The 144,179-nt window shown below is 38.4% G+C and overlaps 2 protein-coding genes and 1 long non-coding RNA gene across 4 annotated transcripts; 1 reads left to right on the top strand and 2 right to left on the bottom strand.

Moving 5' to 3' along the window:
• Window positions 1-14,270: 14,270 nt before the first annotated feature.
• LOC139126558 (uncharacterized) lies at window positions 14,271-18,514 on the bottom strand. Its single transcript, XM_070692632.1, has 7 exons — window positions 18,422-18,514; window positions 17,776-18,096; window positions 17,051-17,242; window positions 16,662-16,727; window positions 16,261-16,323; window positions 15,664-15,741; window positions 14,271-14,704 (listed from the first exon to the last, which is right to left on the bottom strand). The coding sequence occupies exons 2-7, from the start codon at window positions 18,089-18,091 to the stop codon at window positions 14,271-14,273; spliced, it is 1,149 nt and encodes a 382-aa protein (XP_070548733.1). The 5' UTR covers window positions 18,092-18,096; window positions 18,422-18,514.
• Window positions 18,515-18,528: 14 nt separating this feature from the next.
• On the bottom strand, window positions 18,529-55,401 carry LOC139126562 (uncharacterized). The gene is made up of 4 exons (XM_070692634.1): window positions 55,185-55,401; window positions 20,758-20,916; window positions 19,019-19,194; window positions 18,529-18,684 (listed from the first exon to the last, which is right to left on the bottom strand). Exons 1-3 carry the CDS (start codon window positions 55,306-55,308, stop codon window positions 19,088-19,090), a joined length of 390 nt encoding a protein of 129 aa, XP_070548735.1. The 5' UTR covers window positions 55,309-55,401; the 3' UTR covers window positions 18,529-18,684; window positions 19,019-19,087.
• A 913-nt stretch (window positions 55,402-56,314) lies between these two features.
• On the top strand, window positions 56,315-68,644 carry LOC139126563 (uncharacterized). 2 transcript variants are annotated; one of them, XR_011550638.1, is made up of 3 exons: window positions 56,315-56,866; window positions 57,514-57,683; window positions 66,644-68,644. It is a non-coding gene; the product is annotated as an uncharacterized lncRNA (long non-coding RNA). The 2 variants fall into 2 exon arrangements; XR_011550639.1 differs by having other exon boundaries at window positions 56,315-56,860.
• Window positions 68,645-144,179: the final 75,535 nt, after the last annotated feature.

Here is a 144,179-nt window from a genome sequence, read left to right on the forward strand (position 1 = left end):
ACGCCTGAATAATTGACATAATTGTGCTTGATTAGAAGAGGGTGGTAAAATGTGCATCTGTGTACAATAACTTTGTTTTTGGAATTTCGCATAAAATGTTGATCCACTATACATGGGAGTCTATGACAAAACTATAAAAAAAATTTTCAGAATTAAAAATATGCACTATTTGTGTATATATGACCATGAATAATTGACATAATTGTGTTTGCTTAGAAGAGGGTGGTAACACGTGCATCTGTGTACAATAACTTTGTTTTTGGAATTTCACATGAAATGTGGATCCATTACACATTGTAGTCTATGAAGAACTATGAATAATTTTTTTTAAATACAAAACTTGGCAAATCTGTGTATTTATCTATGCTTCATTATTGATATTTATGTTCTTGATTAGACTAGAGTGGTTACAAGTCCATGTGTGTGCAAGAAATTTGATTTTGGAATTTCACCGAAATGTTGATTCACTATACATGGCAGTCTATGGTGAAACCCTATGAATAATTTTTTTCCAATACAAAGATAGGTAAATCTGTGCATTTATGTACACTCAATTATTGGTACTAATGTTCATGATTAGACTAGAGTGGTTTCAAGTCAATGGTTGTGCAAGAAATTTGATTTTGGCATATCACTTAAATGTCGATTCACTATACATGGCAGTCTATGATGAAACTATGAATAATTTTTTTCCAATACAAAAATAGGAAAATCTGTGCATTTATGTACACTCGATTATTGGTATTAATGTTCATGATTAGACTAGAGTAGTTTCAAGTCAATGGGTGTGCAAGAAATTTGATTTTGGAATTTCACTGAAATGTCCATTCACTATACATGGCAGTCTATGATGAAACTATGAATAATTTTTTTCCAATACAAAACTTGGTAAACCTGTGCATTTATGTACACCTAATTATTAGTATTAATATTCATGATTAGACCAGAGTGGTTTCAAGTCAATGGTTGTGCAAGAAATTTGATTTTGGAATTTCACCAAAATGATACATTGTAGGCTATGAGGAAACTACAAATAACTCATAGGTTATCTGATCCTAAATTGTTATTCAAAAGTTGTTCGACCTGAAGCTTCCAGTTGTTATTGATGACACTATGCACTATTCTGAACAGTTTGTATTCTGTCAATGTCCTCAAAAAATTAAAAAATGTACATACAGCGACATGAACGTTTGACACCGACCTATACCCAATGTATTGTCAATGGGAGAATGATGTCAAATAAGTAATCTCCCAAATTGTTATTGAAAGAGTCATTATAGGGGACAGTTATGCACAATAGTGTTGAATAAGTAGAAATCATGACAACTTAAATCAATGTGGCTGCTTGGATCATCAATACATTGTTTATTATACCTGAAATTTGCCGAAAATGGTAATGGCAGAAAATGAAAAGTGCCAGGAGGTATTTTTTCTTTTTTCAGTATTCCATAACGTGCACATGCAATTTCAGCTTTGATGCATGAAAAAAGGTGACCCTCCCCCATAGGCTTGCACAAAATTTTATGACCCTTCAAAAATGCTTGCGCGAAAAATGGCGACCCACCCCCAAAAAACACCGCCCACCCCCCCCCCCCGTAATTTTTGTCCAGTCCCTAATATCTAAAAGTCTATTGAGGCCCGTGGCGGATGTTTTATCCAAATTTCTGAACCAATGCGTTTATTAGTACTGTTCAAGTACAGTCTTAATGACGAATATACATGCTATTTGGCAAAGTTCAGATTACTGGGAGATTGCGTTCTTTATTATGAATAGGATTTCCTGCACAGCACAATATCTTCTGATTTTTAGAACTAACTCTTCTGTTCTCTGTATTTGATAGCGTGAATAATAATAACACTGCAGCTACCACATACGAACGAATAAGTGGATATATGCTCCAGCAAGAATCCATATTCTATCAAGGAGATGTTTGCACACTTCTAAGAGTTTTCAAGTATGAAGAAAGAGTGAGTCGTCATCAGCCATGCAACAGTCAGCAGAGACAACGAGCACGTCATATCAACATCAATTGTAGGCGGCTAAAATAATACGATGACGACAATCGAATTCGCATTAATAACCGTAACATTACTAAGTCGCTGATATCAACAGTGGAAGATCTGACACTTCTACAACAAACACAAGGTCAGGGGAGGTTGAACTGGCGACAACAGGTCACGTGACCCTCAGGTGCGGTCGCAAAAGGTTGCGTTTAAGGCAGTGGGCGCCTCAAAAATGAAAGACTTGTAACCTCCATAAATGTACTAATCTCCACAATGTAATATCAACCACACTGGTAATAAAATCCACCACAAATGTAATAAAACAGTCAACCATTAATGTAACAACCACAAATGTCATAAACAAATTAACCATAAATGTAATGAAACTCAACCATAAATGTAATAAACTTGAACTTGTATATGTGATCATTTGTTTATCAATGCCCTGAGTAAATAATAATTTTGATAAGACTAGTGTAATGTTATTGCATACTTTCCTGAAACTAGGTTTCCTTCCGAAACACAGAATAGAATACTTTGAGAACACTATCAGAAGCCGGCGAGGTACCGACCAAACCGTTAGATAATGGAAGTGGAACGCAATTCAAGACACTGATAATTACATAATAAGGAAGCGTCAAAATAACTCGTCAACCAGTGATACCACACAAAGTTTATGACAGACGAATCAGAACAAATAACAGAGAAATATACGACACAAAACATGTTGACGAGAACATATTTCTATATTTCAGTCTGGTAAAAACAATACCAACACTACCTTGAACACAGAAGAACAAAATTAGACATCCTAACATCCCCAGTGAAGGATCAAACATCAAGTGGGACAACATAGGAATACCGAAAATCTATCGATCATTCCACACAATTTATCCACTGAAGATGAATTTGAGGCGACTGGTTATGAAAGTGCGGCAAATTTCGAAAAAAACGGCATTAAAGGATCGTAGTGTTATACAGTCTCCTCTACTCTGGAGTAGGGACTGCACTGACACTCAAATTACAGCCGTGTCTCGCCATGGCCAATCAGTTTTGTACACAAAATAGGGAAACGTAAATACACTTTGAAATATACAAAACACACTTAACACAAACAATTAAGATATGAATAATGTGTGGAGTTGCTTTCCTTATTACCTAGATAAATATTTAAGGGCTAATCCCTCATATCAATGCCAAAATAGATTTATTACATTTATGGATGACAAGTATAACGTTTATGGGTGACTTTTTTATTACACTTATGGTTATCATTTATTACAATTGCGGTTGGTGTTTTTATTACATTTATGGTTGATTTTTGTTACATTTATAGGTGATATTACATTTATGGGTGCACTTTATTACAATTATGGTTAATGTTACATTTATTGAGATAATTACATTTATGGAGATTATTACATTTATGGAGGTTACAACGATTCATCATGGAAGTTGGGCACTTTGTCACGGGGCTAAATGTCCGAAAAACTCCCTAAAACTGTTCTTCCTACCTGTTCCTCTTAAAGTCGTGGTAAGAACACAAATAATGCAGAAAGTGAAAATATTCCCTTCTTGTCCACAAATTTCCATGGTTAGAAGGCGATCCTAGTCTCCACTAACATGTATGGCAAATTCGGTGTCGTCCAAATTGTACCACTTCCCTTCAAGGTCGACACTATATACCGGTTGCTGCAGATCCATTGCCCCTTTCTGGACAACTAAAAAGTCGTTCACTATTCTCGTCGATTTTTCGAGCGACAGTGCATTGCTGAACGTGATGGGGAGGGTGTATGGCTGTGCGTGATGGGAAGGGTGTATGACTGTACGTGATGGGAAGGGTGTATGGCTGTACGTGATGGGAAGGGTGCATTGCTGTGCGTGATGGGAACAGTGAATTGCTATGCGTGATGGGAAGGGTGTATGGCTGTACGTTATGGGAAGGATGCATTGCTGTGCGTGATGGGAAGGGTGTATTGCTGTACGTGATGGGAAGGGTGCATTGCTGTGCGTGATGGGAAGAGTGTATGGCTGTACGTGATCGGAACAGTGTATGGCTGTACGTGATGGGAAGAGTGTATGGCTGTACGTGATAGGAAGGGTATATTGCTGTGCATGATGGGAAGGGTGTATTGCTGTGCATGATGGGAAGAGTGTATGGCTGTACGTGATCGGAACAGTGTATGGCAGTGCATGATGGGAAGGGTGTATTGCTGTACGTGATGGGAAGGGTATATTGCTGTGCATGATGGGAAGGGTGTATTGCTGTGCGTGATGGGAAGGGTGTATGGCTGTACGTGATGGGAAGGGTGTATGGCTGTGCATGATGGGAAGGGTGTATTGCTGTACGTGATGGGAAGGGTGTATGGCTGTACGTGATGGGAAGGGTGCATTGCTGTGCGTGATGGGAAGGGTGTATGGCTGTGCGTGATGGGAAGGGTGTATGGCTGTGCGTGATGGGAAGGGTGTATGGCTGTACGTGATGGGAAGGGTGTATGGCTGTACGTGATGGGAAGGGTGTATGGCTGTACGTGATGGGAAGGGTGTATGGCTGTACGTGATGGGAAGGGTGTATGGCTGTACGTGATGGGAAGGGTGTATGGCTGTACGTGATGGGAAGGGTGTATGGCTGTACGTGATGGGAAGGGTGTATGGCTGTGCGTGATGGGAAGGGTGTATTGCTGTACGTGATGGGAAGGGTGTATGGCTGTACGTGATGGGAAGGATGCATTGCTGTGCGTGATGGGAAGGGTGTATGGCTGTACGTGATGGGAAGGGTGTATTGCTGTGCATGATGGGAAGGGTGTATGGCTGTACGTGATGGGAAGGGTGTATGGCTGTACGTGATGGGAAGGGTGTATGGCTGTACGTGATGGGAAGGGTGTATGGCTGTACGTGATGGGAAGGGTGTATGGCTGTACGTGATGGGAAGGGTGTATTGCTGTGCGTGATGGGAAGGGTGCATTGCTGTGCGTGATGGGAAGGGTGTATTGCTGTGCGTGATGGGAAGGGTGTATTGCTGTACGTGATGGGAAGGGTGTATGGCTGTACGTGATGGGAAGGGTGTATGGCTGTGCGTGATGGGAAGGGTGTATGGCTGTGCGTGATGGGAAGGGTGTATTGCTGTGCGTGATGGGAAGGGTGTATGGCTGTACGTGATGGGAAGGGTGTATGGCTGTACGTGATGGGACGGGTGTATGGCTGTGCGAGACGGGAAGTAGTTGTCTTTAAAGCAACCGAAGTAAAAGGATTTTAACACAAATAGTGACCCGCTGATTTTATGACATAATTCTTTTTTGAAGTCATCATATATCTTCAATCGGTGACATGAGCACAAGGATTTAATAAACTGTTTAATTTAGTTATTTATCCTTCACTGAAGAGTAGAAGTGCAAGCTGCTCAAGCATAAAGTATCGCACAAAAAAAATTGAAAAGTTTTTTCTTACTTTTATGACCAGAGATTCTTTCATTCTAATGCACTACTTTACTGCATGCTGTTTTATGTGTCGGGTAGTAGTGAAGATATGTAGTCCATACCTATCAACGATGAGCGGTTTCGTTCGTCAATGCGATTGCAGCTTAAGTGTAACGATTTAATGATATCGTCTTCTACAACTTAGTAAATATGTAACAACATAATCTTATTTTACATACGTTGTACGCCCAGAAAGTATTTTCCAAGCGATCTTTCATTTTCTATTCAATTTAAAATTCATTATGTTAGAGTTGATGAATAAGTTTTGAGTGCCTACTTTTTTCTTTCGTGTGACAAATAAATTTACAACATAATGATATACTTTTAACTCGTTGCACATATTTCATTATATTATTACAATATGCATGTCAAACAGCAATGTAGTGTCCCGACACCCTCTATACGATTGCTAATCACTTATGGCTTAAAATAACTTCAATTGAAAAACAGACAACAAAACAACATAAGTTCCTCATGAGCGAAACGCTTTTATTGGGACTTTTGCCAACAGTAAACACAGTTGGATGCTACCACGATCAGGAGTATTACACTTTGCACCAATTAAGCAACATCTTCAAGTAGAAACGTATTGGTTGTATTGAATTGGTATCAAATTACTGCATAGCTCTATAAGAGCAGTCCTCCTTATCAATAAGTATGGCTTGATTGTTGATTTCTTAGACACGGTGACTCATCGTCGGCAACGAACAAATGTATATTTTATGCGCATAGTTCTGTGGCTGACTGACCTGAAACTGACCTTACGCATGCAATAAGAGCCATAAAGAAGGTAGGAAGGACGAAACTATTACAATATTGAAAAGTGGAAAACGAGAAGTTTGATCAAAACTGATACACCGCCTTCATTCTTCAGGGAAGCAAATAAACCTTTAATCTAGCGTGGTGCAAAAAAGTGAACCGTGTTTTGTACAATCATTTTGTACGATCTGATGTGAAATAGTAGAGTACATTAAGAAAGCATTTCCGGGCAGTCCGTCCTTTAAACTGATATCTGCCTTATTTTACATGTATAAGTAATTACAAGGAGAACTTACTTCAAAAGTATGATCCTGCAGACAATCAAAGTCCTCAAAGACGATTACTTGAACAAGTAGCAGTTGTAATGGCGACTGTTTGCCATGTTTAACAATTACATATTAATGGACTCCGAGACACTATTAACAGAAACACATGAAAAAAGGAACTTTTGGATATACCTTTCGATATTCGGTACTGAATTAACCCTTGTCGAGAAAAATACAGGTTTATTATTCCATCAGGTGTGTAGTTCCCCTCGTTGATTTTACATTGTTTGTACTTTCCTCTTTGGAGGTCATTTGTTTACAACCTGAAAGAATGCTTCATAATTTCAGTCGATATACTTCTTTGTTTTTAGATTTAATTTGAGATAAACTAGATCATAAATTCTTTCGTGTTTGTTTATAACTATGCAAATGCAAGCTTTGATTCTCTACTTTGCTCGTACGTATATACGGTAATTAATGGCTGGTTTGCCGCGGGTTTCACAATGACGTCAGTACTGACGTTACGGACTTTGATGTATTTAACTTCTTAATTTTTCCGGTACAGATATTTGTATGCCCATTTGTTAGCCATCCAACTTTGATCAAAATCCTCCTTATGATGAAAATCAAAACCTTGAATGCTGTTACATTCGCATAGCACAGAAAAAAAATTGTTGAGAAAATAGTATAAAAACACGAATAGAATATAGTGGACGATCAACTCGTCAAAAATGCTTCTAAATAAGATGGTTATATATACATTCATCGAGTTTTCGACCATGAACGTTTATATGTTAAAATAAACACGTATAATTTTAAGTTTTGAACTATGGACCTTGACCCCACACACATAATTTGTCGTTGTGTATGATATCTAATGTGAGAATCATGGTGTATCCCATACCATGTACATTACTCCAACATGAGATTAAGATCAAATAAGAATGGTGCTTGATTTCTAAGCTCATCTGAGCCAGAAAAAATTATTCATTGAAGAATAATCGAAAAATTTCAGATATATGTCTATGTATAATGAGTATTGAACAAGCATATTAACCATGCAGCCACAATGTCTCCACTGTCAGTAATATCTAAGGGCCTATTGAGGCCATGGCTGATGTTTTATCCAGATATCTGAACCAATGCGTTTATTATTTATTGTTCAAGTATACACGCTATTTGACAAACTTCAGATTCTGGGATGTTGCGTTCTTTATTCTAAGTAGGATGTACTGCACAGCACAATGTCTTCTGATTTCTAGAACGAACACTTCTGTTCTCTGTATTTGATAGCCCGAGTAATAATAATACTGCAGCAGCCACATACAAACAAATAAGTGGATACATGCGCCAGTAAGAATCCATATTCTATAAAGGTGATGTTTTGTTCAATTCTAAGTGTTTTTCAAGTCACGAAGAAAGAGTGAGTCATCATCAGCTGTACAACTGTCAGCAGAGGCAACGAGCACGTCACATCAACATCAATTGTAAGGGGCTAAAATAATTACATGACGACAATCGAATTCGCATTAATAAGCTGCTGATTTCAATAGTGGAAGATCTTACACTACTACAACAACACAAGGTCAGGGGAGGTTGAACTGACGACAACGGGTCACGTGAACCCTCGGCAAACCTTCAGACGGCGGGAATCAGAGGAAGTAGAGCAAAGCTGATTTGAAAGACAATATTGGTGAAGAAGATCACTGAGATATTGTTTTCCAACTCTGGATAGCAAGCTTAACAACGTTGATTCGGGATGCTGGAGTTTTATGTCCCGCATAAAATCAGAAATTGAAGCTTTATACCACCATTTATTATGATTTCACCCCATTACAGTTCTCTACAAAGACAAAGTTCAAAATCACACATTATTTGTCACGATGCATGTGGTGACCAGCGTATCATCATAGGTCATGTACCCACACGCTCGTACAGAGGTCAATTCAGGTCATTGCCAAACGTTTCAGGAAATATAAATAAATTACATTGTAAAAGTGAGTTCACGGAAAGTTCTCATGTCGACGATATCATGTTGATTGATCTAAGATAAAGCATACATCTGTGTCATCATATTTTGAGACTGCGAGCGTCATCTCATCGGTATTGGATATTGTGTATGAGCGTTTGTCTGCCGTAACTCAAAGCGTTTGATTGCATCACATTTGCCCTCTATAGCTCAACTCTATGACGATATCGTTGATACTCAACAATCAACTGCACAGTAGGTATTCCTGTGTGTCAGTCAATCATTGTCACCTACCCTATGACAGATTCTTGCTTTGTAAATTTGTATTACAGATATTATAAATGCTGATATTGCTTACGTTGGCGCGGTTTCTTTTCGTGACAAGGTGAAAATTTTACAGGCTCTCCTTAATTTGCATGTTTCTTTATTTGGGGTGACCAGGTGTGTTAATCAATTATTCACTTTGGTTCTCTAACTTAACTGCGTAGCTCTCGTATGAGCTGTGTTTATCCGATTGGCAACGTCTTAGAGAGATATGCGTTTTTCGCGCTGCTGATATCGTCGTTCTTTCGTCTAAATTGGAAACGTCTGGGAAAGACAGGAGTTTTCCGAGCAGCAAGGCGCTCAGATTGCGGAGGCTCAGTGCTGCAGGTATTCTACGTCCAGATTTGAGAATTTGAAACGTCGTACTAGTAGGGAGATTGGAGTTCCATTCTGAAGAATTCCAGATGAGAAATTTGTCGAAATCAAATGTCAAGGTATTAACATGTGAAGTCAACTTCAGTCGCAGGGGTCATCCCTTTGTCATTTTGATCTTGGTCTACGTCATTAAACACCCCGGTCTGTTACAGCCCAAACTTTGGCAAAGAATATCTGATCATACTGTGACACTGAGGAATCTGAACTTATTTATGTATGAACAAATACAAGCTTCATTTTAAAGGTATACAGTCCCCTGTAATCTATATATGCCCATATATGGTCAAAGGGGCGTTCTTGGGATTCACATGCCGTGTGAGGGCGTTGTTTTCAAAAAGCGGCCACCTGCTTAAAATCTGCGATTGGTTAGATTTTTTTTCCATAGTAACTGTGGCAAATTCGAACAGGTGACAGTATACCTTTAAAGAGCGGTATTATAAAGTACATCATATGCTGTCTCTCGACTTCCTCTAAATCAAGAAAAGTGCAAGGTGCGTTGTTGCCCTTTTGCAATGCTTCGTGTACACCATACCAGATTTCTTTCTTTCTTTCATCATCGACTTCAACTTATTGTCACCAAGAGGTGAGCTACAGACCATTCCTTATCTGTGTATCGAAATTTAGTCTTTGAAACAAAACGGATAGTTTCGGATTGAATTTAGATAGGAAGTTCAAATGCGACGACTGGCCATTTTTCGAATATGCTGGTTTAGGGGCCCGTTTTAGCACTGCTATCTGTGCTACAACAGTATTTATGCATCGGTGGAATGAACTCTTGTCCAATCAGAATGGCGCATGGTAGCAATGATAGATTATAATCGGTAACTGATATTCTTGATTTAATTTGACCATCCTTGTCGCAGTCTGCAGGTCTTGTCATGTTTATGACGAGCCGCTTTGCTGTGAAATTGGTGTATACGATTTGTAATTTCGACCGTTGCGACCCACATGTCGTAACAAGTTTAGCAAAATCTTGCTTTTATTGCATTGGTTAAAAATTGAAACGATAGTTTTACTTCTACGCAGCATCCGTCAGTATTAAAATATAGTAAGCAATGGTTGACAAGTACGCTTCGATTAGTCTGACATACGAAAAGGAAAATACAATATTCTCCTTCAGCAGTAAAATAATCGCAATCATACCAATCCACAAGCCAATAACACTAGGTCAGAATTCGTCAGACAATAGTTGTAAACATAGACACAAAATAACACAGAGCAGACTGTAAATAGACGGTACACAAACAAAGTCAAACTCATGAAAGAAAGATATATGGACCTCTGGTAAGCAGTAAGCTTATTGTAAATGAATTTACTCAATTGTGAACTATGTATTTACCGACAACCTAGACCATTAGTCGGGGTGAACTTTTACTTTTATTTGTATGGAGTGACATATACCCGAAAATGACAAATTCTTTTTCACAGAACAGGAAAGTGACGAATGTAACATTGCGTTGATGTTGGACGTGATTGACAACGCACTACAAATTATTCTGAAAATTTGTTTTCTATTATTCATAAATAGTATAAAAAAATCGACGAGACTTAAGTTGTAGCATTCCATCGATTTGTTCAGAGATGAATACGAGGACATATCACCGATTACACGTATATCATAGTTGAAGAATTAGAATAAAATCTTACAGTCTGATTGTGTATCTACCTGTAGAGTTCAGTGAATGAACAAAACAAAATTTTGATCATTCTAAAGAACTGGTATGTTTTGGGAATTTCACTTCAAGCCAAAGATAATTTCCTTGCAATCTAGATTTACGGGAAGGTAGTAAACTGATAATGCGGTTTTTACAGTCGGGTTTGGACTTACTACGTACGGCATCTATTCGCCTGGCGGAGAAGCAACAGACGGAACCGCTCGGCCAAAACCCGAAAAGCGATTTGACCGATTCAGTGAAAATGTTTCACTCTGCTTCACCTAACTTTTGTCCTTGTCATCATCGACCGATTTTTTCATATTGCTGTCACAGCGATGGATCCAAAATATGACGACGCCGGTTTACGAATTCCCATTTGTTTCACTGTTGTGGAGGAGAGTAAGCAGCTTGCAATTCAATAGGTCGCAGTACTTTTTGACAATTATACGTCGGAGCTCGCATTGTGTCGCGGGATAAAAAATGTCATATCAAAACTTCCTTAAAACCGTTTGTCCTTACCTTTTCCTCGTAATGTCGTCACAACAACACAAATATTGCACAAGATGAAAATATGTCTTTCTTGTGTACAAATTTTCATGGTTAGAAGGCGATCCTAGTCTCCACTATGGTTGCTTCAGTGTCGTCCGAATATGTGCCACTTTTCTCGGTTGAAAGGTCACCATTGAAAAGAAAAATCGGACCAGGGCCACTGTTGCTGCAGACCCTTTGTCCCAATTGTGTACTCATAAAAGTCTTACATATTTTTTGTCTTTTTTCGGGATACAGTACAACTCTTCAATGGCGTCTTTCCTAGGGTGTATGGCCGTGGGTGATTGTACGTGATGGGAAGTGGTGCTCTTTAAACAATGGAGTGCAACGACTTTGACAAAAATAATAACCAGCATATACATTATGACATGTGACAATTCTTTTATGAAATAATCATGTATCTTTAATCACTGGCATAGGCACATGTTTAATTCAATTATTTAAAATTATGTATCCCTGCAAATGAGGGTAAATGTGTAAGACGCTCAAGGATCAGCTTTGTTAGCACAAAAAGTTGAAATGTTATGTAATTACCCAATGCGCAAATAAATTTTGTGAATGTTTAAATTTAAGCTTATCATATAAGACGTACGTCTGTAAAACTGCGGATTGGGTTGTAGCGATTTTGATAGGTCTTCTCTTGCGACATAACACAACATAATCACATTTTCCATTCAATTAAGCTATCTCTATTTATTTAATACATCCATTATGTAAGAGTGGAGGAGTAGGTTATGAGTGCTAGTATTTTTTCAGCATAATGATATACTTTTAATTGGTCGCACATTTTTACTAAACATGCATGGCGAACAGCAGGTGTGTACTGTGAATTAATTACAAATCATCAACTTGAAGGCTAAACATAATCTCAGTTGAAATACAGACCAACATTGGTTTCTCATGAGCGAAACATACCTCTACTGAGACTATATATTTAATGTGGGAAATACAAAATGCTACAACATTCAGAAGTACAACATTGTACCACTTCAGTGAACATTTTCAACTAAAGATGTATTGGTTGTATTTAAATGGTGTCAAATTATTGAAGAGTTCTATTAGATCAATCTTCGACCTTGAAAATAGTATGACCTGGTCGTTGTTTATTACAGAAATAATGTCTACTCATACACAAATTTACATTTATTGACAAGGTTCTCCATCGAGCTGACCCGCTAGTGACCTTAAACACGCAATAAAAAGCCATTAGGAAGTATGCAGGGGGAAACCTGTTAGAATATGGAAATAACAAAAACGAGAAGTTTGATGAAAACTGATACACCTCCTTCATTCTTTTGGACAAAAGTCACATCTGGCGTAGTGTTAACGTTAGAAATAATCGAGCCGTTTATTTATAATAATTTTGTAAAACCAGATGTGAAACAGTGGTACCGCCGTCACTCTAATTGTGTACTTGGTTGTTTGGTCTTTATCATCCATGCTTTAAAGGCCAGTTTAATATCAATGCAAAAAGCAAAATAGACTGTTAAACAAGCATTTCCTGTCATTTCTGTCTGTTTCTTTTTGCACTTTAAATACAAGGACAATAAAGTGAAACTAACCTCATATAAGCGTGACCGTGAATGTGAATGTACATAATCAAAGTCACCGATGATGGATACAGTGAAATTAATTGTTGCAATGGAGACTTATTGGTACAGAATGATGATTATGTATCAATAGTGACACCATACACTTTTATATCTATATTTTTTTGTGACTTCGAATTTCTTTTTTTTTTTTTTTTTCACCTTTTTCAATTGTCATGAGATAACTGATGATAATATAGCAAGGTACAATAGGATTTGAAAGGTCTTTACTACTGATGTATTTTTGTAAATTTTACAAATACATGTATTGATATTTAACTTCTCTGACTGGGGGGGGGGGTTCAGTCAAAATGTCTGTATTACATTCATCACGGTTGGCTTGGGGGGGCGAGTACTCGAAATTTTAGAGTTTGCGATGAAATTCCTCCAGCCCCAGGCCGTAAATAATGACGGCCCCCTTATGTTGCAGTGAATTATCACAAGCAACTACATTGATCGGCTTCAACAGACTGGATCACAGGAAATAGTACTTGACTTTTATGTTTGCTTTAGCATGCAACAGGGAATTATTCATTTGCGGTTCAACTGCTCTCCTGATGTCGGAAAAAAGGAGTAAATAAACGAATTTCATATACATTTGTATTTTCAAACTATGGATTACAACTAATATTCTCATTCTTACACAGGAATGCTCCACTCTGGTTTTGATAAAAAACAAAAAGTTAACATAAGATGTCAGGAAATCTTTCCAGTATACAGAACCTCATCAACTAAATATCTCGATCACGGGTAAATTTAATAACAGGACTCTCTCTAAAGCTTTCTAAATAATCCACTGCTCTTACACGTGAGAGAGGACTGCTCAATACGATAATAACAGACACTTAGAGTTCAATCCTCTGTCAGAATGCGCTGAATATTTTAGGCTATGCAGTAGATTTTATGCAACAGGTGCGATTGATTCCACGTCTCCTCATTATACAAATGCTGACATTGTTGCACTCTTCAAATGTCCAACAATGTTTTACGTGCTTTTTGCATTTTTTTAAACTTACGAGTGTTCTTTACAGTATCATCACTTCATAGAGGTCTCACAGCCAAAGTCAAATACGCTGGACGTTAGATACATGTAATTTGTTAACGAATACAAGCTGATACTTGTAATTTGTTCTTCATTAGTGACTTATCCTACGTTCCTCTATCTCAATCTAACGTGTCTAGATAAAGCATTACCAACTTTCCATAGAAAAAAAGCGTCCATATAGTACTGATATGCAAGTTTCTTCTTCCAACAATGTAGAATACTAATAAATGCTAAATCGAATATTTCGCAACTGTATCTTTCAGTTATTGTCGCTTGCTGAATAATTTTGGAGACTACAGTAAGTGTTATCAGAGCGAAGGGATGGGTGTATCGGCTCATAAGTTGATGAAACATTTAAATCACTCTGTGCACTCGTAGCGTCAGAAGTCAGGTCAATTTTGTCTAGTTTGACGAGGCCCATGTACAGATCACGGCCTGGCTGCTGGGCGTGTTTCTCATACGTCAAATCGTCGGTCTTGTTACCATCCGTCGTATGGATGCCTATATCTGCATTCCCTTCTTGGCTATCGAAAGAGTTGTTCTCATAATCAAAAGATCTTCTCTCTGCAACTTCCTCACTGTTTACTCCAACTTGATTATCCCCCGTTACTGCATCTGAAACTTCTTCATAATTCCGAATATCACAGCTAGTATTTTCAACCACGTTTGACGAATTCTTGGTTTGGCTTGTTCCTGTATTTACATAGTCCCTACCAGTTGTGCAACTGACTTGGTTTTCAGCGCGTTTCTCGGAAGTTGATTTTCTGGAACAAAATCGGGTAAATAACTGTTTATCTGATAAAAATCGAAACCATTCGTAATTTAGGGAAAGCCAGCCGAAGTAATATGTAATGATTGTTTATTTCTGTTTAATTGAAATAAATATAATTGTATCGCTTTCTTTTGTTTTATTTAAATACGTCTTCCCATGTAAATAACCTTCTGAACGAGACACGGGAATGGCTACGTGTAAAACATTTAAAATTATTCCAATGCTCTACCTTTCGCTTTTGAGATAATTACAGATTTTTTTGTTAAACATTTCTTTACAAAAAAGGAGACTGAATACAGGAAAAGTGACCCCTAAAAATAAATGAAAGTCAAGCATAACATTGATCTCTTTGTCTCTGTTTGTTTCTATCTATCTCTGCACGCTGGCCCCTGATTTCTACGCATGATTTCGAAAGGGAATCATTTAACGTTGCCTTACTGAAAGTTGAGCAAAAGCTTAAGTCTTTCAATTTCAAGGCGCCTACAGTCTTAACGTAGAGAGACAAATACTAATTTTCCTAACAATTGTATTCACTGTACTCTGTGAAGAATGGCCGCTGGCCACACTTTCCATATAAAAACTGTATAGACCGGTACTGCAGCGGCAGCGATCTGATATCCATTTGTTTGATTCTTCAAGACCTTAAGATTAAACTACATTAATTATTCGAGATATGAGTATCAACTTAGAAAATTACAATATTGCAGTCTAATGGCATAGAATGGCAATATTAAATACCTTTTCTTGTATTTATAATCTGCCATGCCTGGTTCGAGATGAGTATATAAGAGAGATATTAAGGTATCCCTGCATACTTATCGTATCCCTGAAATGTTTCCGTATCTTTGTCTTTGATTATCATAAAAATGTCGATACTTACCTCTATAAATCGTGACTGATACCATTAAGATGATTATCATCAATATAATAACTCCAATAACAGCACCTGCTACTGTACCTGAAGGGTATATAAACGATCACTGGTTAATAGCCAATACTTTATTATACTTGAAAACTTACAGTGAATAGATGGTAACTGGACAAAAAAATCGCAAAATACTTCCGTTCACTGGTGCAGTTGAATGTTATTACCGGCAGAATGACACGACACATAGTTAACAAAATTTTACATTAGTTGTAGATTTATATAAAACGTGTCTTTTGAAGTGGATGAGTACTAAACATTAATGATGTGAATGATGTTAACCCTGTAGATGATGCTTTTATTACAATGCAAATATTGTTATTAAAACAATTAAGGGTATTGCTCTTAATTGTGTTTACATTCGGCAAGGATACCATGTTAATAACCTAAATTCACAAGGCTATACCTTCACATGGCAATATTTTGACAAGGTCATCGAATATCCATAATTTCTAATTAATTTAAGCGTTTGATTTTGACTTGTAAAACCCAAGAGTTTTGGACGAAATATGGAAACAGTTGTAAAAATGATTGAGTTGATATGTGACTTGCCTGCATCCACAAAATAAGTTGACGGTGTGTTTTTAGGGGATGCAGTCCTCATTTCTACAGTTGCTGAAATGAATTGGTGAAAGATTATTGAATCTTTGCCCTTTAACATTTTTGTAATAATAGACTTGGTGCTTTCAAAACACCATCATAACGCGATAACACTTAGATGAAACACTTAATATTACACTCTTGTATCATCAGTACTCGATCTTTATGCATACAGTCTGTACGTATACACGAGGTGTTTAGCTTGCGATGTGCTGCGTTTGTATATGCGCAAAATCCAGTGTCCTTGGACGGAATATGTATGATGTTGTTCTATATACATAACTCGTGAACTGTGATAAACAGGTTTTAATAAGAGAATACTGAAACAATAAATAACACAAAAGCAAACTTACTTATATTGCGTTGGTAGTCTGCCGTTGTAAAGGGAGTTGACGGAATACCTGGTATGAATGAAGAATCTAACAAAGGAATCGTGGAGGAGGAGATTTTATCAGAAAATGTTTTTGAATAACTTTATATTTCCATTTGTTGATATGGAAATATGAAAATCGGGAACAAATTTGAAAACGTACATCTCCAAAAATGTTCTCACTATTTTTTCGTCAATTCTGTGTAACTTCAACGAACTTGTATCGAGTGGTCAAATCATATGATTCTACTTATGTTAATTTATTTTGTCGTCTAATTGGCTGTAATGGTACATGAAATTTCATTCTCAAAATAGTCGTTTATCATTAAAGGCGATAAAACTGTTATAGTAGATGTTAACGTTACCGCTTACTTGTACACATCGGCAGTGTGTCATTCCACGTACCATCTTCACGACACACTATCTTGGAATGAGGACTTGTCAGAGTGTATCCTTCTTTACACGTTAATGTAATGATGTCGCCATCGAAATAGGGACAGGAGCCATTGTAGTAAAAGTTTCCATTTTCAAGATTTGCAGGAGCTTGACAGTTTGAATAATTCGCTGGAAGATACATGCAAATGGTAAGAGGCATTCGTATAAGAACATAAGATGTGATTGGTTAAAGTAACTTTGCATACAACTCTTAATAAAGTCTGTCACTGAAATGCAGAAAATGATGACAGATCGCAATAACGTTCAGTCAAAATCTGTATAAGAGGAACTTTCACCGTGACGTAGGATAACTCACTGCAAACAATGGTCTTACTCATATATATTTTTATAGTATCATAGCATTTGACAGCTATACCAAATGTCTGTTGTAAGCTGTCATATTCGGACATTGACCCGTGTTAGATCTACTAACGACATCGAATATAAGAGATTGTGGGTCACAAGATGTATATCGTATTGTTTACAATGTGAGACATGAGAAAAATAATCCTGATAAAAAATCCTGACTTCATAACAGAGAGCCGTCTTTGCCACAGACAGCTAAAATGTGTTAGTATGTACACATGCCACAAATTTATAATAAAGAAAGAGGTAATGTTTCTTTGAAAAGCACCGTAAACTTAATAATACTATATCGTTACCTTGAAATGCCACAGCAAATTTTCCAAGATGGTTATAAGCTGAAGAGACGAAGGTGAAACGTACAAAGTTTGTACAAGATACCACCATACCATCCTTGATGTCTAACTCTCGGTAATTAACTCCATCGTGCATTTCAGCAAACCAAACCTTGTCGTTCCCCCAATCTATTTCATCGATGATGAAGTTTAACCTTATTATATCTCCAGCACCGGAAGTGATATTCCACACACAGGATGACTTTTCCGGATAAAATCCAGGAAACCCATACGAATAAATAGTTCCCGATACACTGAAATTGCCTCCGCATGCACCCATGGTCGCTGCAAAGGAACAAAAAGAATTTAAGTTGTATTTTAAACACATCCAATTATCCCAAATTAGTTCCAATCGTGTTTATTTCATATAAAGTATCGTCGAAATAAAGCTATCACTCTTATTTAATTTCAAACCTATTCTACAAAAAATCCAGATAAGGACTGGTTTATTTCAGAGTCATGAATATTTGATTTCCATCAACTTCTCACCATTGAGAATTTAGTCATTTTGTTCTCTCGGGTGTTCAATCGCGACCATTCTCTATAACGCTTTATTATGACTGAGGAAGATTCGTTTCTTAAGGCAATAATTACTGTAACATGGACTTACAGAAATACACTCCAATGCCAGGGTCCCCTCCACACGTTTGTGACTTATCTCCCGAGCAAGGTGCGGTACACGATGTCGACACTGGCCTGATATTGTCCTTCCGTTATACAGTAACACTCATTCTCTCTTTGAAGACCAACATACATGTTGTTGGCTGGGAAGCTACGACAGAGCTGAAGACACATTTGGATTGTCATTTGATACTTGTCTGGTGAGGCTGAATGATTCCAGTGCTGTCCTGTAACATCCTAAGTAGTCATCGTCTGAATAGAAGATAGTGAAATGAGTGATGGAAAGCTTTACATTAGATTAATGAGTACCTGTGTCATTTACACATTTACTTTATCAGAATAAGTCATACTGCTTGATTGAATTCATCAAACATTTTGCATAACTCTATTGAACAAAGTTGGACAAAGACATCATATTCAATCTATCGGACCTTTGCCCTGGTTGAGTGCAGTAATGTCACTTCCGATGTCGTATAGCTGTACATGGCTTTTCAGTCCATGGATAACTGGGTGAGCCTTGATTGAAAATTATATACTGGGTAATGTTATAACATCGCTGAAATATTGGTATTTACAATGTACTCACACTGGCACACTGCAGTGGCAGCTGTTCTACTCAGAGAATCGTGTTCCCCCGTGTCATAGCTACAGTCGTCTAAAGACTCTTTACGGCCCTACACAAAACAACGTTATAGACGCGACGTCTTTCATCGTTTCGGAGAGCGAAATCGTCTTTGTCATGCCACATAGCTCCTGGATAACCTGCAGGTGTAAACATTTCGACAATCTAAGTAGTTTGAGCAAAGATGCGAAGTCTCTCAGATACATAATAGTAATTAATAGAGATGACCCACAAAAAGTGTACGGCCGTCTCGATGGAGGAGATCCGGTAGGAAACAAACCAATTTATCAAAATTTATCCTTTCGCCTTTATTTCTTTTAACAAAGCTGGAATGGGTCTTTTCTTGAATTCATATGTTTTCTCTCAAAGATGAATATTTTTCAATTCTTCATAGCTATGTGAAAATTTGTCAATTTCAAGAATCTGACTCAGATCTTGACATAAAGAATGATGCCGTGAAGTAAAGTAAGAATCGTTGATCGGTCGACGTATAGCTTATTACTTGGACAATAGCGTTTTGTCTATCGCAAATTCGACAACAAATTCGCAAGAGGTGTATAGTCAATTTCTCAGGTTACACCACGCTATAGATTCTATAGTTTCATTACATGGTAGGATTAACCGAGCTTAAAGTAAAGGAACTGGGTTATCAACTACTGTATTGCTGTTACGTTGTCATAAAAAAACAAACAAGTGCGCCAGTAATAGTGTGTGGTGTTACTGACATTCTGCGAGAAAAACATGGCTTGCCCCCAAGTCGCCTAGCTTTTCTAGCTGGCAAGGCGTTCACCCCACGATCTACAAAATATCCTACCACTTAGTGCGACAGTCCGCAGTCCTTCAATTTATTCTGTTTTTGAGAAATAATTATACCAACAGATTCGGAGCAAGACTATGGATTACACTACGCTCATTTGCTTCTCGTATGGACATTTAAGCATTTTGCGTGACCGAGTAACTTGTATAAAAAATGCACGTACTTCTGACAACTTAAGTTCACGATTTATGAAGCTTTTGCATAAGATTTGACAAATCAACAAAACTAATTCACTGCAATTCATGATTTTAAGTTCAGAGATTTGATTAGGAAATCTGTTTGGTGTATTCATTGGCTTCAATACACCTCCATGGTGTATTGAAATTCAACAATGTATATACCGTGTGTAAAAGATTATCACCGTACCGAGAGTTTTCTGTAACGTTTGCGATGCGTAATTTTGCGCAGCAGATATCGCTAAGTATTCGCAAGGCATTTATGACTGCACTGCTGTCGTTTACAAGAATTGTGCGTTTCTTAATAAAATGAAACTACTGATAATCCAAATTAAAATACTGTCAATCACACCCACTAATTTACTGTACGCCTTTACGCTGTCTGTGCATGGTGTAAGTTGTGAACAGTCTAACCTTACGCTTACACTTGGCTGAGCTGTTACTTATTTGCATCAATAAAAATTATAACGTGTAATTTTCACTACGATTTAGCACACATATGCACCTCAGTCCCCTGGAAATGGATGACAAAAGTATTTCGATATGTTTCACCTAAATTTATGCTACCTAAAGAACCTTGTTTTTTTCATACTATCTAGATCAACCTTGATAAGGTTAGACAGATCCCAGCTGCAGTATGGAATTCAGAAATGCCATTATTTCTTTGATCACATTGATTCCCGTTAGTAAGCTGATTGATTCTTTATTACCTGATTCCTTGCAAACAACGTCAGCACTAACAAGGCTCCAATCTAAGCTATGGGCACCAGGGCTATAATACAAGACTGGCAGCCATTCGTTGCTATGGTAAATCTCAACTCTTCCCCCATAGGGAGTCTCACCGTCCACTAATCGAGCTCTCTTGGATTCTGAAAATGAAAAGTAATTACGTCAGATAAAGCGGATCAAGTGAGGTAAACAACAAACGAATGAACGGAAATGTTATGCCATGGTCCCAGACGGCGATGAGGAATTTTTGTGTCATAAATCACAAGGCGTACAACAGTAACTGAAAGTCGTTGTCTATGATACAAATGCACAGTAAACAAATACACATGCTGTGATAGCAAGCTAATTTCCGGACAGTTTATCATGCTATAAGGCGTGGAACAAGAACACAGTTGTATAAACTGAACAAAAATGTTGTCAAAATAATCAAAGTTAATACAGCTACTGCCTTGCTACTGCAGTGTCACTGTAACTGTATACCGGCAGTAACAGAGATAACTCTGACTCTGATGTAGTTGAAGATGAGTTTGAGTCAAATGACGTTTATGACAGTGAAAATCAGACCAGAGAGCAACACATGATATGGAATACCAGGAAACTTGAAAGTCATCAGGGATTTTCCAATTCTGGCATATGAAAATAATCAAATATTAAAGTAAAAAGATAGGGTCATTACGCTTGATTTTATAAATTTTCACATTCTCACCGTAAAATAACTCAAAATTAAAACTTTGAACAGTAACGATACTAATTAAAATGACAAAAATGTGTGACTGAATGGAATTTTTTATTTTCTACCAACTTTGCCATTATAACACCCAAAATTTAGAGATTAAGACATTCATTTTATGGAATATTTTAACCTTCCAATATTGTCAATTTTGAGTAGCATCTCAGTCATTCATGTCCCGTACTTTTGAAAAATATATTTTTGGGTGGTCACTATGATCAGTTTTTGGACGATTCGGCCAAATGTAGCGAGGAATTCACAGTGTCGTTAGTCTCTCATGATCGTCACTTTGTGTGTTCTTCAGCAGGTGCCACTGGCCTGGTCCAGCTTGGATTAACTCAAGTCGGCTTAGACTGATAAATCCAAAAAATCCACTGATGCGTTTAAAAGTAAACCAATTTAAGAACTTGCCCTATAGGAATATTGCGCTACAAACTGCTAATAACAGGTAGTGTTGAACATCTGCGAGTAGAACTTCCCAATACATGTCTATTTTGTCTTTGTGTGCATTCATAAGTATGCGGCTATATGATAATTGGGAGGGGGGGTGCTTGAGAAATTTTGATCATATAGACGGGTGAACGTGACAATTTTTTAGGGTACTGAGGGGGTGTCTAAAAAAAAAGATTTCAATCGCAATTCCTCCAGCCCCAAGCGTTATTTATGGACGCAGCCTAATGTGGTAAACGTTTTGGCCTCTGCAGTAATTCAGCGAAGTGTTTCAATCGTCTTACTTTATTCCTGTTCATTTAAGACCAATTACGTACTATACTCGTTTGGTGGATCAAAAATATCACGACGCCGAACTACGAATTCCCAGCAAGTTCGCTACTGATGCGAAGAAGAGTAAGCGACCTAACTACAGTGACGCGCAGTGCCTCTTTACGGGCAGTGAATTTGCTATGTTAATGTGTTACAGTGTTTAATCATAAAAAACGTTTGAATATGGAAGTTAGGCATGTTGTCACGGGGTTAATGTCCGATCAAAACTTCCCTAAAACTGTTTCTTCCTACCTGTTCCCCCTAATGTCGTGACAAGAACAAAAATAATGCAGAAAGTGAAAATATTTCCTTCTTGTCCACAAATTCCCATGGTTAGAAGGCGATCCTAGTCTCCACTAACATGTATGGCTGCTTTGGCGTCGTCCAAATTGTACCACTTCCCTTCAAGGTCGGCACTATATACCGGTTGCTGCAGATCCGCTGACCCTTTCAGGACAACTAAAACGTCGTACACTATTCTCTTCGATTATTCGAGCGACAGTGCATTGCTGTATGGCTGTGCATGATGGGAAGTAGTTGTGCTTTAAAACCACCGAAGTATAACGATTTTACACAATGGTGACCCGCTGATGTTATGACATAATTCTTTTTTGAAGTATCATATATCTTCAATCAGTGACATGTGCACAAGCTTTTATTAAACTGAATAATTTAGTGGTTTAGCCTACACGGAAGAGTAGAAGTGTAAGCTGCTCTTGTTCAAGCATCGCACAAAAAATTGAAATGTTAACGTTATTTCTTACTTTATGACTACAGATTCCTTTGTTCAAAGGCACTACTTTACTGCATACTGCTTTATGTGTCGGGTAGTGAAAATATGTAGTTCATACCTATCAACGATGAGCGGTTTTGTTCGTCAATGCGATTGCGGCTTGAGTGTAACGATTTTATGATATCTTCTTCTACAACTTGGTAAATCGGTAACAACATAATAACATTTTACATACGTTGTACGCCAAGAAAGTATTGTCCAAGCTATCTTTCATTTTCTATTTAATTTAAAATTCATTATGTTAGAGTAGATGAGTAAGTTGTGAGTGCCTACTTTTTTCTTTCGTATGACAAATAAATTTACCGCATAATGATATTCTTTTAACTCGTTGCACATATTTCATTATATTATTACAATATGCATGGCAGACAGCAATGGAGTGCCCAGATACACTCTATACGATTACTAATCACTTAGGCTAAAAATAATTTCAATTGAAATACATGACAACAACAACACTAGTTCCCCATGAGCGAAACGCTTTTATTGGGACTTTCCCCACGAGTAACACAGCTGCTTCTACGGCCAGGAGTATAACACTTTGCACCAATTCAGCAACATCTTCAAGTAGAGACGTATTGGTTGTATTGAGTTGGTATCAAATCACTGCACAGCTCTATAAGATCAGTCTTCCTTCTTAACAATTACTATGGCTTGATCGTTGATTTTTAGACACAAGAGACTCTTTGTAGTCAACGAACAAATGTATATTTTATGCGCATAGTTCTGTGGCTGACTGACCTGCAACTAACATTATGCATGCAATAAAACCATAAAGAAGTTAGGCAACAGGAAACTTTGAAGTGTGGAAAACGAGAAGTTTGATCACAACTGATACACCACCTTCATTCTTCAGACAAAAAACCTTATAATCTTGCGTGGTGCAAGCATTGGTAAAAAGTGAACCATGTCTTGTACAATAATTTTGTACTATCGGATGTGAAATAGTGGAGTATGTTACACTGTGATCGCTATGTCGTTCAGTCTGTTTAAAAACAGTTTTAGTGAAATCGACTGCTAAGCAAGCATTTCCGGGCATGTCCATCTTTTAAACTGATACCTCCCTTATTTTACATGGATAAGTAATTACAAGGAGAACTTACTTCAAAAGTATGATCCTACACACAATCAAAGTCCTCAAAGACGATTACTTGAACAAGTATATAGCAGTTATAATGGCGACTGTTTGCTACATGTTTAAAAATTGGAACTTTTCGATATATTGAATTACCCCTTGTCGGGTTGTGCAGTTCCCACACATTGAATTCACATTGTTTTCTTTTTCCTCTTAGGAGGTCATTTGTTTGCAACCTGAAAGACTGCTTCATAATTTCAGTCGATGTACTTCTTTGTTTTTAGATTCAATTTGAGATCAACTAGATCATAAATTCTTTCGTGTTTGTTCATAGCCATGCAAATGCAAGCTTTGATTCTCTACTTTGCTCGTACGTATATGCGATAATTAATGGCTGGTTTGCCGCGGGTATCACAATGACGTCAGTGATGACGCTACGGACTTTGATTTACTCTACTTCTTAATTTATCCGGTACAGATATTTGTATGCCCATTTGTTAGCCATCTAACTTTCGATCAAAATTCTTCTTATGATGAAAATCAACAACAGCTAAAATGCTGTAACATTCGCGTAGCAGAGAAAGAAAAATTTTTTGAGAAAATAGTAAAAGACGAATAGAATATAGTGGACGATCAACTGGTCAAATGTGCTTCTAAATAAGATGGTAATATATATCGAGTTGTCGGCCATGAACATTTATATGTTAAAATAAGCACATATAATTTTAAGTATTGAACCATGGACTTTGACCCCATACACATGAGATATTATTCACTGAGTATGATTTCTAATGTGTGAATCATGGTGTATCCCATAGCATGTATGTCATTTCAACATAAGATGTTGATATCAAATAACAATCATGGTGCTTGATTTTTAGGTTCATCTGAACATGAAAAAAATCATTCATTGAAGATTAATCGAAAACTATCAGATATATCTCTCTATATCATACCAGTATATTGATGGTGCAAATACAGCAATCTGATTGGTCGAGACGCGAAAAAAACCGTGGTATATTCGGGATATACCACGACTGGCACATGCGCGAGCTCTCGGCAAGAGCAAAAGTCCTTTTTTGACGTTTCATGTCAGAATTTCAATATACTGTTATGATATAATATGATATCGCTCGTGCATATATGTCGTGAACTGGTCAAAATCTCGTGGTATACCGTCGCTGGGTGTGCTTTATTGCTTAAATAACCTCTAAATATACAATGAGTATTGAACAAGCATATTAACCATGCAGCCACGTGTCTCAACTGTCAGTAATATCTAAGAGTCTATTGAGGCCATGGCGGATGTTTTATCCAGATATCTGAACCAATGCGTTTATTATAAATTATTGTTCAAGTGCAGTCTTCATGTCGAATATACATGCTATTTGACAGAGTCCAGATTACCGGGAGAATCCGTTCTTTATTCTGAATAGGATGTACTGCACAGCACAATATCTTCTTATTTCTAGAACAAAAACTTCTGTTCTCTGTCTTTGATAGCGTGAATAATGATAATACTGGAGCTGCCACATAAAAACGAATAAGTGGATACATGCTCCAGCAAGAATCCATATTCTACCAAGGAGATGTTTGTACACTTCTAAGAGTTTTCAAACGATGAGAAAGAGTGAGTTATCAGCTATGCTACTGTCAGCAGAGGCAACGAGCACGTCACATCAACATCAATTGTAAGCGGCTAAAATAATTCCATGACGACAATGGGTCACGTGACCCTTAGGTGCATTCTCACGTTCATGAATTCGCAAATTTTGCGTTCAAGGCAGTATGCACCTCAAAAGTGAAAGACTTAACCTTTTGCTTAAACGTTCCTAAAGTAATCGTTCATCCACACTCTTTCAAAATCCAAAATAAAATCGGGGTCACCGTGCAAATTTTGATGCAAGAGAAACATATTACCCAAGATTTACTGATATTTGAAATTTAAAATGGCCGCCACTCTGTGCTTACTCTAAGAAGAAAAACAAAATTCTCGAATTCCGAAAAACAAAGACGGTGAAAGGTTTTCTTACACCGAGAGCTTTAAAATGAGCCCCCACAAGTGGTAGATCAGAAAAGAATTGTAAAAGTTTGAGAGTCCGAATACATGTCCCTGAGGCGCATTGTACCTTAGGGATGGACCATTAGACCTTGGGAGGGGGGTGGTCACAATGAAATTGTGAAAATTTTTTTTTTACTATTGTAAATTTCTGAAATTTTTTTTTTCCAATTGAGATTAGCTGTGCAAATTTTTTTTTTCAGAGTAAATTTTCAGATTTATAATTTTTTTTTCGTTCGTGTCGCTGTCTGAAGATAAAGAGGGCAAACATGTGGTGCCAAGCACCACAAGCGGCCACGCAAGCGGTCACTGGGAAGAGGTCAGGAGAGGGGTGTCCCCCTGCTGCTGTTGGAGCTTTTGAAAAATAGAGATTAAAATGGTGTTATTTGGTGGCACTTGGGGAAGTATTTTTGCGGGGGAGGTCAGGAGGGGGTGTCCCCCTCCTGCCGTTGGAGCTTTTGAAAAATAAAGATTAAAATGGTGTTATTTGGTGGCACTTGGGGAGTATTTTTAAGGGGGGTGGTCAGGAGGGGGTGTCCTCCTTCCTGCTGTTGGAGCTTTTGAAAAATAGAGATAAAAATGGTGTTATTTGGTGGCACTTTGGGAGCATGTTTTTCGGATTACACATCTTCCTCTGAAACATGGTCTTCTTGCTCCTCAGTAGCTTCGTATAGTTTTGAAAATTGACTATTTTGGTTTCCTGGCTTCCCTTTCTACTGCGTGGTGAAATGCCTACATTCACCCCACCAAACATCATGCATATCTCATGATTTACAATTGATTTTGACAAGCTGAGAAGCTAAAATAAGCTAAATAATATAGTGAAATTTGCATATTTGTGTTTTTAGAGCAATTGTTGCCCTTTTTGATCAAAACATCTATTTCTCTGTAGCAGCATGTCCAAATTGATTGGATGTGTATAGATGTGTTGAAATTTCAATATTTGTCTTTTTGGGCAATTTTTGCCATTCATGGTCAAAAAATCTGTATTCTCTGAAAGGGCTTGTCCAATTTCTTTGAAATTTGCCACACAAAAACGATTAACCATGCAGATTTATTCAGTATTTGCTATCGAGAAACTTTCAAAGTTCAACCCTTTTATGAGTTTTTGTGTTGGGATTTGTTGGATAGATGGCATTCTACGAAGTGTATTGTTGAATGTTAAAACATGTGTTGCTGTTGTTATTTGAGGCTGTTTTTTGAGAAAAAAGAATTGAAAATACCTTTTTAAAAGCAAAATAATACATGATGACTTGATATGTTGTTTTATCATTATTGAGGTGTTTCTACTTGTTCACCCATCCATTCATTCATCATTGTAATAAAATGCTGTGGAAAAAAATGAAACTGATGTGGCCTGCATCTGTTTACCTTGATCTTAAAAGGCAAATACAACTTTCAGTCTTGACAACCATACCATAGTTTCAATGTTTTACCTAGTGTACCTGCTTGGTTTGTACGCAGGAAACAAGTAGAAAACAGGCTCTATAATTTCATAATTTCCAAGTGATCAGAATACAAAAGTCCTGAAAAGATAAGATAATCACAACTTCCAGTATAAGGGATACAGTCACTCTAAATGTATAAATTAAAATTAAAAATGTGCCGGGAGGATGTATTAAAAATACAGAAAGTTGCTTACTGTCGGTAAAATCAAAATTTTAAAGACTTTTGCAGATTTTTTTTACGCCTTTGTCTTCTTATTTATTTTTTTTTATTTTGCAAACTAGTTTGAAGATTTTTTTTTCCTAACTTTCTGCTCTGAAATTTTTTTTTTCTGTTTTTGACCACCCCCCTCCCAAAGTCTAATGGTCCGTCCCTTAAAGGGACAAAATTGCTAGATGACTTTTGTTCGATGCAAAGTAGTGTGTGTTTGAATTCTTGAAAATGCTGAGATTCCGGCCAACTGTTCACAGCTTTGACTGTGCTTGCAGCTAGACAAGCTTAATCATGCAATGAAATATTTACAATCTGTACCAAAATATCAACTGTCATCAAAAACAGCTGAATATACTCTACGTCATGAAAATAGTAGATGCAGCGTTCATTAGTATCCCCATTTCCATTGAATATTCAGAGCTTGTGACATGGCAGCCAATATCGCATTGCTTTCGTCATCTCTTGGCGCCTTCGTCTCTCGGTTAACATTTCTGATACAGTTGACGTTTTTTTTTCAGGTTTCTAGTCGCCACACGCCTTTGAGAGATCCATCTAGAACAAGTCATCGTTGATGACACAGTCCCCACTTGTTAAAGGGGAAGTTCACCAAGGATGATTTTTACATATATGCTAGCTTTGTGGTCACTTACCCCGGAAAAGCTATTTTCGCCATTTATAACTTGCACGATTTTTACAAACATAGGGCCAAAGTCCCTGAAGCTACTATAGACATGGATACAAAATTAAGTATTTCCTTACTGTATGAAGTTATCTCACTAAGTCATCCTAGGGACATGTAAACCAAATATTAAAGCTGTCTGACCAGCGGTTTTGAAAAAACAAGCGACTCAACAGTTGACAGAGCTCTGCTGTGTTATGTAGAGAATAACCTTTTGTGACACATGTATTGATGAAGAAGGTGGATATCTTTGATAGCTCATTTCAGGATGGCCTGACCAAAAATGGAAAAAAATTCCGTAAAAATACAGATTTGCATATTTCATCAGACTATATTAAACGAGAGTTAATTACATTCTAATTAAAGTAAACAAGACTTGCTTAAATCAAGATTTACGTCATAATAAAACAGCATATCTGTCAGGTTATAAAGAATCTTGAGCTGGTTATCTTTTAATATCAGTACTAGTATTTTCATCCTATTAACCAAGCACATTTTAACTTTCAAATTAACATTGTAAGTAAGTTCTGTTGAATAAGTTGAGACTGTACGTACTCAGAGAAAGCACACTGAAGAGACAAATGTTTGTAATTTAAGAAGTTCAAGGTCATCAAAAGCATTATAAGGAATCATGTTACACTCTCATTGTACTGTTTACACAGATTGCATAATTGCTATAAATAGCACATGAGGAATCTTACAGCCCAGCTTTACCATAAAAACCCTATCACTTTGACCACTCTTTTAATTGACCACTCTATTTTTTTCCTCAAAAAGTAATCTTATTTTATCCTTACCAAGTCAACCATAAATGGAAATTAGAACTTTCTCTATCTCTATTTATTTGACCACCCTATCATGACAAACTATTATGAGCAATTTCTTTTAGATAACATAAATGGTGGTTCAGAATATATCAAAGTTGGGATTCAGGAAAGTTGCCTTTACATGTTTTAATCCTCCAAGATGGTAAACATTTCACTATGAACTGTCAAAAAAAGTTGAACTTTCTGATAATTCCACACTAAAATTATTTTGGCTTTGATGATTTCCTAATTAATTCAATTATTTAAAATTATATTAATTATTTTTTCTGAGTGAATTGATAGGGTTTATACAGTACAAGAATTACATACAATGTAAGTCAAACTTTGACCAAAAATGACAAAAATTCCTTAAAAATACACATTTGCATATTTCATCACAATTTGAACAAATCTAAGTTGGGTTATCCCTAGGGACCTGTATACCAATAACAAAGCTGTCTGACCAGCGTTTATGAAGAAGAAGATTTTTTACCAAAAACACCTTTTTTGGCATTAATTTGCCTATTTTCAACAATATCAAAAAATTAAAAAAAATAGTTTCTCAAAATCATATTTTTCATCTACACAACAAATATCAAATCAGTAAGTACTGCGGTTCTCAAGATATTTGAGTGGACGGACGCCTCACAAACGGACATACATACATACATACATACATACATACATACATACAGACTGACGACGGAGCCGGACGGATACCCATCCCAATAGCTTCTATAGACTATAGTCTATAGTAGCTAAAAACCTATAGAAATAGTAAAGGAAGTTGCCCATGTAATTTGAATCATGGGAAAAAAGCGCCAAGCTTGGAGCTTGCATCATGTGATATGGAAGGCACCATTTTCCCATGGGTATGGCATTGTCCACTCACTCATGCTTAACCAGCCTGTGCGTATTTACATAACTTTTGTTTATACTGAGTATCCTTGCATAAACGGTGAATCACTTATAATAAACTGTCCACTGTCAGATTTTGTGTTGCTGTTTACTACTGTATTACTGTGAGTGGACAATGTGGGGGCCATACCCATCCGAAGATGGTCCCTTCCATATCACATGATGCAAGCTCCAAGCTTGGGGCTTTTTTTCCCATGATTCAAATTACATGGGCAACTTCCTGTACTATTTTTATCATTTTCGTAGAAAATCGGGCGAGTTATAAATGGTGAAAATAGCTTTTCTGGGGTAAATGACCACAGAGCTACCACATATGTAAAAATCATCCTTGGTGAACTTCCCCTTTAATGGGTGCTTTGATTACAGGTCCTCAGAGAGGATAGAGTCCTCTTCATTAGGTCTGTGATAAAAATACTTTTGAATAAATTCGCTTGATACATGTCTGAGTTGTAGTTCAGGAGATGAAAAAATCGTAATAAAATGGCTACATGGTGGCCATATTGGATCGAATCACGAAACAAATCAATGTGCATATGTATGACATAGGTCAATGTCCTTGTACCAAGTTTGAATAAAATTGGTTGAGATATGCCTGAGTTATGGCTCTGTACATGAAAAAATCGTAACAAAATGGCCGCCATGCGGCCATATTGGATCGTTTCACAAAACAAATTGATGTGTATAGCTATGACATTGGTCAATGTCCTTGTACCAACTTTGAATAAAATCTGTAGAAACATGCCTGAGTTATGACTCTGTACATGTAAAAATTGGATCATATCACAAAACAAATCAATGTGCATATGTATGACATAGGTCAATGTCCTTGTACCAATTTTGAATGAAATTGGTTGAGATATGCCTGAGTTATGGCTCTGTACATGAAACAATCGTAACAAAATGGCCGCCTGGCGGCCATATTGGATTGTATCACAAAACAAATTGATGTGCATAGCTATGACATTGGTCAATGTCCTTGTACCAACTTTGAATAAAATCTGTAGAAACATGCCTGAGTTATGGCTCTGTACTTAAAAAAATCGTAATAAAATGGCCGCCTGGCGGCCATATTGGATCGTATTACAAAACAATTGACGTGCATATGTATGACATAGGTCAATGTCCTTGTACCAATTTTGAATGAAATTGGTTGAGATATGCCTGAGTTATGGCTCTGTACATGAAACAATCGTAACAAAATGGCCGCCTGGCGGCCATATTGGATCGTATCACAAAACAAATTGATGTGCATAGCTATGACATTGGTCAATATCCTTGTACCAACTTTGAATAAAATCTGTAGAAACATGCCTGAGTTATGGCTCTGTACATGAAAAAATCGTAATAAAATGGCCGCCTGGCAGCCATATTGGATCGTATCACAAAACAAATTGATGTGCATATGTATGACATAGGTCAATGTCCTTGTACCAATTTTGAATGAAATTGGTTGAGATATGCCTGAGTTATGGCTCTGTACATGAAACAATCGTAACAAAATGGCCGCCTGGCAGCCATATTGGATCGTATCACAAAACAAATCGACGTGCATCTGTATGACATATGAAGTAATCCTTGTACCAAGTTTGAATGAAATCGCTTCAGGCATCTCTGAGATATCTGCGTGAACGGACGGACGGACGGACGCACGCACGGACGCACAGACGCACGCACACACGCACGGACATGACCAAACCTATAAGTCCCCCCGGACGGTGTCCGTGGGGACTAACAATCAGTGTCAAGCATGTCAGCTTCATTCACTGCTGCAGATAGTTTTACATGCATATATCTCGCAGTAAAAACAATACTACGTTCACGACTCAGCGTCTTTAGACGGCGGAGTCAGAGGAAGACCAAAGTTCATTTGAAAGACAATATTGGTGAAGAAGATCAGCAAGATATTGTTTCTTAACACTGCACGGCAAGCTCAACAACGTTGATATTCGGGATGCTGGAGTTTTAAGAGGCACTGTCCCGCCAAATATTCCAAATTAAAGCTTTATACCACCATTTATTATGATTTCACCCCACTACAGTTCTCTACAAAGGCACAATTGAAAATTACACTTTTGGTCACAATGTATGTGGTGACTACTGTATCATGAAAGGTCGCCACATGCTCGTACAAAGGTCAATTCAGGTCATGGCCAAACGTTCCAGGAAATATAAATAAATTACATTTTAAAGGTGAGTTCACGGAAAGTTCTCATGTGGACGATTATTAGTCATTAGTATTTTCAGATATAAATAAATTGGTCTGTTAAAGATCATATCACCACGGTAGTTAAGAGTCCTGGGTGCACCAGCTCTGCAGTGGCGGTGTAGAATGGGGGCGCAGTTTCAAAACTTCCTGGCGAGATTACTGTATTTCAACCCCTTAATAACGTACATAATTGCATAATTGTGTGCAAGAAATTAAGATCCATCACCATCATTTGAATTCAGATCACTTACAATCCCGTTTAACAATTTTGATTAGTTCTAACTCTATCATGTTGATAAATCTAAGATAAAGCATACACCTATGTCATAATATTTTGACACGGCGTGCGTCATCTCATCGGTATTGAATATTATGAAGGAGCGTTTGTCTGCCGTTACTCAAAGCCTTTGATTGCATCACATTTGCCCTCTATAGCTCAACTCTATGACAATATCGTTGATGCTCTACAATCAACTGCACAGTAGGTATTCCTGTGTGTTATGTATATATCAGTCAATCACTGTCACCTACCCTATCGACGGATTCTTTCTTTGTAAATTTTTGTTACCGATATTGTAAATGCTAATATTGCTACGTTGACGCGGTTTTTTATCGTGACAAGGTGAAAATTATACAGGCTCTCTTTGATTTGCATGTTTCTTTATTTTGGGTGACCAGGTGTGTTAATGAATTTATTCACTTTGGTTCTCTATAAAATAACACAATTCGCTGTTGTACTGTTCCGATACGTCATATTGGTGTCTACTCGTGTGTGAAATTTGAATCCGACTTCTGTGTAACTCTGGTATGAAATGTTTGTCAGATTGGCAACGTCTCAGAGAGACATGTGTTTTCCGTGCTGCTGATATTCGTCGTTCTTCCGTCTAAATTGGAACCGTCTGGGAAAGACAGGAGTTTTCTACGCGCTTAGATCGCTGAGGCTCAGTGCTGCAGATATTCTCAGATGTGAGAATTTGAAACTTCGTAGAGAGGTTGGAGTTCCGTTCTGAATAATTCCAGATGAGAAATTTGTCGAAATCAAATGTCAAGGTATTAACATCTGATGTCAACTTTCGCCGCAGTCGCCGGGGCCATGAGTCACCCCATTGTTATTTTGAACTTCTTGGTCTACATCGTAAGGACACCCCGGTCTGTTACATTCCAAACTTTGGGAAAGAATATCTTACATACCGTTAATGTGAGGAAGTGTCAATTTATTGTGTATAAAAAAATACAAGCTTCCTTTCAAAGAGCAGTATTATAAAAGTACATCATGTGATGCCACTCGACTCCCGCTGAATCAAGCAAAGTTCAAGGTGCGTTGTTGCCGTAATTCAATGATTTGTGTACACCATACCAAAATGAGATGCTTCGAAGATTTCTTTCGTCATCGACTTCAACTTATTGTCAGCAACAGGTAACTTACAGACCCATTTCTTACCTTTGTATTGATATTTGGTCTTTAAAACAAAACGGACAGTTTCGGATTAAGTTTAGATAGGTATGTCAAATGCACCGACTGGCCAACTTTCGAATATGCTGGTTTAGGGGCCCATTTTAGCACTGCTATCAGTGCTTAAATAGTATTTTGGCATCGGTGAAATGAGCTCTTGTCCAATTAGAATGGCGCATGGTAGCATGATGTATTAAAATTGAAAACTGACATTCTTGCAATTGACATTTATTTGACCATCCTTGTCGCGGCCTGCAGGTCTTGTCATGTTTGTGACGAGCCGCTCAACTATGAAATTGTAGTAAATGTATACGATTTGTAATTTCGACCCATGCGACCTATATGTCGTTACTTTTGATGGGTATCATGACAGGGTTTTCACTGTGATATCTGACAGAGCAGAATTTGAAAGTACAGGGGAAGAACACGCGAGAGGCTTAGAGAAAAAGTATCAGAGGAGGTTGTACCCTCTCTTATGTGGAAAAATTTGAGAAATTGATGTGTGCAATGATGCAGTTTGGTGCAATATCAGAGGTGTTTTCAATTTGCATTTTTCCTTGGTAAAACTGTTAGAACACCCCAACGTGGAGGGGGTGTCCCCCTCTCGCATCGAACATTTTGAAATGCGTGAAATGGTGAAATCTGAGAAGTGTTTCATTTTTGCACCAAAAATTTAGTAACCCCCCCCCTCTTTCTCTCCACATTTTGAGTAACCCCCCTTGTAGCTTTCAATTTTTTGGGTGACCCCCTCAAATTTTCTCCGGTGTTTTATTGTGGCGTCCTGTTTAGATTTTTAATACATGATTACTTAATCTAAATTTGACAAGACAGTGTCGGAGATCAATATTATTGATAGCAGTAATGTAATTTTCAAGTTCGATACTCTTTTTATATATTCTGTATGTTCTCACTTTATTTTGCTCATAATTACTTAATCATCTTGGATTTCTCTTTTCCACTGTTTATCATCTTTAAGTTTGTCATAAATTTGGACAGATTCAGACCTGGGAATTTGGTTTGAATTAACCATTTGCATTTCCCCGATGTTAGTTCAGATTGACTCAATCTTGTCATATCACTCTGACATACGAACAGGAAAATACAATATTCTCATTATTGTTAATAATTTACTCCATTGTAAACTACGTATATACCGACAACCTAGACCGTTATTCGAGGCGAACTTTTACTTTTATTTCTATGGAGTGACATATACCCGAAAATGACAAATTATTTTTCACAGAACAGGAAAGTGCCGAATGTAACATTGCGTTGATGTTGGACGTGATTGACAACGCACTAACAATTCTGAAAATTTGTTTTCTTTTATCATAAATAGTATAACAAAATCGACGAGACTTAAGTTGTAGCATTCAATAGATTTTTTCAGAGACGAATATGAGGATATATCATCCATTACAAGTACATCACAGTTTAAGAATTCAAATCAAATCTTCCAGTCTGTTAGTAACCTGTAGAGTACAGTGACTGAACCAAACACAATTGGATACTTCTAAAGAACTGGTATGTTTTCGGAATATCAATTAAAGCCGAATATTTTTCCTTTCACGTAACCTACTCTTTAAAAAGTAGTGCATATAGGATAGCGAATTCCAATGATATATCTACATTTTTGGTTGCCACTTACCATTGAATGACGTGTGATGGAAGGAGCATATCGTGCATTGCAGATACAATAATTCAAACAGTAACGCTAATAGTTTTTGTCGATTTTCAAAATGACACCATCTTGTCTTTTTAGCGCCGTTTATGTATAACTTCTGAGTGAACCTGACGATTGCGAATCAAAACGGGGCCTCCGTTCAGGACAAAACTTTTTCACAAGGTCAGGTTACAATAACTATATACTCAATGGTCAGTTTATTTTTCATCTAAATTTAATCAAGTGCAAAAACGATCTGTTGCCTCTATCTTCCACGAACGAAAAACAGCAGCAAATCATGGCGATAACCTTCATCGTACAAAAACGAAGCACTTTTAGTGTAATTGTAACTTCTATTAGTTACCAATCAACGGTCGTAGGCCGGGGACCACAATTCATAAATCTTCGTCGTATGACATTGGTTTCTTCCCTGTGGCCGATCGAAAGAGATAGGGCTTGATCAATCCACACATCGCGGTTAAAATATATATGGACGACCCCTTAAAATTTTTCACCCTACACTTGGTGCCTAAAAATCATTTCATCGCACCAATTTAGGTCGATTTTGACCGTTATGCGGAAAATGGGCGAGATGTACATTTTCGTCCCTTTACGTTGAATCTGAAACCGGCAAAGTGGGGGGGGGGGCGAAAGTTAACTTGAATATAATTTTGTTGCTGCAAATGTTCAAACCATGTCTGGCCTCACTTGGCCCAGAAATAAGCAAAATTGAATCTAAATTTTCAAATTTTTCATGACAAATTTCGTTTCTTGGGGCTGAGGTGAGGGACTTCTCGTATTCGCACAAATGTTGTTATATTAGCTGTACGGAACGTACAAGTTATATGCGAAATAGCTCGCCACAATAATGTTTTGCATGAATAATTATACAACAAAAACAACCACACCTTAAACGACATTCAATGAGCGAGAATTAATGCTCTGTTAAAAGATAAATATTTGACAAAGCAAACATCATTTGATCAAAGAGCTGCAGTATCAAGAAGATTATGAAAAACACTCGCTGTCATCCACTCTTACATTTTGTCACGTTTCCGTTCGTTAAAAATGACTAAATATGTCCCAGTCCAAAGAGTTCCTTTTGAGTAATTTGATGGCTGGATGTGATCCAACTAAAAGGTTATCGACTAAATTATTTACTGAATACGTGAAAATATCAAAAAGAAAAGATTCGATCAAAAGACACTTTCCACCAGCGTTCATTCTCCTGAGAAATAAGTGTTGTACTCTCGAGTCATTCGATTGTCGTAACAGTCCGCAGAAGTTTTACCGAACGGTAATACTTATGAGAAGAATAGAAAGAGTGTAATTTCTGATTTGGGTTGTTTTTTCTTGATTTGCAGTCTTCGAAAAAAATTCCTAGATATCAGAATGTTTACCTACACGTGTCAGGACATATCATTGATATTATTGTCGTGACTGATTTTGAGTATTCCTCGTGTACAATGTATTGGGAAGAGTTCATTCCTTATACGTTAACACTATTTGTGATAAGGGAATTTAAGAGCTCAGACTGAAAGTCATTTGTTGATTATATAAACGCAACAAACGATCAAGATGGTGATTTTGTGAAGTAAAGTCATTTAAGCAGATTATGACGCTTTGATGATACATCATACTGTTTGTGTCAAACGCTTTGAGTTAGATGATCGCGGCACGTTCAGAACTAAACTGTCGTCCAGCTGGAGCTATGTAATTTGAGAGTCAGAAATCGAAATCTGCGCCGTCAATCTGCGCCAACGCATTTCAATCTGTGCTATCGATCTGCGCTCCCACTCTAGGCTGTAGATCTGCGCCGCTATTCTGCGCTCTCGAGCTCTCAGGGTACAGATCATGTAGTGAGTAGAATTCAAAGAATATCCAAGGTAAATGGGACAACATATTATTATTGTTTTGAAAACCTACAACTTGCATTTTCGTCCATTACTTTTTCCCGAACGACTTAACTCCTGTACTTTGGTAGTTTAACTTGATGGTAGATGCTTTGCTACGCTACACGAGTCCGCATAGTAGGTCAACGGTAATGTAATAGAAAAAATGCATGGATAAATGCAAGTATTTTCATTGGTTTTGTTCTTGCTAAGTCTGCTTTATCAATCGGTCAAAAAGATGGTCCTGAAGTTTCCGAGTTATCTGAATCGGCGCAACATCTTGCTGAGACGCGAAGGCCTAATTTTCCTGTCCAGTGCCGTTGTCAAACAAATCTGAGCGCTGACGCGTGACTGTGTTCAGGTAGGTAGAACATAGCCGGATTAAACTGTGGTCACTCAAACGCTAGAATTGTCTAATAGTATGTGGAACAAAAAACCCAAATAATTAAAATGTCATCGTTGACAATTCATTATCAACGATTCTGTGACTAAAGATGACACTAGAATGGGGTGCCTTGCGTCTTGGCACGCCAGTTCTGTTAAATTGTCGATATTTCCCGATATTTATCGGCGATTTGGGGACTCTAATATCCTCCCTACAAGACGATACTAGAAATTGTACCTTGTTTCTCGGCACGCTCGGTCTGTGAAATCGCCGGTACTTATCTGATATTATCGGCGATTTGGGGACTTTAACATCGATACTACACTTGTCAAATAGCCGGGTATCATCCGATAAATATCGAAGATTTCACCATCTTATATAGATCTGGCTCAACCCTAGACAACACTAATTAAAGACTTGTCAAATCACAGGTACATATCCGATATATCGGAGATTGCCCTATTCATATATCTCACTTAACAATTATGTATCCGATATCACATAAAAGTCCAATGTCGTTGGGTCCTTTCGTGTAAAGTCAATTTCACTGCGCACATTGTCGTCGTCGTTTGAGATATGATTCTAGGTTTCGGTGAGTTCAAAGTAAAGAAGGTATATGACAGTACTGACATGTACGCGCCTTTGTCAGACCGGGAAACATGAGGAGATATGACAGAAGTTTTACATATTACCATGGAGGTATACCTCTATGGTATTAAGCAACGTGACAGTTTGTGGAGAGACAATATCAACTTCATAGAGATTTTTCCTATCAAAACATGCATATAAAGAGGGCCTTTTTTAACATCAACGTTTCGGTCAAGCTTGCCTTGCTCTCTCTTCTTCGAAATGGACATGTCCTGTCAAATGTCGCTTTGAACTTTGATATAAGGTTGTCGCCAGTATAAATAAAAAGACATCGAGTGCAACCGTAAAAACCCCCGCAGATTTACGTGTTAGCTAGTGTTGGATATCTCGTTTTCACGTCTGTGGAGAAGATTGAAGTTATCCCGTACGAATATGGTCAGTTTTCACCACTCAAATTATGCATTTTATTGCTCACCGTGTCGGTAATAGTGATAGCTGGGTTGAAAATGAGCTGATAGAGACGCTCGGCTTGTGAAATTATTGTAATTACGAGGATGTGCTAGGGAGGGCCTGTGATTAAAGCAAGGTTTACACACAGAGTGACCGTTGTTAGAGCGGAATCTCAGTCGCAGTTTTTGTGCTTTTTTGTGCAATCGTTCCATGTGAACGTAGTTTCAACCACCCAAAGAGAAAAAAAAGGAACAAATGCATTATGAGAGAGTATGTGTCTGTAGAATTATGGTAGGTAATTTACTATCTTTGCAGACGTGAAACTAATAGACCGGAAGATCCGTCGCTCGAGGGCGCTCTCTACGCTCCATCCCTACCAGTTACCAGTTTGGCGATGTTTGTGCTCAATTGTGAATTGCTTTGCCGAGTTTTTGACTCCCAGTTAACCTCCTTTCCTGATTAGTATACAGCCAGATCTCTCTCTCTCTCTCTCTCTCTCTCTCTCTCTCTCTCTCTCTCTCTCTCTCGCCATTGTGTCGAGAGGAGATGGGGTGTGGGGGATGTGATGATGGATGGGGATGCGGGATGATGATGGGAAATGATTATGTCACGTCGTCGACCTCGCACACCTGTATTCTGCTAGCTTGACGTCAAACTCAAACGTTTCCGACTCAGAATAAAAATGCTGAATACCGACAGAGGAATCGTGAAAAATAGTTTGAATACTGAAGATATCCACTTGCGCTTCATAGGCCGTCCTACAAACTGCTTAAATCCTGATATGGGGCCCCCCAAGGTTGCTGCAGTGCCACAGGTCCAGTAGGCATAGGATTTGTGGATGATTTTTTCCTATAATTATCATAAAAAATAATTATGAATATTAATAAATTATTAATATGAATGTTACAGAATATTAAAACTTTTTTACACACAATGTCGTCTACTTTGTGTAAATGCCATCTGGACACTCCATTGTTGTGATAATTATGATTATGAATAAATTATGATTATGATTAATAAAGTCATATTTTACACATTGTAATGTGCTTATGTGAACAACCCTCTGGGAACCCTCATACAGTTTCACAATCTATGCCAAAATATACAAGTGACACCATTGCCCAGGTTCAGTCTACGGCGAGAGTTACCATTGCCCAGGTTCAGTCTACGGCGAGAGTTACTACACAGTGTATATAATGAGAAGGTAGCCAGCTCCACTCGACAGTAAACTGACATACCCATGAATTACCTCCGTTTTCTTCACTTCTGCATGTTGATTCTCAAAATTTCTCCCGGTGTTGGCATGTCCATAAATCAGCCATCAAATCTACCCAGTTTTAGCCACTTAGACGGACAATTTGTGAAGTTTGAGGCTGCGAGAAGGTATATATCGCCAATGAAATGATGCTGCCTTAGCGGAATCGACAGCATCCGGGATCTTGTAGGGCCGTTTGCGAAATTTGAATGTAGCCGCCAAGCGGGGCCGAGGGCGGAGCCATGATTTAACGTTATTAGATATGCTGACATAATTGATCGTACGGCCAATGAACGCTCGTGACTTTAATTAGACCTCTCATCAGTTGACCCGAATGTACATGTGTCTGATCAACATCAAAACGTGGAATGAGTTTCATTTCTCTAGTTGGACGATGTATTTTTCGAACTTTATAGCAGTTGTAAGGTTGCTCCAAAGCAGCTTACTGGGTATGCGATCAATGGAGGTGGTAGCTTCAGCGAAACGGGGACAGCATCAACTGAACAAACACCGCAGTAGGCAGCTCAATATAGATTGCTGCGATCGTGTTTGCCAGCATTATATACACCTTATCCATATTATTTGATGACACCGTCATCACGTACGTCCATTACAAACGTCCAGATGAAATTCTGACGACAGTGAGCACACCGTCATCAACTGTGACCGACTCCTCTGCCCCTCCTCCGCCAAACACATCAGCGACTAATCCGTAGCAATTAGCTAAAATGTTTCCATTAGCTATGATATTTGGCCGTGGCGGTGACCTTTGATTTGAACGAGTTCGCCGCTGCGATATCATAGCTAGGTTTCCACGGTATCCACCTATTCCCGAAAAACCTCCGCCATGTGCACATTATACCCACAAATACCTTGAATAGCAAGGAACACGACTAACACTTCCAGGCTTACAAACGTGCTGACATTTTCTTGCCCGTTCTCGTTTCAAAATTTTAGTGTTTTTTCCATAGACCCTGCTGCATCCGTGTGTAGCGTCAATTGTTTTTCCCGAAGACAGAAAGTCCTCGCTTCAGTTTCTGAGTGTGATAAAACTGCAGAGCTTCGGTTAGGATTTCCAAATCTGCGTAAGGCTGTTCGCAAATGGTTTTTCTATTTGCGTAAAATGTACCAAAAATGCGTACAACATGACTACATGTAAGTACCTATATATAACAGCTGTCTACGCGATATCGAAAACCGGTTCAAAAGTCAATGAATAAAGTGTTCAATAAACAACATCAGTGACAATGTTTTTTCTTTGATATTAGTTTCACAATTTGTTCTGTTCTATTTTCAGTCGACGATTTTAATTCTTACTTATTATTTAGACTACAACTTCCCACTATTGCCTTCGCTGCTTGACCTATCATCGCTGCTCTGAAGTCAAATTCACTTAGTCTCGGGCCTTCCATGGTTATCGCCATCAGATCATTTAGATCAGGCATAGTCACTTAGACAGCTACGTTTCCATTTTGTAATCCTGTTTTGGGTACTGAACCCACGCGCTCACACGGGACAGATGAGACTGGAATCACGGCTGCAATTATGGCCAATTTTGCAATATTCTGGAATAAGTTTGCAGACCGGCATAAAACTATTATTTTTAAGTCTGCGTAGCATTAACTTAAACTTGATATTGGACTAGGAGATCTTCAGGGTTTACAAGTATGCATTGGGCGCAGCGAAAAAAACCCATTTTTTGCAATAACGACGAATCTATTGAACTTTTTACATTTTTATTGGTACAGACTTGAAGGAAAACGTGATTGACAGGATGTAGGACAAAATATTGCTAAATTATGAACATTTTTATCAGCAAACAATTTATTTTTAGTCCTGGATAAACTTCACATTGAAGGGAAACTACGTGTGCTCATGTCTTTGTTACAGAGACTGCGCTTTTTAATGCTTATCGGATTACGCAGACGTCATTTTACTTTGCGTACTTCAAAGTAATAACATGCTTGAAATACGCAGGATTTTGCGTTAACGGAAGCTCTGTAATAAAACTATTGATAATATTATTAAAATTTCAATTTTTCTCAGTAGTTTTTGCAAGACATGGATATATTTGTCTAACATATTCAAAGAAAAGTAACAGGTCCTCGTAACGCCAGCACGCGCACGCCTTTTCAATAAAAAAGATATCCATTTCAAGGTACATTGTGCTTTGTCTGTAAAACACGTCCGTGACTGCGTTTTTAATATTTTGTTGGGCAGCAAAATAGACGACAGTCAACGCTGCCTGTATTTTCATTGTAAATCTCTGAAAATCACAAGTTCAATTGGAAGGTGACTGCGTATTTGTACGTACGTACGCTGTTTTGAGGTCTCCTCGCCAAGTCGCTGAACTTGACATATTTTCACAATGTCAACCGGGTATCTATCATAAACAAACGCATCTGCAACCCGTCATCCGTTTGTAATCACACATACATAGCTTGGACCGTTGACTTGAGGCATCTCCATCCTTGGACAGACCATAAAGTAATCGTACAGTGTAAGTGTAACTTTCGTGTGTAAAAAAAGGTCACGAGCGTTCATTGGCCGTACGATCAATTATGTCAGCATATCTAATAACGTTAAATCATGGCTCCGCCCTCGGCCCCGCTTGGCGGCTACATTCAAATTTCGCAAACGGCCCTAAAAGATCCCGGATGCTGTCGATTCCGCTAAGGCAGCATCATTTCATTGGCGATATATACCTTCTCGCAGCCTCAAACTTCACAAATTGTCCGTCTAAGTGGCTAAAACTGGGTAGATTTGATGGCTGATTTATGGACATGCCAACACCGGAGAAATTTTGAGAATCAACATGCAGAAGTGAAGAAAACGGAGGTAATTCATGGGTATGTCAGTTTACTGTCGAGTGGAGCTGGCTACCTTCTCATTATATACACTGTGTAGTAACTCTCGCCGTAGACTGAACCTGGGCAATGGTAACTCTCGCCGTAGACTGAACCTGGGCAATGGTGTCACTTGTATATTTTGGCATAGATTGTGAAACTGTATGAGGGTTCCCAGAGGGTTGTTCACATAAGCACATTACAATGTGTAAAATATGACTTTATTAATCATAATCATAATTTATTCATAATCATAATTATCACAACAATGGAGTTTCCAGATGGCATTTACACAAAGTAGACGACATTGTGTGTAAAAAAGTTTTAATATTCTGTACATTCATATTAATAATTTATTAATATTCATAATTATTTTTTAATGATAATTATAGGAAAAAATCATCACAAATCCTATGCCTACTGGACCTGTGGCAGTGCTGGTATAAACCCTACCGCTCCCTCTGCTGTGCGTTGTTGGACTCTGGTCATAGTTGTAATCGACAAGCAGCAAGGTCTTCCATAATTGTAGGCATACTTGATTTTGTGCTTTCTACATGTCCTCTTTGTGTGAGAAAAACAATTCACGGAATGTCTACCACCAGGGCTTCGAATGTCCCTCCTATAATGATTGAAGCGGTGACCTGTGATATGTTCAAACACCGTCCCTCCACCTACCGTGGGTGGGTGGAGGGACGGTTGTTCAAACGTTATTAGAATCCTTAAAAAGTACAGTGCATTGTTTGAAAACATGTCCTTCACACGTGTAATCACTATTGCTACTGTTGATAAATGAAATCTGTCCAGTTATACATTAGTATACTGAAATAATCTGCTTGCTCTAATGAAATATTTCGTCTATAAAAAATAGCGTCAATGACACTGTAGCTCCCATCCTGGACTATTTAGTGTTTGTTCTCTGGTTAGATATTTGAACATGTGTGAAAGGGATAAAGTGCATGAAGTGAAAATACTTAATGAAATGTACTGGAGACAGTGAAATATGTTTAATGTAATTATTCAGAATATAAAATGGAAAAAATACAGAATGAGATATATCGAATACTGTGATACAACCATTAACTCAACAAGTCATTTACAATGACATAGTCCCCACTTGTAATAGGAGTATTAGTCTTGATGGGGCAGGAAAATATGGTCATTAAGAAGTATCACTGGAGTGTATATGTTGAGATCTATGGGCACATAGGTCTATGTCGTTGTTCCCAATTTGAAACACATGTGGCATGTCTAAGTTATGGTTCTAAATCGGGAAAAAAGCAGACCTCTAGCAGTATTGGCCAGCCAAGAAATACATATGCGCATTATAAATGAGGTACAAGATGTGACATCTTAAGGTCTAATATCCTATCAAAATTGGAGGTATAGAACTTGTGGTTACTGAAATATGCATATATATGTATAATCAAGGTCAAAGGTCATCGAGGTCACATGACATTTTGAAAAAAAAATTATATTGCTAATTAATCCCTATATGCCAAAAAATCAGATCTCTAGCTCTATTCGCTTGCCCAGAATTAGATGTGTATATAATTAATGAGGTAAAGCGTGTGTTGTCGTAAGGTCTTCCCATCCTACTAAATACAAAGGACATAACACTTATTTATTGACATAAACATATATTTTAGGTAAAAGGTCATCGAGGTCACATGACATTTGGTCAAATAGTTTCTCTCCTATAGTTATCCCTATATACCAAAAATCAGACATCCAGCTCTATTGGCTCGCTCAGAATGAGATATGCGCATAATTATTAAGGTACAGTATGTGGCGTCATAAGGTGTCCAATCATACCATACATGAAGGCTGTAGCACTTGTAGTTACCGAGTTATGGAAAAATATGTTATTTTGAGGTCAAAGGTCACCGAGGTCACGTGACATTTTGTCAAAAAAATTGTTTTGCTAAGTTATCCCTATATACCAAAAATCAGACCTCTAGCTCTATTGGCTCGCTCAAAATTAGATATGTGCATAATTAATGAGGTACAATATGTGGCGTCATAAGCTGTCCCATCATACCATACATGAAGGGTGTAGCACTTGTGGTTACTGAGTTATGGAAAATATGTATATTTGAGGTCAAAGGTCATCCAGGTCACGTGACATTTTGTCAAAAAAATTGTATTGCTAAGTTATCCCTATATACCAAAAATCAGACCTCTAGCTCTATTGGCTCGCTCAAAATTAGATGTGCGCATAATTAATGAGGTACATATGTGGCGTCATAAGGTGTCCCATCATACCATACATGAAGGCTATAGCACTTGTGGTTACTGAGTTATGGACAAATATGTATATTTGAGGTCAAAGGTCACCGAGGTCACGTGACATTTTGTCAAAAAAATTGTTTTGCTAAGTTATCCCTATATACCAAAAATCAGACCTCTAGCTCTATTGGCTCGCTCAAAATTAGAAATGCGCATAATTAATGAGGTACAATATGTGGCGTCATAAGGTGTCCCATCATACCATACATGAAGGCTGTAGCACTTGTGGTTACTGAGTTATGGACAAATATGTATATTTGAGGTCAAAGGTCACCGAGGTCACGTGACATTTTGTCAAAAAAATTGTTTTGCTAAGTTATCCCTATATACCAAAAATCAGACCTCTAGCTCTATTGGCTCGCTCAAAATTAGATATGCACATAATTAATGAGGTACAATATGTGGCGTCATAAGCTGTCCCATCATACCATACATGAAGGCTGTAGCACTTGTGGTTACTGAGTTATGGACAAATATGTATATTTGAGATCAAAGGTCATCAAGGTCACATGACATTTTGTCAAAATATCCGAGATATATGCGTGAACGGATGGACTTACGGATGGACGAACAGACGGACATGACCCAATCTATAAGCTCACTGGACTTCATCCGTGGGGACTAAAAATTGTGTCACTGCATCCTTTTTGCAATATGAATACGATGAGAAACTAAATTTTTATTTTTCGTGGCCTTATACATGGGAGTCTATGGAGATCTGCCTTATACATGGGAGTCTATGGACGTGTAAACTAAAAATATGCAAATTTCACCACGATTTGCCCAAATTTGGGAAAGGTCACTCCTATGCACTTCCATACCAAGTTTCAAATCAATCGGACTTGTGCTTTCAAGGCAGGAGATTTTTTGACCAAAAATGGGAGAAAATTACAAAAAAATTCATGAAAAATAGCAAGTCCAAGATACTGACCCAAGATGTGCACAATCATTTCATGTCAGCCCAAAGTACTTACATGCTAATTTTTCATGTAATCTGCTCAGTGGTTATTGAGTTTTTTCAATTTTGACTGTTTTTACATTTTTTCACTTAATTTGCATATTTTTGGCAATGACAACTTCATTTGAACAAAATCTCATCTACAGCCCATCATCCATGTACACACCAAATATCAAGATGAAATGTACAGCGGTTTTGGAGTTTTTGATGTTGACGGACAGACATACAGACATACAGACATACAGACGTACAGACATACATACATACAGACATTTCCCTAGCCTATAAGAATAGCTTCCATTGCCATATATACATATGGCAATGGGAGCTAAAAAACCCCTATCATCTGTGCTCTCGCTGTCGCTCATAATGTTCATAAATTGAGAACAAATATAAAATTTACGGGAAAATGTAAATTTACATGCATGATTGGCCATTTACAATTTTGTTATTTTTGTAGCCTGATTTATTGTTAAGTTTATGAATTCTCAGGAAATACTAGTATTCTGTCATATCTTGTCTTTCAAAAACTACTCTGCCCCTATCATCAGCCTTTGATTGACACACATGGTGATAGCACAGCCCCTCTACTGTGGTGATAGCCAGCTTTGGAATTTGACTTGTGCCTACATGAGCAGTGAAGTCACTCCAAGTGAATAATTATAAAATTTCAAAGCAATTTTACGGTTTCAGCATTCTCGCAGGCCAGAGCGATAATTTCCGCTCCGCTGACCTCCGCAAAAATCAAGCTCTGGCAGAATACGCCGGGAAACTGCGGAAGTACGAATGGGGGTTAATTAATTATTCATGAGAACATATCATCAGAATTAGCCAATCACGAATAAGTTTTACAAAGTCATGTCGGGTCGTAAGCTCCTCATTGTCTGTGTGTACACAATCGCTTTCAGGGCCTGAGATCCTCTGGTTCTGTTGCACCTCTTCCGATGTATGTTGCATTAAATCCGACAGCTTTCAAAATTTTGACTGTTTTTCTGTCATGATCGAGAGCAACGGCGACACCATTTGAATACTATGCAGGGTTTTACATGACGCGCATTTCTGCGTCCTTTACGCATAAAACCGGACCCAGGACCCCTCAAAAACTAAACTACGCGTCCCTTCGGACGCACAATATCTGTTGCCGGTGTATATCTCGCGAAGCTGCTGACACGTAAAACACATCCCAGTAAACCTTACCGACCCCATACTTTAATAGAATGCTCCGTAGTGCATTGGCCTCCACTGTTTGATGACCAACGGTACCCGCGGAAACAAATTTTACTACCGTAAAAAGTGACTTTCAAAATGTAAACTGATTCTTAATTGGTCGATATCTTGTTTGCGGCGATCAATACGTCTTTATGCATTATGGCGGGTCGTGTCAAATACCGAAAACAAGCCGATCTGCGAAAGTTTTTCGACGGCCGCAGCAACCAGCACGATGTAGGTTCGGTCGAGGCCGAAACAGCAGCTACGCCATGCGATACTGATACATCAGATCCCCCGGCCAAGTCAGCAAAATTACGAACATTCAACAGAAGTTGGCTCGATAGATTTAAATGGCTTCGATATTCTGAAGAGCGAAACGTCATGGAATGCGATGTATGTTGAAATCGAATGTTACATGCCCGTTCACGGAAGGTTGTTCTAATTTTCAACATTCAACTCTCACTCGTCATCAGGACTCGAAAAGTCATCTCACAAGTGCTAAAATCCTAAGCTTGAGGTCACAATTTACTACTGCTCGCAAATCTGCAGAGGACCGCAGGTACCAAGGTGCAGGGTATGAGTAACGAACTCGAGGCGTACGCTGCACAATTACGTACTGTTTACCTGATTGCTAAACGTGACCTTCCGTGCGATGTATTCACTGACATCATGCATCTACAGAATCTGAACGGCTTAGACATGATTACAAACGTCCTCAGATAGTTATGGAGTTTGAAGAGTGTATTCAACGTGTGATCGAGAAGTCCCTGATTGATAGCATACATGCAACTTGCAAGTGATTTCATCGGTATAATGTTGGATGAGACTTGTGACATAACCGTTCATAAGAAACTTGCCATATATGTTCGATATATTCAGAATGGCGAGGCGAATGTTTTCTTTCCTCGGTAACCAGCAAATTGCCACTGCTGCAGGGATCGAAAACGCCTTGATTGAATTTTTGACTAGGAAAGAAATCTGTGACGCGGCCGTAGACAAAATATATGGACTAGGGAACAGACGGGGCGGCCGTAATGACCGGTCGTTTGAACGGGTTGGGTGCAAAATTAAAAGCCAGAAATCCCAACCTTGTTCAAGTGCATTGTGTTGCACATCGATTGAATCTTGCTGCTTCTCAAGCAGGCAGAGATATTGAATATTGCAAAGAATATCATAATATAATCCATTCATTGTATAATACTTTAATGACTCTAGTGTGAGATATGACAAACTTCGAGAAATTCAAACTCTGTTGAATGGGAAGGCAAAACAAATAACTGAGCCTACATCTGTTCGCTGGTTGTCGGTTGAATCAGCTGTCAAGATGATTTTCATCAGTTTTGAGCCAATTGCCTTGGCACTTGCAAGTGACAAAAAAGGGGGAAAGGCTGATGGGCTGTTGAAATTTGTCTCCAATTCATTGTTTCTGCTATTCACTGCCTTTTGATTGATGTCCTTACTGTGATTGGAATTTTGAGCCTTACATTTCAGAAAGATTCTGTCAACCTATCCCATATCAAAAAAAGTGTTCAGTCTACTAGTGACACATTGAATACAATGACTAATGATTCACACACTGTCAGAGAAGTCTTTAATGCTTTTGGTGATGTTCCTGGCAATGGTCAGAAAAACACATACAAAAACATTCAAATCACTTACAATCAGCCACTCAGACAGAGCTTCTGTAGTGTACGAGAAAATTATATCAACAAACTACTGCAGAATTTAGATTGCAGATTTCCAGATGATGAGATGAATATTCTGGAATGTTTTGATGTAATTCTAAACCCACACAGATATCCTGAAAATTTGGCCAACCTACCTGACTATGGGGTCAACCAGCTTGATCAACTGTTGAATCATCATAACAATACACCAGGTATTGATGCTGATAGAGCTAGGGCACACTTTCTTGTTTACAAACACTTCACAAGATCTCACACGGACGCACTGAATTTTGATATGTATATCAAGCTGTTGCTAACTGATTTTACAGAGGAGTATCCTGATCTTGCCATTCTTGCTAAAATTGCTCTTGTCATACCAGTGTCTTCTGCCCCATGTGAAAGGGGCTTTTCAGTACAAATGCCATCAAACAGTGGGCACGAAATAGACTCAATCCTCAAAGGCTTAATAGACTAATGTTCATCAAACTGGTTGGCCCCATCACAGATGATTTTGACTTCATAAACAATGCTAGGTTATTTGCTGAAGGAGCTGCTGGCAGATTGTGAACTCAACCTACTGGACTTGCTAGGTGAATGCCATTTCAGAGTATGAAATTACCTTCTTGTCAATTTGACAAATTTGAATACTTGTTCAATTTCACAACTTTGTGAACTTGTCATTAAAGTTATGAGATCATTTCAATTATGAATAGTGTTCTTTGAATTGATCAATGAGGGACCTCAGTATGAACTAGAATTTTCATGTAAGAATAATTTTAAGAAATGCGCAACCATTTGCCGTGTGTTATAACACTAATTGAACACAGTGAAGACCATGGCATGGATAAACAATAAAATATTCTTTGAAATAAATTGGGACCCCCATATTTTGATGTAGGACTCCCATTTTCGAACACCAGGGGTCCCAGGGACTCTCAAAAGTAAAAAGTGATGTAAAACCCTGCTATGGCTTCCATAGGTACACAGACTACGGCCATCAACGAACCCTATATACCTGGTCCCACTGCAAGGTCGTCGTCCCCGTACACTCAGTGTGACTATTTTCGGACGATCTCGGTTCGGACATTCAAAGACATGCTGTTCGTTGTACTCACTTTGCTCCGTATTGGTAGCGTTTTACAAGTCATGATACCGCATATTAAGTCAGGTGACGCTGCTGTCCCGTTTTGAATAGTTAGTTTTTTTTGGTAGAAGCTATTTCGGGCGCTATAAAACTTCGCGAAGTTAACACACCGTACGATCTAAAGCAACACACAGAGACAGCCCATATCCGATGTAAGCACCATACACGTTGAAATATAGTTGCGTCGTCCATGGGTTGAACGTAACTAATTTATCACAAAATTTTTACAAACAGTTTTCTCAACACATCGAAATTGAAAATCGAGGGTTTGAAGTTTCAAAATATCAATATTTAGCCCCTATAATCACATTCCAAATACGACGTCCGATTACTACGCACTCACTATGGAGTCAACAATTTGGCAACTTTGACCCCCCCCAAAATACCACTTCCGTCCTGTTAACAGGATAAACACAATAAAGTTTCGAAGGGTATGGTAATAAGATTTCGTACTGCTCGTTATTTGTGAAACGGCTTTGGGCGAAATTCACTATACCCTGTAGTACTACCTCCATGCACTGAGCGAGTGTACGCATAAGCTTATACGTGTTCGTACCCCGCTAGCTGAACTGCAAACCCATGGAACAAACTAAACCTCTCTTGGTTTGATTCCGTTGTAAGCGTAACTTTTGTGATGAATTAATGAAACATAATCGGACTTGAACAACTACGCAATTTCCCGAGATTTGTGATTTCGGCAGTGTTGAGACGATCGGGAGCCTAGCGTACATTTGTGATTTGTATCGCGGAGCACCAGCTCGAATGAGAGGGCCCAATATACCATTCATACGTTTCTAGCTCCATGTATACCCACAGCACGATAAGAAAGCTTTCAGTGTGAACCTTAATGAAGAGATCGATACATAAACGTTTATACATAACTTGTGGTAAAGTAAATTTATGATCAATAGACCAACGGGTTTTACACAGCCGTGTTGTTCTACGTCTGGGTCGGACACTGTCTATAGCGAGGCGTGGGGCCAGCTGCTCCAGTTATGCGAAGCTTCGATATAACGCCCGTGAAACACGATGGGCCGGACGGCCTGCCATGCCTGGTAGCGTACAGACTTGCCACCGCTGGTCCTTGTGCAAAGAAACCCATCTTTTCCTTGTAAAATAATTATCAATGGCGTCTTTTTGGTGTGAATAGAGCGGTTGAGTCCAAAAACATTAAACATTTACACATTGCGCGCTCCTCGTCGACAGTGAACGCTGTGTGGTAAACACCAAGATCAGCTCTGTAACGGGCAATCTCATTGGCTCGTAGGTTTTTCCTCGACTATCATAGAGCCTTGCAGCAATGCGTGAACGCTAAACGTGGCCAGTGATACCACGGCCTTTTCGGCGTTGGGTGATAAGACTCGCCGAAGAGGGCGTGGTGTACGACGATGCGTTATCAAGGAGAAGGCAATTGTTGACGGACGACAGATGGACAGATGACAACTGAGAAAGTAGCCTGTTTGATAAGCTCTGAATCCTAGACAGCAGAGCAAAAAAATAAGAGAAATTGCCAAAAACCAGATAAATAAATATCACCACAATTTTAATAAAGCTGACAGAGGTCAACCCAAGGATCGTGAATACAAAAATTTTCAAAACAAAATGATTTTTTGACCAAAAACGCTTAAACGTGCCCCCAAGTTACAACCATAGAACCAGATATGAACTGTAAATGCTCACGTGTTTCATTATATATTGCAGTAATGTGTAAATTTGAACCTTTGCCACATGTTTGCAACTTAATTGAAATAATTATGATCAACATAATAAACAATATTCACAAAGATTAACTCTATAGGTCATTAAGTATTCAAATATGTAATTAACTGAAATAAAATAATTGATTTCTTTGACTGCTATCATTGTATCACCACTTTACATAGCAAGTGTAATTAATTGCCTTTGGTCAAGACCTTCAAATTATATATTCCAAACTTTGAAAGCTCATTAGATATGCAAACTATAAATTAGCTGACAAGAAACTTAAGTGCCAAATGATTCCCATATTGGTATAACCAGGTATAATCATCAATGTACATAGCATGTTATGCCAACTTTGATCAATAAATCCAAGTATATATCCCTAATTAGGAAAGTTAGTTAATTACACACATTAGGAATTGGCTGAAGCAAAAATGCTTAATGCTTTTCAATAATGTTATAGCCTACATAATAGTATCTTTAACGTACATAGCAAGTTCATCAATTTTGGTTTTGTAAATTCAAATATATATATCCCTAATTTCAAAAATTCATTAAATATGCAAATTAGGGGCTGGATGAAGTAAAAATGCTTAATGACTTTCAATTAGGTCGTATCGTAGCATCTTTAATGTACATAGCAAGTTTTGTCAACTTTGGTTTAGTCAATACAGATAAATATCCTGATTATGAAAGTTCATTAAATATGCAAATACGGAATTGGCTGAAGTTTAAATGCTTAGTGACTTTCAATAATGTTCTATCATAGTATCTTTAATGTGCATAGCCAGTTTCATCTACTTTGGTCACGTCAAATCAGATAAATACCCCTCAGTGTTCTCCCAGGATTTTTTGAGAAGAGGGCGAAGACGTGGTGCGAAGCACCACAAGCGACCGCGTCAGCGGTCGCGGGGGGAGGTCAGGAGGGGGTGTCCCCCCTCCTGCCGTTGGAGCTTTTGAAAAACAGAGATTAAAATGGTGTTATTTGGTGGCACTTGGGGAGTATTTTTTTTCAGATTTTTTTCGTATAAAAAACTCAAAGGAATGGAGATCTGAGACAGTATACCATAACTTTTATTACAGTTCACTGATTTCAATTATGAAGATTTCATTTTTGAAAACGAAAATGTAGCGAGAGACATACATTTATTCATCGATGTCAAAATTATCACCATAACACTCAGGTTTGGGGAGCATTTTTCAGATTTTTTTCGTACAAAAAACTCAAAGGAAAAGAGATCTGAAACAGTGTTCCATAACTTTTATTACAAACGAAAACATAGCGAGTCTAGAGACATACATTTATTCATCGATGGCAAAATTATCACCATAACACTCACGTGTTCGAACGTTCTCATCCTGATACAAGTCCGACCGAGCCTAAAATTAGGTTGTTTTGCTTTTGGAAGGAATACACAAACGAAATTCTAACCTCCTATAAAAACTTCAGTGTACTCTGCTGTCCTTGGTTACCCTCAAGCTCCTTGCCATATTTACTCAGCTAAGTCGGTTACCTAATGCACGGTCCCTATGGAGGGACCGTGGCTAACGTACCGTTACGGACTGAGCCATGCAAATATGGCTGCCTTCGATGAGTTGCACATGGGCTTATGATCTCGGATGACATCACAAACTCGCGAGATTTGCAAGATCGATGAGAATTACGTTTGCAGTCTGCAGGATCGACGCTCACGCTCGCATTTTGCTTGTAAATCACTGTCAACTTTTTTCCCCGTACATTTTATTGTTTTATTTTTCAAAAAATAAATCTTTTTCATTTCTGGCAAGGGGGCGCTCGGAATTTACAAGAGGGCGCCACGCCCCTGTTACCTTATTCAGGGAGAACACTGCCCCTAATTAGGAAAGTTCATAAAATATGCAAATTAGAAATTGGCTGATGAAAAAAGGCCGAATTACATTTAATGTTTTTATCATAGTATCTTCAATGCACATAGCAAGTTTCATCAATTTTGGTCATGTAACTTCAATATATATCCTTAAAGCCGCACTTTTCAATCCCTGGTTCTCGCATTAGTGGAGTTCTCCTCCCAGTCAAACACATGGCCAGTACGATGTTTGATTTCTATAACATTAATTACACAAACTGATTTCGATCTTTTGTCACCTTTTGCTAATCCTGCAAACAGAGCTTATATAATTGTTTGATTGACGGTCGGTTCAAATTGCCAACGGTCATTTATTCCCCAGCACCACACTCGAATTTCCTTAAAAAACGTCTTCCAGTCACGTTAGAATTTGAATATAACCACTGAGTTTGATCGGCAGCAGCTTTGTGCTGACCGCTTGGCAGTCTGTCAGCGTTTTTGCGGTCGGAAAAAACTAAAAAGTGGCATTTTCTTGAGCGTGAGCCCTCACGTTACCTGCTTGGTGTCCACTTGCACAGTGAACGCCGCCATAGGTTGGCCCCCTTTTAAAGGGAGGCTCCGCCTTTAATTTCAAAAACTCATAAAATATGCAAATTGGGATTTGGATGTAGTAAAATGCTTAATGATTTTCAATAATGTTAAATCATAGTATCTTCAATATGCATACCAAGTTTCGTCAATTTTGATTGAGTAAATTCAGATATATACTCCTAATTAGGAAATTTCATTAAACATGCAAATTAGTAATTATCTTTCACGTCACCCCTTAATATCTTTCAAAGCTGATATATCTTGGTGTGATCAACATTTGTAGTGAATCTCATTAAATTGTGTGTGGTCGTTGTCAATATATATCAGTTTTTTCTAAAATCATTAATATGCAAATGAGCAAAAAGTAAGCAAGCCACACCCACCAAAAACTAATCAGTTCTTGCCATTTGCAAACTAAATCTATGTACCAGATTTGATTATAATCTGATGAGCCGTTTTTGAGATATTGAGTACACAGACAGACAGACGGACAGACAGACAGACAGACATCGCTGCGACATATGCCCACGTGTGTCAACACGTGAGCAAAAAATTAACCACAAATCTTGGTTTGGCTGTCTGACTGAATTCAATTTTGCCAATGCATTTTATAACAACACAGAAATACAATTGATTTAGCAACAGTAGCCCTGCATACAGGTCTGTGTGTTCTCGGCGTTATATGGGTTCGACCACAGCCTTGCAACGGTCTATGGAGATAACTGGGGCTGATCCGGACTGCAACGAAAACACGGTCTTTTTTGCCTAAATTCTGCTCTATCGGGGCAAAATCCTTTCCCTGCTTACCTTTACCTCCTAACCGACCCAAGAAAAGATGCGATGAACTTCTCCTAACGTCCAAAGCTGTTCGTTTTCTGAAACATAGCGTACTCGACAGGTTGTTTACCACTTTGCCCATGGAGGTCGCCATTTTGAATCTCGCTGCAAGAACACAGTTATCTCCATGGACCGTTGCAGGGCTGTGGCTGTGGCCGTACAACGCCAGGAACACACAGACTTGTCCGCTGGGCTAAAGCTACACTTACCCTGAGTAATGTAGATGGCATCAAGGGTGGTTTTTTCATCATTCTGCTGCCATTACATGGCAACATTTGAATTCGTGTCAACCACTGGTGGTCATGCAGTGACGCCGTGTCGAGTTCGCCCGTCTTCCAGGACATGCAGAGGAATCCGCTACAATGGTATTTTACAGACTGAGATCAACTCATTTTCTGACGTCTGAATCGTTTTCACAACACACCAAAGTCTTGATTTCTTGTGTAAAAATGACAGCGATTTCACAACAACGGAGCTGACACCGGCGCGGCAGCTGCTACCTGTCGACGCGTCGACAGGTAGCATTGCAGTTCAAATTACCTGCGTAAAGTTGGCGTCATACTCATACTCACCCTCAGCCTCAGGGGTCACGCGAAAATGAGGATGAGGATGACGCTACAGCGTCAGCTTCACCGGTGTCAGATCCGATTAGTCCCGAATGCGTCTGATGGAATAGTAAGTGTAAAAACGACTTTAAAAATGTGCTCCATGTTTCATATCACTGTAAATGTTAATCAAAACACAGTTGGGTTTGTATTTCATAATATTTAGTAAATTCTCTGCTTCTCACGATGTAGCTACAACGCAACATTCTTAGCCCTTAATTTCAATTTAAAGTTCAAAGGTGGCGTTGACTTTTCAGGCCTCAAGTCATAGTTCTACAAGTTAATTGTTTTATATATCCTCTGAATAATTAGGGCTTTCATATCGCCTCTCATAGTGGCGATTTTACAAATTTCGGACCATGTATACCTTTTTGCACCAATTTTGGAAAATCTTAACGCAAGAGTTGAGAGGTACCAACAAACACATCCATGGATCCATGGGCTGAAAATTACGAACATTTCCTAAAATCTAGCCTGTATTTAACGATTAAAAATTACCTGCGAAACAGTTTTACGATTCAAAACAAAGTTGAGAAAGAATGGAGTTGTTATTTTCTTAAGTTATGGGCGAATTTTATCATTTATCCGTCATCGGGTAGCGTAACTTCGGCAATCTTCGGATACGACGCTGAAGCTGACGCTGAGTAGCGTCATTTTTTGATAGGGGTAGTGCGCGCGACAGGGAGCCTGTCACCTGGGAAATGGAATGTGTCATGTGGGAATGCTCACGTTTAGTCACGGAATATGAGATCAAAGGTCATAGGCCACGCTTTTACGAGCGCTTCCCTCAAATAATCATTGCTGTTCGTACGATCGTACTAATGCTGCATACAACTGTACAGTCTTCTCCGCTAGGTGACTGGGTACCGTACGCTGTGAGATCAAACCCGATTGAAACCACCGTATAGTAGAGAAAGTGCATGAGCACAAAGTATCATTTTTTATCAGTCATTTGTGATAGACTTGTAACAGAAGGGAATGAGACGCAATAACTGTTGCAGCACTCTAACCGACTCAGAGCAAATCGTGCGAGGTCCACGTGTATGTGTATGTACTTACTGATTTACTACTTGATCGCTGACTGGAGATAGGGAAAAAGGAGTTATATGGTCACAGCCATGTACGACTACCGTCAGTGAATCATGGACGGACGCGTGCAATTTACAGGTACGAGCATGCTACAGAGCTGTGTTTGGCGTAATTTATGGATAGAGGTTCATGCATATACCTTCTACATTTTGGAGCCTGTGTCTCAAAGACATCTTGAAGTTAATAATAAAACAAAGGATAATGTGGCAGTCAACGTCAACCTCCACCCTCCCCATCTTTGGGCATAGTGGGGCTTTGGAAATAGTGTTATGAAATTTGTCAAATATCCCAACCCTGGGCAAGACAATATGGAAAATCCCCACTTAATACAAGTAAATTCTCCACCCAATTGGAGGGGCATTTTTAAATTGTGTGCAAGTCCGTGTAAGTCACTAAGTGACTATGGGGATCAATATGAGGCAATTGCCCCACCTGCTCGGGCATAGTTTCATGGCAAACGCAGTCTAATCTCCAAAATTTGTCCCTTGTCGCCCGAGGTGGTGTTCCTAGGGGATCACATTGACTGCTGCTTAATTCTTTCATGAATGTTGGCTAATCAAGGTAAAGAAAGGCATCATTAATTCAAATATTTTGTCTCACTTTAGGATGCATACTTCAATAACAAAACGCAATAATGCTGATAGCATTATGAGCTGTGGACAGGGCGAAATGGTATGCACCATTTGCCCTCAAAGGATGTTCAAACCCACAGCCAATCCATGGAGGATAAAGAAACATATATCAGCACATATTAAATCATCTATACCATGTGGAGGTAGGCAGCTAAATGTACATGTGTTTCTCTTTATTGTCAATGTTCTTTGCTGTGGAAAGTCTTTCACAAAATATGTTGTGTAAATGTTTGTTATTTTTACTAGCAGTCAAAAAGAATTGGTAAATTGCCGATTCAAGCAAAGTTTTGTCATTTTCAGTCCACAAACTTCCATGTCCCAAACTCTTCTTACACAGTAAAGGATGCTCCTTTACAATGTAAATCAATTGCTGTTTTAGAAAGTTAATATCATATTATGCTTATATTCCCCTCGTCATATCTTAGTAGTAAAAATACTAATTAAGTATTGGAAGGGGTGTCTAAAGTTTTCAACCATCATTATTTTTAAAAACCAGTTTCCTCTAATAATTTCATTCATCAATTCAAATTAACAGCATTTGGAGTCACAAAACTACTCTAGTTCTTATAGATTTTCCTCACATCTACTACCAACATTAGGCTGTAATTCCTCAATGTCTAACTTGTCATGATACTTCAGTCAAAGTTAAACCGTACCAGGCAAGTTACATAAATGACATGGGACTTTAATCTCTCAATTGATATAGAGATCAATAGTATAGTCACAATTTTCATGCGGCTGTCTCTCATATGGGAATAGAGAGTTTCTCAACACAGCTCCAACCCCTGTATTGTTTGTTTTACATATCTTCTCGTATATTTTAACCTTTCCTTACCTATTCAAAACCCTTTTTAATTATTACACTTGCATTTTGTTGTTGCCATTGTAATTTAGACCTTTTGGGAGTCAAACACCTGTCACGTGGGAATGGAGAGTTTCTCAACACAGACCAAACCACAATATTGAGTGTCTGACACATCTTCTCCTATCTTTTAAATAATCATCTATTCTGAACCCATTTTAATTATTACATTTGAATTTTGTTCTATCACTTGTAATTTAGACCTTTGGGAGTCACACACCTGTCACGTGGGAATGGAGAGTTTCTTAACTCAGCTCCAACCACAATCTTTTGTGTCTGACACATCTTCTCCTATCTTTTAATTTTTCCTCACCTATTCTGAACCCTTTTTAATTATTAGTTCCAGAGACCAGCTCTGGAACTGTTAGTTTTTGCTCACTTTCCTTCTTTCTTTCTTTCTTTCTTTCTTTCTTTCTTTCTTTCTTTCTCTATTTCCGGTTTTACTACCATAGAACATGCTATACACAAATTTTACCATAATTACCCAGAATGCATTGCGACACGCTTATGACGTCATCGCTCAGCTCGGACGGGTTTTACGGGCATTTCTTGTTTGTTTATTTATTTATTTTTTATTTGGCATTGCTCAACTATCATATTGCGTTCAGTTATTAATAATTCTAGCTTTATTTCGCTTTGTTTTTTGTTGCTTTTTGATTTATTTTTCTCTAAATACTCGCCGTACGTGGCGCTATACTGTTTCGCCCAAATGCTCATGAAACAACATGGCCGCGTATCGATCGCCTCGCTCGCACACAGACAGAAAAGTAGCCTTTCCCTAAGTTTACAAGCGCGGCTGGGCACATCGTGTACCTAGGCGAGGTGGGTGTGCTCGAAAACGATGATCAATGCAAAATTTGGACTCAAAATCGGCTGTTTTGGCGGAGAAACTGCCCGCCGTATTTCTGAGGAGCCACCAGCGGTTTTTCCTATATCAGTCTGCGGGGCTGTGGTGGGAGGCCATTTAACGCCGGTAACACACAGCCCTGCCATGCAGAGCTAGGCATTCATAGTGAACGTACTGTCTGTCATGCACCGGCATGCGTTGGCTGCACGTAAAAGCAACTCAACTTTCCAAGATCAAATGGTCAGTATCTTGTGAAAACAGCGACATAGCAATGAAAATTGTTTTAGTCTGCGCTTTAATCAAATGAAAATGCATGTGGCTCAATTTCAACGGCCTAGGTCCGATGTTTCCTCTCGTCTGATCATCGTCGTAAATGACATGCCTCTTTACGGCAACAACTCAGCGCTACCCGTCAAGCGATTGATTTTTGCGTAGGTCAGCGGAGCGAAAATTATTGCTCTGGCTCGCGAGAATGTCGTCTGATAAACATTTCCGTGCGTCGTCGCCCCCGTATGTATCTGTTGCGTTTTTACCGTACATGTAGGCATTTGTAATCTGTGTACTGTAATTCCCCGGACTGCCTTGCTTTTAGTTGTATTATGGTGTTCACTGCTATCAGCCCTGAATATTAAAATCCAAAGCACTCTTTCATTCTGCACCTATCTTTGTCACACATTCTCTTGTTTCTTCCGCTGCTCTGGTCTCTGGAACTTCGCTTTTGCTTGCAAATGCTTTCTAGTTACATTTGAATTTTGTTCTATCACTTGCAATTTAGACCTTTGGGAGTCACTCACCTGTCACGTGGGAATGGAGAGTTTGTCAACACAGCTCCAACCACAATATTTTGTGTCTGACACATCTTCTACTATCTTTTAAGTTTTCCTCACCTATTCTGAACCCTTTTTAATTATTACATTTGAATTTTGTTTTATCACTTGCAATTTAGACCTTTGGGAGTCACACACCTGTCACGTGGGAATGGAGAGTTTCTTAACTCAGCTCCAACCACAATCTTTTGTGTCTGACACATCTTCTCCTATCTTTTAATTTTTCATCACCTATTCAGAATCCCTTTCAATTTATTACATTGGAATTTTGTTCTATCACTTATAATTTACACCTTTGGGAGTCACTCACCTGTCATGTGGGAATGGAGAGTTTCTTAACTCAGCTCCAACCACAATCTTTTGTGTCTGACACATCTCCTATCTTTTATTTTGTCCTAACCTATTCTGAACCCCTTTCAATTATTACATTTGAATTTTGTTCTATCACTTGTAATTTAGACCTTTGGGAGTCACACACCTGTCACGTGGGAATGGAGAGTTTCTTAACTCAGCTCCAACCACAATCTTATCTGCTGACACATCTTGTTCTATCTTTTAATTTTTCCTCACCTATTCTGAACCCCTTTCAATTATTACATTTGAATTTTGTTCTATCACTTGTAATTTACACCTTTGGGAGTCACACACCTGTCACGTGGGAATGGAGAGTTTCTTAACTCAGCTCCAACCACAATCTTTTGTGTCTGACACATCTTGTTCTATCTTTTAATTTTTCCTCACCTATTCTGAACCCCTTTCAATTATTACATTTGAATTTTGTTCTATCACTTGTAATTTACACCTTTGGGAGTCACACACCTGTCACGTGGGAATGGAGACTTTCTTAACTGAGCTCCAAACACAATCTTTTGTGACTGACACATCTCCTATTTTTTATTTTGTCCTAACCTATTCTGAACCCCTTTCAATTATTACATTTGAATTTTGTTCTATCACTTGTAATTTAGACCTTTGGGAGTCACACACCTGTCACGTGGGAATGGAGAGTTTCTTAACTCAGCTCCAACCACAATCTTATCTGCTGACACATCTTCTCCTATCTTTTAATTTTTCCTCACCTATTCTGAACCCCTTTCAATTATTACATTTGAATTTTGTTCTATCACTTGTAATTTAGACCTTTGGGAGTCACACACCTGTCACGTGGGAATGGAGAGTTTCTTAACTCAGCTCCAACCACAATCTTTTGTGTCTGACACATCTCCTATCTTTTATTTTTTCCTCACCTATTCTGAACCCCTTTCAATTATTACATTTGAATTTTGTTCTATCACTTGTAATTTAGACCTTTGGGAGTCACACACCTGTCACGTGGGAATGGAGAGTTTCTTAACTCAGCTCCAACCACAATCTTTTGTGTCTGACACATCTCCTATCTTTCATTTTGTCCTAAGCTATTCTGAACCGCTTTCAATTATTACATTGGAATTTTGTTCTATCACTTATAATTTACACCTTTGGGAGTCACTCACCTGTCATATGGGAATGGAGAGTTTCTTAACTCAGCTCCAACCACAATCTTTTGTGTCTGACACATCTTCTCCTATCTTTTAAGCTCTCCTCACCTATTCTGAACCCCTTTCAATTATTACATTTGAATTTTGTTCTATCACTTGTAATTTAGACCTTTGGGAGTCACACACCTGTCACGTGGGAATGGAGACTTTCTTAACTCAGCTCCAACCACAATCTTTTGTGTCTGACACATCTTCTCCTATCTTTTAATTTTTCCTCACCTATTCTGAACCCCTTTCAATTATTACATTTAAATTTTGTTCTATCACTTGTAATTTAGACCTTTGGGAGTCACACACCTGTCACGTGGGAATGGAGACTTTCTTAACTCAGCTCCAACCACAATCTTTTGTGTCTGACACATCTTCTCCTATCTTTTAAACTCTCCTCACCTATTCTGAACCCCTTTCAATTATTACATTTGAATTTTGTTCTATCACTTGTAATTTAGACCTTTGGGAGTCACACACCTGTCACGTGGGAATGGAGAGTTTCTTAACTCAGCTCCAACCACAATCTTATCTGCTGACACATCTTCTCCTATCTTTTAATTTTTCCTCACCTATTCTGAACCCCTTTCAATTATTACATTTGAATTTTGTTCTATCACTTGTAATTTACACCTTTGGGAGTCACACACCTGTCACGTGGGAATGGAGAGTTTCTTAACTCAGCTCCAACCACAATCTTATCTGCTGACACATCTTGTTCTATCTTTTAATTTTTCCTCACCTATTCTGAACCCTTTCAATTATTACATTTGAATTTTGTTCTATCACTTGTAATTTAGACCTTTGGGAGTCACACACCTGTCACGTGGGAATGGAGAGTTTCTTAACTCAGCTCCAACCACAATCTTATCTGCTGACACATATTGTTCTTATCTATCTTTTAATTTTTCCTCACCTATTCTGAACCCCTTTCAATTATTACATTGGAATTTTGTTCTATCACTTGTAATTTAGACCTTTGGGAGTCACACACCTGTCACGTGGGAATGGAGAGTTTCTTAACTCAGCTCCAACCACAATCTTATCTGCTGACACATCTTCTCCTATCTTTTAATTTTTCCTCACCTATTCTGAACCCCTTTCAATTATTACATTTGAATTTTGTTCTATCACTTGTAATTTACACCTTTGGGAGTCACTCACCTGTCACGTGGGAATGGAGACTTTCTTAACTCAGCTCCAACCACAATCTTTTGTGTCTGACACATCTTCTCCTATCTTTTAAGCTCTCCTCACCTATTCTGAACCCCTTTCAATTATTACATTTGAATTTTGTTCTATCACTTGTAGTTTAGACCTTTGGGAGTCACACACCTGTCACGTGGGAATGGAGACTTTCTTAACTCAGCTCCAACCACAATCTTTTGTGTCTGACACATCTCCTATCTTTCATTTTGTCCTAAGCTATTCTGAACCGCTTTCAATTATTACATTGGAATTTTGTTCTATCACTTGTAATTTACACCTTTGGGAGTCACTCACCTGTCACGTGGGAATGGAGAGTTTCTTAACTCAGCTCCAACCACAATCTTTTGTGTCTGACACATCTTCTCCTATCTTTTAAGCTCTCCTCACCTATTCTGAACCCCTTTCAATTATTACATTTGAATTTTGTTCTATCACTTGTAATTTAGACCTTTGGGAGTCACTCACCTGTCACGTGGGAATGGAGACTTTCTTAACTCAGCTCCAACCACAATCTTTTGTGTCTGACACATCTTCTCCTATCTTTTAATTTTTCCTCACCTATTCTGAACCCATTTTAATTATTACATTTAAATTTTGTTCTATCACTTGTAATTTAGACCTTTGGGAGTCACTCACCTGTCACGTGGGAATGGAGACTTTCTTAACTCAGCTCCAACCACAATCTTTGTGTCTGACACATCTCCTATCTTTCATTTTGTCCTAAGCTATTCTGAACCGCTTTCAATTATTACATTGGAATTTTGTTCTATCACTTGTAATTTAGACCTTTCGGAGTCACACACCTGTCACGTGGGAATGGAGAGTTTCTCAACTCAGCTCCAACCACAATCTTTTGTGTCTGACACATCTCCTATCTTTCATTTGTCCTAAGCTATTCTGAACCGCTTTCAATATTACATTGGAATTTTGTTCTATCACTTGTAATTTAGACCTTTGTGAGTCACTCACCTGTCACGTGGGAATGGAGAGTTTCTCAACACAGCTCCAACCCCCTTATTTTGTGTCTTACACATCTTCTACTATCTTTTAAGTTTTCCTCACCTATTCTGAACCCCCTTTAAGTATTACGTTTTCATTTTGTTGTATCACTTGTAATTTAGACCTTTGGGAGTCACACACCTGTCACGTGGGAATGGAGAGTTTCTTAACTCAGCTCCAACCACAATCTTTTGTGTCTGACACATCTTGTTCTATCTTTGAATTTTTCCTCACCTATTCTGAACCCCTTTCAATTATTACATTTGAATTTTGTTCTATCACATGTAATATAGACCTTTGGGAGTCACACACCTGTCACGTGGGAATGGAGAGTTTCTTAACTCAGCTCCAACCACAATCTTTTGTGTCTGACACATCTTGTTCTATCTTTTAATTTTTCCTCACCTATTCTGAACCCCTTTCAATTATTACATTTGAATTTTGTTCTATCACTTGTAATTTAGACCTTTGGGAGTCACACACCTGTCACGTGGGAATGGAGAGTTTCTTAACTCAGCTCCAACCACAATCTTTTGTGTCTGACACATCTTGTTCTATCTTTTAATTTTTCCTCACCTATTCTGAACCCCTTTCAATTATTACATTTGAATTTTGTTCTATCACTTGTAATTTAGACCTTTGGGAGTCACACACCTGTCACGTGGGAATGGAGAGTTTCTCAACACAGACCCAGCCACAATATTGTGTGTCTGACACATCTTCTCCTATCTTTTAACTTTTCATCATCTGTTCTGAACCCATTTTAATTATAACATTTTCATTTTCTGGTATCACTTGCAATTTAGACCTTTTGGAGTCACACACCTGTCACGTGGGAATGGAGAGTTTCTCAACACAGACCCAGCCACAATATTGTGTGTCTGACACATCTTCTCCTATCTTTTAACAGTCCGGGTGAGCTCCAAAATTGGAGACTCATTATGATAATATATTCTGGCATTCAGCCAATCATCGACCAGATTACATCATTAATAAAGTACAGGTCACGCTGGGTCACAAATTACCCACCAAGTGTGATCGGCAGTTTTGGGCCGCTTGTTAAGCCCCTGTCTTGTGAATTTCGAACGAATTTCGACAGTCAACATAATCCACGTGTTCTGCAGAAGGTCATGTCCAACAAGGAGTCTGATTAGTGAACAAATATTCGAAATATTGACGATTCATTTCTACCCCAAGTTTATCGATTTCGCTCAAGTACCGAGAATCATTTTGTGGATGTTCGTCATCTCTATTAGAAATACTGTTATAAAGGTTATTTGTGTAGGTACGCGTATAACATTTTGCAAGAAAGAAGAGCAATGTCAGAGCTTTAGAACGATACCTGTTTTGTAGTTGTCAAACGCAGACTAAAAATGGTACGCGATTTTGAAAATGTGTTGACAGAGTGGCCACACAACTGTTCCCCTACGGTAGAATTTGTATCGCTGCCATCTCCGACACAAATGGGGTATTCTGAACGATCTGTGTAGGTACACGATTTATATTTCGCAGGACTTCAAGCCAGAGTCTAGGAATCACAGCGATATATGGGGTTTGGTTGTCTTAGCCAGAATAAAACTGGTACGCGATTTTGAAATTGTGTTTTGACAGAGTGGCCACACAACTGTTCGACATTATGACAGAATACGGCGCGGGAGTTCGACACAGTATGGCGTACGTAACGAAGGACGCATGTGGAGGTTGCCAGAAATACAATTTTTACTGATGGCGTGCTGGCCGCTGATTGGCTAATGAGAGGGGGAAAATATTATGGTATAGCGCTCCAATTTTGGAGCTGACCCGGACTGTTTAACTTTTCATCATCTATTCTGAACCCATTTTAATTATAACATTTTCATTTTCTGGTATCACTTGTAATTTAGACCTTTCAGAGTCACACACCTGTCATGTGGGAATGGAGAGTCTCACAACACAGGTCCAACCACCATATTTTGTGTCTGACACATCTTCTCCTATCTTTGAACTTTTCATCATCTATTGTGAACGCATTTTAATTAATACATTTGAATTTTGTTCTATCACGTGTAATTTAGACCATAGGGAGTAACACACCTGTCACGTGGGAATGGAGAGTCTCAACATATCTCCAGCCACTATAATGCTGTGACTTATTCTTGATCTCCTACATTTATGTTTTTAGAGCTATTCTGAACCAGTTTCAATAATCAATTCGGAATTTTAGTTATCTCTTGACATTTGGAGCTGTCGGAGTCACACACCTGTCACATGGGAATGGAGACTCTCAACACTTCTCCAAACACTATAATGTTGTAACTCATCAATTTTCTCCTTCATTTTATGTTTTTATGAGCTATTCAAAACCAGTTTGAGCAATGACATTGGAATTTTATCTGTATTGCTATTTGGCCCTGGGTCGGAGTCATACACCTGTCACGTGGGAATGGAGTCTCTCTCATACCACATAAAACCTCATAATGACCATCATCCTTGCCACTTATACCAAAACTTTCACAAACAGTGCATGAATCTCTTGTAACAATACTCACAGCAATCATGTAGATAGCAAGATAATGGGAATTTTAACATTCAGTCAATTTTAAATTCTGTGAGCAATAAGAAATAATGATGATGTAACTTAGTCTATTATGCACTCACTAAACATATTTCCTGAACAGCTGATGTGTTGTAAGAGTATTTTGAAGAGACATTGATTTGAGAAAGTCATAATGCATTTTATCATACACTTTAACACCTCTTACCATCCCCCGTCAAAACATCAGATTTTCATTGTTGCAAAACACTACACAGGTATATTAAGTTGTCTTGCTGTGTTTTTCTTTTTTGTACTCAGATTTGCAGTTGACTATGTAGACGAGGTACTTTGCAAAGAAGCAGTTGTCTTGTGTCAAGAAGGAAAGGCATAAGCCTGAAGATGCAGACATTAGCTTTGTATAGTAATAGAGATTTTGCACATATAAAGGTTTAGTGAAAAGTTTTGAGCCTAACTATGAAGGAACAATGCCAGATCAATGAAGCTTGGTTTAAATATATTTCAACTCTTCAGATGACAACCTAGAAAAGGGACAAACTATCAATGGAGAGAACTATTCTAACCTGTTGAGGGAGTTTCGGGAGGCTGACAAAAATATGACGAAGGAAAGTTGAGAAAAGGTGTCTTGTTCCATCCGGACAATGCTCCACCTCACAAGTCAGTCATTGACATGGCAACAGTGCTTGACTGCGGCTTCAAACTCATTCTACGTGCCCACCATACTCTCCTGACCTAGCACCCTCAGACTTTCATCTCTTCCCCCACATGAAGAAATAGTTAGCTGAAAAGTATTTTGTGTTTTTAAGGCATTTTTTGTCATTTTTGGTCAAAAATCTTTTTCATAAAACAATAATTGTCATAGCTTTGATATTTAGTATACAGGTTCAAAGAGGTTATCAACATGTAATATATTCAAAATATGATAAAATGTACAATTTTATAATTCTGGAGCAATATTTGCCATTTTTGGTCAAAAAGTGTGTTTCTAAAATCCTGCTTGTCTGATAGCTTTGATATTTGGTATACAGGTTCCTATGGTCATCCTTGTGTGATATGTTGACATTGTGATGAAATCTTCTATTTTATATTTTGACACAAGTTTTACCATTTTTTGTCAAAAACTTTGTTTCGCAAAAGTTACTCATCTAATAGCATTTTTGTCAAACTGCCTGAATAAGTGTCCAACTAGTGTCAGAGACGGATTGCAAAGACACTGTATAAATGACAGTTTTCTATGCTTGCTACTGATGAATGTCTGTGTAAATATGGATCTGTAATGAAACATTCTTCTGTCATAACAATACATGGTATTGCCAAGGGACCTCTGCACTCAGTATATATTTGGTGTAATGCTATGTACGTCCTCTATACTGTCCATGCCTAAAGTAGCTACAGGAACTTTGACCCTATGTTTCATTGTTCTCCTTGTGTAACGGTAGTTCTAGTCTGTTTGTACATCACTGTATTTACACAAAATGAATACAACCTGAAAACTCCTGCATGGTAAGCCATGACAATGTTGTATTACCTATGTGGTCCAGTATTTTCAAATAGCTCAGACGTAGTACACTCTGACTCAAAATATTTAGCTATGAAGTATTTCACATGTACTTACATATTTGCTCTGCTTCAAATGCATGATTGACATAGCTACGTCTAGAACACTACAGTATGTATTCACAAAAATGGGAACACGATTAGAAACAAGAAGTGACATACATGTGAAACACAAAGTTCAATTCTAAAGAGAACAAGTGATTGATCTTCATGAAACTTGTGGAAAGAGCATTGGTTGCACTGAACTGCAGTTAGCAGAACAGGAAACAGGCAAGCTGTGTAATTGAGGAGTTGCCAACAATGTCAAATGCAATTATCGTCTAGGCTGTAAATGATTAAACAGGGAAACTCAAGCAAATTGCTAAAACTCTACCAGATTTTGTTGAAACTTTGTATGCAGGTTCTTTATGGTGATTCCAGTCACATTTGTTCAACTTGTGGTTACAGTTTTGAAAATTGTCTTATGTATTTAGGATCTGTTTGTCCCATTGCTATGGAAGTTGAAATGCATGTTCCTAAAGATGACCTCCAGTACCTAAGTTGGAGACCTTATTTGCTTTTGTCATTCTTTTTTTTTCTGGTTTAAATATTTCTTGAATGGACCAATTGAAACAGAATGTGAGCTTGACGGTATTTTTTATCATTGCGCTGGGTGACCCATTTGTTGTTTGATTTTATAATACTGTCCATGTAGCTGTAGCTGAATTTGACCTTATTTCTTTTGAGAACTTTAGTAATTTGCAATCCTTACATATATGTTATTTACAATATATATATATATATATATATATATATATATATATATATATATATATATATATATATATATATATATATATATACACTAAAAAAGCATATATATATATATATATATATATATATATATATATATATATATATATATATATATATATATATATATATATATATATATATATGCATGCATGCAAGTCCATCCACTTCAAAAACCTACCATCTTAGTATTTGGTGTACAGGAGTGGAGATAAGAATTGGTTCCAGTGACAATTTCAGTGCCAAAAATATACAAATGAAAGGGGAAGTTCACCAAGGATGATTTTGACAGTGGACATATTATTATAAGTGATTCATTGTTTATGCAAGGATCCTCAGTATAAACAAAAGTTACGTAAATACTAGCCTGGTTTAAGCGTGGGTGAGTGGAAGATGGTCCCTTCCATATCACATAATGCAAACTCCAAGCTTGGAGCTTTTTTCCATGATTCAAATTACATGGGCAACTTCATATACTATTTCTATTGGTTTTTGTAAAAAATCTGTGAGTTATAAATGGCGAAAAAAGCTTTCACGGGGTAAATGACTACAAAGTTAGCACATATTTAAAAATCATTCTTGGTGAATTTCCCCTTTCATTAAAAAAGGAAAAAAACAGCAAATAGCTAAAACTCTGTAACCACAGACCAGCTTTGGTTGAGACTTGGTATGCAGGTTCTTTAAGGTGACAAGTCACTTTTGTTAAAATTGTGGTTAATTTTTATAGTTGTAGTTTTGTGCAATTTTCAAGTTTTTTGTCAAAAATATTCTTCCCATTGATTTGAAATTTTGAAGACATGGGGCTAGTTTCTGTCATATATATTAAATTGTGGTTAATTTTCATAAATTTTATATAGTATATGAAACATATTTACCATCTACCATTATCTTTTGTTCAAAAAATCATTTTCTCCAAGACGTTTTTGTCAGATGCGGCTTCGAAACATGTGTGCTTGATTCTGGGATTGTCTTCTGTCTTAGTTCTTAAATCGTAGTAAAATTTTCATCTTTGTATTTTTGGGCATTCTTTCGCATTTGTGGTCAAAAAGTAATTTTCTCTGATTTAATGATTTAATGATTTATGGTAGGTAAAATTTATTGTAAGACCGTCAATATTTGTAAGAATTAGTGTATGACTAGCACAACAGGAGACTGCACTCTTTTTTAACAGATTGAAGTCTATGCGCATCATGTTTACAAGTGAATGCAAATTTACCAGATTGTATGTTGTTGTTACATCGTTCAAGATAATAAAATATATGAAAGGTATCATATTGTGTGTTGTCCTACTTCAAATATTTTTTGTCAATAATACATAAAAAGAAATTGAATAGACTTAAGTTCACATTACGTCATTTTCAGGGTAATAAGACTGATTGATAGATCACCACAATGTCATCAGCATTAAATAAATAGTATATTTTTATATCGACTATTGAACTCACAACTGTCGGTAAGGTTATCATTGTAATTAGTGAATAGTATGAGGGAGAAGACTACTGGCTGATGTCCATCAACGAGACATAGATGTAGCAAAATGCGCACACCAAAGGCAGATAATACCCCCTTTTATTGTCAACATATTTCAGTCAACAGCTAGACAAGGCCACATACTATTTTTCTTCTTCAAACAGACAAATAAACAAAACCAGGTGACATACTGAACTGGCGTTTCGTGGCAGCAAACTATAACATCATGTTCAGGGTATTATATGTTATGCAGCAGTCAATGTAATCCCCGAAGGACACCACCTCGGGCGATAGGGGTTAAATGTGGGGGGATTAGACTGTTTGCCATGAAACTATGCCCGAGGGGGTGGGGCAGTTGCCTCATATTGATCCCCCAAGTCACTTTCACGGACTTGCACAGATTTTAAAAATGTCCCATTCATTGTGGGTGGGATTTTCAAGATTGTCTTGCCCCAGGGGGTGGGGCATTTGACAAATTTCTAAGACTAATTCAAGAATCCCCAACAAAGCTTATGCCCTGAGGTGGGGAGGAAGGGGGTTGACATTGACTGCCGCATGACAAACATGCAGTCTGGAATAGGTCCCACAGGAAAATTGCACAGAAGTTAGGCACAATAAATATTTGTTTCCAAAATAAGTATCACAAAAGTAGTAATTTCACAGTAATTTCTAAATTTCTTCTGAAGTACGATAGCCTGCAAAATATAACGCCCTTCGTTTGGAGGCGATATCAGGTCAAGTGCACAAACATTATCACCAAATAACAATTTTGCCACAAATTCCATTGTATGACATTTAGGGGTGGACCATTTGATATCCGGGGGAGGTCTGGAAGATTTTAGAAAAAGTGTTTTTTCCAGCAGATACAAAAGGAAATAATTCTGCCTTAGATGATTTTAGATAAATGAACACACTATGTAGATACATGCATATCATCTCTTGTGTGTTGACCAATAAATAAGTTTGTTCTCTGGTATGATTCCGACATGGACAGATTGCACTGACAAGTCAAATGACAGAATTTCAGAAGATGTTAAAACAAAACTGTCATCGTCAAGTATTATAATCCTTGGCATATTTTGGCCAACCAATAAACCAATTTACATTTTCAAAAAATAAAATCAAAATAGAACTAATTTTCAATTTTCAAATGGTTTTATCATCTTGATTATTAGCTTTTAGGCATATATTTCTAAATTTAAAATCTTTGGGCTGACATTGGAACGTAGGAAACAGGTATGTATATGTATAGGTGTGTATACTGAGGATGGCGCTTTGCGGGCATTCAAATTTCCCTCTGACAAACTCTATTAACAACAATGCACATTTCTGTTTTTTCAATTTACAATATACCAAATGTCCAATTTTCCAATTTCATTCGGGGAATGGCCCTGTATCTTTTCATTACTATGGTAAAAATAACTGTATTGAATTGGAATTAAGGTGTAACATTTCTCAGTGTGACCAAATATATACCGGTACTGGGGGAGGGCTTGGTTATGATAATTCGGAAAAGATGCTTTTAAAAATTAGCGGGAATGAGGGACTGGTCAGTTTCTTTGGCCAGGGAGGCCATTGGATTCATGGGGTGACCCTGTGTTTTTACTTTGGTTATGGTGTCACCTATTTTGAAATGTCCAATTAGGGGGGTCAGTGTGTTTTTAAAGTTCGACGCGGGCTCATACTTGCCTAAAATGCATCAAATGCATCGTGCTAGCCATGAATTCCATCATTCAATTTCATATTCGGCGCGTAACTTTAACGATAATGAGATATATTTTCCACAGCCCCGTCCTAGTGCAAAACGTTAATATATCAGACATACATATATCTGAGATATATGTATGTTTAAAATTTTTCGGCACGCCCTTCAGGCGCATTTCTTAAAAATATCAAACAAAATTTTTCAGCATGCCCTTCAGCTGCATGACTTTCATACATCAGATATATATATATATATATATATATATATATATATATATATATATATATATATATATATATATATATATCAGACATATCTGGATGTTTAATATTTTTGGCGCCCCCTAGCGCAGGACATTAATATATCAGATATATATGTCAGAAATATCTTGATGTCTGTAAATTGAATGTCTGTTTTGCCAAGTGTACTAATCATTATGAAATCTACAGTTCATATGAAAAGCATGACAAGTTCCTGACAATGTATGTTTCTTCCATGAGAATTCAGTATTAGAAAGCAACATGCACTAATATTTCACAATCACATTTTTCTTACAACAGTTCTGGACATGTTGTTGTGCATAAAAAGAATGGCGTACATTCACAGTTCATTAAAAATACTGTATTAAAACTTTACAATTGACACGTTTAAGTTCTTATTAGTGACATGACAATAGTTTCATTGAAACACTAAATCAAGTATGTACAAGTCCGTTGATTTATGATAAACAGATTGATTTGGCAACATCGCTGCATTAAAAAAAAGTCAACATGTGGGGAAAAAAATAATGCCCCACAAAAATCTTCTAACCCCCCCCAGGATATCAAATGGTCCACCCCTTAGGGGTGGATGATAATCCTACATTTGTATCGAGATTTCAAACAGATACAATGTTTTCATTACATCATAAACAATATCAATCTGATTAAAATCAGATATAGAGTTCCGCAACGTCTTCTTATGCGTACACGGTATTCTCTTCCTGTCGCCTCTTATATTCATGACTTTGTACACAATAGAATTTCAATGGATAATGGTAGTTTTAGTAATTCCTTTGGGAGACAACTGATTGATCTTTGCATTCAAAACGGCTTACAGATTTTAAATGGTAGAACTGCAGGGGGTCTTTATGGAAAACCAACTTGTTACAAGGGAAATGGATTTAGTACAGTAGATTATGGTATTGTTACAAAGAATTTGGCGAACCGTATAGATTATTTCAAAGTATATGCTTTTAAACATTTCTCTGATCATTGTACAATAGGTTTTTCTATAAATATAAATAATATTGTGAAGCAGTCAGTTGATGTAGAGTGTAAACCATGTTCAAGTAAATATTTTTGGAATTATAATGCTAAACAAGATTTCTTAAATACTCTGCAAAGTTCATCTATTCAAGAAGACTTTAGAAATTTTAATATTGAGTGTCATAGCTCCCATTCTTGTGATAATATTGTAAAAGTATTTTGAAGGTATTATTCACAAAGTCTCAGATCGCTGTTTACGTAAGGTTACGCCGAAATTGAAAAAGAAGAAATCAAAAGGTGGTTTTCAGCCTTGGTGTGATAAGTCTTGTTTTTCACTTCGTAAAGATCTTAAAGATTGCTGTAAATTGTTGAATCGCTACCCAAATGATCCACATATTAGAGGGAGATGTTTCACTCTAAAAGAGAATACAAAAAATTGTTAAAATATAAACGGTCAACTTTCAGAGAGAGTCAATTAAGGAAATTAGAAAGGGTTTATTCCGAAGACCATAATGATTACTGGAAATTGTGGAAGGATATTTCAGGGAGTCATGTCTGTAAGAAAATCGACTCGTCTATCTCTCCTGCTGAATGGTTTTATCATTTTAAGCAGTTAGGTGATTTTCTTGTGAAGAAACTGATAATGTTTCTAAACGTATCATATCTGAATTAACAAAAATGGAAGCTGCCAATGGATATGATGTGAACGTTATTCTTAATTCCACATTTAGAGAATTAGAAATATTTAGGCTTTGCATAAATTAAAATCAGGGAAATCCCCAGGTGTCGATGGTATTTTGAATGAAATGCTAAAATATGGTGGTTCTTCCATACTTACTCCATTGTGTTCATTATTCAATGTCATCCTCAGATCAGGAACATTTCCAAATGCTTGGAAAAAAGCATATTTGGTCCCTGTGTTCAGATCAGGTGATACATGTGATCCGTCAAATTACAGAGGTATTTCTATAAATAGTTGCCTTGCAAAATTGTTTACCTCTGTGTTGAATAATAGGCTTCTAAACTTTCTTAATAGCAATGGTATTCTTTCGCCATTTCAGTCTGGTTTCAGAGCAAAGAGGAGAACTGCAGATAATCTTTTTGTTTTGCGTTCTGCTATCGATCAACATATCTATGCGAAATTTTATCAGTCAAGCTGTAGTCCCAGTCGTAGGTACCTTTATTGTTGTTTTGTAGATTTTCAGAAAGCATTTGACAGGGTTTTGCGTTCAAGTTTACTTTGGAAATTACAGAAATATGGCATTAATGGTAATTTTTATAGCTTAATTAAGTCCATGTACCACAACATTAAGTATTGTGTGAAAAGTAACAATTGCTTTACTGAAGAATTTGACTCCAATTTAGGAGTTCAGCAAGGGTGTAACTTAAGTCCAACTTTGTTTAATATTTTCATAAATGATCTTCCCAGTACATTTGGTTCCAGTCAGGACTGTCCTATCAAACTTAGTAAACTCCTTATCAATTGTCTAATGTATGCTGATGATCTTTTATGGATTTCAGAATCTGAAACAGGCTTACAAAGCTGCTTAGATAAACTTCATAGTTTTTGTCGTGAATGGAAATTATCTATTAACATAAAGAAAACGAAAGTTATGTGTTTAACAAAAGTAATCATCTTTTAAAAGGAGTTACACTCACTTACAATGGAGTGACTCTTGACTTAGTGAAAACGTACTGTTACCTTGGTTTTGTCAATACCCCAAATGGTAGATTCAAAGGTAATTTTCATAATCTTAAATTGAAGGCAATGAAAGCTCTTTTCAGCCTTCGTAAGGGCCTTCAGAATGGTTCACTTTCTGTAAAAGTTGCATTATCACTGTTTGATAGTTTATTGTTCCTATTATGACATATGGCTGTGAAATATGGGGATATGAAATTAATGACAAATGTAACTTTCTCAATGATGTTAGTATATCTTATTATAGATTTATCCTAGGAGTATCTAAACATGCACCGTCTGATGGTGTTGTTGGAGAGCTGGGTAGATATCCAATTCACTTTATGGTGATAAAGCACATGCTCAAATACTGGCATAGATTAGTTTTATCAGATGACATCTTACTGAGATCTGCTTATACATCCAGGTTGAATTCAGATTGGTCTAATTATATACAAAGCATTTTGAACTCTTACAGTGGGAGTCTATATGGTCTTGTGTTTGCAATATCAATTCCACAGTTAATAATGTATATGATAGTTTATGTGAAATGTATGAACAAACATGGCTGAGAAACATTCATAATGATACAAGGAAGTGTGGAATGCAGAGGAATAAGCTCCGAACTTACAGGCTATTTAAGACAAAAATTGAATTTGAAAGTTACTTGCTAGATATAAGATCTTGTACCTATAGGAGGTGGCTGACAAAACTAAGAATTTCGGATCACAACCTACAAATAGAACTGGGTAGAAGGTCAATTCCAAAAGTTCCTGCAAATGACAGATTCTGCAAGTTTTGTAAGTCTTTAGTTGAGGATGAATTTCACTTTGTTATAGAATGTCCAAAATACAGAACGTATCGAGATGGTCTATTTTCATCCACTAGTTTGTATAGTCCAGGCTTTCTTGATTTTAATGATAGAGAAAAGTTCATGTATATCTTTACTCACGAAAACAAACTACCTCTTGCCAAATTTATTTCTTGTACGTTAGTTTCTCCCCAGCTTCATCCTGTCCTTGAGTGTGTTGTTGAGCAATAAAGTAAAGTATTAAAGTTTAATCAGATCAGAATAATATGTAAAAGTATGAAACACAGGCATTTCTACGGTAACACTTTGCGGTAAAAGAGGGCTCGGACAACACTTCATAAAAGATTTTTGCATCACTGTTTTGTCAATAATGATCTGGCAAACCGGCGCTACCCACAGGTTATCGTAACGTTGCTTGGATAGTCGTTCGAGGCGGGCGGCCGCAGGTCGCCGTTTACTTGGGAAAAAGAGAACGGCGACCTGCGGCCGCCCGCCTCGAACGACTATCCAAGCAACGTTACGATAACCTGTGGCGCTACCATAGGGTATACCCGATTCGTCGCTTACGGCCTCCGTGCCTCCCAGCTGGGTCGGAAGCACAGACGAATAGGGTCGACTAGGCTAGTGCTACTACGGCCCTCTCTTGAAAAATTGAACTCTCATCGACACTCTTTCTACGTATTCGATCGCCAAGATCGCGAGACTTCGCAAAAACCAGAACCCTACTCGCCGATTTGATTATAAACGATACGTAAATACAGAGGGCGTAGCATGCGGAAGTGCACATACACGTGACCTGTCAGAATTTTTCCCACATGACAGTCTCCGGTGCGCGCGAACTCCATAAGTGATCATTTGTGGCTGGTTCCCGCCTCAGTGACAAGCACTTACTTCGTGCTGCGTCTAGCTAGTCACGTGAGACGCAGTGATCAGCGAACGTCATTTTCAGCGTCAGCTAGAAAGGTCACCTGAGGCTGAGGATGAGGATGACGCCAACTTTACGCTCGTGTTCAAACTGATCAAGCCTCGTTCTGGTTCATAACGGAAGTCAAGCGTCGACCCCGTTTTACTTGCGATCAGAAGATTCGATTCGCTGGGATTTTTTGGCAACTAATTGAAATTTCTGTGCACGCAATTTATACGACAATTACGGTTACGATTCTTTGTTTAGAACAAAAACAAGCGTTTTTAAGGTGTTCATTTAATGACCTCTGACATCTCATGACTTACCTTTGACACGGAGTCAGCTGTGTACCATTGATAGACTCAAGGTTGATAGACTCATTCAATCGCGCAGAGCTGTGCTATGAGCATAGAGTAAGTACAAATCGAATTTATTTCATGCATCCATCCTTGAAATATTTCGTGAAAGTTACTCAAGATGCTTTTTAAGACTACTAGAAACTAATTTTTCGTCAAGGGAATATAATTTAAGCAAACTTTAGTTTTGCAGCGAGGCCACGCCGCCCTGGAAGATATCCCAGAATCCACCACTTCACCTTCGCTTCAAAATGACGGCCATCTAGCGATACCGCGGCAAAGACGCTAAATTTTCAAACTAATTTTAAGAGCCACTGTGTTTTTTCTAATAAACTCATTTTCACGCCTACGACATTTTAGTGCCTTGTGTACAAGGCAGTGGTATTTTTTTACGAATTCATTAGTTCTACGCGTGAATTTTTTGATCGAAAAATTGATGCTTTGTAAAGTTTGGTCAAACATCAAATGTATCCACTTTTCATCGGACGTTTTTTGATGAAAGTCATATGGTCAACCCGGTCAATGTAGTATCATTCGACTCTTAATGGTACGAAATGTGTCAAACTGTCATCCGACCCCTATCGACCCCTAGCGTTTTCACGTAATGGGGGCTTTCTTTCTGCCTACTTTTAGCGATTTTCTAAAATGTGGACGCCTTATGTAAACATAGCCAGGCCGCTAGGCCTGCAGCTGGGGGCCAGGGCAGCAGGTCACCTCGACCCCTGTCCGTTTCGACCCAAGTAATTCACACCCTCTTGTCGTGTTTGTGGTCAAATCAATCCCGGTGCCTTAGTCACTTCGACCTCAGTCAGTTTTCATGTTACATGTACCTGACAACGTTTTACTGAGTACATTATGCAACTTGTTTCTGTGAGAAAAACTGCTGGCTTCGCTACAACAATCCACGGGGCTGTGTGTGAACAATCTGATACTTCAGTCTGTTCTTGTGGGAGGCCTGGGGTACCCCGGCCCGATTGTCATTTACTGACTGGGGAACGTGTCTCACTGAAGTAGGGATGGATAAAGCATGTCATTTACTGATTTTTGGAGATAAGGCATTCGTCATTATCGTAATTGCTTGCCATATGCGGCAAGATTTGATGAGCGAAGCCGGTCCGCTCGCCTGGTGTCTTGACGCCAAATGAGCCTATTTCCGGTTAGGCGTTGGGCTTACAGCAATGCATTATAGGATATCTTCCAGGGCGGCGTGCAGCGAGGCATTCTTGTAAACCCGGAAGTATAATGCGCCAGTCAATGTAAACCCCCACCCCCCCCCCACCTCGGGCGATACGGGAAAAATGTGGGGGATTAGACCGTGTGTGCCATAAAACTGTGCCGAGGGGGTGGGGCAATTGCCTCGTTTTGATCCCCCTATACCTTTGACGGACAGGCCCAGTAAATGTTCGTAAATAACTACGCATGCGCACGTATGCAGGGCCTGAAAATTACCCTGATCCGCCGGTCCCGGACCAGTGATTTTTATCCCGAACCAGTACAAATTACCTCTAAAAAGTCTGCAGACCAGTGCAAACGGGAGCCAATTTATTTTGCAAGGGAATTTCCAGTTTTTCCCAGATTGTGTTCTAGTGTCTTTTGACGAAAAATTAGAAACTACGTCCCCCAAAATACCGAAGTTACTGAAACCATGGAGGTAGCAGAGACGAACTAAAGCCAGTTACACCATGGCTCCATGGTTACACTAAAACCAAGAGCCCATTGAGAGGCTACGTCTTCTACCTACAAAATTACAATAATTATTGCGTCTTTAAGTCAATCAAACATTTAAAATTTAGTCTATTTCTTTCATCACAACGTAAACTCTAAAGGAAAATCAGTTACTCTATTACAGTTTGCGATTCATGATATGGGCAGGCGATGTGCTTCCACTAGCCACTGCACTGCAAAAATCAAATGACGGGCCACGTACTCATTTTACATGTAAAATTTAATGTGGTAAAAACCAGACCATAGACCATAGCCTCAGCTAAAACTATCAGCAACCCCACAATTGTGTGAAAATATTATATCTCTGTCTATCAAAGTAGTATTTTGCAGTAAAATTCTCTGAAAGGAGTCTCATTACAACTTTCCGATCGTCCGTAGCAAGCAAGCTTCTGAATTTAGAAGGTCACCATGCTGAATTCCTTATATAGTCAAGATCCCCTAGCTCGATTGTAGTTTACCTTAACAAGAACCGCCTAGCTTGTCAAAACAGCGTTATGGCAATTTGCTATTGCTATCAAAGGAAAAAGAAGTTCCTCTCAGGTATTTGGTGTTTTCAACCTATTTTTTACAATTTGAATGGAAAAGAATCAACCGCTGGGCAATTAAGCTTATAAAAATGAAGTGAACTTTATAGCAATAGTAAAAAAAACATGTCAAGTGTGTGTACAAGAACTTGAGCAAACTACCAAGTAAATGTTTATGCAGTGTGTCTGTATTACAAAGATTGGCAGTTTATGCTGTATGTAAATCCCAAGCAAATCTGATAGAAATGTATATATAACATGAGTATGAGAAATGAATCATTCTTGTATTGTTATGCAAATTTTTGAGGACCAGTGGATTTTACCTTTGGACCAGTGAAAAAAAAAAGGTCACTGGTCCTGGGACCAGTGGGAAAAAACAGAAATTTTCAGGCCCTGGTAATGGTATGTTGTTGTTCAGAGCCGTAGCATGGCGGAAGGTGGCTGTCAAGGCCATGTGGGCCGGTTACAGCAGCTTTTCGACAGGCTATTGATGAACGCGATGCAGCAATATTCAGAGGTGTGTATGACAGTATATTTGTGATTGATGGCTGAAATATCGATAACCAAATAAATGATTTTCATCCGCCGTGTATTCTTATTTTTTGGAAAATCGAACATACCATACGCAAAATTTCCCACATTTTTCCACGTGAGCGTGACATTTCGGACGTTCACGATGCGTCATCGACATGATCCAGCACTAAAAAGACCTCCGGGTCAACTCTATTTTGATAAAACTTAGAGGGACAAAGTCAGCCATTTTTCATGAATTTTGTTTGATGCGAGATACTACTTATTTTGTTTGACATGTTGAAAGATATTGAGTGAATGAGTGACCATACATATATTCGACCCCGGTTTTATACAAATTAAATAAAACCATCGCGAAAACGAATTAATGGTCATGACCATGAATTCATTTTCGTGATGGTTTGCATGTATCGTGTCTAAAACCGGGGTCGAATATAAGCATGGTCAGCCATTCATGCGGTATCTTTCGACATGTCAAACAATATAAGTAGTATCTCATATCAAACAAAATTCATGAAAAATGGCCGACTTTGTCCCTTTAAATCGCTCATGTATTTGGAAAACACGTTCGGTCACGACGGGATTCCCTTTTATGTCCGCTAAATGTATTATCAAATTTATTCATGATGACCCATACAGGTGATCATTCTGATCATCTGTTCTGTTGAGTTTTACACAGTATCTTTCTGCCGTGTTTTGTGATGAATAAACACGGACCATTGTGAATTTTTATTCCTTACTTGTTTTAAATCAGTGCATGACTGACGTAGAATGTGTCATTGTGCTTGTAACATGAGAGCGAGAAGACAAAAAAGCTGCACTTGTGAGATTGGACATCATGTATCTTGTTCATCAGCTTTAATTAGTTATTGAGGCGACATGTCTTGTGTGATACATCTGGTGTTTTGATCTAATTAAATCATTTGTTCTAGCCTGAAATATGTTTATGCCTGACAACATACAAGCAAACTAGACTGAAAAATATTGTAAATTCTTGCTCCAAAATAGGTGAATTACGTGACAGTGACACCTCAACACTTTTATCTGGTCACAGTATAAGTGACTGAAAAACAAATGCGAAAAGTATGTTATTTTCCTGGATCTATTTGTGTTGATTGTGATAGACATTTGTGAACAGCATAAATGTCACAAAACCCTATTTTAAATGATAAAAATTGTTCTAAAGTTGAACATGAACTTTTTATATTGATGCAGGTTGTTACGACATGGAAATTCCAAAGAGTGGTTGTGTGTAGGAATTTACAAATTTCCCATCCCTATATGTGGGGGATTTACTTGGTTTAGGTGGGGATTTTCCAGATTGTCTTGCCCCAGGGGGTGGGGCATTTGGCAGATTTCACAGGACTAATTTCCAAATCCCCCACTAAACCCCGAGGTGGGGTGGGTGGGGGTTTACATTGACTGGCGCATAAAGCCCCTCTTTCTACCTCCATGCTATAACGCAGAGTTACCGTGGCTCTACCGACGACTGAATATCACTACTGAAACTCAATTTGTTTGTGTCGTAGGGCTGACAGTTAACCACATGGTATTTTCGACTCTGACAGTAACTGCTTTCAAGTCACTCGATGTTGAAACAAAAAACCAATAACCACATGGTATTTTCGACTCTGACAGTAACTGCTTTCAAGTCACTCGATGTTGAAAACAAAAAACCAAATCTACATGAAGATCTTATTGGTCCAGTGCTCGTGAATATGTGTCGTAAATTTAAACAATGAATGTTTACAAACAAATATGGCAAGCCAAACGTTGCAATATTCTTGAAAACCTATTTTCTTTTGCATAAAACATTTTCTTTGTGTAGAAAACCATTTTCTTTTTGTAACGGTCCATTTTCTTTGTGTAAAAATCTATTTTCCTTGCATAAAAACCTATTTTCGTTTGAAAAATCCATTTTTTTTGTGTAAAAACTTCTTTTTCTTTGTTTAAAAAATTATTTTTTGCTAAAAAAAAAACATTTTCTTTTCGTAAAAAACATTTTCTTTTATAAAACCTATATTTTATTTTTGTACAAAACATTTTCTTTTTGTACAAACTTATTTTCTTTTTGTACAAACCTATTTTCTTTTTTTGCACAACCTTCATTCATGTCGAAAAACCTATTTTCTTATTGCAAAACCTCCATTCATGTTGCAAAACGTATTTTCTTGTTGCATAACCTTCATTCATGTTGTATTGTTCACATAACCTTCGAATAAAGATGGCGCTCTAGTGAAATGTGCTCTGGTCAAAGGTTATTTGCAGATGCCACGAGTAGATTAGCCCACCAGTCGCTTAGAATCTTTGTTTTTTACTTTTAAATGAATATTTTACAACTTATTGAGTAATTAATTGTCCCCTATTTGTATTAATTGTTTAATCTACGTTGCGGATATAGTTTTTACCAGGTCACATGATCGAGGTACACCGCTTTCAGGGTTCGAAATTCAAAATTTTACTTGGTGGTCCACTTGGACCACCAAGTTTGAATTTTGGTGGTCCATTACAGCAGATAAGTGGTCCACCACATTTTAGTCAGTGTCACTGCCAGATTCATCAGGTGCTTCACGTGGACCATACGGCTGAACAGCTGTTCGTCTTCTTCCAGCATTCCACCAGGCCTGGATTACAGGCTGGGGATTAAATAGGGGTAATGGCGGACCTGTTAATTTGATCCTCATTAGTTTATCGAGAGTTTCTGTTCTTAAATTACATCGCCAGTCTGTCTTGATTTTACCCATTATGGAAAATCCTCGTTCACACTTACTTGTGTGGATGGGAATTAACAAGATAATTTTCACTACAGTGAGTATATTTTTAAGAGAGTCTGGCTGTTGCCGTAGTAGCCGTTGCCAAAAGGCATGATAGGTCAGTGCTGGTTGATTTACTAGAACATCCCTAGTGGTCAGTTTCAATTCTGTCCATTCTATCGGAATGTCATTTGTGTCACATTGTTCTCTATTCAGAAGTTCCTCAAAATGTGCAATTAAGTTCTGTAACTCCACATTTCCATACTGATTCAAAGCATTGATATCATCAACTGGCCAGTTCCTTGGATCAAATATTCTACTGTTATTCATGACTTCATTGTTTTCAAATGATTGGTACCTTGCCTCTAACTGTTCAATCGTATTTTGGATGAGTACAACTTTGTCACCATTTCCGCTTCATCATACTGTTCTCTTGGAAGTGTAGCACCTCTCTCAGCAACTAATTGGATACCTTTGAAGGTGACATTTACACCATCTTCATCCACTGTCACAAGACCATCAAATTCGATTTCTCGGGGACCAGGATTGGTAATTAGATCCCGCAAACAAGCTACTGCCACTCTGAAACACGTCTGCACTGTTTCAACTGATGTAGTGTTTTTTTGAAATGTCAGTGAGAGACGACTTAGTACTCTATATACATCCATCAGAACGTACAAAGATTTCACAAACCGGTATGACTTTAGGTGTCGCACGAAACCTCTAGCCTTATTCTTGGCATCAGTTGACTGGCCCGTAAGTACAACTTGTTCGAGATGGGTAACCATTTGTAGGTAATCCTTCACAACGTTGATGATAGCGCGTTCATGGTGTCCGATCCACCGTGTCCCTATCACATTGGATGGTTTGTATACTCGCTCATTCATCGTTTCTCCGCACAATTGAAGACCCGTCCAGTTTAATGGCGAGTTTATGTAGAATTTATAAATGTTAACAAAGAAATCTTCAATGTCTTTAAAATACCGACACTTATTCAGAGCGGTTTTAATTGCTAGTTCGAGCCGATGTGCTACACAGTGGACTGATATCAAATGAGGAACGTCATTACAAATGAGTGAAGCAACTCCGCGTTGATGTCCAAAATTAACCGCAGCTCCATCTGCTCCGAAGCCAACTATTTTATTTCTCCATTGTTGTTGATCTAGATCAAGTTTCTGGTTAAAAACAGTATCAATGGACCTGAGAATTCCTTCACTGTTTGCACGCGCGAGTTGTTGTAGTGAAAAATATACTGTGACTGGAAGACCATCATCAATCAAACGTAGATACATGATCTCTTCGTCAATGACAGCGACATCTGTTGCAGAGTCAAATCAAAATAGAAAACAAACTGCTGCCATGTAATTTCCGCTTCAGTTCTTCTCGCTGCATCTCCGATATATAATGAATAAATGTCATAGCTTGTTTGTCATTCCTGTATGTTTCACCGAGGTTGACGTCGTTACATTCTTGAAGTTCGCACAGTCCGGGGAAGTCGGTAAATGGTCGTTCAGCTATGGCCAAGTAATATGCAGTACGGAAAAGTTTTTCTAATTTTACGATCTGTTCCTTTTCCGCATTGATCATGCACTTTTCCATCGGAGTACTCTCGTTATCAGCCAAATTACGTACCGCATTAGCACCAGCAGCCTTCTTATGACTCTCGCTTTTCTCGTGTTGATACAACGTATTTACACGGAAATTCGTGCATCCACGATAAAATGCATTTCCTGTGTCACGGCCGTACTCACGGCAGTAAGAGCAATACATAGAACCATGTTCGGAATCATACTCAAGCCATGGCCGACCAATTTTCCAATTTGGAGCAAATTTTTTGCTGACTTTTTTTTTCTTTGCCGGTGAATCAATCGTCACAGACTCACCGTGGTCGTCTTTCGTGTTCTGAATTTGTTTTTTAGATGTCGTACTTGGTGTTTCAACTTTGCTTGATGACTCTTGGGCTTCATTTGACGATTTCGAAGTAGCTGTTTCGGAACTCTGACTGGAAGTACCGGGAGAAACATCGGGGTTGTCCTTAGCCGCCGTCTTCTTAAAACCAAACTTGAATAAAGTATTCATACTTTGCATTTCAAACAATAGTTTGACACCATAGAAGACTAGGTCGCGAGGTCGTGTATAGACTATTGCTGTATTGTATTCAACTGCCCTTTGAACACGTGCTAGACTTTTAGATTATGAATATTCATAAGCTAAGTTTTAACCAATCAAAAGCACGGATCAACGTCTACAAAATAATTATAAATTCAAATTATTTACCCTACAGTTTCTAGACTTCCATTCCATATAGCTAACATGATTACTGGTTTTGATTTCCGTGCATCATGAAACCGTCTCTAGCCAGCTCCTCTGTCATGTACACGCTACAACTGCGACGGGTGAGAACGGAAAGATTGATCGATCGCCAACCCAAACCTTCTCATCGGCGACGGCACATTACTTATCAGAAAAAAATGGTGGTCCATGTGGACCACTAAAATTCAAATTTGGTGGTCCAAAGTGAAAAAGTAGTGGTCTTTGGACGCAAAACCACCAGTATTTCGAACCCTGGCTTTGGAGAATGACGCGTACGGTCACTCCCACCTACAGTAGACTTGCTTCACCCCACGATCTAAGCGCCAGCCTACCTAGCGCGAGGGCAGTGCGACATTGCACAGCTAATTGATATGTATCGTCTAGTATCGATGCTAGAAAATATCGATCTTAGAGTCTAGTATAGTTTAATATGACCGCTTAGAACTCGTTACATAATACGATTTATGATTATATCGATACTATCCGATACTATCATCTAGTATCGTCCAAGTATTCCAACTGGACGATACTTTATGACGACTTTGACTGGGTCCTTATTTATCACGGATTTTTGAATTCTGGCAAGTAGAATAATAAAATACTAAAGAAAAAGATGGGTCACCATGCTTGACTTTTTACAAATGTACGATGAAAAGTAATTGTTTTTCATGAATTCGCGTGAAGCAATATATAAAACCATTCATTGCAAGTTCATGCAGTGAATGAAAGTTTCACATTCTCATCGTACAATGACAAAAGTAAAACTTTGAAAAGTAAAGACTTTAATTTAAATGAAAAGATGTGTGACTAAATGGAATCATTTTTACCAAATTTGCCATTATCACATCCAAAATTTCAGAGATGAAATCGTTAATTTGATGTACTATTTCAATCTTCCAGTATTGTCGATTTCATACAACTTTTTTAAGTAGCATCTCAGTCATACATGTCTGGTACTTTTGAAAAAAAAATCGGTCACTGGGTAGGTCCCTGTGCTCAGTATTTTCATAATTTGGCAAAATGTAGCCAGGAATTCACAGTTTGCCTCTCTCTTGTGTGCTCTTCAGGTGTCATTGACCTGGCCAGTGTTAGAGTAACTCAAGTCAGCCTAGATTGATAAATCCAAAAGTCCACTAATGCATTCGAAAATGAATCAATTTACACTTGCCATAGGAATATGGCTCTACAAACTGCTGATATCAGGCGGTGTCGAGCATCAGCGAGCGGAACTGCGCAAATGTTTATTTTGTCTGGGCGTACATCCCTAATAAATATACGGCTAGATGATAATTTGAGGGTGACTTGAAAAATTCTGACCATATACATGCAGATGAGGGGACTTGAAATTTTTTTATGAGGATATTGAGGAGACTGAAAAAGATTTCAATCGCGGTTCCTCCCCCGCCCCCCCCCCCCCCCCCCCATTATTTGTGAACGCAGCTTTACGCAATGGCACTTATCACGTAAAATTAAATCAAGACAAATTTTGCTGGAATGTATTTTATATTATTACGCCATTATCAAGCCCACTGACTTTTGGTAAGTCTAGCGGCTCTGCTACGCGAGGTCAGAGCATTAAATGACAGTGTCGTATAAGCCACGGTCCCACTGCCACGGTCCATAGGAGGAGGGACCATGTTGCGCCAACCACACACCTCCTATAGGCTTTATCAAATCCAGGGCTCGAAAATTCTCGCCGCCCGACGCCCGTGACAAGTGAATTTTGAGTCCGGGCAAGTGAAAACAACATTCTCCCAGCCCGACGGACAAGTGAATTTCAATGAGGCCACTGTACGTACGCGCTGCCACTCTCTAGTTCTTTGAGCGTACCGCTTTAGATATGGCCGGCCGATAAAATAGCTCTGTTCTACTTGGTTACAAAATAGCAAAATATTGACGTCTTTGCACGATGTTTTTTTCTTCTGATGAAATCATGTCACGATGCCTCCTCAACAGAAAACTACAGCTTACAATAAAATGTTGTAAGGTGTTGAAACAATTTACCCTCCTTCCTACAAAGTTGCAATGTATTGAAACACTTTACTCTCCTTTCTACAAAGTTACAAATTCCCTGGTACGTGAAGCAAACATTGTTGCTGTTTGATTCTGCAATCGCGGTCCCTCAGTCCCTCATAGACGGACCGTGCTACAAAACATCATGGAGGAATGATGAATACACTGAGGCTTGGCTTGGCTTTGCCTCTGTGAGTCCCGCTTACCGGTCGTCCTTTTTAGTCCAAGTTTTATCTACTTTGCTTGAATCAAAATTTGGCCTGCAATTACTCAGTTTGATAGTAAAAACCATGATTTCAAAGGAAACTTTCACAAACAGAGTCAGAATACAAGGGAAAAGGAGAAAAATTTGAGGTTTTCTGAAAGGTCAAATCTGGGTCATCTTATGTGATGAATGAAGACCCCTTAAGTACACAATTATGGTTCAAAAGAAACCACTAGGGAGGTCCAATAGGTACAATCTTATGATAAAAGGTAATTTCTTGGTGCTTTCCAATTTACCGGTAATGGCATTTAGCTTGACTCACTGTCAGTTTAATTAAATTTCTTGATGATATCAAAATATCAAATGAAAATGTTCCTGGGCTACAATGTTATCATTATCATTAAAACTATTATTACTCTTTAAAACATTGGGAAATGAATTGAACAATATCAGTGTGTCTTGTTTTAAAGGATACTTATGCTGAAGATGCTATTGAGCCTGCTTGATCACAACTATGACACAACACCACAATACTTGTATCTACACTGTCACTATGCTACCGAATGCTTTCTTCTGCATGGAAAATTTGTATTTGTGTGCTAACAAAATTTACATCATGACTTAAAGAGTGCATAAATGTGCCACATAAGGTAGTAGAGCTTGTAGTGTATACCCTACCGGACAGATGTAAGTTGACCACGTCACGCGGAAATACCCATGTTTATATAGATCAATTAGCGGTAACGTCCGCGTGAACAAATATGTAAACACGAGAGATTACAAGATACCGCGGAACAATTACCTGCGTGATAAAATCGTGTATACGTTTGGTGGAATACGCCCTCAACGTTCATACCGTTGTCATTCTAAATCTACCCGGAAGATATGGCCCTGCATTTTTACGAACACATTTCGCTCCTTTTCATTTTGTTATTGAAGTGTTTTTAATGTTTAGAAGTTTGTTTGTATTCTGTACTTCTTAAATGTAAGATCCGTTCATGCATGGGCGATAGTTTCACCCAGTAGGCTACGTGGGACCATTTTTACCCTGCGTACGTGGTGGTGCGGTAGGCCATGTACCGCACTTGATCACGTTGCACGCGTGTTGCATTTATATCAGATAAGAGTGCCTGAGAATTCTATCTTCGACTGGTACGTCTGAACTCGCGAGTCTTTTGTCGCAAGTCCCAATCAGCGACTGTCTCAAAGTATATCTGCGTCTGTCTCCGATAATAGCTTTGTTCAGATGAATTTACCTCTACGATCATCGTAGCTAAAGTTTACGACATGTCAACAATTGCGAAGAGTGCACATCTTGAGCAGTTTTGGCAGGGTACGTGTGATCAAAGAAATAAAATACATGAACGTAACAAGCTTGTTTTCTTATTGTCTGTATTATTTCACGCAGAGGGAACGACTGTCTTTGGATTTTGACGGTTGAGTGTTAAGTAACGTGTTATTTTAACATGGATGATTTTCCGACCTTCGTTATCGAATATTATTAAAGTGGCACAGTTCGGAAAAATTTACTTACGTCGCAAAAAGCTTGTCATTTTTTCAACAGACAATCTCTTCCAACATTGTTATCAATGTAGTAAATGTACAAACCCATACCTTTACTTACTTTCAAGTGGGGTGAATTAACCAATCATAGTGTCGTATTATCTTTTCTAAAACCAAAAAAGCCTCTGCCGACTTTGACATCGATTTATTTCATTTACAGCTTTATGGGCCTTTTCATTGATATCGGGACACGTTTTCAAATGTCGAATTATCTCTTCTGACTTTATCAATGTATTTAATTTACAAGCCCATGGGCCTTCATGTTTGCAATTTTGGTATCAATTAACCTATGTCGCAATTTTTTGGAAGAAAAATCGCATCCAACTTTGTTGTCGACGTATTTTATTTACACATCCATAGGCCTTTTTCCGATATCCACCCGGGACTAATGTACCGACGTTGTAATCACTTTTTCTGAATCGAATTCCTTTCCGACATTGCCATCACTGCATTTATTTCTAAAAACACGGTGCTCTATACATTTTCAGTATCATAACAAATGTTCCGATGTCGTGCCATATATTATTCTGAACCTGAAATCTTTTCCGACTTGACATTTCGAGGAATTAACGAAACTGTACAAGAGTTCATCTACTTTCGTAGGGATAATGGAGATGACATGTAATGGGTAACCGTACTAATAATCGAGTAAATTTTTTCATGAGGTATTTGATAAAAATTCTCACATAATATTAGATATAATATACGATAAATTACCAAGTTTTCACATGCAAACAGACCAAAACTGAACAACACGTAATTGTCAACGCATACAAAGGTTAGGCTCAGCCAACCGGCCGATGATGACTCGGACCGGACAAGATACCCGGTACATGGTACATGAACGCATCAGAACACTTTATTAGTTCATGATCCCATCAGGAATGCAGTCTTGTGGAACTTTTTTATTAAAATGCTTGCTTGTCTTACTACGGTCATCTTCAAAGTTCCTGCTTTCCCGAGATGTCCAAGTTCTGGCTCTCCCGATTTCACCCATGTCTGTGCAATATGGATCAGAATTGACTTTCATATTTCGAAGATTTGACTTATAGAAAAATCCTTAACAATTTCATTTGCAGATTCGACAACGGGGATGACTGTAACTTGAGTAAACTGATTTAATTATCCAATTAATTGCTGTTTCGGTACGTACTGTTTGCGAGAGTAAAGCACACTGAATTTGAAACGTCATTTCTACTGTTTAATATACGCATGTGTATTTGATTCATACGGGCTGCAACATCACCTTGTACGTGTCGACATGCCTGGCCTTCCCACAAGCACGGTCAGGAAGGTCTCTGCCCACGCCCGGGGTCTCTGCTGACTCATTCAGCCTAGTGAAACATTGTTTGGTCAGATCGAAAGATGGAACCATAAAAAGAGTGACAAGTGACTACTGCACCACGTCGAGGAGGCAGACTGTATCGCCACTGTGTAAATATGCTTCCCCCCACCGAGCCACCACTGGCCAAATGCTCGAGGGCGAGTGCGAAAGCACGGGTTAAATTTTTAGATTCACTGACAAACAGCTGAAGCGGCTACGGGCAGTCTGCGTCGATATAGGGCCCAGCGAGGTTTTTAATCGAGTGGTACTGGCATGAAGTTGAATCATAGACCCTCGAGAAAACGAAGGTCTGTCGAATGTGCCAGTGCTGCGTGCAGTGTCACTTATGCAAGCATGGCTCGTTTGCCACCCCAGCCATTTCACCTTGTCTCAGTGAAGTCTTATTGAAATCCTGAGCAAGCATTTCGGGCGTTAAATGTAATTTTGATGACTATTCAATCAAAAGTTTAAAACATTTCTGATCGGAGTTTATAGGAGACGAACTAGTGTAATTCAAAGTGGCGTATATAACGGCAGTTCCGTGTGATGATCAACTTCGCTAGCCAGCGGTGTTTCCTCGGGCAAGGACCCGGGCAAGTCCCTCGGAATGAAACGTTGACCTACCAACACCGTGCGGACCCAATGATTTGTAATGTGAACCGGGCCGTAGTCCTTCCATTATTCAATGGAGGTAACAAATCACTGAGAGCCGTTAGCATTCGTTGATAATCTAGAATCCTTCAGGTCAAATAGTTATTTTTCGGAAACAAAGAAAAACTGCAGTCTCCATCATCAATGGTCATGGTCTCATTTTAATACGACACGCGTCGAAATGGCCATGCAAGACCAGACTGAGGGGCAAGACAGTCAGTTGCCGATCTTCTGCAGTGGAGGATGATACAGAAGTGGGCAAAACTGTCAAAATATATAGCGTGCAGATACCTCGCCTTTCAATATGAAAAATGTAACAATATAAAACGGGGGGAGGATTGCAGAAACGCTGTCAGGCACGCAGTGAACAAAACCAGAACGATGTACTTGGTCTGGACGCTCGATCGAACGTACACAGTACATGCAGTGGGTGCATACGGCGATGATGGGTGATAAAAACCAATCACGTGCACACGATAGTTTGTAGAGCTGTACTTTATCCCCGACTTTATCATATCGATATATGTATATTCCGAAACATTGTGACGCTACCAAAGTTAGGCAAACACAATTTTTTTTATTAATTTATTCATTCTATATGTCAAGTGCAGTTATTGTGTCGACATCGCCCTTACAACGTGCACTCTATGGAGACGTCATCAGTCTTGATAATACCGTACTTGTCACGTGCACAGCAGAAAACGCCAATGTTTTTGTTTTGAAAGTTTGTTTACAAACAGCTTTTCTAGGCAGCCGCAAAGTATCAAAATGAACGTGTTTGTGTGCCGGGATTGGTGAGAGGCTTACTTAAATTCCTAGAAAGAGTACTTCCACGTAGTATGGGTTATTTGCTTTAGTTTACGAGAAAAAAATGACAATTTTGATTCATATTGCAACTTTAAAGCCTTATGTCTGATAAAATATTGTATTTAATACATAACTCCTGTAAAACCATGGAAATATGTACGAAACCACGTCTATTAGCATTTTATTTGACCTGTTAAGAGCTGGCAATGAAGCGATGTGACTGATTGAGTGGAAGGACGGGCGCGTACGTGAAACGCCCCTGCAACAAAGTTGAATGAACTTTTGGTGAACTCTATCCCTGAACAACGGTAGTTTTGCGTTCTTTCAAGGACGAATCGCGGACATTCGAGACTCTTTCAGAATGGCGTGTGTCTGTGTGATTGTCTAGATCAGCTGTATTTTGTGTTCAATTTTATGGCTGCAATATTATTTTTAAAAACTAACGAAACACAAAACAGTGAATTTTGGTGTACGGCAATAATGCAATGACCCGGATGAAATCATACCTTGATAAAATAATGCCATTAACATCTTTTTAGATTTCTTGAACGTCACGAAAACGGGTACAAATGATCGTGCATACAAAGATCAGTATAGCAGATTCTACGTTTGGTTCCTCGTATTAAAATCATAAAACCCGGTCAAAACAATCACTGATGCCAACAAGAAAAATGCCTGTAGCGAAGAACCAGTTGTTTCGTCCCGTAATGCTAAGATAAGGAATAATTCTCAGGCCTTCAGGATAATTTCTTGTGCCGTACAATTATTCAGTGACCGATTAGTAACACTGCTAGTTTGTCTATGGAGAAATTTACATCATTACATCACAACGGCCACTGCCTGTCGCAAAGTGTGGGGACGGTAATATTTGCTCAATAAACACTGAAAGACACTTCCAGGTATAATCTGTTTGACAATTCTCAAGTAGTTAATCAGCAGTTGACAGTTTGTTTGCAGATTACAGTCTGGTTTATATTTCCAACTTCACCTCTCAACCTACAAAACGATCACAGCGCGTTGTGGCGTTTTGTACACAGTTGCTTTGTGGCGGCCTGAAGCAAGTTCCGTGAATTGCCTAGGAAGAAATTCCATTGAGGGAATCTCAAGTTCTAAATGAGGAGTAATTGTAATGTCTCTAGAAATGAAGATCAAAAAATTAATAACAAGCATTACCGCGCAGAGGAGTTTGGCAGCGATGGTGAAAGTTAAGAAATACCCCAACCACTCATGAACCTCCATGCTCCAACCATGAAGGGCGGTTGTCATGCCAACGGCGTTGAAGTGTTGTCAGAAGGGGTCAATAAACTTCCAGGGAATGCGGGCAAAGGCATTCACTTGACTGTTGGTTCACTCTAAAGAAACTCATGTTAGAAGTTGCGGTACTGAAAGTTATTACTGTGATTATCAAAGAAAGCAAACAGAATGCCATACCACCAGCATATCAAGGGCATCAAGTGTTGTTGACACTGGCCAAATCCCACTGAAACCAGGGACGGTGTAAAGTAGTCCTCTTAGGGAATACATTTGGTCGTGCCCGCGTAATTTAAAGCCCTGTGCTGTTTTATATCATGATTTCTTGTTATTTTACATATGTAAAGCTCAAGAGGGGACAATATGACCTCTACCGTACTCGCTATAATCAGCGGAGACATGGGAGCAATTTCTCTGCCTTGATTATAAACTTTTTGCAATACGTCATGAGCAACTTTCAAAGTTTACGGACAGTTTTTAAACATGTTATAGGTTTACAGTAAATCACTGCACACTTTCGGGGATTTGCCGAACAGTTTGACTTTGTATGATTTTTAAAAACCGTGTTACTGGTACACGGGACCCATCTCAACGGATGATTTCGATCTCTGTCACAGGGAGGTTTACATGATACATGTGCACATAGTCCTGGATGGTTAATGTTATTGGAAACTACAAGTGCCAGAGAAGTAACTCGCGATTTTTTCCTTTCTGATTTCCTGACATTGACAATGACTAATTAGAATAAGATTCTTTTGATGTCTACAAAATATTCACTTGTCCTAAACTGTTCCTGTTTGGAAAAAAAATGACCTTCACGTGTTTATTTTCAATCCTGGTGAGGTAAAACATTTTTAACATTTATCTGTGTCGTACAGAGAACCTTTAAGAAAGGTGTCCCGTACAAAAGAATTTTATTCTCAACATTGTGAGCAGGTCACGTCTTTTTGACCTATAACAAAACATCCGATAAATTATCTTATGAAAAATAAGTTGGGTGCATGGCAGGCCTGTTAGAATGAAAAGTTAATATACAATGTTGGACGTCAACACTAGCAATCCAGCAATCCGTTCACTGTCTTTTAGTTTTCGAAACCAAGTGTAAAGAAAATGAACTTCTCTTACACATGTCTGATAGTTGCTTAGTAACAATGACTAAATCAGTGTACGTGAATATATTAAAGCGAAAGTGCGTTGAACCCACATGCCGTATTTTCAATGTGTTCAACGTCAAAAGAAAATTGGCAATCTTCAACGCTGGAAACTACAAGTACTAGTAACTGAAAACTCGTCAGTAATTCTGTACTTCAAGCCTTGACATAAGGCATGTCAAGTTAGAATTTTGATGGTGACCGGGACGTCTCGCATAATTTTACAGGAGAAATACCGTCACTTTAGTCAATGGCGTAAGACAAATGAAAACGTAACTCTGGTAACCCGTCGCCTCGATGAAAATCAAGAGACCCTATAAAAGGCCTATTTCATTCGAAATCATGGCCTTAACTTTTAAGGTTGCAGCTTCATATTATTTCAGAAATGCATTAACGGTTGCGGCAACGGTCAGGTTATGTGGTCGGACTCGTATCAGGATCATTACGTCACGCATTGACATGACGCATGGGTCAAACTGCGACAATAATAAATGGGGTTTGAGCCTGTGAATCGTAAAAGAATTATTTCTCATTAAAACATAACAGCAAAGTAAACAGAGAAATAAAGTTTTAACACATTTTTACACCATATAATGATAAAAGTAGTATAATCATACTGCTTTCGGTAACATTTGTTGGTTGTGAAATACCGGTAGTTGCAAACACCAAAAAAATGTTCCGCATGTAAACGGCATTTTCACAATTGAGTGTACAAAGTAGGGGTCAAAAATGGCCAAATTTCAACCTCATTGTTTTAATGTGAAAACCTTACCAGGACTTAGGTACATATGCCACATATATAGTGCAGAAATGGTTTCGCACAAACTGTCTTAGTTCCATAATAAACAGGCCTTCTTTATCGTACCCTTACATGGGGTACGGACACTACACAATTTAGAAAATTAAGAAAATATTTTGCACCATTGCAAAATTTAGGGGAGAATATACAATACTTTTACCAAATGCAAATCAATACAGTTAGCCTTACATCATAAAATGACTTTTGTAGAGAATCTTTGAATTTCACCGGGTGTATACAATGTTGTTCTTCAAAGCAAAACAAACGAAACACTTTATTTTTGAAAGAACAACGAACACATTTCAATTATTGCTTAATAATCTTCCAAAGTGAATCCCAAAACTTAAAATGATAATTGGCAGCATGCATAGCTATGATATATAGCATTCTTTCATATGTTAGTTCATGTTGGAAAGACTCATCAAAATATTTCATAAAGTATGTACAAGGGGTACGGACACTACAACACCAGCCCAAAGCAAACCTGTACTGAAGCTGATCATTTACATTAAGTGTAGAAATAATAGCTGATTAATTGATGAAGAAACATGGTTTTCTTTCCATTTTGCCTTATCATGTAAACTTTTCACCACAGAGTAACTAATTGAAGATATTATTATCTGTATTTATGGCTCATGGTTTAATGTTAGTCTGAGAACCATACTCAAATATAAATTTTGCATCAACAATAAGAACAAATTTTGAAAACTTTTAAGTTTTTTGATAAAACAGTAAAATCATCAAGCTATAAAATTTCTAATATTAACCCTACTCACTGATTAATAGTTGTATTTAACTAGTTTGTGGGGTGGGGTACGGACACTACACAACATGCATTAAAATTGTTTTCTACTAAAGTTAAGTCTGAACTAAAATTCATTGAACAAAAAAATGGCAATGCTTGTACATGTGTGTTGACAAGCCAAATACTGGTCAATATGACATGCTACTGGAAGAAAAGACAACTGTTTTTAAAGACAGATCAATAATTTTGAAAAAGGTCAAGTTGCAACATAACAGTTGTATCAGTGGACCTGCAGTCACGATAACATTTTATCAACAAATTGCTGATGTAGAAATATGTCATTTTAGTACTTGAAATAATGAAATTTACCGTTCATGAGATGAAGTGTCTCTTGTCAATGTCATGTGTAGAGAAACAAAATTGTTTTATCTTATAAGTCAACTGAAGGAAATCAACCCAGCACACAACTGATTCACTGGATTCACTGAATAATCAATTCATATATTCTCATCTATCGCATAAGATTTGATATTGGTATAAAGATGACTTGGATATACTTAGATATTTCATATGGCTTCAAGAAAAATAATAAATTTGTGTTTTGGAGGCAATTTTTGCAAATTTTAGTTGAAAAATCTTCTAAAAAACTGCTTGTCTGATAGCTTTATAATTTGGTATACCGATATAAGTCCAAGACACAAACTAAGCTAACTTATTTCTTCAAACTTGGGGGGGGGGGGCATGGCAGTAATTTTGTATTTTTGGAGCTAATCTTTAGTCTGCGACCTTAAATAACCTATACCAACCCCAGATATCTTTTAAGACAGTTTTGTAAACTGTGAAAACAATGTAGTCATATTTGGTATCAGTTTGTAGTGAAAGTTGACAAGAAAACAAATCTGAGGTTATTTATGATATATATAGTGGATCAACTTTAGCTAATATTTCGTTGAGGATACCGGAACACTGATAAGAGATTTATATCCACAAGAATGCCATGTGGCAAGATGCACTCTACTGTGAATACAGACTCCAATACACATCATTTTTACATTGAGTAGTTTATGTCAGCCCTGGGCCAGGCCACGTTTTGAGTCAACTCAATATTGTCAATATGGACACGCTAGGTCAGGCCAAAACCGATCTACTTTTGGCTGGGCAATAGGGGAATCCAGGACTGCCCTAAAATGTTGGTCATGTCTGGACCCAGATGATGCCCTGTTTGAACTAAACCTAAAAATTTTCATTCCTGTCTTTATCATTCCATGTTCTCAAAACAGTATCTTCCCACCAGGTTTTGCTCCGCAAGTGGGACCACATCATCTGATTAACATTACTTGAAAGAAAGGCATTAGTTAACAAAGACATCAGAAAGTTAACACTGTGCACTGGTTACATGCATTTCTGTGCAATCTGCAAGTCCAATTCTGTCTCATAAAGTTCATGAAACCAATACTGGAGATGCCTCTGCAGTTCAAATGTCATATAGCCGTTTGATGAATTCTTTTTGGCAAAACTAGGCAGGTCCTGTAAAATGTGAAGGTGAACCAAATTTTTTCCCCACAGAGGATTATTGTAACCTTGCCCAGGTCCGACCTAAATTTTGTGAATGTGAACATATGGTAGTATCTGTCTTAGTCCAATCATTGTGTTTTAAATATAATGACAGTTGACAGGCCATTGATTAAGTAAATCATCACAGTATGGAGGGTAGCGCAGTGCAACTCATAAACATGATTAAGAACATGAGCAATTTAGGATGATGTCATGTCACTCCACCACACAAACAGATTAAACAACAAATTTGACTACCTAACTCCCTGACACTATATAAATTTGTTCCTTCCAAGGTGCAAATTTATCATGGATCATTGAACAAATGACCGGTGTTTTTCTGCTATTGATCACAACTTTCAGCTTTTTGTGGACAATCATGTTGACTTCCAACACATTTGCTTACAATAATTGTCAAATTATAGTTATACATTTTATCTGAAACCAATAAATATTCACATTTTGAGTCACACATACTACTCACACAACTGGGAAATAATTGAATTTTTTTTGACTGACGTCCAACATTTGATATCATTGAAGCTGTTGGTAGTTTCATTCTTATCAGTTTAGTTGGTGTGTATATTGCACCTTATTATTCCGACTCTGTCTGTGTATTAATTACTTAATTTGATATCCAAACATTTCAAGTTTGGGCCACCAAATTTTTACTGTTGATCTTCAAAATTGAAAATTGGTCATTAAAACGGACTACTGTCTAAACATTGAAAATTAAAACCTTTTGCAAATACAAATAGCACTTTTTGTTTGCAAGTGAAAAACAGGAAACAGGAACATGTACTTCGTTTTTTTAGATGCGAGCAACACTATTTTTTATATTTATGCAAGAATCATTTTTATCACTAATGCTATTGTATTCATTATGGTTTTGCCAAAAGCTGATTCAAACATATCCTCTGATTTCTCTTAAATATCACAGCACAGTTATTTCAGATGATACGCCAGTTGTTGAAATGTCTATTTCTAGGGGTTTTAGCTAACTGACTGCTATGCAAGGTGGATTACCGCAGAGTTGTAGATAATGTAAGCTCAAGCCTCAAAAAGTAATGCATCACATTTAATGACACTTACGGTTCTGTCTGTGGCCTCTCAGCTAGGCGACTGATGCCGTATGTTGTGGGTTCGAATCTGATTGAAAACTAGCCGTATTTACTATACTGGCACATACTGTTGATATAGAGATGTACTTGCACTGAAAGGCATTCAGCAGCATCAAGTTATTGCTAGAAATTTGGCATATTTAATGAATGATCATCTCAGGAACCCTTGTCTAATAAACATTGACGTTTCAAGACTTTTTATCCAGTCGCCTGATTGTATAAGAGTCCACCTTATGTCAGAGACAGACAGCAGAGAAACTAAAGTATAGGCCCTGATGGCAGTTTTCTATGTTGGCTATTGATTAATATCTGTGTACTGGTATATAGGGATGGGGTTGGGGGTTGTCGGTAAGTATGAGCTGAAATTAAACATTTCTTCTGCCATTAGAATAGGACCTGTGCACTCACTATATCTGGTAGTATACTACATACATGTTCCATACCATCCATGTATATTGTAGCTACAAGGTCATTGGCACTATTTTTTATCCAGGGCAAAATTCCTGTACAAAAACGTACTGTATGTTGTGTTGACCCCAAAATGACCTTATTGAATCCATCTGTCAATTGAAATTACATTTAGTGTTTGACTTTACACTGATTATACATGGTTACATTACAATTAAACCACTCAGCAGTATACTAGGGGTATATCAAACTTTTACTTCAGTAAAATCCAATCAGTGTAATCCACTGGAAAAGGAGGTACGGACACTACATGGGGGGTACGGACACTACATTTGGCCTATAATTCATCTATATTTTTTTAAATGGTGATTGTCTAAGATGAATGCATATATCATTCATCTATACCAAGTACTACAATATGTATTTTATCTTTGTTTGCTGAAAGCCTAATATAGGTGTGGAATTAAATGGTGGGGTACGGACACTACATAAATTTCCGGAAAATTTAGGCTAAGTCTTTGGCAAATTCTTGAAAATAAACGAATGGATGCTTATGACAGTAGAGTTTATTACAGTACTTAACAGATATCTGCAATGGATTTTAACAACATTTTACAAAATAACTGTAGATTAGAACCAAGTTATACACTGGGTTAATTGTCCATAATGAAAAACGCAAAAATCCGTAACGATGGGCTATTTTTGGATTTATTAATGGTGTTAATCAACTAGTGAATAGCATACCATGGCGCTACTTATTACTTGTATTAGACATCCTTAAGACCACACAGAAAGAAAAAACATGTACATTTACTAGAGTTTACATTATGAAAACAGCATTTTCTTAAAGTTGAAAAATGCAGTGTACCTTCGTAACAGTCAAATTTGACCATTTTCACACCACAAAAAATGTCATATCTTTGCCAAACATGGTCCGATTTTTGTAATTTTTGCTTTGATTTGCTCAGAAAATCTTACTCAAAAAGCTATTACAAGAGTAAATATATACTGTACAATAGTTTTTAGAATTTTTTCAGTAACACTCAAGAACAAAAGTTGGTACACTCAATTGTGAAAATGCCGAAAAGTGGATGTCTTTCAGTGTTGAGAGCATGATATCGGTTTTTCGTTTTGCTTTCATTTGCCATATTATATCACATCAGCGTGAAGAAAAAAGTCAACTACTAAAACAACAGCTGACGTTACAGTGTGAAGGTGACACGGAAACGACAGAAGTTTCGTCGTATGACTTGACCTGCTATTGCCACACTTTTCTTCAGTTATACTTCTAAGGGGGAAGGGGTTCAAGTAACGAGTGATACAAAGCCAAACACTTTAGACTAGATTGAAAAGACGTTATGTTGTCCAAAAGTGCAAAATGTTGATGCCGGGAGATTAGAAAAATATAAATGCTGCCCCGAGCGCGTTGTACCGCGGTAATCAGTTTCAGATCACACTAGTACCGGTCAGACCGTGATAAATCATACCTGTGAGTAAACCTATGAATGAAATGAAAATATTTTTCCAATAACTATGCCTCAATGTACCGTATTAATTCAAGTTCACAGCACTAAACTTTGTTTTCTCTGCTGAAAGCGGAAGTAATGTAACTAAGGATGATTTCAATTGTGTCACGCAATTAACACGATTGGAACTAATTAGGGATAATTGGCTTTTAATATTTTTCAAATTTCTCAAAAGTGTTAGGTGCCGTTTAACTGAATGTTGCAATATTGCAAATTACTCGTAAAAACAAGTGTGTAATGTAAAAAGAAAGACAGATTAGATTACATTAGTAGCTTAAATCGGCATTAGTTCACCGTCCAATTATCCCAAATTAGTTCCAATCGTGTTCCTTAGAGTTGTTTCACGGCATACAGGACCGCCTGTGACAAAGGAAAGGCCCATTCGCTATGTCATAGGAGCAGCCCGGCGCGACTGTGATGGCTACTGTCACACATGTCCGACCGACCTAATACAGTACCTCATTTCTGTGTGATCACAAAACACACTTTGTTATATTCGCTTAATTTATGTTGTCTTAGAAAATGGCACTTGCGCTATGCAGACGTCGATTTCATAATTATGATTTGTATTGCAATAGGGCGAAAATCGTTTGTATAAATGGAAGACAGTAAAGATTCATAAAAAGCGTCGAGTGCGTTAAAGCTTACGGTATCGGGAAATAAACTGGCACCCAGCCACGGTAGTGTGAAGTGAATTTCCGCGGAAGATTCGATCGTTCAATAGCTGCGGCCTTATATACCCCGAAAATTAGTGGAAATTATACGGCTATTAGAGAGTTGGCTCATACCGAGGGCACGTCCAGCTGTTTTTTCTAACGTAAGAGTAAACCTTCTTTCGAGCATGTTACTGTAAATGCGGCCAGGGAGAAATTAGTGCATTGACCTTTTAACTTGCTTGCTGCGGTATTTTCTGCATATTGTTATCTGCCGCGCGACTTGCTTTATTCCAATAGGTTTTCAATAAATGATATAATGAGAAACAAGTTTAGATAATGTTGAAGACGTATTATGTTGTTCAATATTGAAAAATGTCCATGGGCGACGGGAGATTCAATGGTTCTCTAAACATGAACTTCCGCGGTAATCAGTTTTAGGTCAGAGTCACACCCGTTATGGGCCTTGGCTGTTTGTGAAATATATCCTGCGTAAGCGTAAGTAATGTAACTGAGGGTGATTTCAATTGTGTCACGCAATCCCATGTTACTATGATTAAATTGAGAGTTGTTTCACGGCATACAGGACTGCCTATGACATGATAGAAAAGGCCACTTCGCTATGTCATAGGAGCAGTCCGGCGCGACTGTGATGGCTACTGTCACACATGTCCGACCGACCTAATACAGTACCTCATTTCTGTGTGATCACAAAACACATTTTGTTATATTCGCTTAATTTATGTTGTCTTAGAAAATGGCACTTGCGCTATGCAGATGTCGATTTCATAATTATGATTTGTATTGCAATAGGGCGAAAATCGTTTGTATAAATGGAAGACAGTAAAGATTCATAAAAGCGTCGAGTGCGTTAAAGCTTACGGTATCGGGAAATAAACTGGCACCCAGCCACGGTAGTGTGAAGTGAATTTCCGCGGAAGATTCGATCGTTCAATAGCTGAATTTTCTATCATGTTCAATAGCTGCGGCCTTATATACCCCCAAAATTAGTGGAAATTATACGGCTATTAGAGAGTTGGCTCATACCGAGGGCACGTCCAGCTGTTTTTTCTAACGTAAGAGTAAACCTTCTTCGAGCATGTTACTGTAAATGCGGCCAGGGAGAAATTAGTGCATTGACCTTTTAACTTGCTGCGGTAATTTCTGCATATTGTTATCTGCCGCGCGACTTGCTTTTATTCCAATAGGTTTTCAATAAATGATATAATGAGAAACAAGTTTAGACTATGTTGAAGACGTATTATGTTGTTCAATATTGAAAAATGTCCATGGGCGACGGGAGATTCAATGGTTCTCTAAACGTGAACTTCCGCGGTAATCAGTTTTAGGTCAGAGTCACACCCGTTATGGGCCTTGGCTGTTTGTGAAATATATCCTGCGTAAGCATAAGTAATGTAACTGAGGGTGATTTCAATTGTGTCACGCAATCCCATGTTACTATGATTAAATTGAGAGTTGTTTCACGGCATACAGGACTGCCTATGACATGATAGAAAAGGCCACTTCGCTATGTCATAGGAGCAGTCCGGCGCGACTGTGATGGCTACTGTCACACATGTCCGACCGACCTAATACAGTACCTCATAACACACTTTGTTATATTCGCTTAATTTATGTTGTCTTAGAAAATTGCACTTGCGCTATGCAGATGTCGATTTCATAATTATGATTTGTATTGCAATAGGGCGAAAATCGTTTGTATAAATGGAAGACAGTAAAGATTCAAAAAAATAGGTGGTTAAAGCTTACGGCATCGGGAAATAAACTGGCACCCAGCTACGGTAGTGTGAAGTGAATTTCCGCGGAAGATTCGTTCAATAGCTGCCATATTTACGCCGGGCCTTATATACCAAAAACAAATTTTAGTGGAAATTATACGGCTATAATAGAGAGATGGCTCATACCGATACCGAGGAACGTCCAGCTGTATTTCTTAACGTAATAGTAAACCTTCTCTCGAGCGTGTTACTGTAAGTGTGGCGAGAGAGAGAGAAAGTGCATTGAACTTTTAACTTGCTGCGGTAATTTTAGCATGGTATCTGCCGACTTGCTTTTATTTATTCCATTAGGTTTTCAATAAACGACATAATGAGAGACAAGTTTAGACTACGTTGGAGACGTATTATGTTGTTCAATAGTGAAAAATGTCCATGGGCGATGGGAGATTCAATGGTTCTCTAAACGTGAACTTCCGCGGTAATCAGTTTTAGGTCAGAGTTACACCCGTTATGGGCCTTGGCTGTTTGTGAAATATATCCAGTAAGTCCTATACCGACATGGATCATACTTTTTAAAGTCATGATAGTCAATCTTGTTCATGCCTACGTAAAAATATGTCAACTGAAGGGGGGAGCCGTTCAAGTAACGAGTGATACAAAGCCAAACACTTTAGACTAGATTGAAAAGACGTTATGTTGTCCAATTAAGTGCAAAATGTTGATAGATGCCGGGAGATTAGAAAAATGTAAATGCTGCCCCGAACGCGTGTACCGCGGTTATCAGTTTCAGATCAAACTGGTACCGGTCAGACCATGATAAATCATACCCGTGAGTAAACCTTAGAAAATGAAAATATGCCTCAATGTACCGTAATTCAATCTCCGGCACTAAACTTTGTTTTCTCTGCTGAAAGCGGAAGTAATGTAACTAAGGATGATTTCAATTGTGTCACGCAATCCCATGTTACTAATGATTGCTATATTGACTTGAAGTTGAGGGTTGTTTCACGGCATACAGGACTGCCTATGACATGGTAGAAAAGGCCACTTCGCTATGTCGTAGGAGCAGTCCGGCGCGACTGTGATGACTACTGTCACACATGTCCGACCGACCTAATACCGGTACAGTACCTCATTTCTGTGTGATCACAAAACACACTTTGGTATGTTAGCCTAATTGTTGTTGTCTGAGAAAATGACACGAGGGCTATGCAGTCATCAATTTCATATGATTTTTATTGAAAAGGGGATAAAATCGTTAGTATCAATGAAAGACAATAGAGATTCATAAAAAATCGTCGAGTGGGTTAAAGCTTATGGTACCGGGTATATCGAGATAAACTGGCACCCACCTATACGGTAGTGCTTACTGATGTGAATTTCACGGAAGATTTGTTCAATAGCTGCCATATTTACGTGGGGCCTTATATACCCCCTAAAATTAGTGGAAATTATACGGCTATTAAAGAGTTGGCTTATACTGAGGGCACGTCCAGCGTAATTTCTAACGTAAGAGTAAATCTTCTCTCGAGCGTGTTACTGTAAATGCGGCGAGAAAGTGCATTGACCTTTAAACTTGTTGTGGCAGTTTCTGCATATTGTTATCCCCTGACTTGCTTTTATTCCAATATGTTTCAATAAATGATATAATGAGAAACAAGTTTAGACTATGTTGAAGACGTATTATGTTGTTCAATAGTGAAAAATGTCCATGGGCGACGGGAGATTCAATGGTTCTCTAAACGTGAACTTCCGCGGTAATCAGTTTTAGGTCAGGGTCACATCCGTATGGGCCATCGGCCGTTTGTGAAATATATCCAGTAAGTCTTATACCGAGATGGATCAATACTTTAAATTCATGAGAGTCAATCTTGTTTACGCCTACATAAAAATATGTTAATCCAAACCACACTTATTCAAATTGCTCCGATCTTAAAATGTTTCTCACCGTGCACTTGAAATGAAAGTGCGCGGGGTTACGCGAGAATGTAATGAAAAGAGGTTTTACCTATGTCACGCATAGGCCTACCGGTAAACATGTCTTTTTTCGTTCAGTGTTGAGGTTTTTTTCGAAGATTGTTTGTTTCTGTACGACTTATATGCAAGATGGGTATGTTTGCTGTTTGCCTTCTTGTGCTAAATATTGGTAAGCCCCCTTTTTACCCGGTTGTGCAATTGTGTACCACTCTCTCACGTTGTTTACCCGTGTTGTTACTGACTGAACCTCAAAGTTACCGCATACAGGGGTTCATTAAAATGAAAATCAAGTCTCAAGCTACATTAAAAATACAGTAGTTCTTTACTCTCATGAAGAGTCATGTGTTTACCGCGGTATTAAAAGCAAATAAAACCCGACGTCTGCTTGAAATATTCCGCCACCTACCCACTGATGACTTCGACCTTTTTTCGACATTATGGCCTGAACTTCTAATATTGCAGCTTGGTAGGATTTCAGAAATGTTACCAATATTCGGCCGGAGTTTTATTGCATCTCTGTATCTTAACAGGTCTTCGGCGGACTTGTAAGCCTACAAGCAACTTAATGATTGGACGTAATTACGTGAAACGAAACCCGTACGCAGCGTACCAAAAAGGATCACTTTCAAATGGTATAGACTCGATAGTGAAAAGGTATAAAACACACGTATCGTAAACGGGGCAAGTGATTTAAACCTTTATTGTGTAACATTGTTGCAATTAAAGAAATTCAAGATAAAATAGCCTCACTGATGATACCCAATATATACATGTGAAGTAAGACTTGTAGCATTTTGAGTTGCCCGATGCGATCACTGTACGCATGGTAAACACATAGATCTATTTTTTACATCCATGGGTAAACAGTATAGCGATTACTGTAGGATTACTATGACAACTCATTACCATAAAGGTTGCGAGTTGGCGAAGGGTAATGTTTATTTCACACCATGATACCGGCAGTCGCAGATCATTATTTTGAAATCGCAGCTTGCATGTCGATGTCATATAAACCGGATTTCGGTACGGTAACGTAGGCTATAGGGGATGTAGCCACCGCGTGATGGGAAGTTGCGTGTCACGGGCTTTTGTGTACGGAGTGCGCATGTCAATGTGGCAGATCGTCCATGTAGATGACACGAACACGAAGTGTCTGTGACCGGCTACCAAAAACTATTTCACCAAAAACTCTGCCATGCTACATACAAAGGGGGGAATTAAGTTTAGTCACAATAGTTGGTCAATATCGACTGCCGACCTGCAGTGACGAGCACAGTGACCTGGGATAACAACGTGTGATTTCCAATGCGTTTTGTTTTGTCCCTGGGGAAAGCAAGCATTAATTTATTAATTTATTTGCGCAAGCTTGTTTATCTGCAGCAATCTAGTAACAATTAATCATCAGAAAGACTGTCACATCGCGGGGTCAATCAAGCAAGTTTCATCGCTGTTTTGAGCTATTTACCCTTCAGGACATCCGTCGACTTCAGGGAGGTTGTCTTCTGTTCCCTAAATCACGGCTCATTTCTGACACAATTTAAATGTTTGTCTACATCTACCGATAAATCCGATGTTGAAAACATTTCCCGTTCACGCTATGGCTAAAATAAACTTTAAAATTCGTTTCGTTCCCGATGCTATTTCACAATGTTTATCGGTAAAGATAAAATCCGATGTTCAAAACTATTCGTTATTACAACCGAAAACTAAGTTAAATTGGGTCCGTATCTGACATCATTGATATTGTTTGCAGTTAATCTGAAGTTCAAATTTGATATCGTTCCGACGTTTATTTTAAGGCTAGAAAACTTAAAATCGGGTCCGTTTATAAATACTATTTTACATAGTTTGTCGATAGAGATACAATTTGAAGTTCAAATTTCTTACTGTGCCTATGTTTTTACAGCCAGAAAACATAAAATCGGGCGCGTTTGTAGGTTGATAAAATTCTACTTTCAAAACATCTCGGCACTGTTCTATGTGCAGTGACTGACCTGATATGAGTACGTCAATAGAGAGTTGAAAGGTCATGCGATGCGGACGTCGGAGGAAACGTAACGATTGTATAGCCCTCAGCTATCATGGATTATGGGCATGCGGCAAAAACACTGAATTTACGTTGGGTGCGTTACCAGTTTAGCCCAGGCAAACAAAGACAACACACGAGGAACTCTCTCGCTAGCCCTGAGTACGATGCTGTGTGGTAGGAACACACAGCATCGTACGCAGGGCTATCTACGTAACGTGACGATGAGGTTGGAAAAGGGCCCATGAAAATAATCGGTTGTTTCCAGTGTTGCTTTTCTTGAACTTGCCTCGTTTCCTCCATCATTATGATGAGAGGCTTTTTGTAAGGAAAGGGGGTCTAAAGAGTGAATTTCTCGGCAATTTATATCACGCAATATACCGTTTCAGAAACAAATAACCTCACACACAGCCTATACTGTCTACATGCTACAGTCGGCGTCATGGAACGAAAATCTGTTACCCGTCCAATAGAACTAAACGAGGTTGATTTTCTTGAAAAGTCTGAAGTTTATTTGAAAGAAATATTCAATGTTACTATTGTTAGAAATACAATAAAACATGACAATGAACATTGCATGGCATGCACTATAGACAAAACAAAATAATTAGTCTATGTTACGTAGGCCTGTATGAAAAGTTCCTATTTTTTAGCCCTCCGTACGATGCTGTGTGTTCCGCTACAGCTAATCGCCCCACTCACAGAGTGGTGAGCGGGGCGATTAGCTGTAGCGGAACACACAGCATCGTACGCAGGGCTAGTATTTTTTAAGTTCTACATCGGCCAATCAAGACACTTTGCAATACAACAACGGCACTGGCGTTTCAAACCTGCGCTATTCAACACACGGCCATATCCGTCATTTGATCGGGGACGTGCAAGGTGGTTCTGAGAAATTCTCGTCTAATGATGATGAACCGTAGGTGGCGCTCACACTTACTGTTCACAAGCAACGCACTGTGTTGAAGTACACGCAATGTCGTGTTTGCTCGAAGTACACGTTCATTGTTCGCGTGAAGATTATAACCCACCCGCGGTACATAATGTCCGATAACGATGTTTACCTGAATTAATTACGATAAAATACCGTCGAAATACTGCGTGAAGTGGTCAACTTACATCTGTCCGGTAGGGTATGTATGATAAGTTGTCATACTGTGAACACTAACTCAATGCTGCAGAAATATTCTGTATCTGTGGCAATACACTTCACATTGCTACCTGATTTTTAGAATTGCCACCTAATTATTTCTTGTGGCAAAAGTTTACCATCAGAAATGAAAAAGTATTTCGATCCCTTCAATGTCATAAAAAACACAGATAATTAATGTAATAAAAACTAAACAAATATTTCTTTAATGTAAAAACTATCATGAACAACATACAAAACATCTTGATTTGTAAAATTAGGAACTCCTGAATGCCGAGAAAGCTGTTGCTACACTTGAGATCATAAACTGTTTAAGAGTTGCTCAAAGTGGCTACAAGATTTTTTATTTGGCTAAAGAGTTGGCTAATCATTTTGGTGACTTAGGGGAACACTGCAGTTTATGCACATACCATGTGGTAGCAGTAAACTAAATGATACTGAAAGTTTCATGTGGGCACAATTTGACACAACACCCCTGGCCCATTATATACTAACCCTTAGTGCACCTACGTATACCTGACTTGCCTATTAAAACCAGGTACCAGGTCATGATGACACACAATGACAATGTACCGGTGTTGTTTTATTGAAATGCATTACATGTCCCCCAAAAATTTAATTGGTCCCCATTAAGACCTACTATGGGTCACTGTGTCCCCATGCTAGCAAAAGCTGGCTGAAACACTGTGTATGTGTACGTTACATAAGATATTATTTTTGATACACAGAATAAGGACACCAATTTATCAGTAAGTTACAGCTATTGTTTCTTTACAATGACATTAATAAAACCATACATATTTACTCTTAAAATCATCTGAAATTCAGGGCAAGTGAATTTTCTTCCGGACAAGTGAAATTGAAAATTCACTTGCCCTATGGCAAGTGAGTTTAAAAAAAAATTTTCGAGCCCTGAAATCGCTGACATGGTTGAAAAAACAATAACCATGCTGCCGAAGCCTCGTGGAGACAGCCTTTCTGACATGTTCCACTGTGAAAATATCTCTTTCAACGTAATGATAGAGTCATGGACTTCAACACTTGTGATGAGACGAAATTCTCACCAAACGTTAAATAATGACGCTAAAAGAAATAATTATACCGTGCACCGAACGGTGTGCACGGACACAGTCCCTCTCCACTGTGGCATGGAGCACACGAAACCTTGACCACGCCACAGTCGTTTGGAGAGCTATTCAGCGCTGGGACTATTCGCCCCATAGACGAGTGTGCAGAAGCGAGAAATACTCGCTTCTGCACACTCGTCTATGGGGCGAATAATCCCAGCGCTGAATAGCTCTCCAAACGACTGTGACCACGCGTAACACATCGTCCGCTCGCACGGGTCCATTACTTCGACTAGCGTCTCCCAATAACAACCTCATCGGAGAGCATCCAGCTGCCCTGACACGAGACCTTGGCAAGCGAAGATGCGCATAGAAGAGCCGACCAGTACTGCGGTAACACAGATAGCACATAACTGGTGGCGTCTGCAAATAACCTTTGACCTAAACGCCATAGTTCGAAGGTTACATACCTTATACGAATGACCGTTTTGGAATACAAGCATAGGTTATACTTACAGGAATGAAAGTTTTACAAACTTGCGTATGTTATTAGTCCCCACGGACACCGTCCGTGGGGACTTATAGGTTTGGTCATGTCCGTGCGTGCGTCCGTGCGTGCGTGCGTGCGTGCGTGTGTGTGTGCGTGCGTGCGTCCGTTCACGCAGATATCTCAGAGATGCAAGAAGCGATTTCATTCAAACTTGGTACAAGGATTACTACATATGTCATACAGATGCACGTCGATTTGTTTTGTGATACGATCCAATATGGCCGCCAGGCGGCCATTTTATTACGATTTTTTCATGTACAGAGCCATAACTCAGACATGTTTCAACCGATTTTATTCAACGTTGGTACAAGGACATTAACCAATGTCATAGATATGCACGTCAATTGTTTTGTGATGCGATCCAATATGGCTGCCAGGCGGCCATTTTATTACGATTTTTTCATGTATAGAGCCATAACTCAGACATGTTTCAACCGATTTTATTCAAAGTTGGTACAAGGACATTGACTAATGTCATAGATATGCACGTCAATTTGTTTTGTGATACGATCCAATATGGCCTCCAGGCGGCCATTTTATTATGATTTTTTCATGTACAGAGCCATAACTCAGACATGTTTCAACCGATTTTATTCAAACTTGCTACAAGGACATTGACCAATGTCATAGATATGCACGTCAATTTGTTTTGTGATACGATCCAATATGGCCTCCAGGCGGCCATTTTATTATGATTTTTTCATGTACAGAGCCATAACTCAGACATGTTTCAGCCGATTTTATTCAAAGTTGGTACAAGGACAATGACCAATGTCATAGATATGCACGTCAATTTGTTTTGTGATACGATCCAATATGGCCGCCAGACGGCCATTTTATTACAATTTTTTCATATACAGAGCCATAATTCAGACATGTTTTAACCGATTTTATTCAAAGTTGGTACAAGGACATTGACCAATGTCATAGATATGCACGACAATTTGTTTTGTGATACAATCCAATATGGCTGCTGTGTGGCCATTTTATACAATTTTTTCATATACAGAGCCATAACTCAGACATGTTTCAACCGATTTTATTCAAAGTTGGTACAAGGACATTGACCTATGTCATAGATATATACGTCAATTTGTTATGTGATACGATCCAATATGGCCGCTAGGCAGCCATTTTATTACGATGTTTTCATGTACAGAGCCATAACTCAGATATGTTTCAACCGATTTTATTCAAAGTTGGTACAAGGAGATTGACTAATGTCATACATATGCATGTCAATTTGTTATGTGATACGATCCAATATGGCTGCCTTGCGGCCATTTTGTTACGATTTTTCATGTACAGAGCCATAATACTCTCAGGCATATCTCAACCGATTTTATTCAAAGTTGGTACAAGGACATTAACCTATGTCATACATATGTATGTCAATTTGTTTCATGATATGATCCAATATGGCTGCATGGCAGCCATTGTGTTACAATTTTTTCCTGTCCTTAGCCAAAACTTGGGCATGTCTCAAATATGGTACCAGTGATAATCTGTCAAGTGTTAGAATTGTATGCAAAAATGTTTTGCAACATCCTGTTGATTAATTCCTAGTTGACTCATTTTCTGAACTTTAGGATGGTGGCCTACATTGGTTTTATGTTTTCATCACCATGGAACTCATTCTTGGCCATTGAGCGCCATCTGTATCAAAGTATTTTTATCACAGACCTAATTAATGAAGAGGACTCTATCCTCTCTGAGGACATGTAATCAAAGTACCCATTAACAAGTGGGGACTGTGTCATCAACGATGACTTGTTTTATTAATATAGAAGAAGATATTTCAAATAAAAATAACACATTTTTAAAGAGAAACGTGAGTTGGACAAGCACAAACAGATGTGACACGTGACCAATACGAATGGTCGCTTTGGAATACTAGGATGGGCTCTGCAACATGAATGAAGGTTGTGCAACAAAAAAATACATTTTGCTACATGAATGAAGGTGTGCAACAAGAAAATAGGTTTGTACAAAAAGAAAATAGGTCTGTACAAAAAGAAAATGTTTTTTACAAAAAGAAAATGTTTTGTACGAAAAGAAAATGTTTTTTTTTTAAAAAGAAAATGTTTTTTTTGCATAAAGAAAATAGGTTTTCACACGAACAAAATGGGTTTTTAGACAAAGAAAATAGGTTTTCATACAAAGAAATGGGTTTTTACACAAAGAAAATGGATTTTACACAAAGAAAATAGGTTTCATACAAAGAAAATAGGTTATAACACAAAGAAATAGGTGTTTGCACAAAGAAAATGTTTGCATAAAAAGAAAGTAGTTTTTTCTAGAATATTGCAACGTTTGGCTTGCCATAAACAAAGATGACATTTTTGTTGCCACTCAAAATTATCAATGTTATGCGATTTAATTTTGGTCAAACTTTGGTCAAACTATTGTTTTCGCCAAAACTACTTGCCTTATAGCTTTGATATTTGGTATGCGGGTTAATGGGGATAATAAAAATGTGATGAGTCTTTCAAACGATGACGAAATCTACAATTTTGTAATTTGGGAATTTTTACAATTTTTTCGTCGAAAAAGGGTTCCTCAAAACTTACGAGTCTGATAGCTATGATATTTGGTATGCAGGTTTCTACAGATAAGATGTGCTTTATTTTATAAAACTGCCCTTCAGAAAAAAAAAAACTAAGTCAGCAATATGCATATATTAAACATATTTATCTCATGTAAACAGTGCATGACCTGAAATCCACTCTCAGATGACTTACCCGTTTCAAACATGAATGCAAAAAATATAACATGTATGGTATATGTACAGGGCTCCCCCTGAGTCACCAAAATGATTAGCCAACTGATTAGCCACATCAAAAATCTTGTAGCCACTTTGAGCAACTTTTACCCAGTTTATGATCTCAATTAAGCGTGGCAATTACAGCTTTCTCAGCATTCAGGAGTTCCTAATTTTACAAATCAAGATGTTTTGTGTGATGTTCCTGATAGTTTTTACATTAAAGAAATATTTGTTCAGTTTGTAATGAATATTCTGTGTTTTCATGACATTTCCAGGATAAAATACTTTTTCATTTCAGATGGTAAACTTTACCACCAGAAATAAAATAAGGTATCAATTGAATTCTAAAAATCTGGTACTAGCAAAATGAAGTGTATATTACAACAGGTACAGAACATTTCTGGAGCATTCATTTAGTGTTCACAGTATGATAGCTTGTTAGTCCCCACGGACACCGTCCGGGGGGACTTATAGGTTTGGTCATGTCCGTGCGTGCGTCCGTGCGTGCGTCCGTCCGTCCGTCCGTGCGTCCGTCCGTTCACGCAGATATCTCAGAGATGCAAGGAGCGATTTCATTCAAACTTGGTACAAGGATTACTTCATATGTCATACAGATGCACGTCGATTTGTTTTGTGATATGATCCAATATGGCCGCCAGGCGGCCATTTTATTACGATATTTTCATGTACAGAGCCATAACTCAGACATGTTTCAACCGATTTTATTCAAAGTTGGTACAAGGACATTGACCAGTGTCATAGATATGCATGTCGATTTGTTTTGTGATACGATCCAATATGGCCGCCAGGCGGCCATTTTATTACAATTTTTTCATGTACAGAGCCATAACTCAGACATGTTTCAACCAATTTTATTCAAAGTTGGTACAAGGACATTGACCAATGTCATAGATATGCAAGTGTATTTGTTTTGTGATACGATCCAATATGGCCGCCTGGCGGCCATTTTATTACAATTTTTCATGTACAGAGCCATAACTCAGACATGTTTCAACCAATTTTATTCAAAGTTGGTACAAGGACATTGACCAATGTCATAGATATGCAAGTCTATTTGTTTTGTGATACGATCCAATATGGCCGCCTGGCGGCCATTTTATTATGATTTTTTCATGTACAGAGCCATAACTCTGACATGTTTCAACAGATTGTATTCAAAGTTGGTACAAGGACATTGACCAATGTCATAGATATGCAAGTCTATTTGTTTTGTGATCGATCCAATATGGCCGCCTGGCGGCCATTTTATTACGATTTTTTCATGTACAGAGCCATACCTCTGACATGTTTCAACCGATTTTATTCAAAGTTGGTACAAGGACATTGACCAATGTCATAGATATGCATGTCAATTTGTTTTGTGATACGATCCAATATGGCCGCCAGGCGGCCATTTTATTACATTTTTTCATGTACAGAGCCATAACTCAGACATGTTTCAACCAATTTTATTCAAAGTTGGTACAAGGACATTGACCAATGTCATAGATATGCATGTCGATTTGTTTTGTGATACGATCCAATATGGCCGCCTGGCGGCCATTTTATTACAATTTTTTCATGTATAGAGCCAAAACTCAGGCATATCTCAACCGATTTTATTCCAAGTTGGTACAAGGACATTGACCTATGTCATACATATGTACGTCTATTTGGTTTGTGATACGATCCAATATGGCCGCTAGGCAGCCATTTATTACGATGTTTTCATGTACAGAGCCGTAATACTCAGACATGTATCAAGCGAATTTATTCAAAGTTGGTACAAGGAGATTGACTACTGTCATACATATGCATGTCAATTTGTTATGTGATACGATCCAATATGGCTGCCGTGCGGCCATTTTGTTACGATTTTTTATGTACAGAGCCATAATACTCAGGCATATCTCAAACGATTTTATTCAAAGTTGGTACAAGGACATTAACCTATGTCATACATATGTAGGTCTTTTTTGTATGTAGGTCATTCTTGGCCATTGAGCGCTATCTGTATCAAAGTATTTTTATCACAGACCTAATTAATGAAGAGGACTCTATCCTCTCTGAGGACATGTAATCAAAGTACCCATTAACAAGTGGGGACTGTGTCATCAACGATGACTTGTTATATTAGCTGCAAGCCTTTCATGCGGCAAAATTTATTTAGTCTTCATAACCAAAATGTTTTAGCCACAAGAATAAAACAAATGGTGCAGAAGAAAGCATTTAGTAGCACACTGGCAGTGTAGAAACAATTGGCCCCGGTGTTACTTACCGGTATATGTCATAGTTGTGATCAAGCAGGCTGAATAGCATTTTGAGTATGAGTATTTTTCTTGAGACCAAAGGGTTTGGCCAAACACAACTCTTGTAAAACAATACACAATGATATATATTCATTTAAATTACTCACTGTTTGAGAGTATACCTTCTGTGCTCTCCCTGGCCTTTCGAAATTGTTAGTAAATTTACGAATTGGGTTCAAAAATATTAGTAAGCACAAATTATGTTATTCTGAACCCACCAACTTTCAACAAGCACTTCTGGTACTCAATAGATGATTTTAAGGGGATAGAAATGATGAATGATTTCATTATAGACAAAAGAAAATGAAAAATCCCTTTTAGATTTTTTGACAATGAACACTCATATTTTGATACGCATTTTCAAAAGATTTATTGAATGACACAGTACATTATGGGTCATGAATGCTTGTAACATTGAAATTTCTTCCTTGTCTCAATAAAGTGTGTAATTTTGGTCAACGGCCAATGAATGTTATTCAATTACTCTATCTTTATTACACAACATAACATGTTCAAGTATATTGTGACACAAATCATAACTCCCTTTGTGTGTGTAGTCAGTGGTTGATGATTATATTAATTTATGAAGCGGTCATTAATATTATCAAATATTATCAGTGTTTGCACAAGTTTTAGATGCTAGAAAATCTGTCCCCTGTTTTTCATATTTGGAAAGCTCTGTTACTTTGAAAGTATGCACGTCATCCATACTATGATAGGTACTAGGTGGTGCCTCTATACATGTAGCTGAAGTCATTATGCCATGTTTATCTCTAAAATTCTTAAAACAACCACTGATCAGAACATTTGGCAGTCTGTGGTTTCGCACAAATTTTGTCTCATCTCAATCAAATTTAAGTACGCAAACTGAGACTGGTGATCCTGCTAATGTTTTCTTAGAGACAGTTATACTTTTAAAACGCTGCAGATGATCGTCATTTATTTTTTTGTCTGGATAAACTTTGGTCATGGGACTCTGCACAGCATTTTCTCTGGATCATAGAAAACTATCAGTATTCATAACATTTGCTGAGACGGTTTCTTGTAAAATATTTGAAGGAAACCTATTAAAATTGGCAAGCTGACTGAAAAATTCAATTTGCAGATCATCAAATGACAAATCTATGACATCTAAGATTTCCGGCTCGCTTCCACCTCCATGCACAGAAAAACACTTTGCAGTACACGTTCAACCATGCGCGGTCCGGACTGCAGTTCTGCTTTTGTTCGAATGTCTTTCAGGCTGACTGTTCTTGATCTCTTCTAGCTCGGCGTTTTCATGTTACGTATTTTTTTCATATCAGTTGCCATTTTTATGCCCAACTTTCTTTCCCAACTGGATACTATCAATCCAAAGTATTTGTAATGCCCGCTTCCCTCGATCCGCTTCAACAGTCCATTTGGAAAGTTGACAGCATGTGAGTGTTTGGGTGTCTCGAAACTACCGTAATGGGGTGGTAATGCATGACACACCACTATGAGATTACAAGACCCGGGGATCTTGAAACCTTTTCGCGCATGCTAATGTTATCACAGGTCAAAGTCCAAAGCCAGCTATCACCATGTTGTCGATGCACCGATGACAGGGGCAGCGTAGGTTTTGAAAGACGAGATATGACAGTATTTCCCCGGAATTCACAATCTTGACCGAAAATCAGGCTTCAAAAATAACAAAACATTCGTAAATGGCCGATCGGGCATTCATTTTTTTCGTAAATTTTCATTTTTGTTCGTAATTTACGAAAGTTACGAGCGAAAGCGAGAGCACGGACCTTGTTTTAATGATTATGATAACATTATAGCACAGATATATATTTTCACTTGATATTTTGATATCATAAAGAAATGTCTGGTAATGTTTACTTCAACATCATTAAACTGGTGGAATCTGCAAAAATATTAAAATCATTCAGAATCACATAATTTCTTGTATAAGTTATAACAGTTTGAAATAGACAGAAATTAACAATTTTAATGAATTGTTGCTGTAATGTTGACATGCAAAATTGCAATTCACAAGTGTGATGATTTGACAATGGATATGCTTACTACAATTACTGTTGACAACATCCCTTTGCAATGACTCTTAATAAAATTTAATTTCAAACTGACAGTCAAGCTGAATGTCATTTAAATTGGAAGACACCCGAATTACCTTTAACCGATTGGACCACCCTAGGTGGCTCTTTTGAACCATAATTGTACACTTAAGGGGTCTTCATGCATGACATCACATGATGACCTATACTTGACCTTTCAGAAAACCTCAGTTTTTCTCCTCTTCCTTTGTATTATTACTCCGTTTGTGAAATTTCCCTTTTAAATTATGGTTTTTTACTATCAAACAGGCCAAATTTTGATTCTAGCAAAATAGGTAAAACTTCTGATAGACTGAAGGACGAACGGGACTCACAGAGGCAAAACCAAGGGTAGTGGTCTCATGTTAACGTCACGAAATCTGTGCAAATCGCCCGAGAAAATAATGCGCAAATCACGTGTTATCCTCTGTGTACTGCAGACGGAACAGCAACAATGTCTGCTTCACGAACCAGGGAATTTGTAACTTTGTAGAAAGGAGAGTAAACTGTTTCAATACATTGCAACTTTGTAGGAAGGAGGGTAAACTGTTTCAACATCTTACAACTTTTTTATTGTTAGCTGTTAGTTTTTTGTTGAGGTGGCAGGGAGGGCAGGAAAAATTCATCAGCCACTATGTTCGCCAAACTGGAATTTTTGTAGCCATTTTTAACTTTCTTTCGCATTTGGCTAATTGGCGATCGGGTAGCGGGAGCCCTGATGTATACACAGCACAAACAGAAGTGTCCCTGGGCTTAAACACTTCAGTAGCTATTTGTAAACACCTTTAGGCATATTGATTTCTAACTATCATGAACTGTTTATGAATCTGGCATGCTAGAAGCTAGTTTTCACTTTGTCATTTTGTAAGGGTATACCACTTGTAAAATGGTGCTGAATTGCATAATTGTGACAAAATGATAATAAGATATATAGCTCATTTAACCCAAACACAGCAGCTTGGTTACCTCCCATTTGGCACAGTACTTGATATTTCCTATACATGTTAATCATGATTTATACACTCAGAGACTCTTCAGCAAAATCTACAAAGTCTCCCCTGTGTACACAAATTCACAGACTGGTTTCTTAATTCTGAAAATGTATTTTAAGGACACCATTCTTCTACATTGCCATTTTAAATTTGTTACGTGCAGAGAAAACGAACAAAGGGTGAACTCAGCAGTTAACGTTTAAACAAAATTTATTACGAAAATAAAACTAATTGCTAAGTCAGGGATAGAGTACAAGCTTTAAAAGTGTACAGACTACTTATCTCAGCTGGGACGGCAGAGCTCCAGTCTCAGAGTTGTAACAGTCAGTCGGATGAATGAACAGTCCTTAGGCTTGCAGGCTTGAAACTGCACAAAGTCCACAGTATAAATCCAGCGTTGGCAGTGAAGGTCTTGAAAGGTCTTGAGAATGACTACTGCTGGAGTTTAGTAACACACAAGAGACACGATCCCAAAAGTCTGACTGGAAGCTGTGCACGTCCCTTTTAAAAGGCATGTAAGAACAATCTAGAACTTTTATTGACATGCTAATTACTGTTCTAAAATTATCTCCCTTACACAACTAATCAACTTTCCAGAACATTCCAAACATGACTAATTGAATTCAAGGTTGTGAGGTCATCAAGGGCAGTGACCTTGGGAATGTTCTAGACTAATTGAACTCAGGTCATGATGAGTGTGGGGGAAATGACCTACATAACACACCCCTTCTTCAAAAAAAAGAAAATTTTTCAAAGAAAAATCTTTCTTTTACAAATGTAATCTTGAAAAGGATTTAAGTACTCAAATTTTGTTTTACTCTAAAGTAAAATTTCTTGAAAGTGAACAACAATAAAATTTCTTGAAAGTGAACAACAATAATTTCTAAATACGAGAGAGACAGTCTGCAATTAAATTGTCTCTGCCTTTGATATGTCTAATGTCAAGATTAAACTCCTGTAACATTAAACTCCATCTTAGCAATCTCTGATTTTTGCCTTTAAATTTCTGCAGAAAAACAAGAGGGTTGTGATCAATATAAACCACTATTGGCTGATTTGAAGAAGTAACATAAACTTCAAAATGCTGTAAAGCTAATATCAAAGATAAACACTCTTTTTCAATTGTAGAGTAGTTTCTCTGGGATTGTTAAATTTGTGTAAAAAGTAGCAAACAGGATGTCCATGACTATCTTCTTGCAATTTGTTGTTGGAAAACTTGAAATGGCACTGAATTTGGCATAAAGTATGCACGGCAAAGTCCGGTTATTTTTACTGAGTTCGATAAAGTCATTGTTCGGCAAATACTTGGCTTCCTCCTGGAGATATTCCGCTTTCGCAGGATTCAGTCCGTCTGGATGTTGTTCCACTGGATTACTGTCGCAGACATCTTCGTTGTGGTAGATGATGTTTGTCCTCGTTGGAACATCTTGGAACAAATGTTCATGGATTGGTTCTTTCAGCTGTTGTTGGTGTTCTGGCTGGAGGTGTGCCAACTTTGTAGACTCCAGCTTCTCCAGGATTCCTGAGTTCTGAAGCTTGACCGAGCCCAGCTTTGAGTTTAGAGTATTTTCACTCAAGTCAGTTTCAGTATTACTATCTTCATAATGGTTTGAACTGACTGCACTGACAGGCTGAGTTATAGTAGGATTATCCCTATCCAAATATGGCTTAAGCATATTTATGTGACATAGCTGTTTTTGTTTTCGCCTGTCAGGTGTTATTATGATGTAATTTAAATCACTCAATTTCTTATCAATTAGGTATGGCCCAAAGTAACGAGCATGGAGTGGTTTACCAGGAATTGGAAGTAGAACAAGAACTTTTTGACCTGGTTCAAACTTCCGTTTTGAGGTGTTTTTATCATATTTGGTTTTCATTGACTGCTGAGATGACTCAAGATTTTCTCTGGCTAATTCACATGCTTTAGAGAGCTTTGTACGAAAATCTGACACATATTGCAAAATATTCAGACAATCATCATCGTCTGATAGGAATTTCTCTTTAACGAGCTTAAGTGGGCCACGGACTGTATGTCCAAATACAAGCTCAAATGGGCTAAAACCAAGAGACTCCTGAATTGACTCTCTAACAGCAAAGAGCAAAAAATGAATTCCTTCATCCCACTGCTTCTCTGTGTCAAAACAGTAGGTCCTAATCATGTTTTTCAAAGTTTGATGAAATCGCTCAAGAGCACCCTGACTTTCTGGATGATAGGCGGAGGACCTATACTGTTTAATGCCTAGCTGATCCATTACTTGTTGAAAAATACCAGACATAAAGTTGGAGCCTTGATCGGACTGGACACATTTAGGGAGGCCAAATAAAGTGAAAAATTTGACTAAAGCTCTCACTATAGTCTTTGTCTTTATATTTCTCAGTGGTATGGCTTCTGGGAACCGAGTTGATGTACACATTTTGTCAGCATGTACTCATTTCCTGACCTTGTTTTTGGTAGGGGCCCAACACAGTCTATTAGAATCCTACTAAATGGTTCTTGAAATGCAGGAATTGGCTGTAAAGGGGCCTTTGGAATGGTCTGATTTGGCTTTCCTACCATTTGACATGTGTGACAAGTTTTACAGAAATGTGCTACATCCTGCCTGAGATTAGGCCAATAAAAGTGACTGAGAATTTTATGATAAGTTTTCCTTACTCCCAAATGACCAGCCCAGGGCGTTTCATGGGCCAGGCGCAATATTTCAGCACGATAGGGCTTTGGAACCACATTTGATGTTTTATAGCCCAATCGTCATCAACCAAGACATCTGGAGGTCTCCATTTACGCATGAGAATACCAGATTTTGTATAATAGGAAACAGAGCTATCTGAAGTTTTATCTTCATCATCTACCCTGTCAAACAAAGACAAAATATCTAGGTCTTTGTGTTGTTCTGCAATGAGATTTAATCTAGAAAATGTCTGACTTTGGTCAGCAGAAGTTTTACTGGAAGTTTCAAATCCACGAGGGATAACGGAATGATCCGTGTCAAACACCTGACTGAGAAAGGTGTCATTTAAGTCAACATCTGTGACATTATTTTTGAGAGTATTTTGATTCTCGGAAGTTTTCTTTGACATGGCTCGAGTAATTGCACATGAAGGAAAAAGGCCGGGAATGTCTTCCTCTATTGGCTCTGGATTTTGATCTAAACTAGGATTATCAGTCACAAGTGGATTAGTAATGACCTTGTCCCCAGCAAGGTCGTTTCCGAGAAGAAGGTGAATCCCTTCAAAAGGCAAAAAAGGCCTAATACCTAAAGTCACAGGTCCAGAAACAAAGTCCGAAGACAAATAGACATTATGGAGAGGAACAGGAATAAAGTATCATTGCAATCTACCCCCTTAATAAGAACTTTAGAACCTGAAAATGACTTTTCAGAAAACGGCAGGGTATCTGCCAACAAAAGAGACTGGGAAGCCCCGGTATCTCTTAAAATTTTGACAGGGGTAGCGGAAGAAAAATCACTAGAAAGTGATATAAAACCATCATGAATAAATGGTTCGAAAATACCCATAATGCTATCTTGAGAAGAATTGACCTTGACCTCATTAATTGGGGATAAGAGGGATTTAACCTCAGAAAATGTGTTGCACACATTATTAGACTCTAATTGAGTTGATGAAGAAATAAAGCCGGTGGCTTAGATCCACTTTGACCACTTTGACCTTCACGTTTTCTTTTCAATTTGAAACAATCTGACATTAAATGGCCGTCTTTCTTACAATAATTACAAGAAAGTGTACCGAACTGTTTGTCAGAAGGAGATTGAGACTTGGGATCTGATGATGTGGGAGTGTTACTTGAACTTTGTGAACTGTTGTCATTTGATTTTCTACTCTCCTTTGAAAAATTCTTGGATGAAAAGGAGGAGTTAAATTTACCTGCATTGTTTCTGTAGGAAAAGGACTGGGATGGTTTGCTGAGAAATGAAGATTTGTGGGTCAATGAATAATCATCGGCCAAACGTGCAGCAACCTCCAATGTATCTGCCTTTTGTTCATTGATAAACGTCTTGATGTCACTTCTGATGCACCTTTTAAATTCCTCAATCAAAACAAGTTGTCGTAATTTTTCATAATTCTGACTGACCTTTTCAGAAGAACACCAACGATCAAACAGTTGTTCTTTTTTCGAGCAAATTCAACATAAGTTTGATCCTTCGCCTTCTCACAATCCCTAAATTTCTGACGGTAAGCTTCAGGCACCAACTGATTACCCTTGAAAATTAATTTCTTCACAGAATCATAATCTGAAGCCTGCTCTACTGACAACTGAATGTAAATTTATCTGGCTTTACCGATTAAAGCACTCTGCAAAAGCATAGACCAGGACTCCTTAGGCCAATTCAGACTCTGAGCAATTTTCTCAAAATGGAGAAAATATTTATCAACATCCTTTTCTTGGAAAGGGGGAACTAACCTGAAATGCTTAGTGATGTCAAAATTGTCTGAAGGGAAGAATTTTCCTGACTTTCTAAGCTCTAAACGTCTCATTTCTAACTGCAGTCGGTGTTCAGCTAATTCTCTTTCCTTTCTTTTTCCTCTCTTTCTTTCTCCCTTTGTCTTTCTTCCATTTGCAATTCTTTTTCTTTCATTTCCAATTCCTCTCTTTCTGTCTTTCTTCCATTTCTAATCTTTCCTGCCTTCTTTTTCTTTCTGTCTTTCTTCCATTTGCAATTCTTTTTCTTTCATTTGTAATTGCATTTGTATTTTTTCTTTTTCTAATGCCAATTTTTTAAGCTCCAAATCTGCCTGAATTTCTAATTCTAATTTTTTGAGTTCGAAGGAAGACTCAGGCTCATAATCTTTCAGGGTGGATTCCTCAAATTGGCCTAAATCAACTAGATGTTTGGCAATACGGTACTGTATTTCCCTCTTGCGCATAGATCTTTTGACTTCTACTTTAAGGAAATTGGCCAGTGTTATGAGGTTGTCTTTTCTGAGGGAATTAAATGTGTCCTGATCAAGGTCATCCATAAATTCGTCTGGTTTAAATTCCGCCATGATTGAATTTCGCTGAGTTCACAGTATACAGTAGTTTTGAAAAGGCTGTCAAAATGTTGGCAAACGGCTCAAAATATTCGTCTCCCGGACGAGCCCCCAATTTTGTTACGTGCAGAGAAAACGAACAAAAGGGTGAACTCAGCAGTTAACGTTTAAACAAAATTTATTACGAAAATAAAACTAATTGCTAAGTCAGGGATAGAGTACAAGCTTTAAAAGTGTACAGACTACTTATCTCAGCTGGGACGGCAGAGCTCCAGTCTCAGAGTTGTAACAGTCAGTCGGATGAATGAACAGTCCTTAGGCTTGCAGGCTTGAAAACTGCACAAAGTCCACAGTATAAATCCAGCGTTGGCAGTGAAGGTCTGAAAGGTCTTGAGAATGACTACTGCTGGAGTTTAGTAACACACAAGAGACACGATCCCAAAAGTCTGACTGGAAGCTGTGCACGTCCCTTTTATAAAGGCATGTAAGAACAATCTAGAACTTTTATTGACATGCTAATTACTGTTCTAAAATTATCTCCCTTACACAACTAATCAACTTTCCAGAACATTCCAAACATGACTAATTGAATTCAAGGTTGTGAGGTCATCAAGGGCAGTGACCTTGGGAATGTTCTAGACTAATTGAACTCAGGTCATGATGAGTGTGGGGGGAAATGACCTACATAACACACCCCCTCTTCAAAAAAAAGAAAATTTTTCAAAGAAAAATCTTTCTTTTACAAATGTAATCTTGAAAAGGATTTAAGTACTCAAATTTTGTTTTACTCTAAAGTAAAATTTCTTGAAAGTGAACAACAATAAAATTTCTTGAAAGTGAACAACAATAATTTCTAAATACGAGAGAGACAGTCTGCAATTAAATTGTCTCTGCCTTTGATATGTCTAATGTCAAGATTAAACTCCTGTAACATTAAACTCCATCTTAGCAATCTCTGATTTTTGCCTTTAAATTTCTGCAGAAAAACAAGAGGGTTGTGATCAATATAAACCATTATTGTCTGAGTTGAAGAAGTAACATAAACTTCAAAATGCTGTAAAGCTAATATCAAAGATAAACACTCTTTTTCAATTGTAGAGTAGTTTCTCTGGGATTTGTTAAATTTGTGTAAAAAATAGCAAACAGGATGTCCCATGACTATCTTCTTGCAATTTGTTGTTGGAAAACTTGAAATGGCACTGAATTTGGCATAAAGTATGCACGGCAAAGTCCGGTTATTTTTACTGAGTTCGATAAAGTCATTGTTCGGCAAATACTTGGCTTCCTCCTGGAGATATTCCGCTTTCGCAGGATTCAGTCCGTCTGGATGTTGTTCCACTGGATTACTGTCGCAGACATCTTCGTTGTGGTAGATGATGTTTGTCCTCGTTGGAACATCTTGGAACAAATGTTCATGGATTGGTTCTTTCAGCTGTTGTTGGTGTTCTGGCTGGAGGTGTGCCAACTTTGTAGACTCCAGCTTCTCCAGGATTCCTGAGTTCTGAAGCTTGACCGAGCCCAGCTTTGAGTTTAGAGTATTTTCACTCAAGTCAGTTTCAGTATTACATCTTCATAATGGTTTGAACTGACTGCACTGACAGGCTGAGTTATAGTAGGATTATCCCTATCCAAATATGGCTTAAGCATATTTATGTGACATAGCTGTTTTTGTTTTCGCCTGTCAGGTGTTATTATGATGTAATTTAAATCACTCAATTTCTTATCAATTAGGTATGGCCCAAAGTAACGAGCATGGAGTGGTTTACCAGGAATTGGAAGTAGAACAAGAACTTTTTGACCTGGTTCAAACTTCCGTTTTGAGGTGTTTTTATCATATTTGGTTTCATTGACTGCTGAGATGACTCAAGATTTTCTCTGGCTAATTCACATGCTTTAGAGAGCTTTGTACGAAAATCTGACACATATTGCAAAATATTCAGACAATCATCATCGTCTGATAGGAATTTCTCTTTAACGAGCTTAAGTGGGCCACGGACTGTATGTCCAAATACAAGCTCAAATGGGCTAAAACCAAGAGACTCCTGAATTGACTCTCTAACAGCAAAGAGCAAAAAATGAATTCCTTCATCCCACTGCTTCTCTGTGTCAAAACAGTAGGTCCTAATCATGTTTTTCAAAGTTTGATGAAATCGCTCAAGAGCACCCTGACTTTCTGGATGATAGGCGGAGGACCTATACTGTTTAATGCCTAGCTGATCCATTACTTGTTGAAAAATACCAGACATAAAGTTGGAGCCTTGATCGGACTGGACACATTTAGGGAGGCCAAATAAAGTGAAAAATTTGACTAAAGCTCTCACTATAGTCTTTGTCTTTATATTTCTCAGTGGTATGGCTTCTGGGAACCGAGTTGATGTACACATTATTGTCAGCATGTACTCATTTCCTGACCTTGTTTTGGTAGGGGCCCAACACAGTCTATTAGAATCCTACTAAATGGTTCTTGAAATGCAGGAATTGGCTGTAAAGGGGCCTTTGGAATGGTCTGATTTGGCTTTCCTACCATTTGACATGTGTGACAAGTTTTACAGAAATGTGCTACATCCTGCCTGAGATTAGGCCAATAAAAGTGACTGAGAATTTTATGATAAGTTTTCCTTACTCCCAAATGACCAGCCCAGGGCGTTTCATGGGCCAGGCGCAATATTTCAGCACGATAGGGCTTTGGAACCACTATTTGATGTTTTATAGCCCAATCGTCATCAACCAAGACATCTGGAGGTCTCCATTTACGCATGAGAATACCAGACTTTGTATAATAGGAAACAGAGCTATCTGAAGTTTTATCTTCATCATCAACCCTGTCAAACAAATACAAAATATCTAGGTCTTTGTGTTGTTCTGCAATGAGATTTAATCTAGAAAATGTCTGACTTTGGTCAGCAGAAGTTTTACTGGAAGTTTCAAATCCACGAGGGATAACGAAATGCTCCGTGTCAAACACCTGACTGAGAAAGGTGTCATTAAGTCAACATCTGTGACATTATTTTGAGAGTATTTTGATTCTCGGAAGTTTTCTTTGACATGGCTCGAGTAATGGCACATGAAGGAAAAAGGCCGGGAATGTCTTCCTCTATTGGCTCTGGATTTTGATCTAAACTAGGATTATCAGTCACAAGTGGATTAGTAATGACCTTGTCCCCAGCAAGGTCGTTTCCGAGAAGAAGGTGAATCCCTTCAAAGGCAAAAAAGGCCTAATACCTAAAGTCACAGGTCCAGAAACAAAGTCCGAAGACAAATAGACATTATGGAGAGGAACAGGAATAAAGTCATTGCAATCTACCCCTTAATAAGAACTTTAGAACCTGAAAATGACTTTCAGAAAACGGCAGGGTATCTGCCAACAAAAGAGACTGGGAAGCCCCGGTATCTCTTAAAATTTTGACAGGGGTAGCGGAAGAAAAATCACTAGAAAGTGATATAAAACCATCATGAATAAATGGTTCGAAAATACCCATAATGCTATCTTGAGAAGAATTGACCTTGACCTCATTAATTGGGGATAAGAGGGATTTAACCTCAGAAAATGTGTTGCACACATTATTAGACTCTAATTGAGTTGATGAAGAAATAAAGCCGGTTGGCTTAGATCCACTTTGACCACTTTGACCTTCACGTTTTCTTTTCAATTTGAAACAATCTGACATTAAATGGCCGTCTTTCTTACAATAATTACAAGAAAGTGTACCGAACTGTTTGTCAGAAGGAGATTGAGACTTGGGATCTGATGATGTGGGAGTGTTACTTGAATTTTGTGAACTGTTGTCATTTGATTTTCTACTCTCCTTTGAAAATTCTTGGATGAAAAGGAGGAGTTAAATTTACCTGCATTGTTTCTGTATGAAAAGGACTGGGATGGTTTGCTGAGAAATGAAGATTTGTGGGTCAATGAATAATCATCGGCCAAACGTGCAGCAACCTCCAATGTATCTGCCTTTTGTTCATTGATAAACGTCTTGATGTCACTTCTGATGCACCTTTTAAATTCCTCAATCAAAACAAGCTGTCGTAATTTTTCATAATTCTGACTGACCTTTTCAGAAGAACACCAACGATCAAACAGTTGTTCTTTTGTTCGAGCAAATTCAACATAAGTTTGATCCTTCACCTTCTCACAATCCCTAAATTTCTGACGGTAAGCTTCAGGCACCAACTCATAACCCTTGAGAATTAATTCCTTCACAGAATCATAATCTGAAGCCTGCTCTACTGACAACTGAATGTAAATTTCTCTGGCTTACCCACCAAAGCACTCTGCAAAAGCATAGACCAGGACTCCTTAGGCCAATTCAGACTCTGAGCAATTTTCTCAAAATGGAGAAAATATTTATCAACATCCTTTTCTTGGAAAGGGGGAACTAACCTGAAATGCTTAGTGATGTCAAAATTGTCTGAAGGGAAGAATTTTCCTGACTTTCTAAGCTCTAAACGTCTCATTTCTAACTGCAGTCGATGTTCAGCTAATTCTCTTTCCTTTTCTTTTTCCTCTCTTTCTTTCTCCCTTTGTCTTTCTTCCATTTGCAATTCTTTTTCTTTCATTTCCAATTCCCTCTCTTTCTGTCTTTCTTCCATTTCTAATCTTTCCTGCCTTTCTTTTTCTTTCTGTCTTTCTTCCATTTGCAATTCTTTTTCTTTCATTTGTAATTGCATTTGTATTTTTTCTTTTTCTAATGCCAATTTTTTAAGCTCCAAATCTGCCTGAATTTCTAATTCTAATTTTTTGAGTTCGAAGGAAGACTCAGGCTCATAATCTTTCAGGGTGGATTCCTCAAATTGGCCTAAATCAACTAGATGTTTGGCAATACGGTACTGTATTTCCCTCTTGCGCATAGATCTTTTGACTTCTACTTTAAGGAAATTGGCCAGTGTTATGAGGTTGTCTTTTCTGAGGGAATTAAATGTGTCCTGATCAAGGTCATCCATAAATTCGTCTGGTTTAAATTCCGCCATGATTAAATTTCGCTGAGTTCACAGTATATAGTAGTTTTGAAAAGGCTGTCAAAATGTTGGCAAACGGCTCAAAATATTCGTCTCCCGGACGAGCCCCAATTTTGTTACGTGCAGAGAAACGAACAAAAGGGTGAACTCAGCAGTTAACGTTTAAACAAAATTTATTACGAAAATAAAACTAATTGCTAAGTCAGGGATAGAGTACAAGCTTTAAAAGTGTACAGACTACTTATCTCAGCTGGGACGGCAGAGCTCCAGTCTCAGAGTTGTAACAGTCAGTCGGATGAATGAACAGTCCTTAGGCTTGCAGGCTTGAAACTGCACAAAGTCCACAGTATAAATCCAGCGTTGGCAGTGAAGGTCTTGAAAGGTCTTGAGAATGACTACTGCTGGAGTTTAGTAACACACAAGAGACACGATCCCAAAAGTCTGACTGGAAGCTGTGCACGTCCCTTTTATAAAGGCATGTAAGAACAATCTAGAACTTTTATTGACATGCTAATTACTGTTCTAAAATTATCTCCCTTACACAACTAATCAACTTTCCAGAACATTCCAAACATGACTAATTGAATTCAAGGTTGTGAGGTCATCAAGGGCAGTGACCTTGGGAATGTTCTAGACTAATTGAACTCAGGTCATGATGAGTGTGGGGGAAATGACCTACATAACAAATGACTCAGAAAATTATGCTTGATTGAGAGAGGAGATAGTATTTTCATAAATTTCCACTGATTGTGTCCTCAGCCATACAGAATGTGGTTGAAAGTAGGGAGACTAGTTGCACCTGTTTCATGAAACAAAAGGATATTGTTTCCCCCTCCACCAGAAAGACAAAAGAAATTTACATGCTGACTTTTCTATCTAAGAGAATGACCTCTTCAGTTTGTCATAAATTGCTCACCAAAAGTATGGCATTTGTCTAGAGGGTTTGCCTTATTGCTTTCAGGCAGAACTGAAAAAGTTACAAAAATTCTAATGTCGTGTGTAGAAATCAAACCAAATTGTGGGAATTTATTGTGTGGTGTATGTATATATACCAGGGGGAAGTCTCATGAACTCTACTGTTTTAATTTGTTGACCTCAACATATCTTGTTTACCGTACCATCCATTTTAAGTGTTGTGTGTCAAGTAGTTGTGGAGTACAGTTGGCTTTGGCCAAACAACTGTATCACCCTTTCATGGTGATGTGTATTGGTGTGCCATATTTCTCATTTCATGTACAAATTTGAATATCTGCTTCCATCAAATTCATCAATGGCTATCTTCATGTCTACGGAGCAACTGATGTGAATTTTTCACGTAAAGTTTTATATTTACACCTATTTTGTACATGTTTATTTGCATACATGTCATGTATTTACAGAGACACTCGTCCAATAACCAGGATTTTGCAAGTCCTGGGGACAGACATTCCTCAATGTGACAAGACATTCAGTGCAACCATTGTCCTAATTTTTTAGTCCTTTGTGCCCTGTGGGCACAAAGTACTAATGTGATGACGCGGCCTCTGTTGTCGCATAAAGTGGGCCGTATGCTGTGGACGCAGGTATCTCAGAAACGCTTCAGTAACTTTTTCTGAAATTTGGTCTAGTGGTCACTTGGGCATGTATCTCAAACGATCTTTTTTGTTTTTTGATTGAATCATTTTAAAGTCACTTTTTTAGCTTTTTTGTGAAAACCACTATTTTCAATTTTTCCTCAAAACCACTGATGTGATTATTGTGATATTTGGCATGGGTGTTCGTATACTGTGGAATACTTTATTTTCGCTGGGATTTTATTTTCGCTATTTTCGCGCATGAGGTTTTTCCGCGAAAATAAAGTTCCATCGAATTTTACTTCTGACCATATCATGAATATTAATGAGCTTTCTCAACGCCAACGCCCACAAAAACACACAAACATGTCGTCGTTCATACACGCTATCACATGTGCACACCACTAATAAAATACAACCAACTGGACATACATCGTTCTTTGAAACACAATCATTGCTTTATTCTGTAAAACATGCAAGACTTAATAAAGATAAATACAGTCGATGACAAAAAATGTAAAGACGAAAAAAATGAAGTACTACAAGTCTTGATGGTAAGTACGATCTTATGCATTGATCGTTTTAATCACGGACGGCTCTTTAATGTTTACATGGAAGTTTTTCGAAAATGTTCACACAAGTCTTTCATCGAAAACAAAGTTACTGTTGTTTGATAATAAAACTGACCACAATGCCCAAAATCGGAAGGAAAGCGTTCATTAATAAAGTAACTCACACAAGTCCTGCCTGCAAAAAGCCGCTCACACTGTGCGTGTAGAGGCTTGATGATCGATGTTCGGAGATCGATGTTTGCGGGGTTACTGTCGTCAGGTCGCTGATTTTCATCCTGTTCGAGAGACTCACTAACTCGATCGGCATACCAGGACTGGAAACAGTTCTTCAGTTCTTCCTTGTAGACTTTATTGACTGCTAGATCGAGTGGCTGGAGTAGATCGGTGCATGTCGCGGGAATGTAGACAACGCTGATATGATTTCTCTGCAACAAATCATGCATTTCTCTGGAGCGGTGAGCTTTATAAACATCGAAGAGACACAGTGCACGCTGATCTGCCGGAAGGCCGAGCTTTGTCCGCTGATCTTTCATGTAAGGGATGACGATGTTTTCCACGTAGCGAACCATAGACTGTTCATTACTCCAGTGAGACTCTGTATGAGTAATGTCCCAACCTGCGGGAAAACGAACAGAAGGATGACATCGGTCGGTTTTTCCTCCGTAGATGACTTGAGGTGGCAAAAGAAGTCCCGCTTTGCTGATTGCTAGAAGTGCTGTTATTTGGCGTTTATCGTCGATACCGTTGATGGTGACTTGTTGAGAACCCCTTTCTTCTAAAGTCCACTCGCCGCCAGGTACCAGACTTACACCAGTCTGATCCCAATTGACGATCAGTTCTGCTGGAATGTTGTTTTCAGCGACGACGTTGTTTACACGTTCATGGAAAGCGTTCTTGATAGCTTCAAAGTCACTCGGCTGTCTCTTCACTCCCTTTGTACCCTTCCGTTTCACAAAGTTCATCCGTTTCAGCAACGATTTCGCCCATGACTTGGTAATCGCGACGGATCCCCCAAATTGTTGAAGTCTTGTTCGTTCAAGCTTTTGCACAATTCCTTGCGCAGCAGCCATCACGATTCTTGTGTTGATCGCCCCTCCGCTCAGACGGACTTTTCGAATCCACTGCTGCACTTTGATATCGAGGTCCCTACCAAGGAGAACTGGCTGACCTCGCTGACCTTTCTGAAGAGTTGTCAAAGTCGCGGTGGGATTTTGACGCTGTCTCTGACGATACGAATCTCTCATACTTCGAATCGTACTTTCGGAAATGCTTCGACCGAGTTCTTTACTAAACTTTCTCGCGGTCTTCATCACACCATTTTCGATAGCAGAACGTGCGATTTTTGCGCGAACTTCGTCAGTATAGAAGTGGTAATCGCCGCGTTTACGCTTTCGCGATACTGTAACGGTAGTCTCATCGACAGCTTTGTTGGCGGCTTCGGTAACCTGGGCTTCGGCGAGTGACGCTTCTTCCCGTGGATCGGGGAGACCCGGGGTCGACGATGGGTTTACTTGCTGGAGCCAACGTGTGATGAGAGACATGATGTGCGTTCTGCAAGATCTCTGACTAGAGTGTGGATGAACTACGGCAAAACCTGAGTTTTATAGAGTGAAGGTCTTTGATGCGTTGCGATTTTTTTGATGTGCCGATTTTGTATTTTAGTGAGAATAGCCGACGTTCTTTAAAATTGCGGCCGGCCATTCAAACCATTTGCCGTGTCAATCAAATACATCGTAGAAGAAAACGTTTGAAATAGCACACTCGCCGACCAAAGTGTGAATTGTTTCTCTTTCAAGCTCATCATTGATTGATAAAACAAAGGTAGCTAGTTTGTCACTGTTTCATTCTTTTCTATTGACAAGGCGAATCAAAGTAACAAGTTTGTCAAGGTTTGTTCTCTTTTTGTGTGTATACCAGCGACAGCGTTGCTTTGATTGGGACCGCCGTGTCATCGGCCATCTGCCCACATTTACCGCAACCGTAACCGCGAAAATAAATTCCCGCGAAAAAACAGCAAACTGCAAAATCGCGAAAATAAAAAACCCCGAAAATAAAGTATTCCACAGTAGTTGAAATGCTGTCAGAAATGTTCAAATTTGGTGATACATGCCTTGTATTATTTTTAAACAATATTTTTATCCATTTTTATTTTATATTTACTTGATTTTGACTCGCTTTCGCTAAAGCTACCGTCTGCGCATGCGCACAACTGTAGGATAAAATCTGAGTTGAAGAATCGAAATGGACGCCATCTTGTTTCTCGGTCTGGGCATATTTTTTACGTTGTTAAACGTTTCACTGTGTATTTCAATATGTTCTATAGTTATGAAGTTGACAGTGATGCACTTTTGCGGCTGTCTTGTATTTTTTGGTACGAAATGCGCCTTTGATCGACTGAAGAATGATGGTCTCCGTAGGCGATAAACACCGGTACCGGCAGGCATATTAGTTCTGCTGAGGAAGTAATCCAATGGCCTGTATAGGTCAGGGGCTCACATAGGGGAGAACCACTTGATTTCTGGGGGGTATGGAGGATTTTGAGAAAAAAATTGTCACCAGGTGAAATAAAAGAAAAAAATTAAGCCTGTAATGGCTTCAGAAAAAAAAATTCTCATAACAGACAGAAATAAAAAAGGAATTGTCACAATGCACTTGAAATGAGCAAAATTTTGGAAACTTCATTCTCATGTATTCTTTGCTGGCATGCTGCCATAGGCAGCGCAAATGTTTTTACCACATTGTGAAAATTTAAAACACAAGACAGGAGTCAATAAACTAGTTTTAAACCAATCTATTATTCTCTGAATATAAATATGTTAGAAAGATTACAGGTTGACAACGGAATATTGAGGAACAACAAATATAATGAAATACAATGTGTGAGCCTTGTTTCTCTGACCACAAAAGATAACATCTCCCCTGAGAACTTAAAGAAATTGACTGTTTTAAAGAAGAGCAAGTATAGTACTAATCACAGTTGATTTGCCAAAAAAGTGTTCTATAATTTAAAATTGTAAATATACTAGAATTTCCATTTTTGTTCATTTGTTGGAATTTAATATGAATATTACATAAAACCATCCTGTGATATGTGAAAGACTGGCTTAAATTTGAAAAATTGCACTGCTACTCCATTTGAAAAAAAATTGATGCAGGTCTGACAGTAGAAATAAAAAATTGCTGTCACTCTGACTGGGAAAAAAATTGCTCCCATACCCACTTCCTCCATACCCCCTCCCCCGAGAAATCAAATAGTTCTCCCCTTAATACGCGCATGCGCATATAACAAGTTAGCATCGTTTTGCAAGCTTCAAGGACTTTGAAGAATCAAACTGACGCCATCTTGTTTCTCAGTCTAGAGCGAATTTTGACGTTTTATAGTTTTTAGCGTGTATTTGATGATGTTTTGTTAATATGAGGTTCACAGTGATGGTACTTTTGTTGCTGTCGTGTATTTTTTGGCACGAAACGCTCCTTCGATAGACTGAAGAATGATGGCCTCCGTACTCAGTACTCACCCGGTACAGCGTACCGGCGAATCCATTGCTTTAGCAAGGCAATCCCACTGGCGCCCATACTAATAGCTGGGTGAGAGCGAGGGAACGCTCTCTCCTTCTTCGTCCGTGTCATAACTAGCGTCGTTTTATGTTGATGTACTGTCCTTTCGACACAGCGATAACTTTTAGTTTTCTGTTGCTTATTTTGGGTAATTTCGTCAGTTGTGCGTTGATTTTGACATCATTGTTGACTTCGCCAAAAAACAGTGTGCTGACCGATTTACTAAGGAAGTACGTGTACTTCAGAATCACGGCAAAATCCGACATGGCAATTTGGCGTGATCATCAGATCATACATGATCCGAGATTGCACTTTAGCATGGTCACGATAACTAATGTTGTTTGTTTCACTGTTGTTACATATATTTCCACTAAAAGACCATCAGAATTTCTTCATGGCTACTTGAAATCGTGCACTGTCAACATCACATTGCTTGAATGTAGTAGACTCTTACTATGAATTACATCGACTGTCTGCATACAGTTCAAAGCAGAACTATAGACCATCCGGGCTCGCCTCGGGCGTGCCTCGGGCGTGCCTCAGGCGCGCCTTGGGCGTGCCTCAGGCGCGCCTGAGGCGCGTCTCAGACCACACAGGTTTGCCCTCAATAGCTCATTATCTCCAACTGGAAATCCTCATTATGTTGACATGTAAATTATGCAGCGATAACTGTCCCAGCCACACTGTGGTTACACTGAGCACGAGTAAGACCAGTGTCGACCTAACTTTTCAGACGTAATTTCTGGACTGTAGACTGGCCAACAATTTGTTGCATTGCAGTTCAAGCATATAAATCTGCACACCTTCACGTCAAAGGAAAGCCTGTGACCCACTTTGTTGAAGGGTCAAATCTCTGTACAACTTTGTAGCAAACAACGTAAACTTAGCATGTGTCTTTTTTACAGCGATGGCCATCGATCGTTTTACGATGCCACAAAAACAAATTGGTAATAATTGCCCTCCAATTTATTTAGCTTCGTTCGCCGTAAATTTCTTTGAGCCAGACCACGATCACTGACTGTGGCAAGACTTCCTTTTCTTGTCTGGAGCGACAAGATGAAGGCCAATACTTGTTGTGTGGCTCACGTAAATTATTTGTCAAATGCATCGCCGGCAGTTTAAATTGGCTCAAACAATGATTTGATCGCAACGAGTATCTCGTGAACCCTCTTTCATTTTCCAACCATCGTATCAATGTGTCTCATTTTCAATCCCCATCATTTCAAGCTCCTGGTTTTATTAGACAAACTAATGAGTCATAGACGTGGGAATATGACGCGAGGTTAAAAGTTCTGAACTTGGAGTGACCGTTGGAACGCGTTGCAGTGTGTTGTAGTCATAAGTGTACATTTTTGTCAAGAATCCATGACCGGCTGATGACTGTCTCTGTATTGGCGAGGGAGCATGCCGCGGTATCAAAGTTTACCTCACATAAACATTCATTGATCGCTCCAAAATAACATATTAAATTAAGATTTGGTGAAAATCCTTTTAAAATTCCCCATCTTGAGTGTTTTTGACAGAGAAAACCTCAACCACAGACTCACGATATTGATCGAGCTTTCAGTCAACGCTATGCTCGGGCTACCCATTTGAATCGCCGTTTCAACTTCACATTACTTTCAAACGATAAACATAAGTCTTTATTTTCCCACAAAATACCCTAAAAAAGTACCGATGTCTGTCATTTCTGTCATGTGGTGGCACATAACCTGTCACAAAAAAACATCGTGTGTTCTTTTGAGGAAAAAAATGCTTACAAGTCTCTCTCCCTTCCAGCGAACCAGACCTAATTAAGTATTCACGATACAGTTGTTGACCCGGTTTCATCGAAAGGTCGCTCTGTTCATATGCAAATTTCCGCTGCAATGCTGCCCTACATAGATGATGTCATTATTTAGTCCTTTTATGGATCTGAATTGGGTTCAAAGGGCAAGGAATGAATTATTTGTCAGTGACTTACTAGATCCTGAGCGACTTGTGTAGTTTACAGTTAGGCCTATCAAATGATTGCCCAAATACAACATCGGATTATGGGGATGACAAAATTTCTTTTTTTAGACACGTCAATGCCGTTATCGGTGAAGTTCACAGTAGAGAAAGTCGCGAATCGTAGCAACAATATGTTACTTCAAGTCTCGAACACCAAAGTCGGACTGTCCCCACCGTTTTGAATATCCCAATAAAATATTGCAAAGTGTTTAGCCGACGTAGTATCGCAAAGTACATCAGATCATTGTGCAGTTTGTTTATAAAAAACACAGTGGAGTGCGCAGTCAGAGACAAAACACCACCACTAGCAGAGGCCGTTCATTTTGCGTGAACGTCGCGATAGTAACTATTCAATAAAGGATTTACATGATGTACTTTCTATGAATAAAGTTACATTGCTTGTGCCCATGTGTAGTCTTGTTGCATTGCTGAGGTAAATTTCATTGACCAGGGAACCTGTCACGGTTGAAGCAACCCGATTTGACAGACTTTCAAAATTTCAGAAAATGTGCAGGAGAGAAAACGGTAAGTACTGTGACAGACGCCCGTCATGTACAGACGTTGTCATAATTATATGCCGTCATTTCCAATTTCTCACAAAAAAACTTGTCAACTCTTATCTGAGTATACAGTTATCAACTTACGTCGAGGTTTACAATGTGCGTCTCATTTCTGGTTGTTGTATACGAACGTTTTTCACATTTTAAGCTTACATCCATCGCACGGTGTCATCTGACCTCGAGCAGTTACTTCGGCAATATTTCCGATCTAACCGACAGTGCTGGAGAGTTTCCTTGAATGAAATTCAAAGTCACTAAATTGCTAATTTGCCGACTTGCCGACGAAATTACGGTAGATGCATATTCTTGGATAGCTGCAGTACAGTACGTAGCTCGAGGTTTTGCCTGGGTATTTGGGTCGAACTGCAAAACCAGATCTGGTTTTGCCGTCTGACCCAAATTCCCAGGCAAAACCTCGAGCTACCGTACTGCAGCGAGTGGGGAATAGATAGTTGTTTAAATAAATAACCAATGCAAGGTTTCGTTTTTCCGACAGTTTCAGCGTATTAGCTCATTATTATAATAAGTTTAAATACAGCATGAATGGTTGTTGCTGCTGGCGGGAAATCAATGTTACAAATCACGTTGTTCAAACTGTCAGCCGGCCTAACCTGTAGAGTAGTACTAGCTGCCAGCTGTCATCGACGGCTTTTGTTTATTAGTCCCCACGGACACCGTCCGGGGGGACTTATAGGTTTGGTCATGTCCGTGCGTGTGTGCGTCCGTGCGTGCGTGTGTGCGTCCGTGCGTGCGTCCGTCCGTTCACGCAGATATCTCAGAGATGCAAGAAGCGATTTCATTCAAACTTGGTACAAGGATTACTTCATATGTCATACAGATGCACGTCGATTTGTTTTGTGATACGATCCAATATGGCCGCCAGGCGGCCATTTTATTACGATTTTTTCATGTACAGAGCCATAACTCAGACATGTTTCAACCGATTTTATTCAAAGTTGGTACAAGGACATTGACCAATGTCATAGATATGCACATCAATTTGTTTTGTGATACAATCCAATATGGCCGCCAGGCGGCCATTTTATTACGATTTTTTCATGTACAGAGCCATAACTCAGACATGTTTCAACCGATTTTATCAAACGTTGGTACAAGGACATTGACCAATGTCATAGATATGCATGTCGATTTGTTTTGTGATACGATCCAATATGGCCGCCAGGCGGCCATTTTATTACAATATTTTCATATACAGTGCCATAACTCAGACATGTTTCAACCGATTTTATTCAAAGTTGGTACAAGGACATTGACCAATGTCATAGATATGCACGTCATTTTGTTTTGTGATATGATCCAATATGGCCGCCAGGCGGCCATTTTATTACGATTTTTTCATGTACAGAGCCATAACTCAGACATGTTTCAACCGATTTTATTCAAAGTTGGTACAAGGACATTGACCAATGTCATAGATATGCACATCAATTTGTTTTGTGATACAATCCAATATGGCCGCCAGGCGGCCATTTTATTACGATTTTTTCATGTACAGAGCCATAACTCAGACATGTTTCAACCGATTTTATCAAACGTTGGTACAAGGACATTGACCAATGTCATAGATATGCATGTCGATTTGTTTTGTGATACGATCCAATATGGCCGCCAGGCGGCCATTTTATTACAATATTTTCATATACAGTGCCATAACTCAGACATGTTTTAACCGATTTTATTCAAAGTTGGTACAAGGACATTGACCAATGTCATAGATATGCATGTCAATTTGTTTTGTGATACAATCCAATATGGCTGCTGTGTGGCCATTTTATTACGATTTTTTCATATGCAGAGGCATAACTCAGGCATATCTCAACCGATTTTATTCAAAGTTGGTACAAGGACATTGACCTATGTCTTACATATGTACGTCAATTTGTTATGTGATACGATCCAATATGGCCGCTAGGCAGCCATTTTATTACGATATTTTCATGTACAGAGCAATAACTCAGACATGTTTCAACGGATTTTATTCAAAGTTGGTACAAGGAGATTGACTAATGTCATACATATGCATGTCAATTTGTTATGTGATACGATCCAATATGGCTGCCTTGCGGCCATTTTATTACGATTTTTTCCTGTCGAGGGCCATAATACTCTAAGGCATATCTTAACCGATTTTATTCAAAGTTGGTACAAGGACATTAACCTATGTCATACATATGTATGTCAATTTGTTTCTTGATATGATCCAATATGGCTGCATGGCAGCCATTTTGTTACAATTTTTTCGTGTCCTTAGCCAAAACTTTGGCATGTCTCAATTAATGAAGAGGACTCTATCCTCTTAGGACATGTAATCAAAGTACCCATTAACAAGTGGGGACTGTGTCATCAACGATGACTTGTTGATTCTACGTCCGGGCGAGCTTTCGTTCAGGGACGTCCCGAAATCGATTTTCAAAGACATGCAAGGCCAGTGTCCTGTATTTTTGTAAGAATATAGTAAACCGTAGATAAAGCCAGACCTTTTTTCTTGCCTATATTTCTAAAAGTCTCTCCTCAGAGGCAAAGACAATGTCGCCATGTACGCCGTGTCCGAGTCTCGGCCTTGACATGGCACAAGACATACGTCAGCTACGTTTATTTGCGTGCGTCATACGGATGATACCATTATTCATCTGGGGGCTTTCCGACTGAAGTGGGCACATAGTAGATTTTTCTCGAGAAACCTACGACGAAAAAGACAGTCTAAATGAAAATATTTCAAGCATAGGATCAATTGGATAGAATGCTGAACTGCTGCAGCTTTTAATCACTGATTAATGGCATAGTTTGTTTTTTGCATTCAACGCATCCAATCGAGCAAGTAAATTTGGTTTGACCTGTTATGTACGTATGACAATGTATTTTTGGTTGGTCTCCGGCTCGAAGCCAGTGACGTCTCCGGACCGCAATTTCTGAGAGCCACGTCAAAACGCCACGATCAGCGGACGCAAAATTATTATTTTCAAATAGCCATCACCAAAAATTCACGGGAAATGAGAAAACCTGGCGAGAAAAACGGCATGGCATCAATGGTGTTGATAGCGTACCTACCTTTTCAAGCCATCAAGAACCAACTGCTCAGCTCGCCCGAATTCAATTCATGAATATGTTGGGCGAGGCAACGATAGTAATTTTTTTTCTGCAAACGTAGAAAGACCTGCACTTTGCACTGAAAGGAATAGTTGGTAAATCTTTTCCGAAACTGAAAAAACTAGCTGAAGATATAGCCATCACTCAGTCAGTACGGCCGTGGCAAACTTGGGCGTTCATACCGACAATGGGGACACAGCATTTTCAAACGAAAACGGCATTGTCATTGTCAAGGAAAGGCGATGATTTAGTTTTTAAAGTTGAAGAAAATGCTCAAAATTTTGGTTGTGTTAGTTAATCCATCGAAATATTTTTGTTCAAAATGATAAAATCATAGACAGTCTCGATTCTACCGTCAATTACTCGATATGTACAGACTAAATCGACGATGGAGGATGCATTTAAAATGTGTATATGCACGTGAATTTACAACGCAATGTCCGCGGTACGTATACTTGTGAACATCTCAAACAACGGGCGAGTTGGTTTTGGCCCAGTGGGAATAGGGCGATCCGGCGAGTTGCTTCTGGGCGGGTTCAAGTAGGAAAAAGTGCTAGTTAGTAGTTAGTCATTCGTGCAAAACGGTCATCAAAACTTCAGGAAAATAGGAAATAATGAAATTTACTGAGCGATTCAACAAAAGACTTGGTGATACACATACGTAAAAGCAATTTAACTTTATTCATAGAAAGTCAATCCTTTAATTGGGTTGTTCCCATCGGTCATGCAAAATGAACGGCCTATGCTTTATTATGAGACACCCGCGGTTTTGATAAACAAACTAAAAGATGATCACGGACAGAGCAATACTGCTGTCCGCTGATCAATTGTCGATATATGGATATTCCCAGCGGTTTCCCTATGTATATTGGGACTTTGATGTTCCCAGTTTTATTGTACCAGATGACATCGAATACACTACACGGTCTATTGACTCGGCGTAATTTTGTAATCGCCAGTGCTAGATAGGGACGGAGAGTAACAAAAACTTTATTCTCTAGTGAGCATTTTAGCCAGTGTTCTATTATTCAACGTATATTAAGAAACTTTAGCAGTGCCTCCGTCATTTTGTACACAAAAAATTCAGACCTCCGTCCAGCTCCGCAGCTCCGAGTTATTCTCGACGGTCAAGTCTGCAATTTGCATTGTTACTATGGAAACTGGCCGTTTTCCGAGAAAAAGGAGCATGATTCGTCGAAGGCAGACTTTCGCTGTTTCACAATTCGATAAAGTGGAATGATTTGCAATATGTCACCTATGACCTTTAACATCATGTGGTGATCAGTCGCGTGAAATTCATACAGTTCTGATTCTTCGGACTTCACTGAGTTTGACAGAAAAGGATGCCTGTTTTCTGTGTTTCTTGGCCCCAGTTAGTTCCATGTAGGAATCATTACGTTACTAGAAAAAGACAGTCTGGAGGTTTTTTATGTTCGGCCTCAATTGCTATTCGGAGCTGGAAGAATTTTGAATGTGGGATAGCGACTCACATGTAAAATATTGACAGAAGCGGACTTACGTATTTGGTTTTCGGTTGTAACAATTTGGCATGGGGACAGTTTTGAAAGTCGAACTTTCATCGGGTATGGACAGTTATGTTAAACAGTACTGGTAAAAGACGTAACGCCATAGTTTTTGGCCGCAATAAATGTGGGGCGCGGGAACAGTTCTGAGCTGGATAATTGTAAGATATCGCAACCATTTTCAAAACATAACGACATGATAAATCTGTGGTCACGTACTTGGACGTAATCTTTATGCAGTGTAATAACTTTCAAAGTTGGAGAACGGTTCGTATTTAATACCACGGACTTCAGGAATAAGCATAACTGAATTTGACTACAGGCCCTCTCTATCATGGGGTTTGAATTACATGTAAAATACCATCAGAAAAAGACGTTTTTTCCGTCTCCAGTTTACTTTGTAGCGAGAACAATTTATGATGAATATCAGACTTTATCAGGTATCAACTCAAATGCACAGAATACTATCAGAAACGAACAGAGGAATTTTGAAAGCTTTTTGAGTTATGTTTTTTTTTGGTCCGAATTTCATTCGGATCGGGAACAGTTTTGAATGTTAGAATTTGTGGAGGGGTATCGACCCACATGTAAAATGTTAACAGAAGCGGACGTAATTTTTGGCTTTCTGTCGTAATAAAAGTTGAATAGGGAACAGTTTTGAATGTCTGACATCATCAGGTATGGATGGACAGACGTGAAAAACACTGACAAAAGACATAATTTTTGGCCGCAATATATGTGATTTTGGAGCGGAAACAGTTCTGACAAATGTACATTTTAGAAATGTACGAATTATTTTGTTTCTTGGCCGTGATTTCTTCGAAACGGGGAGTTTTGAAAGTAAAGAAGGACTTTGATTGGGTAGTGAAACACATACATATCATGTGAAACATCATCAGAAACAAGCATAAATGTATGGTTTTCGGCAGTTGTAAGTACAGTGCAGAACGGGAGCATTTGTTAGTAAATACGTATCCTAAATAAAAGCAAGGCAAAAAGTTCATTACGGAAACATTTTTATTAATCACGAATCCTAGAAGCGTAAATAGTAAAATAACGTAGGGTGCAATAGCAGCCTCATGTGCACTAGATGAATATAAATCCTATCAAGTGTAGCAATTTTACTTCCAGATGGTTTTAGCGATAGTTTCCGAGAGTTGCAACATTGTATGTAAAGGTTAGCGAGATCGTTTTGACGGGTCTATTGTTCAAGTACTGATTGTCAATATTGCTGCCCTTTGTCATGCACGTGAATAAATTTGCATACGAGTACATCAGGTCTCCAAGGGGAAACCACTTCTCAGGCACGCCTGAGGCACGCCCGAGGCGCGCCCAAGGCGCGCCTCAGGCGAGCCTGAGGCGAGCCCGAGGCGAGCCTTTTGGTGCGTTAGTTCCGCTTTGAACTGTATTGCATATGTGTGCAAGGCACTCCGTATCATATCAAAAAAATGTAGTTATTGCGACGTTTGAGCTGCCAGAAGCCAGAATTTACAGTTTACGAGAAAGTTATCTTACATGTAAAACTCAGTTCTACTGTGAACAAAGTGCAAGCTATGTTGTATGGATATTTTGTATCTATCACTGCATCAGAAAATCAAAAGGAAACAACCAGACAGAGAAAAGTGTGGTCAGGATGATGCTGTCCAATTTTAATATTTGTCTCTTGGCACACACCAGATACTCATGACTGTAAAACAACATTTCAATATCATTGTATATTCAGTTTTATATTTAGTTTGCTTTTCACCATATTGTATGTCCTTCCCTGTACTACGTAATTCAAAATTAAATATTGTTTTTGCTTGTACGGTACATATACTTGAGGGGTAAGCTTATTCAGTCTCATACATTAAAGATGCACTGTTGACCTACAGTGTCCAAACTTTTTTTCATTGCATTGTAGATAGGTGTACATTCCAAACACTTTAAGTACAAGTGTGGTGAGTGTATTTTTTAGTCAATGGCCCAAATTTATTTTTTATTAGATGGACAATAAATACATGTGTAATCAATGCCAACAATCCAGTTTAAGTTATTTGGTTTAGATTAGCCATGGTCCATTATATTACAATAGTTTGTGGCTAAATTTTCTCCCCTTCTGTATAACATATAAGGTCACTGTTTCCTGTTATGGACATTGTTGATCCTTATTGCATCCCATCTCTCATTCTTAATTCACTTTCACACATATACTAAGGCTGTTGATACTTAGATTCCACACTTGAACTTATTCTGGAGCAGTAACTAACCAGAACAAACAACTTTCATAATTATGTCCAAACAATTTGACTTTTTGCTAAATTTCACATTTATGGCTAATAATAAACGGTAAGGAGGTACAAAGGACGTCGGTGCCCTTGGGCCCCATTTTTTTAGCTCCCATAGCCATATGTATATATGGCAATGGAAGCTATTCTTATAGGCTAGGAAAATGTCTGTATGTATGTATGTCTGTATGTCTGTTGCAGTGTTTCCCCTGGGTTCCAAAATCTTGTAGCAAATTTGGCTAGAAGCCCTAAAAAATTATTCGCCAAACGAGATTTCAATTAGCCAAGCCGATACCACTGATCACAAATGACGTCATTTCTTTCTCATTAATATGCAAAAATAAATATTTGTCTGCATTTTCCGTAAGAATGACGGAAATAAACCCTGTTAGCGCTACTATGGATACTAAAAGTAACACCAATTTATGGTTCAGATTACAAGGTGCCAACATCATCCACGCATACAACATAAAATTTGTCCGAATTTCAAGCGACACCACGCGAGCGACACTTGTCCAAAGTTTAATAGGCGTATATGCAACTATATTCAGTAACAAACCTGAAGGCTGAAATCGCTATCGTGCGATACTGTACATATCGCTACAGACAACGGCACGAAACCTGGTTCAGCATACTAGTTTTTTCAAACGAATCAGATATCCATTCTCGTAGCAGTTCGAAAGTAAAATACTCTCAGACTTGAGAAATATGTGCATTTTTTAGACTTCCAATCACAGTCCCTCCACTGTGGGACTGTGTTCCAATACATTTGCTTTACGCTTGAAGTTTAGCAAGCGAAGCTCGGCGCTCGGACAGCGCACAGCGTATCAATGGCGCTCGGGTCAGGGGTCATCATCAAAGACGTCAGTGTGTATTCACAGCAAGCTTGCCATGGATCGCGGAAATCACGGATCATAAATCCAAATGTTCACGTCTCTATTATGTAAACAGAACCGTAAAATATCAAATATATACCATTTTGATATGGAGAAACATCTTTTTGTTTCACTGACGATCAAGTTAAATGCTCAAATATCGCGACAAGACTTAGCGTATTTGCACGATGTGAATGCGGAACTAGGCGACTCAGTGGCTCAGTGGACGCGTCGACGAGCGAGCGCCTTCTCTGAAGTCCGATGTCACGTCACAATACACCACGGTCCGTGATACACTGAAAATTGTCGCGAATTTATATTTAAAGAAGCCAATTCACACAAGTTTCTAACGCCAGTAAAGGTATTTTCTTGTTGGCAGCAATACACCACGAACGGTTTCGCTATTCAGGTGTGCCTTACTCGCTCTACGTTCTAAAAATGCCATGTGTATGCATGCCGCTACCTTCCTTTCCAAATTCACGGTCGACTTTCGTACATTGATCATAATTTTTCTTTCCATTCATAGCTTTACTTGCGCGTAGAATGTGTGTTGTAGGGGTGGTTCCCCCCATACTGGTGGAGCAGCCAAAGTCAAAAAGGAAAGTTTGCCGCTTTTGCTTAGTTTCACCACAGTCCCTCCACAAGGTGGAGGGACTGTGGTTTCACAGTCACTACGATCCTTCAGTGTTGACGATGACATGGCTGTCACTGCACGGAGTTATCACACATTGCGCGTAGTCAAACCCAAAACTTCGCAACATTTTAGTCAACTAGTCATGATATACATGCGGTACTTTTAATTTGTGAGTTATTTCGTTACAATTTATTCATACTGTATGTGTTACAAATAGGATCTCCTGACGCATATAAGGTCGGGGATGTAGAGAGATAAAGCATGACGTCTTGAGCAAGTTGAATGCAGGACATCGATGTGCGCGCGGACAGACAAAGTGATGACGTCATAGTGCAATTTTCGATTCGCAAGTTTGGCTAACTTTTGCCAAAATCTTCTCGCCAAACGCTACTTTTTTCTGCATTTGCGATTTGGCGAGCGGGCAGCGGAAAACACTGCTGTATGTCTGTACGTCTGT

This window comes from Ptychodera flava, unplaced genomic scaffold (assembly GCF_041260155.1).
Source record: "Ptychodera flava strain L36383 unplaced genomic scaffold, AS_Pfla_20210202 Scaffold_100__1_contigs__length_311780_pilon, whole genome shotgun sequence".
NCBI classification, from domain to species: Eukaryota; Metazoa; Hemichordata; class Enteropneusta; family Ptychoderidae; genus Ptychodera; species Ptychodera flava.

Excerpts from the sequence above, each read along its gene's own strand:
- LOC139126558 (XM_070692632.1), bottom strand. The coding sequence starts at position 18,091 with ATGGGTGCATGCGGAGGCAATTTCAGTGTATCGGGAACTATTTATTCG. Across the intron at positions 17,243-17,775 it reads ATTTGCTGTGGCATTTCAAG|CGAATTATTCAAACTGTCAA; the intron begins GTAACGATATAG and ends TGTATCTTCCAG. Across the intron at positions 16,728-17,050 it reads CACACTGCCGATGTGTACAA|ATTCTTCATTCATACCAGGT; the intron begins GTAAGCGGTAAC and ends TTCCTTTGTTAG.
- LOC139126562 (XM_070692634.1), bottom strand. The coding sequence starts at position 55,308 with ATGGCGACCTCCATGGGCAAAGTGGTAAACAACCTGTCGAGTACGCTA. Across the intron at positions 20,917-55,184 it reads GGGTCGGTTAGGAGGTAAAG|AATCCAAGAGAGCTCGATTA; the intron begins GTAAGCAGGGAA and ends TTTCATTTTCAG. Across the intron at positions 19,195-20,757 it reads CGTTGTTTGCAAGGAATCAG|GTTATCCAGGAGCTATGTGG; the intron begins GTAATAAAGAAT and ends TTACACCTGCAG.